Source organism: Odocoileus virginianus, chromosome 14, assembly GCF_023699985.2.
Source record: "Odocoileus virginianus isolate 20LAN1187 ecotype Illinois chromosome 14, Ovbor_1.2, whole genome shotgun sequence".
Classification (NCBI taxonomy): Eukaryota; Metazoa; Chordata; class Mammalia; order Artiodactyla; family Cervidae; genus Odocoileus; species Odocoileus virginianus.
Genome location: NC_069687.1, coordinates 31,242,924 through 31,357,690, shown reverse-complemented (window position 1 = coordinate 31,357,690; position 114,767 = coordinate 31,242,924). Strand labels below are relative to the sequence as shown.

The 114,767-nt window shown below is 41.7% G+C and overlaps 2 protein-coding genes and 1 pseudogene across 7 annotated transcripts; all 3 read left to right on the top strand.

Annotated features, from left to right (window-relative positions):
* Window positions 1-10,283: 10,283 nt before the first annotated feature.
* On the top strand, window positions 10,284-37,033 carry LOC110145883 (UDP-glucuronosyltransferase 3A1). 3 transcript variants are annotated; one of them, XM_070476580.1, is made up of 7 exons: window positions 10,284-10,500; window positions 12,549-12,650; window positions 20,803-20,917; window positions 24,901-25,432; window positions 28,119-28,350; window positions 29,789-30,008; window positions 32,193-37,033. In XM_070476580.1, the coding sequence occupies exons 1-7, from the start codon at window positions 10,407-10,409 to the stop codon at window positions 32,467-32,469; spliced, it is 1,572 nt and encodes a 523-aa protein (XP_070332681.1). In that variant the 5' UTR covers window positions 10,284-10,406; the 3' UTR covers window positions 32,470-37,033. The 3 variants fall into 3 exon arrangements, with proteins under 3 accessions (XP_070332681.1, XP_070332682.1, XP_020762039.2); XM_070476581.1 differs by lacking the exon at window positions 10,284-10,500 and adding an exon at window positions 10,513-10,760; XM_020906380.2 differs by lacking the exons at window positions 10,284-10,500; window positions 12,549-12,650 and adding an exon at window positions 16,495-16,575.
* Window positions 37,034-43,266: 6,233 nt separating this feature from the next.
* LOC110145884 (UDP-glucuronosyltransferase 3A1-like) lies at window positions 43,267-78,592 on the top strand (annotated as a pseudogene).
* A 7,935-nt stretch (window positions 78,593-86,527) lies between these two features.
* Window positions 86,528-114,054, top strand: CAPSL (calcyphosine like). Of its 4 annotated transcripts, none has more exons than XM_020911345.2 (6): window positions 86,528-86,633; window positions 96,462-96,598; window positions 99,924-100,101; window positions 100,385-100,594; window positions 105,245-105,348; window positions 113,564-113,653. In XM_020911345.2, the coding sequence occupies exons 2-5, from the start codon at window positions 96,462-96,464 to the stop codon at window positions 105,344-105,346; spliced, it is 627 nt and encodes a 208-aa protein (XP_020767004.2). In that variant the 5' UTR covers window positions 86,528-86,633; the 3' UTR covers window positions 105,347-105,348; window positions 113,564-113,653. The 4 variants fall into 4 exon arrangements, with proteins under 4 accessions (XP_020767004.2, XP_020767011.2, XP_070332680.1 ...); XM_020911352.2 differs by lacking the exon at window positions 105,245-105,348 and adding an exon at window positions 105,166-105,193 and having other exon boundaries at window positions 113,564-113,637; XM_070476579.1 differs by lacking the exon at window positions 105,245-105,348 and having other exon boundaries at window positions 113,564-114,054.
* The last annotated feature ends 713 nt before the right edge of the window (window positions 114,055-114,767 follow it).

Sequence of the window (114,767 nt, the reverse complement as noted above, 5' to 3'; positions counted from 1 at the left end):
TATGTAACAACATGGATGAAACAAAAGATATTGTGGATCCAAACAAGTCAAACATGAAAAAATATAGTGTGATTCTGCTTATATGAAGTTCAAAAAAAGATTAAATTGTAGAGTTAAAAAATGAATGCTTTGTAGTAAAATCATGAAGAATAAAAAGAAATTACCATACATATCAGGCTTACCTTTGAAGAGAAGGAAGGGATTAGTGACTCTGATGAGCACAAGGGAAACTTCTGGATTGCTACCTGTGTCCCCTTTCTTGGGTGGTGATTTTACAGGTGTCCACTTGGTGGTAATGAATTGCTTAACAGTACATGCTTTTATGTGTGCTTTGCTATGTGTACATCTTGTTTTATAATAAAGTTTCAAAATATAGAGATTTAAATTACATAGCTTAAAAGTTGGGACTGGAAGAAACTGCGCTATAGTGTTCCAAGGTCATGATTATATTCAGGAGGAGTAAAGATGTTGCTTTAAGCTAGATTTTCAATTGAGGATGCATGCTACAATCTTCTTTGGTAATTATTAAAAGAATAGAAATAGTATATAGCAACAAGTAAAGGAAAAATTAAGTGACAAAAAATTTCAACTCAGAACAGCAAAAGAACAGAAATTACCTAAGACTAGAACTTTTTGTTTCGAAATGCATACATAGTTGAGAAAACTGTTAAGTAAAGTCATGAGAAGTGATTTAGTATAGAAATCAGAGTATGCCTCTGATAGGGTTGGACATTCAAAGGTATCACTCAGAGAGCCTCTGGGTTACTATGGGCAATGTTTTGTTCCTTATATGTGGGCATTTTGTACAACCATTTTTCTATCTATACTTATCTACTATACATTTATATTTTATGCACTTTTCTGAATATATCTATATTCCAAACTGTAAAAGTTTTCTGAAAAGAAAGATCTGTAAATCACATTAATAATTGAAAGAGTAAAATCACATCTCAAATAGTTTCATAAATTATTTTGATATAATCAACACATATTAAAGTTATATTTTTTAAAAAGCATTTTTTCTGATAATGCATATCTGCATGCATACATAGAGACATGTGTATGTGTAAGAACCTAAAACTACTGCAGAACAATCTTGGGAAAGAACAGAGCTGGAGGAATTAAGCTCCTTGACTTCAGACTGTGCTACAAAGTTACAGTAATGAAAACAGTATGGTTCTGGTACAAAAGCAGACATAGATCAGTGGACAAGAATAGAGAGCTCAGAAATAAACCCATGCACTTATGGTCAATCTATGACAAAGGAGGCAAGGTTATACAGTGGAGAAAAGACATCCCCTTCAATAACTAGTGCTGGGAAAACTGAAGCTACATGTAAAAGAATGAAATTGTAATTTTCTCTAACACCATATATAAAAATAAACTCAAAAAGTATTGAAGACCTAAATGTATGACTGGAAACCATAAAACTCCTGGAAGAAATCATAGGAAGAACATTCTTTGACATAAATTATAGCAATATTTTTTTGATCTGTCTCCTAAAGCAAAGGAAATAAAAGCAAAAATGAATAAATGGGACCTAATTAAACTTAAAAGCTTTTGCACAGCAAAGGAAACCATAAACAAAACAAAAAGACAGCCTACGGTTTGGGAGAAAATATTTGAAAATGATACTATACAAGAGATTAATATCCTCAGCTCATACAACTTAACGTCAAAAAAAGCAAAACCCAAACAACCCAATTAAACAATGAGCAGAAGACCTGAGTAGACATTTTCCCAAAGATATATAGATGGCCAACAGGCTCATGAAAAGATGTTCTACATTGCTAATTACAATGAGATAACACCTCACACTTAGAATGGCTATCATCAAAAAGATCACAAGTAACAAATATTGGCTAGGATGTGGAGAAAAGGGAACCCTTACAACACTCTTGGTAGGTAAATTTGTGCAGCCTTTGTGGAAAACAATGGAGGTTTCTCAAGAAACTAAAAATAGAACGGCCATATGACCCAATAATTCCACTCCTGGGAATTTGAAACAATACATGCACCCCACTGTTCATAGCAGCATTATTTACAATTGCCAAGATATGGAAGCAACCTGAGTCCATCAGCAGATGAATGGATAAAGACAATGTTGTATATTCATACAACAGAATACTACTCAGCCATTAAAAAGAATGAAGTTTTGTCATTTGCAGCAGCATGGATAGTCTTGGAGGATATGATGGTAAGTGAAATAAGTCAGGCAAAGACAAATAATGTATGATATCTTTTACATTTGGAATCTAAAAAATGACAACAAAGTTGTGAATATAACAACAACAAACAAACAAAAAACCAGACTCATAGAAAACAGACTAGTGTTTACCAGTGGGGAGAGGAAAAGAGGGAGGGGCAATATAAATGTAGGGGATGAAGAGGTACAAACCATTATGTAGAAAATAAGCTACAAGAATACATTGTACAATGCAGGAAATATAGCCTATATTTTATAATAACTATAAATGGAGTATAACTTAAAAATTGTGAATAACTTATGCTATAACATGGCACATCAACTGTATTTCAATTAAAAAATAATAAATGAAAAAACAATGAAAAAATAAGCATTTTTTCTGATAAAAGAATACATATATTCATATATATAGGCATATATGAATGCAAAACTACTGCAAATGTCATCCTTTATGCTATAATCTTTACCTTTAAGACCCAAAGAAAGCCAAGGATACCTACCATCACCACTTCTTTTAACATTGTGTGTTCCGTAATCATAAGAAGAGAAAAATAAAAGACCTAAGAATGAGAAAGTTTTATTTACTCTGACATGATTATGTATGTGGGAGATCCCAAAATACACAAATTATAAGAATTGATAAGAAAGTGGCATCCTATATATGGAATTTAGAAAGATGGTAATGATAACCCTATATGCAAAACAGAAAAAGAGACACAGATGTACAGAACAGACTTTCGGACTCTGTGGGAGAAGGCGAGGGTGGGATGTTTCAAAAGAACAGCATGTATGTTATCTATAGTGAAACAGATCACCAGCCCAGGTGGGATGCATGAGACAAGTGCTCGGGCCTGGTGCACTGGGAAGACCCAGAGGGATCGGGTGGAGAGGGAGGTGGGAGGGGGGACCGGGATGGGGAATACATGTAAGTCCATGGCTGATTCATGTCAATATATGACAAAACCCACTGAAATGTTGTGAAGTAATTAGCCTCCAACTAATAAAAATAAATGAAAAAAAAGGTGGCATCTTTTAATATGGTATTTGGGGCCCCTGAACCCTGGTTAGGTCAGAGACTCCCCAGTAAACCCAATCCTCAGACTCATATTTGTTTAAAAAAGGGGGTGGAGTGAGTGAGATGGCTTATAATACAGTGCTCATTAGTGTGAGGATTATAATCAAATAATGGAAGTACCAAGCGAAATGCTGCCCCGCAGAAGACTGTTATTTAAGAAGCACCAAGTATCCGTGTGGTTAAGTTGATCCTCTTCCTCCAGGTCCTTATCTGGAAGTCATTTCTGGGGAAACATCCCTGCTTAGTTTTCTTCTTAGCACTTAGCACTATCTAACATACTGTGCTTAGTTGCTCAGTCGTGTCTGACTCTTTGCAATCCCGTGGACTGCAGCCGTCCAGCCTCCTCTGTTCATGGGGTTCTCCAGGCAAGGATACTGGAGTGGGTTGCCATGCTCTCCAGGGGATCTTCTCAACACAGGGATTAAACCCGGGTCTCTCTCACTGTCTGAGCCCCTAGGGAAGGGGATTCTGCCTGGCCAAATTCTGAAAATCATCAGAACTTAGCACTAACATACTATATGCTATTTCTCACCTCTTTCCTCAGACATAAGCTCCAGAAGGAATCATTTTTGTTTACAGAACCACTTGTGCCTGACTCATAATAGATACTCAATTTGTGTTATATCAGTAGATTAATTTACTCAGTTTCCATCCTGCCCTGATCTGAGCTACTGCATGATATTAGGTACTGGGGATTATTCAATAGGATATCAATAGGAGGAGCCTTGTGACATCTTTTAAACCTCACATCTTTATCTTTTTCCTGTGAGGGTTGGAGATTAGATGTGTGAGTATTAGAATTAGTAAGAAAGGAGAGAGGTCCAGAAAAGGGGGCATGGGAATACCAAAGGAAGACTCCTGGTATTCTGAGTTGGCATTTTGGGCTAGTGCTGCTCAGAGTGTCACTTGCCCACTTTGAAGAGGGACTTACCGATGTGATTTTTGTAGAGACTCCTCAGCCCTGGATTTGTAGGCAGGATTTCTCAAAACTATCCCACATGTTACTTTAAATGGTTTTAAAACTTACTGAAAGCCTCCCAACTGATTTACATGAAATCAATAGTAGCATACAGACAGAATCAGTATACTGACTGCTAGACTAATTAGATTGTGTCTATAGGGCTTCCCTGGGCATCTCAGGGGTAAAGAATCCTCATGTAAGGCAGGAGAAACAGGTTCAATCCCTGGGTGGGGAAGATGCCCTGGAGAAGGAAATGGCAACCCACTCCAGTACTCTTGCCTGGAAAACCCCATGGACAGAGGAACCTGGTGGGCTTCAGTCCATGGGTCACAAAGAGTCGGACACAATTTAGTGACTAAACAACAACAACTTTCATAATACCTAGTTCTTTCCTTTGAAAGACTTAACATCTTACTTTTTAATCTGTTATTTGTAATGATTTGTAACGTCTCTCTTTCCAGTCAGACTGCCAGCTTCATGAGCTCAAAAGTCATGTTTGCCTTCCTCACTGTCGGTCCAGAGTGTACCGTAGTGTACAGCATCTAGTAGATGATAAGCAACTGCTACAGTATCTAAAGGTCAAGATTTATAGATATATTAAACCAAAGTATAAATCTTTCTTGACTAGGATTTTGCAGTTAATGAAACCCTTTGAAATTGTTCCAGATATAACTTGGAAAATTATCCTCATTCAGTCATTGAATTCAAGAAGACTCCTTGCACTATTGCTTTCTGGCCTTAAACTAGCTATCTGCTTTTTTTCCCAATCCAGTCAGAAGATGCTCATCAACCTCCTATAGCCTAAACTGACTATGCATTTGGTCATATTTATTCTCCCCATTCATAACCTCACGCTCTTTTGGAAGAAGCCTACTATACATGTCTCACTGATGAGATGTCAGTTTCCTCTTATTTGCTTCCAATAATTATCAGTAATCATCCTCAGAGGAAGGATTTTCTCATTGAAACAGAAGTTTCAACACTATTTGTCCCAACATTAGTTCATTCCATCTTCTTTCTCCTGAAACCAATTTTAAATATACTTGAACCATTTAAATATATGTGAATGGTGATATACCCTGTGTCCTTATATATTTAGGGCATATACATATTTGCCTTCTGTCTCCCTCCAGAATTGATATTCTCAACCCTGGCTTCATATTAGAATCACTTGAGGAATTTTGAAAGCATACTTATGTCTAGGTCCTTTTTCAGAATGTCTTATATAGATTACTTATGGGGAGGGAAGTCCAGGCAAAGATGTATTTGTACAGCTCCCAGGAATTACAGTCCACAAGGTAGAGACTCTCCCTTTCACAGCCACATCTCTGTTTTCCCCAGCTTCACACAGGGCACGGCTCTCTCCTCAAGGTTTTCTCTAAGTGTCAGGCCTCTTTAGCAAAAGGAGGTCAGTGTGACTGCTGCTCATTCAGAGTGTCAGCTAACTGCCTGACGCCTGGGCCAATTTGTTTGTCCTGAGATTTTTAAGTGTAGAATCCCTTAGGTGGGGGCATTTCCCAAATGCTATATAAATTAGCAAATGTTTAAACATTATGAAAAGAAAATGATGCCCCAGTAAAGGAAAGTAAAAGCTGACACAGTATATTACCCCTTACCAGGGTTTTCAGAAACTATCACAGAAGAGGCCCTTGGGATGAAGAGAAATATAAAGTCCTCATTCACTGGCTCTTAAACAAGAGTCGCAGGTGAACTGTGGCTTTCTTTTTGAAGAATTTGCTGCCAGTGGAATGTGAAGACATCTGTTGGCCCAACAGTTGAAAACGGGACCAGCAGGTGTCACTGGCACACGGCTTTTAGAGTGGTTTGTCCAATAATAATTAAAAAAATACTTGAGTTTATGAGACTCTGTCATCAAGGAAACAAGTCCTACACACAGGTATATCTGAGAACAAAGTTAGCATAGAACTGAAGGTAATACCCAGCATCATGAATGAGCTTCCGCATTCAGCCAGTAGAGAGAGATTAGAGACACCAGCCATAGCTGGTAAGATCATCCAGAGCAGGAAGAGCATTAAATGATGGGTACTGTTTAGATTAGGGGAAGAATGGCAGAAGGAAGAAAGCTAGAACACTCTAAACACCAGAAAGAATTGTAGCAAAGACAAAAACAGGGAAATGAATAAATGTGGGCTTATCATTTAAAGAAATTGCTAAATAGTTCTCCAACCTTTGGCCGTATGTACATCCTTGTCAACATTACTGTTGTCAGTCTTTTTCATTTTAAACATTCTGGTGAGGGTGAAATGGTACCTCTAGTTTCAACTTTCATTGCCTTTATGTCCAATGATGTTAAACATTTTTCTGTGTGTTAACAGCTGTTTTTATATCTTCCTTTTTGAACTGTCTGTTCATCTTTGCTCTTCTTTTTTTTTTTTTTTTTGGAGTGATCCACACATTCAGATTCAGAAACCTCCACCAAAGAGAAGGTCATGTCGGTCCACCTCTTTCTTTCCCCCTTACCTTATAAAACAGAAACAAACAAAGAAACAAAAAATAGCCCAATTTTTAATTAGGCTGTTTATCTTTTTATTCAGTTCAGTTCAGTTCAGTCGCTCTGTCGTGTCTGACTCTGCGAACCCATGGACTGCAGCACGCCAGGCCTCCCTGTCCATCACCAACTCCCGGAGTTTACTCAAACTCATGTCCATTGAGTCGGTGATGCCATCCAACCATCTCATCCTCTGTTGTCCCCTTCTCCTCCTGCCTTCAATCTTTCCCAGCATCAGGGTCTTTTCAAATGAGTCAGTTCTTCGCATCAGGTGGCCAAACTATCGGAGTTTCCGCTTCAACATCAGTCCTTCCAATGAATATTCAGGACTGATTTCTTTTAGAATGGACTGGTTCAATTTCCTTGCTGTCCAGGGGACTCTCAAGAATCTCCAACACCACAGTTCAAAAGCATCAATTCTTTGGTGCTCAGCTTTCTTTATAGTCCAACTCTCACAACCATACATGACTATTGGAAAAACCAAAACTTTGACTAGATGGACCTTTGTTGGCAAAGTAATGTCTTTGCTTTTTAATATGCTGTCTATGTTGGTCATAACTTTTCTTCCAAGGAGCAAGAGTCTTTAAATTTCATGGCTGTAGTCACCATCTGCAGTATTTTGGAGCCAAAAAAATTAAAGTCTGTCTTTTTATTAGTAAACTATTAATCTATTAATTGCTTTGTACAAGTTCTTTATATGTTCTGGAATAAAGATCTTCCATGGATAGCCTGTTTGCTTTCTTACTTGTCTTTTGATGAACAGAGGTATTTATGTTTGATGAACCCTGGTTTATCAATTTAATTGTTTAAGAAATTTTTGCTGTCTCCAAGTCATAAGGGTATTCTCCTATGCTTTCTTTTTTCTTAAGTTTTATGATTTTAGATTTTTACATTTAGGCCATGACCATCTTGAATTAAAGTCTGTACCTATATGATTTAGGGGAATATGGTTTTTAAAAAAATATAAATATTAGTTCTTTTGCTTCAAAACAGCTTGCTGGGAGTGTGTGAGTGTTGAATTTATAGATCAATTTTTGGGAGAATAGAGATCTTAACAATTTTGAGCTTTCAGAGCCAGTGACTTTGTATATCTTTTAATTTCAGTAATGCTTTGTAGAGTATAGAGGTCATGGACAATTTGTTGGTAGATTTAATTTTAGGCATGTAAAGTTTTTGGATTTTTTTAGATTTTAATTTCAATAGTTTCTGCTATTAGACAGAAATACAACTGATTTTTATATATTGACCTTGAGTCCTGCAATTTTGATAAATTTACTTATTTTATTAGGAATTTTTATCACTTCAGTAGTATTTTCTATGTACACAATGGTGTCTCTGATGGATATCAGTTTTCTTCTTCCTTCCTGATTATTTTATTTATGTATGTATGTATTTATGAATGAATGAACTGGCTAGTGTTTCTACCATGTTGTTGAATACAAATAATAAGAGCAGGCATTTCTACCTTGTTCTTATCTTAGATGGAAAGAGTTCAATGTTTCATCATCAAGTATGATTATAGACCGAGATTTTTAAAAATACATGCCTTTTATCACATTGAAGAAATTACTTTCAGGACTTCCTTGGTGGTCCAGTGGTTAGGACTCCAAGCTCCGAATGCAGGGGGCCCGGGATTCAACCCCTGGTCAGAGAACTAGATCTGACGGGCTGCAAGGAAGATCAAAGATCCTGCGAGCTGCAACTAAGATGTGGAGCAGCTAAGTAAATAATTTTTTTTTAATTGTTTACTATTCCTAGTTATGCTGAGAGTTTCTATAATAAAAGGGTAATGATTTTTGTCAAAATTTTTTTCTGCATCTATTGAAAAGATCATATGGTACTTCATTTTTACTCTATTATTGTGGTGAGTTACAATAATTCATTTTGTTGATATTACCTTTGCTAGGCAGGGCTTCCCTGATAGCTCAGTTGGTAAAGAATCTGCCTGCAATGTGGGAGACCTGGGTTTGATCCCTGGGTTGGGAAGATCCCCTGGAGAAGGGAAAGGCTACCCACTCCAGTATTCTGGCCTAGAGAAGTCCATGGACCATATAGTCCATGGGGTCACAAAGAGTCAGACACGACTGAGCGAATTTCACTTTCACTTGCTATGCAAAAGACAATAAGTTTAGATAGATTTAATTTTGCTTTTGTTGCCTTTGCTTTGGGTGTCAAATCCAAAAACAAATCATCACCCAGAACTCTGTCAAGGAGCACCTAGTTTTCTTCTAGGAGTTCTCTGGTTTTGGCCTTATTTAGAGGTCTTTTCTGTCTGTTTCAGAGTTGCACTAAAAACCATCATTGAAGCCAGTCTTGTTTTGAGGGTAGAAAATATCAACCATATCTTCTGGGGTTTACAGGCCCTGTCCTTCCCAGGGTTAACGTTATAAGGGAGCAAAATTACAAGATGACCTCAGCTTATACATCAGGAAACTGTGGAAAGACCCCTAGTCCTATTTTATAAAGCTTATTCAGAATTAGAGTCTCAGCTTTAGAGGTTCAGTCCTCCAAGTAAAGATGTGGACTTCAGAGTTCGGACCCTGATACCTGTTCAGGAACAATGACCTTTTTAAGAGGCCATCAGAGCAATAGTCCTGGAATGGTAGGTCAAGTTCCCTTGGGGATTTGCCTAGGGATATCTTCAGTTTCCCAGGCAGTGCTAGTGGTAAAGAATCCTCCTGCCAGTGCAGGAGACCTAAGAGAACCGGGTTCAATCCTTGAGTCGAGAAGATCCTGTGGAGGAGGAAATAGCAAACCGCTCCAGTATTCTTGCCTGGAGAGAATCCCATGGACAGAGAAGCCTGGTGGGCTATGGTCACGGGGTCATAAAGAGTTGGACACAACTGAAGGGACTTAGCACTTAGCAAGTCTTGAGTTTGCTACATTAGCAGAGATATTAAGCAGGTACCTGGGGAAATGAGCTTGATTCTTTGCAACCCCATAAACTATACCCTCCATGGCATTCTCCAGGCCAGAATACTGGAGTGGGTAGCTTTTCCCTTCTCCAGGGGATCGTTCCAACCCAGGGATCAAACCCAGGTCTCCTGCATTGCAACTGGATTCTATACTAGCTGATTCGCATGGGAAGCCCAAAAACACTGGAGTGGGTAGCCTATCCCTTCTCCAGCGGATCTTCCCAACCCAGGAATCAAACTGGGGTCTCCTGCATTGCAGGCAGATTTTTTTTTTTTTTCCACCAACTGAGCTATCAGCAAAGCCCTGGATATGGGTAGTATGAAGTAATTAGAACCGTTAGGTTGGCTACCAAAAGTTTGGGGGAAGGGTCCATAAAACAGGTGGATTCAAGTTACTTGGAGGTGGAGCTGTCATCCATGTGCTCTCTAAACGTCCCGACCATTACTGGGTTCAGAGTGTTTTCCGGGCAGGGAGGGTGGAGATGATGTGGACAGCCCTGGATTAGCTCACTACCCACTCCTTCTGCTGGCCAAGGTTAGGGAGGGTGAGGACAGACTAGTGGTTCACTCACAGAGGGAGGAGGGGCCAGAGAGCAAGAGGTGACCAACAGAAAGGAAGACAGAGGGACACCTCACCTCTCACCAAGCTCCCAGCCGGCGCCTCTCCTTGCCCGCCTGCGTGTACTCCGGGTGTGTGCAGGGGCACAGGGCTCAGCTCTGGAGCCTCTGCAGGGGCCAGGATGGCAGGGCAGCAGGCGCTGCTTCTGTTTGGATTTCTGCTGCCTGGGCTCCTGTTCTCAGAGGCTGCCAAAATCCTAACTGTGTCCCTGGTGGGTAAGTGCTTGACCGAAGATCCAGAGACAGGCAAACAGCCCTTGGTGAGAGAGTCGCGTGTTTTTCCCGTCTGAGGCAGATTTGTTACCCTGGCTGGCCGATGAAGAGGTAGGAGCCATCCATGTGGGCCAGGCGTGGTGCTGGGACTGGAAGTTCGAGATCCAGCCCGGTGCAGGAGGCCCCGGGCTGCCTCCTCCAGGGCGTGAGCTGGATATTCAGAGGCTCTCACTAAATATCTGGAGGGCACACAGCAGGTGCAAGTAAGGACTGTGGCTAACTAGTGGTTTGGAGGGAGGTGGGGGTGTGTGTGGGGGGGGGATGTAGGGGGAGGGAGGAAAGGGGCCCCTGAGGGCAGCAGTAATATTAAGAATTTTCTGAGGCTGCATGAGAGCCAGGGTGGAGCAGGGAAGATACTACAACAATTAGAAGAGTGGAGTGTTTTGCCCAGAGGAATATATCAGGATACAGGGGTAATCACAGATGGACCTTCCATAAGACTTCATTTTAACCCACAGTGGACACTCTTATATCACTGAGAATCTTTGAGCTGGAAAGAACCGTAAGTTATCTAATTGAGCTCCCATTAGGCTTTCCTGAGCAGGAAATTAAGTGTCAGGAAAGTGAGGCATCTATTGCAAGAGTAAACAGAAGCACCTAATGGAACATACCAGATATTTACTCAGGATTTTCTATCCCTGAGACCATCTTCAAGGCTTCCCCTGTCACTCATTTCTCAGTGGGGAGTTTTAAAAATCACTCTTTGTCTCTATTTGAAATCTTTTTTCTGACTGGTTGTTTGTAATGATAAAGCAAGACAGCTTTCTCACACCCCCTACAAGTACATTCTTCCCTAGCCTTGGACTCTGGGAGGGAGCTTGTGTGGTTTGTGAGGGGGCTGGAAGCCCAGAACGCACTGGGGCTCCCCAGGACCCTCCATGAATGGAGGCATGTGTGATTGCCCTTCATCTTGCCCTTTCTCCCAGGTCTAGGGATAAACACGTGGGCAAGAGGTGTGGGAGATCTGTACTTCTCATTTCCTGTTATGTCAGACTGTACAAGTTTGTGTTTTAAAAAAGTTGAGAAATAGGTACACACTATTTTTCTAGCACCATGTCCCTCTAACCTCAGTCTCCAAACATTTGCCATTTGCCACTAACTCCTCTCCTGACTGGCTTTCTCTACTGCTGAGACCCTTAGATTCAAGCAGCGTCCCTGTGTTGGTGCAGGTTCTAAGAGAAGAACTTAGTGTGATGGAGCTTGAACCTCCCCCAGGGATTAAGCTTCTCTTTCCTTAGGATACCGACTATCCTTGGATGGATAGTGTTCCAGTCTCTCATGCATATAAGATTCTGCAGGCCATCCCACAGTTATCCCACAAGTCCACCCCCAAGTCCTGATGGGTGTGAAACATTTAGGCCTCCACTGAGAAACTTCCTGCTAATTATATTTGAATCTCAAGCACTTTGACTCTAACTGATGGCTCCACATCCTTCTGCTACAGTGGTTACTTCCTGGACTCACATTCAAGCTTCCACAATTCTCGCTCCTCTTCCAGCATACATTTCCAAAGAGAAAAATTCCAGAACTAGCTCTGATGGATTGTCCATTAGGAACTCTTCACACTCACATGCATGGCATTATGCCAAAATTTCTACCAGTGCAGTTGTTTTTTCAGGATATGGTGTCTCCCTACGCTCCTGGCTAAAAGGCAGTGTGTACCTTAGGATCAGGAACTCCTTAGGACCTAAGCACTGAGAAGCTTATCACACTGACATGGAGACCAGAGTCACAACAGGAAATCTTTAGTGGAGGTTTGCCACTTGTCAAGGAGCTGGGCCAGCAGGCTCTGGGGGGTGGGGGCGGGGGAGAAGGGGTTGGGGGCAGATTGGACATACTCATAATGAGATGGAGAGACTGATGGCATTCATTTCCTCCACTCCCCATCAGCTCTCTGCTTCCCTACCTCTCCTCTCCTGGATTTATCAGCCCATCAATTGTAGAATCTCTACTCTCATCATCATAAAAATGAACTTATGCTTTGTTCTTAGGTGGAAGCCATTTTCTACTGATGAATCAGATCGCTCAGATTCTTCAAGGTCATGGTCATAATGTCACCATGCTTCTCCAAAGGGGAAATTTATTGCTACCAGGTACCTTTCCCCATTAATTATTTAAAAAGAATTTTTTTCCCCACTAATCCTTGATTTCCTATATTCTTGGAAAAAAACTAATGCTTTTTGCATAGAAGGGCTTTTCAGATAGTTTCTTTAAATCTAATTGGATTAAAAGAAGGAAAAGCGTGTGTGTGTGTGTGTCTATGTAAGCAATAGGAAAGCTTCTTGGCCCCGTTCACCAGGACGCTATATGGGCTTCCCAGATGGCTCAATGGTAAAGAACCCGCCTGACAATGCAGGAGATATAAGAGATGTGGGCTTGATCCCGGGCTTGGTATGATCCCCTGGAGTAGGAAGTGACAAACCACTCCAGTATTCTTGCCTGGAAAAGTCCATGGTCAGAGGAGCCTGGCGGGGTACAGTCCATGGGGTTGCAGAGTCAGACATGACTGAAGCAACTTAGCATGAGCATGAAACTCCATGTTCTGTGGCCTTATGTTCTCTTCCCTTGTGTTAAGTCACTTCAGTCGTGTCTGACTGTGACCCCATGGACTGTAGCCTGTCAGGCTCCTCTGTCTATGGGATCCTCCAGGTAAGAATACTGAAATGGGTAGCTATTTCCTACTCTATGGGATCTTTCTGATCCAGGGATTGAACCCACATCTCTTTTATCTCCTGCATTGACAGCAGATTCTTTACCACTAGCACCACCTAGGAAGCCTTCTTCTCCCTTACCTGACTTCTGCATCTCAAGCAAACCCTCCACACATTCCCACAGACCATGTTGGTAAATACTACTTTTTTTTTTTAATTGGAGGCTAATTACTTTACAACATTGTGGTGGTTTTTGCCATACATTCACATGAATCAGCCATGGGTGTACATGTTTTCCCCATCCTGAACCCCCCTCCCACCTCCCTCCCTATCCCATCCCTCTGGGTCATCCCAGTGCACCAGCCCCGAGCACCCTGTCTCATGCATTGAACCTGGACTGGCGATTCGTTTCACATATGATAATATATATGTTTCAATGCTATTCTCTCAAATCATCCCACCCTCACCTTCTCCCACAGAGTCCAAAAGACTGTTCTTTATGTCTGTGTCTCTTTTGCTGTCTCACATATAGGGTCATCATAACCATCTTTCTAAATTCCATATATATGCGTTAGTATACTGTATTGGTGTTTTTCTTTCTGACTTACTTCACTCTGTATATCAGGCTCCAGTTTCATCCACCTCATTAGAACTGATTCAAATGTATTCTTCTTAATGGCTGAGTAATACTCCATTGTGTATATGTACCACAGCTTTCTTATCCATTCGTCTGCTGATGGGCATCTAGGTTGCTTCCATGTCCTGGCTATTATAAACAGTGCTGCGATGAACATTGGGGTGCATGTGTCTCTTTCAATTCTGGTTTCCTCAGTGTGTGTGCCCAGCAGTGGGATTACTGGGTTGTATGGCAGTTCTATTTCCAGTTTTTTAAGGAATCTCCACACTGTTCTCCATAGTGGCTGTACTAGTTTGCATTCCCACCAACAGTGTAAGAGGGTTCCTTTTTCTTTGATCCCTCTCCAGCATTTATTGTTTGTAAACTTTTTGATACTACTTTATAACTTGGCTTGAAAACCTGTTGAACAGATGTGTTACCGACATTTAAGATTTCTAATAAGTAAAAATCACTTTTCTTTTTCTATGGCATAGATGACATATCTGAAATTTAAGGAAGCTTTCTCAAGGGGTTCCTTATTTATGCAGCTGAGATCAGACTCTACCGTTATGGTGACCTTGTTTTCTTGAGAATCAGTGACTGCCCATGAATTTGTGCATGTTGACACAGAAAGGGCCTAAATCCAAAGAATTTAGCTCTAATGAGCTCCTACATTTTAGCAACTCCTCTCTGTCAACAGAAAAGGGAATAGCAACTCTGAGAACGTCAATGGTTCTCTCGCAGTTACATGACAGTTTAATAACAGTGTCGGATGGATTTAGGACTTTAAGCTCTGGATTACTCAATCTAAAGTATTGCTCAGACTTGATTTAAAAACAAAATCCAGTATTAAGTGGAATCATTAAAGATTAAAATCATGAGAAATGATAAAACTTAGAAGGTGACTTCAGGCTTTGCAGTTGTTCAAACTGTATTAAAATAATTCTTTTCCTGTTGAAATTTCTTTTTTTAATTGTGATAAATATACAGAACATGAAATTGACCACTGTAACTATTTTTGTGTAGAGTTTAGTGACGTTAGTGAGATTTAGTGACCAGTACATTCCTGGTTGTGCAACTGTCTCTGCCATCCACCTCCAAAGATTTGTTTATCATCACAAACTAGAACTCTGTACCAATTAAAAATAACTGCTCATTACCCATTTCCCCAGCCCCTGGTAAACACATCTACTTCACTTCTCTGATAATTTGACTATTCTAGATACCTGATATAGGTGAAATCACGCAATACTGTCCTTTTGTCTCCTGTATATTTCACTGAGCATACTGTCTTTTAGGTTCATTCATGTTGGAGTGTGTATCAGTATTTTCTTCTTTTTTAAGACTGAATAGCATTCCCCATGGAATGTCTATGTATATGTCTATACCATATTTTGTTTGTCTATTCATCTATTGATGGATATGTCTGTTGTTTTTACCTTTTGGTTATGTGAATAATGCTGCCATGAACTTTGGTGTACACATATCTGAGTCCCTATCTAAATCCACTTTAGTCACGTTCTAGATTAAGGTCTATATTTTTCAGTGAACATCTTCTACATGCATATCCTTTTGCACTTTTTTTGACAGCAGATCTGATGAAATAGGTGTAGTGTATTAATGCTTAATTTTTAAAATTATAATTTAACCTAATTAAAAATTTAAATGGGTTTAAATCAAAATATATTTTATTTTATATTTTTGACCTTGATCTTTCAAACTTGTGAAGTACTTGGGAGCTACAGAGTTAAGATATGTATTTTTAGAAACTTTACCTGACTCCTTTATGGAGAATGACTTGTATGAGATCTAAAATCAAAACAGAGTGGTAAAAGCGTTTAAAGAATCTAGGTGAGATGTTGGAGGGGACGTCTCAGACAGAGCCTCACTACAGTTAGTCTAAGTGCCCGCCCATGTAATCACAAAAGCAGAAGACCTCTCCATTGTTAATTTTATTTCTTTTTAATTTAATTTAAATCAAAATTTTAGATTAAAAAATAAGTTTTGCACGAACTTTGGGAAACTACTGAAATTACATTCTACCCCTTTAATAAATGTATGTGCATTAAAATCTATAAACAATTTAGGGAGTTTATGGATCCATTCAGTTTTATTCTTAGGTTTCAGGTTTAAGTGTCTAGGATTTCTCTCAATAGTCCCTAATCATGGGCATTCCTGAGGCTTTGAAACAGCATTTTCATTCTTCACTTCATTAGTAGAGCTAGGCTAGGTATCTGCAAATCAGGAAAATACACCATTATGTTATTATTTCTGACCTGGTGCTCACCTCAGTGCATTGAAATACTTGAACCATTTACTGACTCCTAATTTGAACACACTTACCCATCTTTCTTATTTATTAAAAACTTTAGTGAAAAAAATAACATCACTGGCACTAAAGAAGCAAAGATCCCTGATACTCACATGTGTGGATTCGCATGCTGCAATCAGTGTGTGCAATCACAATTGAGTTACTGATGGAAGCTAAAGAATACTGAGGAGTATGAAAGAGAAAGCCTAGATTGCCTTGAACAGACTGTTAGTGGAAATACAGATTTTAAAAAATCTACTAATGAGGACTGCCTCCCTGCACGCCAGCAATGGCTACTTTGCTCTGTTCAGATGCAGGGCTGTGTCTGAGGAGGCTTCGTTCTTGCTAAGTTCTGCTTGACGTTCTGCTTGCCGTACCACGTGAGGACAGCAGCCTTCATTCTAGTGGGGACGGCAGTGGAGCAAGATGGTTTGGAACAGGTACCTAGTGTGGGCCAGGGTGCACTGGGGTGGTTTCAGGAAACCAGCCAGGTCCCCAAGCATGGCCACATTTTCTGCTCATCTGCTTCCTCTGCTTTGTTCCTGGGAGTGAGCAAGTGTGTATGCTCGCTTTTCATGACTCTTGATCTCTTACAGCCCTTTGACAATTCCCACTGGTTTTCAAACCACCTAAGCGGATTCATCTTCCTGCTTTGGACCCCAGGGTTGGGTTGCCCAATATGTGACTGGAGCCCTTCACCCCCTTGGAAGATTTCCAGGATATCCCACTCCTCCTCTGTGTCCCCCGTTTAGAGGAGTGGGTCTTGGCTCGATTGCTTCTCCTTCCTGCCTACGTGGCTCCATGCGGCCTTCCCTCACAGCCGTGGTTGCAGAAGTCTTTCTGCCAGTCTTCTCTTTGCTTTCAGGGAAACTTGCTCCACTGGTAGATGTATGATGTGTTCAACGTGGGAGGTAAGCTCAGCGTCCTCCTATTCCACCATCTTGATCTCCTCTAAAATCATCACAGAAAGCTTCTTGAAGATGAGGTGTGGACTCATGGATCCCTTCAGACACGCTGTGTGCTGTGCTTAGTCACTCAGTCATGTCCAGCTCTTTGTGACCCCATGGATTGTAGCCCGCCAGGCCCCTCTGTCCATGGGATTCTCCAGGCAAGAATACTAGAGTGAGCTGCCATGCCCTCCTCCAGGGGATCTTCCCAACCCAGGGATCAAACCCAGGTCTCCCATATTGTAGGCAGATTCTTTACCATCTAAGCCATCAAGGAAGCCCTCAGACACATTGACAGAAGCCAAAAATGGAGATGAGGATATTTTTAAAGATCTGTGGAGAAGCCTTTTGTCTAAAAAAGGTAACTCCCATGACATAACCAGAAGATTCATAAGGTACTTGAAATTTTTATACAATAAGAAACATGGCTAGTTTGGGATGAAAGAGACAGGGAAAGGATGAGATGAAATGAAATTTTTGGACTCTCATAGAGGAAGAAATAAGCTGATGAACTATTCAGCTGCAAACTCATGATATTTTATGGAGAGCAAAGGGGAATTCTGAGGGTGAAGAATTAGAAGTTAGAACTTCAGTCTCACAGGGCTGAGTTTCAGATCACAGAAAATTGTTTCCAGTTCTTGAAATCTAATACTATTTGCCCACTTGGATGTCAAAATTTCTTATGACCAGTGACTGATGTTTTCCTTCCAAATTGTTGCACCTAGATTAATAAAGATCAGTAACCCATGTCTTATATCTGTCCCATTACTGTTTCTTGGAAGCAGAAAACCTGTTCCCTAATTTCATAGGTCCACAGATAGAAATTTTACCTCTAGATGGATCATACCCTGATTCTCACCCATACTTATTAAATTATTTGGATGCTATAATTTGGGACATTTAAGCTAATGATATTTAGATGAAATTTTGAACTATGGATTGGTGGTGTAACAGTTTAAGACTTTTTGGAATGTTGGGATGGGGTGAATACATTTTGTGCGATATACTTGAGTTTTGAGGTGCAGAGAGCAGAATATAATAGGCAGACTGTGTCCCCCTAAAGGTATCTCTGTTCTAATTCTTGGAACCAGTGATTATGCTACCTTACATGGTAAAGGGACTTTGCAGATATGAATAACATAAGCATCTTGAGATGGGGAGATTATCCTGGACTATTCAGGTGGGGTCAGTATAATTACTAGAGTTCTTCTAAATGAAAGAAGATAACAGGAGAGTAACAGAAAGAATGTGATAGAGGAAGAAAAAGTCAGAGTGATATAACTGCCAATTGGAAGGAGGCTATGAGCCAGGGAATGCAGGCAGCCACTGAAAGCTGGAAGAGGCAAGAAAAAGATTGTCCACTTAAGCCTCCAGAAAGAATGCAAGCCTGTTTATGTCTTGCCTTTACACCAATAAGGCCCATTTTGGATTTCTATACTTTAAGATAATAAATGTTGTTTATTGCCTCTATGTTTACAGTAAATTTTACAGAAGCCTTAGGAAGCTATTACAGTCATCATAGGAGGTTAGATCCCTCCTGAAGGCAGAAGATTAGGTTGCTAAAGCCAACTTGGAGGGCCACTAATTGCGGTGGCTATTGGATGGATTCTAGAGCTGCACATAGGCTTTCTCTAGTTGTAGCAAGCTGGAGCTGTTCTTCATTGCAGTGTACAGGCTTTTCATTGCGGTGGGCTCTGTTGTTGCTGAGCACTGGCTCTAGGGCACACAGGCTTCAGTAGTTGCAGAGCGCCAGCTGAGCTGCCCTGTGGCACATGGAATCTTCCTGGACCAGGGACCAAACCTGTGTCCCCTGCATTGGCAGGTGGATTCTTAGCCCCCAGACCATCAGGGAAGTCCCAGAGCTTTTCTTATTTGGGCCTCTATCCAAAGTGGGCTGATTTTCAAGTACACATGAACTTAAGTAAAACAAATAAATTAGAAATATGTTGTCTCCAGAATGTAAAAAGACCTAAAAGATGTTGGAGACGTTGAGATATTGTGGTATCATTAGTTGTTTCTTTACCATGTAAGTGATAGAAAAGTTTTAAGACTAACCAAATCCTTCTGAGAAATTTAACTTAGGTATGGGGTAGGGGTGGGGGCGTCCCTGGTGGAAAGCCAGTAAAGAGTCTGCCTGTAATGCAGGAGTCCTGGGTTCGATCCCCAGGTCAGGAAGATACCCTGGTGAAGGGAATGGCAACACACTCCAGTATTCCTGCCTGGAGAATTCCATGGACAGAGGAGTCTGGTGGGCTATAGTCCATGGAGTTGCAAAGAGCTGGACACAACTGAGTGAATAAACACTTTCATTTTCATGGGGTCTTGAGATTTGTGTGGGAGCGATGGCACATCCCTTCATGTGAGCTGCTTTAAGAACATTTCTGTCTTGAATGAATGTGTGGAACAAATCACCTGGGAGGAGGATAATGTAACACCTATGATCCTAGGGGAAGTTGGATGTGGTTAATATTTTGCCAGCAAAGATTGCAGCTGGTGGTAGAGATGTTGAAGTATCCATTGGCAACCAGTCAGAGCTATATTGTGCCTTTTCCAGTGAAAGTGAGTGAAAGTGAAAGTTGCTTAGTTGTGTCTGACTCTTTGCGACCCCATGGACTCTACAGTCCATGGAATTCTCTAGGCCAGAATACTGGAGTGGGTAGCCTTTCCCTTCTCCAGGGAATCTTCCCAACTCAAGGATTGAACTCGGGTTTCCCACATTGCAGGTGGATCCTCTACCAGCTGAGCCACAAGGAGGCAAATTGTAGGCGAGGGCCTGCTTAAAGAGGTACTGAGCAGAGCATATTAGCCAAATCTATGACTGCTAAGGATTTTCCAGTAGATCCTTGGATAGAGCCAGTCGTTTAACTGAGTGTGGAAGCTGTAATGTGTGGGACTGTGCTTTACCTGTTTCCAGTCCTTACAAGTTGGTCAGATGTCATGACTGAAGTAGGCATGCAAGCCTTAAGAGAGTATGAAAGATTTATTACTCAAATAATGAGGCCTTTTTGAAAGAATGGGACAGGTTCCCAAGTACCTGAAAAATGGCCGTCCAGTGTACGGAGGGATGATTAGCTTGAGTTTTTATTGTGAGTGGGGGAGTCTTATGTGGTGAGGATTACCCCTCAATGACCTGACTTGCATGGTTTGAAACTTCCACTTAGGGCCACGAGAGCGAGCATACACCTTTCTTAACAGTTCGCCCGGGAAACGGAGATAGGGACCGAAGCCCACCAGCATCAAAGATCAGAAATGAACTCAGACTTTTGATTACACCTGGGTAACTGAGGAGAAATCAAGTTAGTAAAGAAGACTATTTTAATCAAGTCATTCAGTACTTGTTACTGAATCAAAAAACTGTTTGGATATATCACTTTAAATAATGAAGATGAATTTTTCTAAAACAGAACGAGCAGAGACACTGGAACCAACCTTGACACATTATCTTAAACTAATTAACTTTGTTTTCTCAGCAGGAAAATGAGACAGACAGCGATACATTCACTTAAAGCTTTAAATGGAAGTTTCCATAACTTTAAAGAGCATTCCTGAATTGTTGCAAGGTCCTCAAGGAATAGTTTCAGTATACAAGATTGAATGAGAAAGCAACCGAACGTCATAAAAATAATTCAAGAGATACAATCAAATGTTGGTATCATCATGCTAATGTTAATCCATGTGTGTGACACATTTAGTGTGTTTAACCCATCGATGTTTTTGTAGGTTTTAAAGAGGAGGAGAAATCATACAAAGTTTTTAACTGGTTTCTGCCTGAAGACTGTAATGAAGAATTTAACAGATCTTTTCATTCCTTTATGGAGAAGACTTTTGTGGGCAGGTAATTTTTTAAATTATTCAAACTAAATAATCACAGTTCAGTTCAGTTGCTCAGTCGTGTCTAACTCTTTGTGACCCCATGGACTGCAATATGCCAGGTTTCCCTATCCATCACCAACTCCTGCAGCTTGCTCAAACTCATGTTACATGGAGTCAGTGATGCCATCCAGCCATCTGTCATCCCCTTCTCCCCCCACCTTGAATCATTCCAGGCATCAGGGTCTTCTCAAATGAGTCAGTTCTCCGCATCAGGTGGCCAAAGTATTGGGAGTTTCAGCTTCAGCATCTGTCCTTCCAATGAGTATTCAGGACTGATCTCCTTTAGGATGGACTGGTTGGATCTCCTTGCAGTCCAAGGGACTCTCAAGAGCCTTCTCCAACACCACAGTTCAAAAGCATCATTTCTTCGTTGCTCAGTTTTCTTTAATAGTCCAACTCTCACATCCATACATGATTATTGGAAAAACCATAGCTTTGACTAGACGGACCTTTGTTGGCAAAGTAATGCCCCTGCTTTTTAAAGAGTCACAATTTTAGTAATATAAGTGAATGGATAGATGCTTAGAGTGAGGATGTGATAAAGGATGGTTGGGTGGATGGACAGAGGGACGGAGATATGGATGAATGATACTGATCTTTGGGTAAACAGGTGTTTCACAGTACATCACCCATTCCAGCCACTCAAGGCTTTTCCTTGCTCTGTCCTTTCTTCTACTATAAGCATGAAGGTATTGCACACACACATACACACATTCCTGTACCAAGTGAGAGGTAGGTAGTTTCTTCTGGGATTTCCTTACAGTACTTCACTTACAATTTTTGTCTATAATTTCCCCAACACAGAAGTATATGTATCTCAACCTCTCACTGTTGGTAGGGATATCAAAGACACCTTTTTATTTATTTTTTCATTTTTTCCTCATATGTTTTTATTAACAGAGAAGACTTTTAAACAGTGCTTTTGTAGAAATTGAGCATCTGGCCATGTAAAGTCCTTTTAAAAAGCAGTCAACCTTGTGCAAAATAGGATGTGAAACTGACTCCTTTTGCTTCATCTGACATGAAAAGGAACACATAGCTCCTTACTCTTAATGTTAAAGGGGAAAGATAGAAATCCATGCCTATCTTGGTTAATTACAGAGGACTCTTCCCCTCTTTTCTCCTTGAAAATCTATTTACTAATCAAGGTACTGCTCAAATCTGACTATTTCCATAAAATCTCTTTTCCTCACTCAGATTGGATGACCATGGTCCCTCTGGTACGTGCGTTAATCACTCAATCGTGTCCGCTCTCTGCGACCCCATGCACTGTAGCCCGCCAAGTTGCTCCATCCATGGGATTTTCTAGGCGAGAATACTGGAGTGGGTTGCCATCTCCTTCTCCAGGGGATTTTCCTGACCTAGGGATTGAACCTGGGTCTCCTGCACTGCAGGCAGATTCTTTACTGTCTGAGCCAGCAGGGGAAGCCCTCTGGGATAGGTCTGATCTAATCTACTCAACTTATACTTAGTTTATATCATCTTGTGGTGTTAGTTGTATATTTTAAGTATATGCTTTGTCTAATTCCTCCCTACTTTAATATTTTGAGGACAGATATAAGTAACCAGGCATTCTTGATATTTTTCCTATTTGCTATTTTAATTTTAATTATGACTAATGAATTACATTCTAGGAATTTTTGGAACATTATTAAAGTTATCCAAAAGTTTTGGTAATCACTCCTTTGTTATATCTTAAAAAATACACAGTAGAAGATGATGTGAGCCAATCACTTCCGTTGTTGTGACTTGAAGTTAACCCTAAAGATCAGACAGAGATCTGCATATTGCTAATGACTTCTTAGTCTCTGGGCAATCTCTATCTGAGGCAGAGTGGTGCAGTGGTGGACAGTTATAACCATGCCAAGGTACAAATTCTCTTGGTCGTCCGTGCAGTCAGGAAGCCTCTGATGTCTCGAGGCCTTGCATTTGTTACCTCTTGTGTCTCAGAGTGCAGATGGATATCCTACTTCCCTTTGTATTGTACAAAGAGGAAACAGAATCATAATTATTTAGGCAGTGGTGGGAAAGCATGGCAAGAAGATAGCTTCCTGGGATAACCCCATAGGCGATGTCTTAATTACATGTCAGTAAGCATTTCTTCTCTGGATCCCTTAGCCTGCAGTGAACGAGAAAGGCTTATCATGTGTTTCAAAACCAGACTTTTCCCCTTTGTTTACTGTGGACATAGAAATATAGAATTTCCATTTTTAAGTGAGATTTTGAGTTCTAGTATGATCCGATAACCTCTTGGATGAGGAAATCTGTCATATGCGAATACACAATGATTTTAAAAAGTAGTCTGTATTGTCAATATTTATGGGATTGTGTTATCAAGTGATTCCCACAGTTTTGCTGAGTAAACAAAGAAACCACTCATAAAGGTTCAGTATGTAAGTAAAACTTAAGGAGAGTGTCACACAATTCAAGTAGAAAGAGACCTGTGAGGCCTGCTATGGTCAAAGAAGCCTCCCAGAGCAGAAGTCCCAATCATGGGAATTCCTTTTTCATTAACATAATTCATCTATGCCCAAGGCCTTCAGGAATTACTGTCTGAAAACTGTCATGGAGAGTGCTAGGGATTTGTAACAGTGAAGAAAGGGAGTAGGGGACGGAAGGAAACACTCTCAAGAGCAGAACATCTGCCTGGACTGACTGAGGGGACATGTGTATGGACAGTGGTGGAGTAGGATGGCTGCTGCTGGGTGTGGGCTTACTTACCTGGAATATTTTCTTTGTAGCCCAAGATTTTTAATTCAACTTTTAAAATTTTGGCTGCACTGGGTCTTTGTTGCATTGTGAGTGCTTTTCTCTAGCTGTGGCATGAAGGCTTCGTTGCTCCACAGCATGTGAGCTCTTAGTTCCCTGACCAGGGATCAAACCCAAGTCCCCTGCACTGGCAGATTTTTAACCACTGGACCACCAGGGAATTCCTAAGATCCTTTTGTAAAAACCGAAATATAGTTCATTTACAGTGTTTCAGGTGCACAGCAAAATGATTCAGTTCATATATACACACACACATATATATCTGTATATGTATGTATATACACACACATTTATAGGTTTCCCAGTGGCTCAGTGGTAAAGAATTTTCCTGTAATGCAGGAGTTGCAGGAGATTTGGGTTCAGTCCCTGGGTTGGGAAAACTCCCCTGGAGGAGGGCACGGCAACCCACTCCAGTATTCTTGCCTGGAGAAGTCCATGAACAGGGGAGCCTAGCCAGCTACAGTCATAGGTTCACAAAGATTCAGACATGACTGAAATGACTTAGCATGCATGCGTGCATGCACACACACACACACACACACACGTATTCTTTTTCAGATTATTTTCCATTATAAGTTATTACAAGATATTGAATATAGTTCCCTGTGCTCTACGGTAGATCTTTGTTGGTTATCTATTTTATATATAGTAGTGTGCATATGGGAGAAGGAAATGGCAACCCAGTCCAGTATTCTTGTCTGGAGAATCCCATGGACAGAAGAGCTACAGTCCAGTCCATAGGGTTGCACAGAGTCAGACATGACTGAGGCGACTTAGCGAGCAAGCGAGTATGTATATGTTAATCCCAAATCCCCAGTTTATCCCTTCTCTCCTTCCCCTTTTGGTAGCCATGTTTGTTTTCTATGTCTGTGAGTCTATTTCTGGTTTATAAATAGGCTCATTTGCATTGTTTTCTAAGATTCCATATATAAGTGATGTCATATGGTATTTGTCTTTCTCTCTCTGACTTACTTCATTTAGTGTGATAATCTCAAGTTCCATACATGTAGCTGCAAATGACATTATTTCATTCTTTTTTACAGCTAAGTAATATTCTACTGTATATGTATACCATGCCTTCTTTATCCATTCATATGTTGATGGACCAAGGTTTTTTATGTATTGTGATATAAACACTTTCAACAAATATTTATCATTTATTTATTTTTCTTACAGATGCAGATTTGAACACTTTTTAAATATTATGGAACTACTAGGGCATCACTGCAGTCATTTGCTAAGGAGAAGTGATGTCATGAATTCTTTAAAGAATGAGAACTTTGACCTGGTGATAGTGGAAATGTTTGACTACTGTCCTTTCTTGGTTGCTGAGAAGCTTGGGAAGCCATTTGTGGCCGTTCTCCCTTCCCTATTGGGCAGTGTGGACTTTGGGCTACCAAGTCCTCTGTCTTATGTGCCAGTATTCTATTCCTTGTTAACTGACCAGATGGACTTTTGGGACCGAGTAAAGAATTTCTTGATGTTTTTTGAGTTCTTCAAGAAGCAGTGGAAAATCCAGTCTGTGTATGATGACACCATCAAGGAGCATTTCCCCGATGACTCTAGGCCAGTTTTGTCTCATCTTCTAACAAAAGCAGAGCTGTGGTTTGTTAACTCCGACTTTGCCTTTGATTTCGCTCGGCCCCTGCTTCCCAACACTGTGTGTATTGGAGGTTTAATGGCCAAACCTGTTAAACCAGTACCACAAGTAAGTAAATGCTAAGAGTGTCGATTCATGCAGAAGTCCTCAGTGCAGAGATGGTGGCCACCCTGTCACTAGGCTCCTGGGGGTGCATAAGGTGAGGCAAGTGAGGCTCCAGGGGACCCTTTGAAAGGAAAGACTCACTTTCAGCATCATGAAAGTACAGAGTTAAGACTTATACAACCCTGAGATTGACCTCCTTAAATACTATATCCAAGGTCTTCTCTTGCCTCACCTGAGTCCTGGTGCTGGTAGAAAAAATCTTTTGGTAAATTGAAGTTTCCATTTTCATTTTCTATGCTCATATTTTCAGTAAGTATGTAGTGAGCATCTGTCACATGCAAGAATCATGAAGGGGATGAGTTACTCACAAGGAAACACAAAACAGCACGACTACAGAGGTGGTGTGTGGGACTGATAGTGAGAATGCAGGCTTTATTGCCAGCATCCCGAGACAGTAGCGCCCTGGTCCCTAACTCTGCCTACACCTTCTGATTTGATTGATGTGGGGTCAAGCCTGGGAAGTGTAAGTTATAAAAGCTGCCCAATCAGTTTGATTGCATTGACTCAGAACCACTGCTGGAGAAGTTTTCAAAATGGAAGGGAGTTAAGACCAGATGGTAAAGAATTCGCTTGCATTGCAGGAGGCCCAGGTTCAATCTCTGAAGAAGGAAATGGTAACCCACTCCAGTATTCTTGCCTGGAAAATTCCATGGACAGAAGAACCTGTCAGGCTACAGTCCATGCGATCACAAAGAATCAGACATGACCGAGTGACTAACTCTTTAAGATGAATGTGTTGCTTGTCATCTAACAGCACAGGCTTGCAATTTTATGGAATTTATCTTATATAAACTCTTGCCACCTAGAAGGAGGTATGATGACCTCCATTTTAATTCTTTTTAAATTCTTCAAAATTTGAATATTTGTTTATTTATTTGGGTGAGTTGGGTCTTAGTTGCAGCATGCAGGACCTTCACTGCTTCATGTGGAATCTTTGTGGCACACAGGCTCCAAAGCACTCGGGATCAGTAGTTGCAGAGTGTGGGTTAGTTGCTCTGCGGCATGTGGAATCTTAGTTCCCTGATCAGGAATTGAACCCATGTCCCCTGCATTGCAAGGTGACTTCTTAACTGCTGGAACACTAGGGAAATCGCATGACTTCCATCTTTATAAAGAAAGGGACAGGCCTCCAGTGGTGTAAGTGGCTGTCCCACTCTCATTCATTTTAAAGCTAGAGGGTCCTGATTTGGCCTGGGCCTTTCAGGAATGAAACAATCTATCCATCCCCTACTGAACTTGCATCAAGTGAGCAGGAAGAGTTGGGGAATGATCCTTGGGCTACGTGGGTTTTGAGTTGGTGGAAGAATTTTTTAGGAATGAAGCTGGGAGGGAAGATGTTCCAGGTGGAGAGAACAGGAGTCCCAAAATGTGAAGATGAAGTGAGATGTCTCTGGGTTCCCTGGATGACTCCAGCTGGACTAGAAAGTAGAAGATGCAGTTGCACAAAGATGCCCAGGCCAGACTGCAGGAAGTTTCACCCGATAGGAGGGTGGGTCAGCCCTAGCCACAAGACTGCAGAAGGGAATTGTTAAGCAGGAGCATGATGGGAGGAAGGATTGTGAGATAATAGTAACTTTTTCAAAAAATTTTCTCCTTTGCATTTTCCAGTTTTTATATAATGGTTTTACATTGCTTCTTAATTTAACAGAATGACAAAATTGTTGTCAAAGTGGTCCTCTGAGGCAGTAGATCAGGCAATGTTATGCTAGATGAAATCAGCCCAATAGGGTGAAGGTCTAGGAGCTGGATGAGATGGATGAGGTGGTTGGATGGCATCACTGAGTCAATGAACATGTGTTTGACCAAACTCCTGGAGATGGTGAAGGACAGGGAAGCCTGGTGTGCTGCAGTTCATGGAATTGAAGAGAGTCAGGCACAACTGAGAGACTGAACAACAACTAGGGTCTGTGGTGGGGGGAGCCACAAGAAATCCAGAAAGAGTCAGGGTCCAAAGAAATATTTAGAAGAATTGACAAAATGTGTTAAAACCAAGATTACAGCATTAGATCAGAACGGATTTTCCAAACTGCCTCGGGGATTTGAAGAAAAGAATTGCTGAGGTCTGAGACTGGGTGGGGCATTGCTACTTTTAAAAAATCTTCCTATGTGAATATAATGGGCAGTCATGTGGGTGAATCACTGAGATAGGAGATAAACTACAAAGATCAGTGACTAACAACATCATGGGATATGAGAGGAGCACACAGTACATGGTGGATGGGATATGGATGGCCAGTCAACTCCCCATTCTACCTCCATTTCTTCTCAGCTTCTCCAGTCTACCCTCCAGATAGCCCACCTCCCTCTTCTGGACCCTGGCTCCCAGAAGTTTCTTCCTTACATTCCACTTCTGGTCTGGCTTTGGAAAACACCCAAGTGGCCATATCTTCATGGACCTACAATGAGTAGAGTGTCTATGATTGCCTTGACAGTACGGTCAAGGTTTCAAAAATGAAAGATGTTCCCACCAACACAGTGGGCATGAGCACAACTGAGAGTGCTGACCTGTCTCAGGACAGTGAACTCCAAGGGACAGGAGAGTGTGTTCAGTGAATAACTGACTTCATTTCATGACCATCTAGTCTTTTGTGAACATTTTTCTCCTCTTTCCTTCCTTATTTCTTTCTAGGAATTTGAGAATTTCATCACCAAATTTGGAGACTCTGGTTTTGTCCTTGTAAGCCTGGGGTCCATGGTGAGTTTCATTCAGTCCCAGGAGATTCTCAAAGAGATGAATGCTGCCTTTGCTCGTCTTCCTCAAGGAGTGATATGGAAGTATAATCCTTCTCATTGGCCCAAAGACATCAAATTGGCCCCAAATGTGAAAATTGTGCACTGGCTTCCTCAGAATGACCTTCTGGGTAAGGACTGCCAAGGATTTCTTTTTTTCTTCTCATTTACATGTCTTGGGGATCATTGGGCTTCTGATCTCTAGCTTGATTATTTCATCAGCACAAGGTAAGTCTCTAGATGACAAGAATGGAGCAGCAAGCTGGAGCCCTTGGGGAATCAGGCTATGATGAGCTCAGATGCCAAAACAGCTATCTGCCCTTCATTCTTTTCTATCTCAGACCTCATGCCTGAAACCATTGAAGTCATGTTGACCTACTGCCTTTGGTCTTGAACAAGATCACCACAAAATAATCCTAAACAATCTATGAACTCTGAGAACACATACCAAGAGATACACTACCACTGTCTTCAGTGGCTTCAAGAGCACCTGTTCACTTATGTTCCATTACACATTCACATACACACACACACACACACACATAGATATATCTTCCTTAGCTACTAAGGTGTAATCAATTCATAGATTCACAACATTGGTGCCAATATACCTGAGTCCCAAGCTGGGCAAACTGCTAGCCAGTTACTTGACACATTGAGTCTCTGATACCAGAGAATCTCCTCACCCCCAACAGGGTATCTCTATGGCTATCACTGCTTCATACAGACCCCTCACTGCAATAGCCACTGACTGGATCAGAGGCTGATAACCAATTGTAACAAAATAATCCGTAGAATTAAAAAAAACATATTCTTATTTCTATGTCTGCAAATTTATTTCTTTATATCTTGGGCGTGGGACAGGATTCTCATTTCAAAGAAGAAATGAGGAGGCTCTGATGCACATCCCAGTAGACCAGCGCAGGCTGAGATGAACTCTTCATTATCAATAATCACTTTAGTTATTGCTACATGAGGATGGGATGCAAAGGCTAGAACTGCAAATACTGATGGGCAGAGTCCAGTCTCTTATCTCAAGGAGCTTCTCATATATTTAAAAAGCACAACACATACTGTATAAGTTTTATGAGTGTTATGTGACTTGTGATGTCAATGAATGTGCCAGGAATTTATAGGAGAAGGCTATTATTTGGTGGGTGAGAAAGGTTTCCTCAAGGAAAAGAAGCGAGACAAAGATAGACACAGGGAAACATAAAGAGGAAACAGATGAGAGAAGCAGAGACTTGAGGGGATAGAGAGAAGAATAGATGGAATGTTGGATGGATGGATGGATGGATGGACAGATGGAGATAGTTGCCTTGATTAGCACTAGCACTATTCTCTACAGAATTCCCTGGGTTCTGAGTCTTCCTCCAGTTATGACCGAGTCAAGGAGTCTCTACAAAGGCAAGGTTTGAAGTCCTTGAATGTGTAGCAAGCAAAATCATTTTTACAATGGCTCCAACACCCCTTGAGCTCCCATTGGTATCTTCTTCTGCCTTTTCTGCTTTCCTTGTTGTCCTGAAAACTTTTTACCTGAGATGTCCTGCTCTTTCTTATTTACAACAGGGCACCCTTGCATCCGCCTCTTTGTCAGCCATGGTGGGATGAATAGTATCATGGAGGCCATCCAACATGGCGTGCCCATGGTGGGGATTCCCCTCTTTGGAGACCAACATGAAAACCTGCTCCGAGTTAAAGCCAAAAATTTCGGTGTGTCTATCCAATTAAAGCAGATCAAGGCTGAGACACTGGCTCTGAAGATGAAGCAAGTCATAGAGGACAAGAGGTGTGCAGTTCTCTGGGCTTGTGGTTGCTTATGATGAATGAAGACATAAACCATGATGGGCACCATGTGGGTCTTTTTGCAGTAAAAGCTGAAACTTCCAGGACATGAAATTATATGTGTATGATGCTAACAGCTGACTTATTTCCTCTGAGAAGAAGACGGGAACAACTTAGGTTAGATGTTGGTTTTCTACCTTCTAGCTGTGAGGAACGGAACTACTGACAAAGACTGTCTTTGTGAGGTCTTCTATTTTGGAGGTGCTTGTAGTAGAATTCCAACTGAGGCAGGAGGTTGCCTTTCTATTCCCAGTATCCCGCACGGTTCCCCACCCCTGGCCCCTTGCCTGTGCTGCTCCCTAGAAGACTCCTTCCCGTCTCTTCACAAGACTGGCTCCTTCATGAGATTGAGGTCTCATCCCAATGTCAGCTGCTCAGAGAGACCTTTCTCTGATAGTCTCAAAGCTTCCTCTCTTTTCCACCCCAATCATAGCACATTATTTTTTCTTAATGTGTCTCAGAATCTATAATCGCCCCATTTCTTTATGTTTTAATTTATTGTCTGTCCCTACATGAAGGGCTTCCCAGGTGGCTGTAGTTGTAAAGAACCTGCCTGCCAATGCAGGAGATATAAGAGTTGTGGGTTTGATCCCTGGGTCGGGAAGATCCTCTGGAGGAGGGCATGGCAACCCACTCAAGTATTCTTGCCTGGAGAATCCCATGGATAGAGGAGCCTGCTAGGATACAGTCTATGGGTCGCAAAGAGTCAGACACGCCTGAAGTGACTTTGCATGCATGCATGCACCCAACACAAGAAGGTAGAGAGTAAACTCTTCCAGCATAACAGCATGAGTCTCCTGCTATGTCCTCAGGGTCCAGCTCAGGGTCAGCCACAAAGTAAGTCTGAATGGATTTCTGTTAAGTGAATCAATACAAAGGGATCCATTCATCTCTTAAGAAACTTTCCAATCAGTGCAATAATCTGGTGTGTGAAGAGAAAAAATATATGTTTTCTTTCTTATAATGAAGAAAGACTGAAAAACTTACAGCTTCAGGGACACACACTTGAAGCATATCTCAAGGCTTAGCATTACTGTACAACATTATGGCACATAGGAGACCTGTAAGTAGTTTTGTTAGATGACCAAATAATAACCACATAGCATGTGATGCCAACCCCACAAAAGTTGTTAAACTCCAGGGATCAGATAACCCACAAACTTTATATGTATTTGGTATCTCATATGTTTAAAATGTTCATTTCCTGATGAATGGATTTATAATTTTCATTATATTTTCAAAGATTTAGACCCAAATGTGCATGATCCATCGGCCCTATGAAGCAGTCCTCTGGGCTGGGATGGTCCACAGACATTGGATATCAGGGCTGGCCATAGAATTCATGTGAAATGGAAATGTGGAGCCCCTTGTCATAATGTGTAAGGATTTTAAGACTGTGACAGCAGACAATTAAATCAAGCATGCCTGATTTAAAAGGGCTTCCTAGGTGGCTCAGTGGTAAAGAATCTGCCTGCAATGTGGGAGATCCAGGTTAGATGCCTGGGTTGGAAAAAATCCCCTGAAGAAGGAAGTGGCAACGCACTCCAGTATTCTTGAAGGAAATCCCATGGACAGAGGAGTCTGGCAGGCAGCAGTCCATGGGGTCGCAAAGAGTCAGACACGACTTAGTGAGTAATCAACAAGGCTGATTTAAGGGTGAAGCCTGCCGCAAATAGGCAGGCTCACAGCCCATGAAGCCACTGCTGGTCAACATGATGCTTTGAAAGGGGCAGGGAAATGCAGGTGTCTTCCTGGACTGTAGTTCTCAGAGTCATATGTATTATCTAGCCCAGACACCAGCGCAAAGTAGACACTCAATAAATATAATGGTTCCTGTAGTATATATCATGAACCTCCTTGGGGGAGAGACTAGTCCTTATAGACGTAGTCACTTTTTTGTAGTTTAGCACTTCCAGCGCCAAGCATGGATCTTTGCATGCATATATCAGTTTGAACTTTTAAAAGAGACCAACTAGACAATGGTAAGGCCAGGTCAACAACTTTTCCTTGAAAGGAAGTCTTTTGTGCCTATGGTAGAAAGTGTGTGTGTGCGTGTGTGTGTGATACAAGGTCTCTAAGAATTCTGAGGCCACTTGAGTTAACACCTCCCCTCTGTCTCTGTCGACAGGTACAAAGCTGCTGCAGAGGCCGCCAGCATCATCAGCCGCTCGCAGCCCCTGACCCCTGCCCAGCGGCTGGTGGGCTGGATTGACCACATCCTCCAGACAGGGGGCGCAGCCCACCTCAAGCCCCATGCCTTCCAGCAGCCGTGGCATGAGCAGTACCTACTGGACGTCCTCTTGTTCCTGCTGGTGGTCACCCTGGGCACCGCGTGGCTCTGTGGGAAGCTGCTGGGCCTGGTGGCCAGGTGGCTGTGTGGGGCCAGGAAGCTGAAGAAGGCCTGAGGCCGAATGGAGCCTAGGAAGGTGGAGTGTTTGGGCAGACTCAGCATTTCTTGGCATCTCCAGCCAGTTTTGTCAACCCTGGTTTCCACATCCTATTCACTTGCTCTTTTGCTACAAATTCCTGCTCACTGGCTTCTTCTCATGACTGCAATTCTTTACTGAGCCCTTGTGGCCTTGACTGCCAGTCAGCAAAGGCTGTTCTGTGATTCTGTCCCTGGGTAATTTAGATAAGTGACCATCAGATCTGAAGCCTTGAAACTGCCTTCTGTATCACGCCCTTCTTCCTGGCACTGAGCCTGGACCATTTTGGTTTCCATTCCCTTGCATCTTCTCAGCCTCCTTCCCTCACTCCTCCTCCACCCCTTATCAAGGAATAACCCCTAAGGCAGGTGCTTTGTTGTTTCTTTTGTTTTCTGTTTGCTTGTCCCGCAAACTCTTGTCAAAGTTCAGGAAGCCTGTCCCGGGCAAGAGCATTGAGGGCCAGACACACCCTTGCCTGTGTGCATGGGCTCTGCCTTGGTTTCTGCGGAGCTCTCCTTCTTTGCAGTGGAAACTACAGGTTAGTCATGGGCTAAGTGTCACCGGTCTCCGCTTTTCATAGCTGTGGGCTATCTTCTCAACTTTCCTATTTAAAAAACGAAGTCATGAGAAAGAAGATAATTTCTTTGTAAACTAAGAAGAGTCTCTACATAGCTGAGCCTTTCTGTACCTGACATACTGTTGGAAATTGCATTCAGTTCAGTTCAGTTGCTCAGTCATGTCCGACTCTTGGCGACCCCATGGACTGCAGCACATCAGGCTTCCCTGTCTATCACCAACTCCTGGAGTTTGCTCAAACTCATGTCCATTGAGTCAGTGATGCCATCCAACCATCTCATCCTCTGTTGTGCCGTCTCCTCTTGCCTCCAATGCTTCCCAGCATCAGTGTCTTTTCTGAAGGGTCAGCCCTTCGCATCAGCTGGTGATGATTTGGAGCTTCAGCTTCAGCACCAATGAATATCTTTCCAATGAATATTTAGGGTTGATTTCCTTTAGGATTGACTGGTTTGATTTCCTTGCTGTGCAAGGGACTCTCAAGAGCCTCTCCAACACCACAATTCAAAGGCATCAATTCTTTGGAGCTCAGCTTTCTTTATGTCCAGCTCTCACATCCATACATGACTACTGGAAAAATCATACTTTTGACTAGACAGACCTTTGTGGGCAAAGTAATGTCTCTTCTTTTTAATATGCTGTCTGGGTTTGTCAAAACTTTCCTTCCAAGGAGAAAGTGTCTTTTAATTTCATGGCTGCTGTCACTGTCCACAGTGATATTGGAGCCCCCCAAAATAAGCTCTGCCAGTTTCCACTTTTCCCCATTCTATTTGCCATGAAATGATGGGATCAGATGCCATGATCTTACTTTTCTGAATGTTGAGTTTTAAGCCAGCTTTATCACTCTCCTCTTTCACCCTCATCAAGAGGCTTTTGAATTCCTCTTCACTTTCTGTCATTAGAGTAGCATCATCTACATATCTCAGGTTGTTGGTATTTCTCCCAGTGATCTTGATAGTAATGGAAGCCAGGGGGGAAAAAAAAAAAAACAGAGTGACTGGAATGCTTAGGGTTTTCTTTTTTTTCTTGTTTTTCTCATGTAAAAGAAAGTGTAGTGGAATTCCTGGTGGTCCAGTGGTTAGGACTCTAAGCTTTCACTGCAGAGGATGAGGATTCAGTCCCTAATCAGGGGACTAAGATTCCACAAACTGGTAGCAGGGCTGGAAAAAAAAAAAAGGTGTAGTGTCAGTGGGCAGGCCATGCAGAGTTGGCATGGTGGTGCCATGATGTCATCAATAGTCCAGATTTCTTGTCTGATTGATCTGCCTTCCTTAATGGGTGGCTTCATCCTAAGGTCACCCTGATTTTCCAGGTGGTCATTTTGGATCCAGTCAGCACATGGGATTTTAGGCAAGAAAAGGGAAACTCAAGGAAAGGGAATAAAGCAGGTTCATGCTAGCTGAGTTAGCTTCTTTAAAGAGGTTTCCCAACGAATTCCAGTTAAATCTCATTGAGAGACCTGAGGCATGTGACCATTCCTAGCTACATAAATATTCTCCAGCTCTGACTGCATTGCTGGGTACACTACTACTCCAAGTAATTGGGGTGGGGAGGTGGTGAGGGGTGGCAATAGGTGTTAGAAAGAAAAAAAAAAGGAGAGTGGATAATGGAGGAAACTAGATCCTTGGTCACATGTGGAGGGCAGGCAGGGAAGGGCTGGATTGAATGTATGTTTCACCTGTGACCTGGTGACTCAGTGACCTCGGGGACAGCCTTAACCACCTTTCTGAGTGGAACATTCAAAATAAGAACAGCAGTCTTTTACCATGTGACATGTGTTATTTGTTCCAAGTTCCTTCATCTTCCTTTCTGCCATTTAATGGGACACCTCTGTCTAATCCATTCAGCTGGAACGAAACAGGTACCACAGGGGTAACCACAGAGGGAGAGGAGAGTCATTGTGTAAATTAAGACTTTGTGTAAATTATTAAATAGCAATAAAACTTGTTGCCACCTCAACACGGATGCCCCCTCCAGCCAGGGTACATGGCTTGGAGAGTGGATGGGCTGATTTTAGCTCCCACTGGCCCCCTCTTGTGAGCATGTCTTTGCCAAGAATAATCTGCCCTACCACAGGGTGATCCTGGCTGGTATACCCCTCCCACCCAGGGCAATTTCATGCTCATGCATACAGAAGGCACTAGGATTGGTTAAGGAATTCCCTTGGGAAATTTTGTGGGTTTTTTTTTTTTTACCCCTAAGGTCCAGGAAGGCTCCTTTCTCCATGCCAGGCTTTAATTAGTTAATTATTTCTTTTTAATAAGTTCTTAAAATTCCAAATTAGAGACACATACATCTGCCAGAGTGGATTTTAAACTAGTTTCTTCAAATTTCATCTCACGATAACAGTAAGTGATATCAATTAATACTTGCACTGGTGATTTAGTCCCCCTGGATTTTATTTTATCTTTTCTGATTTAAAAATTCAAGATGAATTTTGAGATATCTTTTTTGTTACACAAAGAAAGGAAGGTTCCCACAAACAAGGCCTGTGAACCCTCCAGGTGGTGGGGCCAGCTCCCTGACTATAGATAAGACCATTGAGAATGATGGCACTGGGTGACAACTCTTGCTTTCTCACTTGTGTTATTGAGAGCTGAGTTTCATTTGTCCTCTAATTGATTTTACAGGTGAGTAAGGCTCAAAAATATAACAGAAAAGAGTGCCATCACTCCTTCCCCTTTTCATAGTTTATCTCATGGAGTATTACCAAACTAAAGCCTGCAATTCCCTATTCCTTTAGTGGCCATTGATGAACTTGGCATCATCTCAGATGAGAGTTACTGTTACTAGGAAACCAATTAGCAAGCAGTAGCAGAAAGCCTCAGTAGAACAGCCGAAGCCAGTAGCCTTCAAACTAGGCTACCTTCAGCATCATGCATACGTGAAAACTTCCCAAGGGCTACATGACACAGAGTTTGGAGGTGATAAATTTCCACCTTTGTGTACTCTAGTTTTCTAAAACTGGTCTTCCTAACAAGGTGTTGTGTTTAGTTGACAGGTCCTCTTTCTTGCCACACTTTTTACAATTTCCTGCCTTTTATTTTACAGAAGAAATGGACACCTTTCATGCACTCCCATTCTTCCCATGGTGCATTGCCTGGGGGTGGAAAAGTAGATGTGACTGAGCCAGAAAGTCCTTGTAACTCAGATGATTTGTCATTGTTTGTTTTAAAAAAACCCAAAGATGAATTGTGATTTTTTTTCAGCTGACAGACCTTTAAAGACAGTAACTTTTGATAATAGATTGGTGTGAGAATGGCATATTTATGTAGCACATTATTCTGAAGTCATTCAAAGAATGGAGGGACATCAGTTTCAAGACAGTTCATAACAAAACTCTTAGTGCTCCTGTTATTTATGCAAATAGTTTTTCAGTGTTTGCATAACTAACCTTTAGAAGTAGGTAACATTGATTTTTAAATAACATAAATTAAATTTTTAAAAGTTGAAAAAACAGCCCCTTTCTCATTGTAAGATATGTTTCCAATAAAATTTTATGTTTTGTTAGGTGATTATGTAGCTTTGACCAAGTGAATGCAAGTATTAAGACAAAGTGATAATTTATTAAAAATATTGGGCTCTTGTAGGAACTATAAATATTAACTTGAATAATATTTATGATGTTCAAAGTTATGAGTGAATACTTAATACAGTGCTTTCATGCATAAAGATACATAGATTAGAATTAAATTCTCTGGAGAAAGTGGAACATAAATAAAAACTCAAGAAGAAACTGGAATGACATAAAATTTCCCATTGAAAGTTGACAGCTCATTATCTATATTAAGAATGAATGATGGTATCAATGCTGACATGCTGAGATTTTATAACTCACTGCATACATTTAACAGAATGATGCAACTGTTTATTGTTAAATGATATAATTGAAATGACTAGAAATGACATCCTATTCAGTTATTTAAACAGACATTCTAGATGTCAATTAAAAATTTATTCTTACAAAGTATATATATAGTTGAGAAGATCACTTTTTTTTTTTTTGCCATTCGCTTTCACAAAAAGAGGATTGTTTTTCCTTCATGAGAAGTAGATGGGGAAAAAAAAAAAAGAAGTAGATGGGAGGGAAGCAGGCAACTGATGGCAATGGTTCCATAGCTCTACAATGTCAGGAAGAACATGTTTATAATTCCCCCTCATGGTTTCAAGATGGCTGCCCAGCTCCAAATATCATGCCCATGTCCCAAGGAGGACAAAAACAGAAGGGGCAATATGAGCTAGTAAGCATTTTCACAGAATTACCTTCCCTCCTCCCCTCACCAAGAGGCTTCTTTCCTCTTGCCTACAATCTTGTCACTGAGCCAGTCAAGACTGTAAGAGAAGCTGTGAAAACTTTCTGCATTGGCAGCTGGTGAGGATTAAGAGCTATAAGTGGGTGATGGGTTAAACAACCTGTATAGTGTTTGATGCAAATGGCAAAGGGCCAAAAAACTCTCCACAATGCTTGACTCATAGAAGATAAATTTTCTGTGTTTTGAAATTTTGTCCTGGTATGTACTCATAACGTTGACTAAAACAGATTCACAATGTGAGAGTTGCGAGTTAAGTTTTAGGAAAATGACCACTGTGGCCTGGGAGACAGCACCGCAGATAGCTCTGAGAGACTGTCCCAAAGAAGCAGTGGAGGAAGGTCAATATATAAGATTTTGGTGAAGAAGTTCAATGCAACTAAGCACTTACTTTACAACAAGTTTTCTGCTAGTCACGAGGAGCTCATGTCACCATGAAGAGATTTAGTGCTTTTCTAAGTAGGAAAAGATGTAAGGATTGGAATCATGAAATCAGTTCCTGAAAATATCTGACTATCAAATCATCAGACAATCTTGGCACAATGAAAAGAATAACTTTTGTCTCTTGGTTACCATCTCTGACTGGGACTGAGGAGACATATGGCTCAGAGTTGACCTCAATGACTTTCTCAGTGTGATGGCATTAACTGGTCTCCAGTTGCACTGGGATTATGGAAACTAGGGAATTATGGAAATCAACTACTTAGAACACTTCCTAAGACCAATTATTAACCAGATATCTCTTTCTTTCTTTTTTAAAAAGTTTATCAGCTGCTCTGGGTCTTCATAGCTGTGTGTGGGCTTTCTTTAGAGTTGCAGAGAGCAGGAGCTACTCTCTAGTTACGGTACATGGGCTCTAGAGTGCGTGGGTTTCAGTAGTTGGGGCACCTGAGCTTAGTCGCCCTGTGGCATATGGGATCTTCCCAGAGCAGAGATTGAACCTGTGTTCGCTGCATTGGCAGGCAAATTCTTAACCACTGAACCACTAGGGAAGTCCGTGTTTTGTTTTTTTTTTTTTTTTTTAATAATTTTATCTATTCAATAGTTTTGAAAATAAAAAATGTATTTGAACTTTTTATCATGTTCAAATGCAAATACAGTCAAGAAAACTACATTTTCAAGATACTGATGTAGAAATAACAGTTATTTGCTAATATAACCATGAGACCAGGAATGAGTCAGTTGGATTACTGGTTCCAGAAATGGCAGGCCAGGTATACTAGTTATGAAGCTGTTGTTTCTAAGCTTCAAGAAACTTTGCCCTGCCTTATGACACTGGGAATCTGCCAAATGCCAGCCCAGCTCCCTCCCTCTGGGACTCTGCAAACAGGGGACACCAGAGGAAGGCTGCAGGGACAGGTGGGGACTTGGGACATCCTGTGTGCTCCCCACTTATGCCAGCAACACCGCAGGGGTGGTTTTTCATGGTGGCAGTGATGCTTTTAGTGCCAGGAGTGCTTTTCTGTTTGCAGCTCCTCTGAAATACTGGAGTCAGCCTCATTGGGCCCCCCACAGATATTAGGACTGGCAGGCTGGTGACTGCCTCTCCCAGGTCTGGGTTTCAGTTCTGTGGATTTCCCTTTTGTGGTCCTAAAGCATCAACACCAGATGAGCAAGACACTGCTCCCTTCTCCTTCCAAGCTTTGCATGGCTCTCACCACCAAGACTCTGAAAGTGAAAGTCGCTCAGTTGTGTCTGACTCTTTGCGACCCCATGGAACTATACAGTCTATGGAATTCTCTGGGTCAGAATACAGGAGTGGGTAGCCGTTTCCTTCTCTAGGGGATCTTCCCAACCCAGGGATCGAACCCAGGTCTCCTGCATTGCAGGTGGATTCTTTACCAGCTGAGCCACCAGGGAAGCCCAAGAATACTGGAGTGGGTGGCCTATCCCTTCCCCAGCAGATCTTCCCAACCCAGGAATCGAACTGGGGTCTCTTGCATGGCAGGCAGATTCTTTATCAAGACTCTAAATTTTAGTAATTCTCACTTCTTTCCTTTGTTCCCACCACCACAAGGGGTGGTGGCTGCCTTCCATCGCTACTAACTCTGTAATGCCTCAGTATCTCTCATTTACTTAACTGAGTTCTCTGAAATCTGGTGTAAAGTCTTTAATAAATACAATTAATAATTAAAGTAAAAAATAATGTTTTTCGAGGTTAAAAATATAGACTCCAAATGTGTGACAAAAATAGCATGTAAGTCAGGAAGAGTAAATGGAACTTTTAAGGTCCTTGTGTTGCCCAGACGTAGGTAAAGATATGGATTAATTTTTGACCTTGATAAGTGGTAAAGGCATGTTGTGAATCTGGGATATTTTATTTGGAGAAAAGAGACAAGAGGGGAATCATTAGAGGGAGAAAATGGAGTAACAAAAAATATTCCAAGCTGAAAAGGAAGACAAAACAGAAAAGAAAAGAAAGAATAAGAGGGAGAAATAAGAACATGGTAGATGTAAACCTATACACTTCAGTTCAGATACAAAGATTGACTGACTTGATTAACAACAAGCTAATTGCCATTTCAAGAGGCACATCTAAAACATGGGGATACAGGAGGGTTGACTATAAAAGGATAGAAAAAGACAGGTCATGAATGCTAATGGAAAATAAGACCTGGATAATTTGGAATAATATCAGATAGACTCGAGGTAAAAAGCTTTACTAGAGACAAAATTGGTACTTTTGTAATGAAGGTGAGTTATTTCACTGGGAACATGTAAAACTATGAAAATGTACACACTACTGGTGTGATCTCAAAAACTGGAACAACAAGAAAAATTAGAATCCTAGTGGGAGAGTTTAAAAAGTTTTTAATGACAAATGTCTAATATATGTAAAATCAGAATTTTCCCGTGTCCAACATTTAAAATTATAAACTCCTGGAAAATTTTCTTTCCTCTATATTCCCACCTATTTTCAACATTGCCTCCATCCCCTGCCCCAAATTATTCTGAAGCAAATCCAAAACGTCCTAATACTTCATCTGTCTCCCAGAATGGATCTGAAGAGCCAAGGTATCTTTTTAAATAACCCCAATAACATTATGATGCTTCTCCAAATGAATACTATTTAATATCATCAAATATTATGCTCCTATTTCTCTGATATTCATGAATTTTTAGAGTTCATTTGAATCATGCCCTCTAAAATTTTTATACTCCCAATACCCCCCATCCCTTCCTCTGGTAACCACAAGTCTGATCTCACAATTGCCGTTTGAACTTACTTTACTTTAAAATACTTTAATGTCAGTACAAAAAAAAGAGAACTGCAAAAAATTGTGTGGTCTGTTAAGTAGGTTTGTTGTTCACAGTTGGTGGATTAGTATATTGGCAACTTCTTTCAGTGCTCAGTATGACTGAGCAAAGCAGTAAATATCAATACACCAAAGAGGTTGAGAGTCAGATTTTTTAACTTTAAAAAGGAAATTACAAATGTGAAAGTGGGGAAGATTAGAATCATCACTGGTTTGTATTGAAATTGAAGGTATCAATGTGAATGCATGCTTTTTTAATAAACTAGATATAAACCTGACTATACAGAGAGATACAGGTATGTAATATTTATATCTATATCTATATATTTCATGGGTTTCCCCAGTGGCTCAGTGGTAAATAATCCACCTGCGATGCAGAAGCTGCAGGAGACATGGATTCGATCCCTGGGCTGGGAAGAGTTCCTGGAGAAGGGAATGGCAACCCACTCCAGTATTCTTGCCTACAGATTCCCGTGGACAGAGGAGCCTGGTGGGCTACAGTTTGTAGGGCTGCAAAGAGTTGGACATGACTGAAGTGACTGAGCACTATATGTTTCATAACTGTCCATTTGAGGGATATAAACAGTGGTGCTTCAATAGCAGTGAGCACTTCTAGTGCCATATCCAGGTTTCTAAATACCAAAAGGGTATTAAAAGGGTTCCTAAAGAAATGGATGATTATTAAACAGAGGAAGGGGAAGTACAAGATGAGTCTAGAAATCATGTTCAAGAAAGAAAAAAAAACCTCTAAAATAATGATGGTAAGAGATTATATCCCATTGAAGAAATGTGGATCCAGGAGTAAAGACTGATAATAAATGAATAGAGACAGATAGTTAGACAGATAGATAGGTAGAGAGATAATTAAATAGAAGGGGCAGAAGGCAAAACTTTTGTTAGCAATAGTATTTGTTGTTTATATGCTAAGCCGTGTCTGACTTTTGGCGACCCCATGGACTGAAGCACACCAGGCTTCCCTGTCCTTCCCCATCTCCTAGAGTTTGCTCAAACTCATGTCCATTCAACAGAACGCTGTATGAAAAATGAAAAAGAATGGAGTTAAAATAATAATTTGCCACAAAAGGAATAATTGAATCAGGCAATAAATAGAAAAGATAATAAAATGAGTGAGTGAAATTTGATGAAGAACAGAATTTACAGTTTCAAAAGGTCTCCCCACAATTTATTTCCTAATTTGAGCTAAAAAACAGTAGTTATACAGTTGGGAATCTCACTGGACACCACCTTCAACAAGTGATCAAAGTTATTATCACTAGCATTAGGACAGACTGACATCACACGCTTCCTGCTGTGATTCACTGAGATGGAATCAACACAGCTTTTGTAGTATTCCTGCTAAAACTCTAACATGAAGTAGAATGAGAAAACATCAGATAAACCCAAATTGAGAGCCATTTTACAAAATAAATCTCAGACATGAAAGAAAAACAGAAAGGCTGAGAAATCAATCCGTACTAAAGGAGATGAAACAGACATGATAGCTAAATGCAGTGTGCGATCCCAGACTGATTCCTGCACCAGAAATTAATATTGCAACACAGGATATCTATTGAGACAGTTGATGGAATTTGAATAAGTTTGTAGATAAGGTAATGTGATTACACTAATGTCAAATGGTACCTTCATACTGCAGATCAGTTTTTATTTTCCCACTGAGAAGACATAATATCTGAAAAGATGCCAGTTGTCAATGTGTATGCTTGTAATCCGGCTGCCCTGGCGACTCAGCAGTAAAGAATCCACCTGTAATGCAAGAGATGTGGGTTCAATCCTTGGATGTGGAAGCTCTCCTGGAGAAAGAAATGGCAACCCACCCCAGTATTCTTTTCTGGGAAATCCTGGCGGGCTACAGTCCATGGGCTGCAGGAGTTGGACATGACTGAGAGACTAAACCACAATAACAATGCATATAATCACATAGCCTCAAACAGTATAGCCCAAACACAGAGGGAGGGACTTGGAGGGAAAAAAATGAAATAATTATTAGGAGAGTTTATAATTTTTTCTAAAGAAAAATTTCATACTTTTATAAAAACAGAACATCTTGGTGCTCACCAATCCTATTTTATGATTCTCATTCAGAATTATAGTTTCAGCTTTTAGAGGTTCAGTCTTCTGAACCTGGACTTCCAGAGGTGTTTAAACCACTACACCAGCAACTTTCAAGAGTGGGTTATTCAGTACTTTCCAAAGAAACTGAGCAATAAAGGTAAGTTACTTTCCTTTGGTAATTAACTTCTGAGATCCTGAGAGTGGGACAACCAGCAGAGATCTTAAGCCGGTACCAGGGAGATGGGGCGTTCCGAAGGCCCTAGGAGATCTTTAGAGCAGTTCGAAAGGAGATGGGGTCCCATAACTTCCGGATGGAATCCTAAAAGGGAGTTGGGTCGGCACCATTTGGAGGTATAACTTTCTTCGATGCGATTTCCTAAGGTCCCTACCATTACTGGTTCAGAGTGTTTTTCTATCCGGAAGGTGTGGTGATCAGGTGGACTTGAGAGGGTTAAAGATCAGCACACTAATCCCTCCTTCCCGGTGCCCAGGTTTAGGGAGGGTGAGGACAGAATATCCATTTGTGTACTTTCCTGGGGAGGAGAGGCCAAAGGGCGAGACGGACGTACAGAGCAAAGACCCACAGGAACTCTGTCCCCGGCTCCCGGCCCGCGTCTTTCCTTCACTGCCTGCGCGCTACGCGTGCGGAGGGCGCGCAGGTTCCGGGGCGCCGTGCGCGCAGCCTAGGGCTCGGCTCCGGAGCGACGATGGGGGCGCAGCGGTGCTTCTTCTAGTTCGGTATTTACTGCCTGCGCTCCTGCTCTCAGAGGCCGCCAAAATCCTGACTATATCCTCACTGGGTGAGTGCTTGGCCGGAGAATCCGGACAGGCCTGTCCCAGGCTCCCGGCCAGGAGTCATGCCAACAACCCCCTTAGAGGGTCTTTTCATAGGGCTTTCCAGGCTGGGCTTGTGTCCTAGGCTGGAGGAGGGAGAGGCTGGTGAGGGCTGTGGGGCAGAGAGAGGTCTCTACCACCAAGGCGAAATTATTTGATAGCCCTGGAGAAGAGGAGCAGTTTCCTATCCTCTCTTTTATTTGCTCTGGATGCGCTTCCCGTGGGCACAGGGGGAGCCAGAAGTTTTGGTCTATTTCTGAGCTTGAGACCCCAGGCCGTCTCCTCCACGGTACCTGTGGGATTTTCAGAGCGTCACTCTGAACTTCTGAGGGGTGTGCAGCAGATGCCAGTAGAAAGTAGAAGGTGGAGTCCATTTTAGGCTCTGGGGACAGGTGCTCCTGGGACAGCAGCACGAACTGGGAATGTTTCCTGACTGGGAAACTGAGCGGGCGGGCAGATGGGAGGACCCCGGGCCGTGGCGCATTGGGAGCCCCTCTCTCACCCGTGCTGATGGAAGCTTTTGGAGTGTGGAGCCGTTGATTCTGCGCATGGTGGACCCAGTTTTATTTCCATTACTTTTGCCCCAGAGAGAACAGAAGACAAAAGGGGAAATTTTATCAGGATAAGGAGTCCTCAGAGGATGGAGTTTCTCCAAGAGTTTTATTTGACCCATCCTGAAAAGATGGTGGGCTCCCTAGCTTGCTTTTAGATCCCAGAGAACCTGGGGATCCTAGAGCTGGAAGAAATCACAGAATTCCTGTCACTGGGCCTCCCCGTTTATTTCCTGAGAGGAAAACGGAGGGTCAGGGAAATGAGGTGCCTTTTACAAGAGCACAACAGACCTCTCACACACTGGGAATTCACTTATGATTTCTTACCTCAAAACCATCCTCTTCCACAGATTCCACTCTTTTCCTTTTTTATAGTAGGGATTTCTAAAACGCCTATTATAAACCTATTTTTAAATGAAAGAGGTAATGGAGAAAAAGTTTTCTCTCTTGAAAGCACACTGTCCTCCAGCCTCAACTCCAAGGACAGAGCTGGGGCAGTTAACCAGGTGCCGGAAGCCCCACCTTTGCCCCTTATGAAGGGCCCCGTGAACAGCTGTGTCTGTGCCAACCTCTTCTCCCTTGCAACCGTTTCTTCCAACAGTTAATGTGGACAAGAGCAGGCAGTCTAAGCAGGGATACTATGTTTTATGTAATTTGTGTTACCTCAGGCAACACAAGTATGGATATAAAATACTAGAGTAATTCCCACAGATACACACTATGTCGTTCTGTACCACTCTCTGGGTTTCCCAGGTGTCTCGGTGGTAAAGAATCCACCTGCCCATTCAGGAGACGAGGGTTTCCATCCCTGGGTCGGGACGATCCCCAGAGAAGGAAATGGCAATCCACATCAGTATTCTTGGCTGGGAAATTCCTTGGACAGAGAAGCCTGATGGGCTGTATAGTCCATGGGGTCGCACGAGTCGGACACGACTTATCAGCTGAGCCCTGCACGTACTACTATCACTGACCTGATGACTGTGGGACTTTCCTCTCTCTAACGACCCCCACTTCCCAACTTTGGCAAGTCTGTCCCTTCCCTGGAGATCTGGCTTTCTCTGCTGCTGAGACGCACAGATGCAAGAAAAATGCCCCATGATAGTACATAATTTTAGAAAGGATATTGGTGTAATGGAGCTCACATCTCTCCCAAGGATTAAGCCTCTCTTTCTTAAAGATCCCAGGATTGTCCTAGGATGGATGTCCAATTTCTCATGCATATAAGATACTGCAAGCCCATCCTATGGAGCCCCCAGTTTTCTTGCTTGTCTTAATGGATGTGAGACATTCAACTGAGAAACTTCCTGGGAAATATATGTGAATCTCAAGCATTTTGACTCTAAGTGGTGGCTCCACATCTTTTCGTCCAATGGCTGTTTCTTAGAACCAAACTCAAGCTTCTATATTTCTGGCTCCTACTCTAGCATTCATGTCCAAAGAGAAGAATTTCAGAAATAGCTTGGATTGACTGTCTATTAGGAACGCTCCACACTCACATGCGTGGCACTGGGCCAGAATATCTACCAGTGCAGTTATTTTTTTTAGGCTATGGCATCTCCATAAGCCCCCAGCTAAAATGCAGTGTGTGCCTTAGGATCAGGAACTCCAAAGACTGAAACATCAAAATTATATTACATTGCTGCAAAGACCACAAGTCATAAGAGGGAATCTTTAGTGGAGGATTGTGCTAGGCCAAAGATCTGGGCAGGCAGAATATAGGTATCCAGTCTGGGGCTTAACCAGAGTGAGAAAGAGGAACTGGAGAAACTCATCTTTCTCTACTCACGGTCAGCTTTCTGTTATCTTACCCTGGTTTGCCCCACACCTCCACATCAATTTCATACCCTCAGTTCTCATCTTCACAAAAATGATATATATTGTTCCTAGGTGGAAGCCATGTTTTACTAATGCACCGGGTGTCTCAGATTCTTCAGGATCATGGTCATAACGTCACTTTGCTTTCTAATAGAGGAAGAAGTCTAGCCTCAGGTATCTTTTATCATAATTACTGAATTCTTCAATCCAAGTCAAAAAGAGGCAATGCCCTTTGTATAGTACTGCTTAGCACAAAACTTTTTTGAATCTAGTATTGAAATAATGGACAAAATGTGTAGTGTGTGTGTGTGTGTGTTTATGTTAAGTGCTGGATATCTTCTTTTTTTTTTAAGTGTTCCCTCTTCATTTTTTGGAAGCATTTTATTTTTAGACCTATTTATTTTTAATTGAAGGATACGTGCTTTACTGTATTGCATCTTGGTTTCTAACAAACGTCAACATAAATCAGCCATAGGTCCACCCATGTCCCCTTCCACTTGAATATCCCTCCCACCTTCCTCCCCATTCCACCCCTCTAGGTTGTTGTTGAGCCCGGTTTGAGTTCCCTGAATCATACAAGTGCTGGATATCTCAATAAATTCTACATTTTGTTTGTCTATAGTTTACCCCTTATCTGGATGTCACTTTATTTCAGGCAAGCCTCTATACATTATTATTGAAAAATCAATCACCTCATGAATTGTATATATCGATGTCAGAAGTTCTTGAGTCACTGAATCTCGTGACTGGTTGAAAGAGTTTCAGCTAAAGTGAAGCTTATCAATCTGGTCAGCTCTTCTCTGTTGACAGATAAGGATACAGAAGCTCAGGGAACTTGAATGATTTGTTTGAGTTCACACAGCCAGTTGACAGAGTTGGGTGAATCTGGGACTTTAACCTCTGGGTTTCTCCATCACAGTTGCTAAAACTTAAATTAAAAAAAAAAATCCAAAATTAAGCAGCTTTGTTGGAAAAATAAGTCTGATCAATTATAAAATTCTGAAGATGAATTTCCAGCTTTGCTCTTGTTTAGACTGTTCTAAGAGAGTGACTTACTTTATTTTGGGGGGCTCCAAAATCACTGTAGATGGTGACTGCAGCCATGAAATTAAAAGACGCTTACTCCTTGGAAGAAAAGTTATGACCAACTTAGACAGCATATTAAAAAGCAGAGACATTACTTGGCCAACAAAGGTCCATCTAGTCAAGGCTATGGTTTTTCTAGTGGTCATGTATGGATGTGAGAGTTGAACTATAAAGAAAGCTGAGCACCGAAGAATTGATGCTTTTGAACTATGGTATTGGAGAAGACTCTTGAGAGTCCCTTGGACTGCAAGGAGATCCTACCAGTTCATCCTAAAGGAGATCAGTCCTGGGTGTTCATTGGAGGGTCTGATGTTGAAGCTGAACTCAAATACTTTGGCCACCTGATACGAAGAGCTGACTCATTTGAAAAGACCCTGATGCTGGGAAAGATTGAGGGCAGGAGGAGAAGGGGATGACAGAGGATGAGATGGTTGGACGGCATCACCGACTCAATGGACATGAGTTTGGGTAAACTCTAGGAGTTGGTGATGGACAGGGAGGCCTGGTGTGCTGCAGTTCATGGGGTTGCAAAGAGTCAGACACGACTGAGTGACTGAGCTGAACTGAACTGAAAACAGTGTTAATCACCTTCTAGATTGGGTTCCATATTGTTCATCAAATATCCCTTCTATCCATACCCCTTTGTATCCACCTTGACTGTCAGTTGTAATGATTTCATACATGATCATTTCATTTTGGTGGTTCCCATGGCTTTGAGAAACTGCCAAAAGACCCTCTATCTCTTTAAAAAACTTACACAACACTCCAAAATCTGCAAACAGTTTGGGGGTTCTTCTTAGTTTTACCTGAGTTTTAATCGAAGTCCAGAGTTTCTTTCAGTATTCACATATCAATGAAAATTTCTGAGGTTTTGAAATAAAATATTCATTTTTCTCTTCCCTTGGTGATGGCAGACTAAGATGTTGTATCCTTTATTCTCAGGGCTAAGGTGAGCACCACTTGATATAGGGCAGAGCCCATGAGTCTAGTTAAAGTACCTGTGTGGATAATTTCCCTATAGTGATTTTTATTTACAACTTAAATAAATGACTTCAAAAAATGAAAGTAGCAGATATTTCTGATATTAGATGCACTATTGTTTCCATCAAAAACTGAAATCACAAGTAGCAGGTTCCACCCTAAAAAGAACTTAATTGTCTGAAGTTCTGACTCTTTTCCTTTCCCCAAGACAGCTTCTCTGTATCTCTGTCTACTAGCTGGATGTTCCCCAAGTGACAGGTCCTCTTTGTTTTGGGGAGAACTGTATAGTTACATCACTGATTGGCTGACTTATCCACACTCAAGCCAATATCTGCCTGGAGAAACTTTCTCTTGACTGGACAATTCTCACTCTTTTCAGCAAGTTCTGTTTTCTTTGGGTGTGTCGGTATGAGAGTACATCAAAGAAAGTCCATGTTGGAATTCAGGCTTTTAACTGGGCTCGTGGGCTCTTCCCTTTATCAGGTGGTGTCTCACCTGAGAACAAAATATACAATATCTTAGTCTACTGTTATCAAGAGAAAGCAATTTGAGGCGCTTATATAGCTTAATAAAATACAACTGTATTTCCCTCTGAATTTTAGAACCAACTGAGAGAAAGTTACCGGAGTTAGACAGATGAATATCAAAATGTTACCTTTGTCAAGTTGGTTCAGGGACTTGTCCATAGATATTCATTAAATATCAAAGTTAGGTAACAGCGTGGAAAGAGACCCTGTATAATCTCTAGGTGTTATTCTGCCTCATCATTGATGGTAGCCATTCCTGGCTTTGGGTCAGTTTAGTTCAGTTCAGTAGCTCAGTCATGTCCGACCCTTTGTGACCCTATGGACTGCAACACACCAGGCTTTCCTGTCCCTCACCAACTCCCAGAGCTTACCCAAACTCATGACCATTGAATCGGCGATGCCATCCAACCATCTCATCCTCTGTCATCCCTTTCTCCTCCTGCCTTCAATCTTTCCCAGCATCAGGGTCTTTTCCAAGGAGTCAGTCAGTTCTTTGCCTCAGGTGGCCAAAGTACTGGAGCTTCAGCTTCAGCATCAGTCCTTCCAATGAATATTCAGGACTGATTTCCTTTATGATTGACTGGTTTGATCTCCTTGTGGTCCAAGGGATTATCAAGAGTCTTCTCGAACACCTCAGTTCAAAAGCATCAATTCTTCAGCGCTCAGCTTTCTTTATAGTCCAACCCTCACATCCACACATGACTACTGGAAAAACCATAGCCTTGACTAGATGGATCTTTGTTGGCCAAGTAATATCTCTGCTTTTTAATATGCTGTCTAGTTTGGTCATAGCTTTTCTTCCAAGGAGCAAGTATCTTTTAATTTCATGGCTGCAGTCACCATCTGCAGTGATTTTGGAGCTCCCCCCCCCAAAATAAAGTCTCTCATTGTTTCCATTATTTCCCCATCTATTTACCATGAAATGTTGGGAGTGGATGCCATGATCTTTGTTTTTTGACTGTTGAGTTTTAAGCCAACTTTTTCACTCTCCTCTTTCACTTTCATCAAGAGGCTCTTTAGTTCTTCTTTGCTTTCTGCCATAAGGGTGGTGTGAGGCTGGCTTCGGGCGGTTTCATCATGTGTATGCATTGCAACGTACTCAGGAAGACTCTAACTCGAGCTCTTCCTCTATGTGGTGCTCTTTTGGTTTTCTGGCATTCTGCGTTGTGAATTCTAGCTGCTGTGGGAGACAGCCAGGCCAGATCTGGGAACCTCTTGCATGAGCTGTACCTGGAAATTTTCTTCAGCCAGCCATCAATGCCCTGAACTGCTGGGTGTCCAGTGTCTAAAAGCCATTTTATTGTATATTGTTCTTTTTTTTTTAGTTGTTTAAAGTAAGAAGTAAATATAATCTTGTTACTTTCTCTGGGCCACAGAAATTCCTTATCTTCATTGTTATAAAACATTTTTGAAGTAATATTGCATAAACTGCACATATTTAAAGTATATATGTGTATATACATATATATATATATATATATATATACACAAGTATATATATAACTGTGAAACCAACATAATTAAGATATCAAAATATATTCCTTACCCCCAAAGATTTCTCATGTCCTTTTGCAGGTTCCCCTTCTGGACCTTTCTTCTCACTTTCCAATTCTCATTGCCAGTCAATTGCTAATATGTCACCATATGTTAGTTTGCATCTTCTAGATTTTACATAAATTTGATCATAATTACTCTTTTATTTTACTCAGCATAATTATTTTGAGATTCATTTACATCATGTGTCTGAATAGTTCATTCCCTTTTATGCTGAGTAATGTGCTATTGCATAGATCATTACAACATGTTTATTGAATTTGGACATTAGAGTTGTTTCCAGTTTTGTGCTATTAAAAATAAACCTGCTATTGACACTTGTGACCAAGGCTTTGTATGAACATCTGCTGTCTTTTCTCTGAAGTAATTGCTAACAATGCAGTGACAATTAGGTATATGCAGCATTAGGTGTATGTTTAAGTTTTAAAGAAATGGTCAAACTATTTTCTAAAATGGTTCTAACATTCTACTTTCTCACAAAAAGTGAGAATGCAAGTTCCATGTATACCAAATCCTTGTCAATACTTGGTGTAGTTAGTCTTTTCAACTTTAGCCATTCTTGTGTAGGTGTTTACTTTTATTTAGTTCTGGTTTTTGCTTGCATTTCCTTCATGACTGTTGACGCTAGGCATTTTTTATGTGTCTGTCACCCATATATCTTCACTGGTGATACATGGGTGACACACGATTTATCAGGGCTCCCCTGATAAATGGTAAAGCATCTACCTGTAATGCGGGAGACCTGGGTTTGATCCGTGGGTTGGGGAGATCCCCTGGTGAAGGGAATGGCAACCCACTCCAGTATTCTTGCTAGGAAAATTCCATGGACAGAGGAGCCTGGTAGGCTACAGTCCATGAGGTCACAAAGAGTCAGATACTACTGAGCGACTTCACTTTCACTTTTCATGGTTTGTTACATTTTTCCCATTTTCTTTTTTTGGCCACCCCACCCATCTTGCAGGATCATAGTTCCCCAGCCAGGGATTGAACTCATACTCTGGCAATGAAAGCACTGAATCCTAATCCATGGACCACCAGGGAATTCCCAAATTTTCCCCTTTTTTTAAAGTTGAGTAGCTTGTTTTCCTGTTATTGAATTTTCAGAATCCTTTAAATATATATTTTGATTATGAATGTTTCATCACATATAAGCTTTGCAAATATTCTCTCCCAGTTTATGGCTTATCTTTTTCATAGCAGTGTCTTTTGAAGAGCACAATTTCTAATTTTGATGAGATTGAATTTCATGCTTTTGCTATATGTATTGGTATGAATATATAATTTTTTGTTTATTCTACTAAAATGAATTTCACTGATTGATATTCAAATATTAAACTAACCTCATTTCATGGGAACGTTGATGGACTTGGTCAAGATATATATTCCATTTTATATATTTTTAGATTCAGTTGCCTTAAATTTTGGTTTAAAATTTTATATCTGTATTCATGTGGGATATTGTCCTGTGATTTCTTTGAGATGTGTTTTTCTGGCATTGATATCAGTACAATGCTTGCCTTATAGGATGAATTTGGGAGTGCTCTTTCCTTAGTTTTCCAGAAGAGTTTGCATCTATGGGGGCTAGTCTGGTGCTGTGGTAGGCTGAAAGCCTGGGTTTCTGGAAGCTTGTTGGCAGTCCAGATTTGCAGGGGCTGGCCTGATACTATGGGCTTCCCCAGTGACTCAGGGGTAAAGGATCCCCCTGCTGTGCAGGAGACACAGGAGATGCGGGTTGGTACCTGTTGTCAGGAAGACCCCTGGAGAAGGAAATGGCAACCCGCTTCAGTATTCTTGTCTGGAAAAATCCCATGTAGCCTGGTGGGCTACACTCCTTCGGGTCACAAAAGAGTCAGACATGAGTGAGCAACTGAGGTACTGAGCACACAATCTTGCTATGTTTTTCTTGTTGGAAGTGAGTCCTGAGGTCCAGCCCACACTCAAGGGGAGATGAGTTAATGGGAGCTTGAATACCAGGAGGAAGGAATGTGAAGGAGGAGGGGCAGCCTCAGAGGCTGTCTACCACACCTATTTGTCCCAGGTGGCACTAGTGGTAAAGAATCTACCTGGAAATGGCAACCCACTCCAGTATTCTTGCCTGGAGAATTTCATGGACAGAGAAGCCTGGTGAGCTGCAGTCCTTGGGTTTGAAGAGTCAGACATGAATGAAGTGACTTCACAGGCACATGCATGGCCTGATAATTGGGGTAAACCTGAGTTGTGAGAGTCTTTAGGAGTCTGGGACCATGGGAGCTGGCAGGCAACAGGGTGGGCCAGGGACCTGGGTTTGTGGGAATGCCTGGGAAGCCCGGTGCCATGGAAGGCATCTCTGACTGTGGAAGTCAGTTCTCTGCTGGCGTGGGCCAGTGTCAGGGTACATGGTAAAGCTGGATCTTACTTCACTTTCTTTCTCCCATGGGAAAGGTAACTGTCCCTATGCTGGGCTGCCTGGGCTTGCTGGAGAGGTAAGGTGGGTAATGTGAATCTATCATTCCTACTCTCTTCAATACATCTTTTCTCATTTCTGTGCTTTGCCCAGATGCTGTGATCCCTTGCCTGGAATCCTTAGCTCCTGTGAAGTTATTTTCATGCATGAATAGTTGTTCAGATTGGTGTTTCTGGGAGGGGATGGGGCTAGAAATCCTTATACCATCATTTTACTCGTGTTACTTAAGGAGTTTGCTGTTTCCATACTCAAGTGTTTGTGAGTTTCTCAAATTCTTTCTGTTTCTGATTTCTAATTTCATTCCACTGTGTTGGAGAAAATAACCATGTACTTTTTTTTTTATTTATTGTGTTTTAGTAATGGCTTAAACATGGTGTGTTCTGGAGAATGTTCTATGTGCACTTGAAAAAAATACATTTTGCTGTTGTTGGGTGGAGTACTTTATAGATCCCTGTTATCCATAATTGGTTTATAGTTGTGTTCAAACATTTGGCTTCCTTGTTGATATCCTAATTCTGCATCCATTTTAGTTCCTGTATGCTCCCTTTTTTATCTTCTGTACATTAAGTGGATATTTTCTATTTTGTATTTTAAATTCTTTAATAATTTATTCACTATTTTAAAAGTTGTTTTTTTCCTTAGCAGTTGTTTTTCATTTCAGTTCAGTCACTCAGTCATGTCTGACTCTTTGTGACCCCATGGACTGCAGATCACCAGGCCTCCCTGTCTATCACCAACTCCCAGAGTTTACCCAAATTTATGTCCACTGAGTTGGTGATGTCATCCAACCATCTCATCCTCTGTTGTCCCCTTCTCCTCCTGCCTTCAATCTTTCCCAGCATCAGGGTCTTTTCCAATGAGTCATTTCTTCGCATCAGGCGGCCAAAGTATTCGAGTTTCAGCTTCATCATCAGTCCTTCCAATGAACACCCAGGACTGATCTCCTTTAGGATGGACTGGTAGGATCTCCTTGTAGTCCAAGCAACTCTCAAGAATCTTTTCCAACACCACATTTTAAAAGCATCAATTCTTCAGGGCTCAGCTTTCTTTTTAGTCCAACTCTCACATCCATAGCTGACTACTAGAAAAACCATAGCCTTGACTAGATGGACCTTTGTTGGCCAAATAATGTCTCTGCTTTTTAATATGCTAAGTTGGTCATAACTTTCCTTCCAAGGAGTAAGCCTCTTTTAATTTCATGGCTGCAGTCACCATCTACAGTGATTTTGGAGCCCCCCCCCCAAATAAAGTCTGCCACTATTTCCACTGTTTCCCCATCTATTTGCCATGAAGTGATGGGACCAGATGCCATGGTCTTAGTTTTCTGAATGTTGAACTTTAAGCCAACATTTTTACTCTCATCTTTCACTTTCATCAAGAGGCTCTTCAGTTCTTCTTTGCTTTCTGCCATAAGGGTGGTGTCATCTGCATATTCGAGGTTACTGATATTTCTCCTGGCAATCTTGATTCCAGCTTGTGCTTCTTCCAGCCCAGCGTTTCTCATGATGTACTCTGCATATAAGTTAAACAAGCAAGGTGACAATATATAGCCTTGATGTACTATTTGGAGCCAGTCTGTTGTTCCATGTCCAGTTCTAACTGTTGCTTCCTGACTTGCCTACAGATTTCTCAAGAGGCAGGTCAGGTGGTCTGGTATTCCCATCTCTTGAAGAATTTTCCACAGCTTGTTGTGATCCACACAGTCAAAGGCTTTGGCATAGTCAATAAAGCAGAAATAGATGTTTTTCTGGAACTTTCTTGCTTTTTTGATGATCCAGTGGATGTTGGCAATTTGATCTCTCGTTCATCTGCCTTTTCTAAAACCAGCTTGAACATCTGTAAGTTCATGGTTCACGTATTGTTTAAGCCTGGCTTGGAGAATTTTCACTATTACTAGCATGTGAGATGAGTGCAATTGTGCGGTAGTTTGAGCATTCTTTGGCATTGCCTTTCTTTGGGATTGGAATGAAAACTGACCTTTTTCAGTCCTATGGCCACTGCTGAGTTTTCCAAATTTGCTAACATATTGAGTGCAGCACTTTCACAGCATTATCTTTTAGGATTTTTTTTTCATTTATTTTTATTAGTTGGAGGCTAATTACTTTACATCATTACAGTAGTTTTTGTCATACATTGAAATGAATTAGCCATGGATTTACATGTATTCCCCATCCCGGTCCCCCCTCCCACCTCCCTCTCCATCCGATCCCTCTGGGTCTTCCCAGTGCACCAGGCCCGAGCACTTGTCTCCTGCACCCAATAGCTCAGCTGGAATTCCATCACCTCCACTAGCTTTGATCATAATGATGTTTCCTAAGGCCCACTTGACTTCACATTCCAAGATGTCTGGCTCTAGGTGAGTGATTACACTGGGTCATGAAGATCTTTTTTTGTACAGTTTTTATGTGTATTCTTGCCACCTGTTCTTAATATCTTCTGCTTCTGTTAGGTCCATACCGTTTCTGTCCTTTATTTAGCCCACCTTTGCATGAAGTATTACCTTGGTGTCTCAAATTTTCTTTGAGAGATCTCTAGTCTTTCCCGTTCTATTGTTTTCCACTATTTCTTTGCACTGATCACTGAGGAAGGCTTTCTTATCTCTTGTTGCTATTCTTTGGAACTCTGCCTTCAAATGGGTATATATTTCCTTTTCTCCTTTGCTTTTTGCTTCTCTTCTTTTCACAGCTATTTGTAAGCCTTCCTCAGATAGCCATTTTGCTTTTTTGCATTTCTTTTTCTTGGAGATGGTCTTTATCCCTGTCTCCAGTACAATGTCATGAACCTCTGTCCATAGTTCATCAGGCACTCTGTCTATCAGATCTAGTCTCTTAAATTTATTTCTCACTTCCACTGTATAATCATAAGGGATTTGAATTAGGTCATATCTGAATGGCCTAGTGGTTTTCCCTACTTTCTTCAATCTAAGTCTGAATTTGGCAATAAGGAGTTCATGATCTGAGCCATAGTCAGCTCCTGGTCTTGTTTTGCTGACTGTATAGAGCTTCTCAATCTTTGGCTGCAAAGGATATAATCAATCTGATTTCGGTGTTGATGGTTATGTCCATGTGTAGAGTCTTCTCTTGTGTTGTTGGAAGAGAGTGTTTGCTATATCCAGTGCATTCTCTTGGCAAAATTCTATTAACCTTTGCCCTGCTTCATTCTGTACTCCAAGGCCAAATTTGCCTGTTACTCCAGGTGTTTCTTGACTTTCTACTTCTGCATTCCAGTCCCTTATAATGAAAAGGACATCTTTTTAGGGTGTAAGTTCTAGAAGGTCTTGTAGGTCTTCATAGCAGTTGTTTTAGGACTTACTGTATACATCTTCTCTCATTTCTCATTAGAATCACCTGCTTGGAACTGCCCTGGAGGTCCAGTGGTTAGGACTCTGTGCTTCCACTAGAGGGGGTGAGGGTCTGATCCCTGGTCAAGGAACTAAGATCCCACATGCTGCCCTGTGCAGCCAAGAGATATGTATATATGCATACATATATACCAAGTGAGCTTCCCAAGTGGCTAAAGTGGTAAAGAATCTGCCTGCCGATGCAGGAGACACAGGTTCCATCCCTCGGTTGGGACGATCCCCTGGAGTAGGAAATGGCAAAACCCATTCCAGTATTCTTGCCTGGAAAATTCCATGGACAGAGCCTGGTGGGCTAAAGGCCATGGGTTCGGAAAGAGTCAGACACCACTAAGCCACTGGACACATGTATGTATATGTGTGTGTGTGTGTGTGTGTGTGTGACTATATGTCACTTGCTTAATTAAATTTCTACTAACTTAATTCCAGTGAGATATAGAGCTGTTACTCATTTAGAGTTCTCCATTGTCCTCTTTTCAATGGCATTTTTGTTATACATATTACATCTATAAATGTTACAAACTGAACAATGCTTTGTTATAGTTATTACTTAAATTATTTTTATATCTTTTATGAAGGAGGGCAAGTATATATGTAAAACTTTTGTTCTATCAAACTTAGTATTTTTAATTTGTGTTTCTTATAATTTTATGTGTTAGTACCATCTGGATTCTTTTTCTTGGCCCAGTTTGGCTTTCCTCAGCCCCACTGCTCTTTTTGTTGTTGACAATATATTACATTTCCATGTGTTATAGACCCAATAATATATTATATAACATACTATATAATATATGCATATTATTTGTAGGATTTCTTTTAAAATCAGTTATGAGAACTTTGAAGATAAGCAAATAGATCTCTTTCATGGAAAGACTGAGGATGTGTTAGTCTGCTGCTCTCTGCTGGGTCCAGGAGGGTTAGCCATAGCGGATCCTCATGAGCAGATGGAAATCTGTTGCTATATCCTTGTGTTTCTTGTGGATGTGAATGCCATCTGCTCTGAAATCTAGAGGACTGGGGGGCTTGTCCATCAAGTAGAGGCTTTAAATGTTGGAGCTCCAGATGTGGAGGTTCAAACCCTTTGCTTCTCAGGAAGAAGCTGGGAGTTATGAGTTCCTTCTCAACTGTGGGTTGTTGTGTCAGGGCTGGGGTGTATGGTAAGACTGTGTCTCAGCCTCTCCTTCCCGTTTTGATGTGCTGTTTTCTTTGTTTGCTCAACAGATGCATAGTTACTCAGCTAGTTCCTGGATCTCTTTCAGAGGGAATTGATCTGTATGCTACAGATATGATGGGTTCATGGAGCCATCAAATAGAAGTTCAAGACCCTCGTACGTCACCATCTTTTTTTAAAAAACCTTTTTATTTTGTATTGGAGTAGAGCCAATTAACAATGTTGTGATAGCTTCAGGTGAGCAGTGAAAGGACTCAGCCATACATATACATGTGTTCATTCTCCCCCAAACTCCCCTCTCATCCAGGCTGCTGCTGCATAACATTGAGCAGAATTCCATGTGCTATACAGTAGGTCCTTGTTGGTTATTCATTTTGAATATAGCATTATGTACATGTCCATCCCAAACGTTCCAACTTATCCCTTCCTTCCATTCTTCTCCCCCACTCCTGGGGCAACCGTAAGTTCATTCTTTAAGTCTGTGAGTCTCTTTCTGTTTTGTAAGTAAGTTCATTTGCATCATTTCTTTTTTGATTCCACATATAAGGGATGCCGTATGGTATTTCTCCTCCTGTGTCTGATTTACTTCATTCAATATGTATGTCACCATCTTGAATTGGAACTGACAGCTTCATTCTTTTGTGTGTGGAGATCAAGTTTTCCCAGTATCACTTGTTGAAAAGACTTTGCTTTCTCATCGAATGGTCATGGTCCCTTGTCAAAAATGTTTTTGGGAGCTCTTTTTCTATTGGTCTGCATGTCTGTTTTATTCCAGTTCCGTACTGTATTAATTACTGTAGCTTTCCATTGAATTTTGAAATCAGGAAGTGTGATTCCTCCAGCTTTGTTCTTTTTCATGATTGCTTTGGCTGTGGGTGGTACAGTGGTAAAGAACCTGCCTACCAATGCAGGAGATGCAAGAGACTCAGGTTCAATCACTGGGTCGGGAAGATCCCCTGGAGTATTAAATGGCAACCCACTCCAGTATTCTTGCCTGGAAAATTCCACACAGAGGAGCCTGGTGGGCTACAGTCTATAGGGTCGCAAAGAGTGGGACACTCCTGAGCATGGGTGCTTGTGGCATTGGCTATTTGAGATATTAGAGATTTCAAAGGAGTTTTAAGATGGGGTTTTTTTCCATTACTGCAAAAGACATTATTGAGATTTTGATAGGAGTTGCATTGAATCTGTAGATCATTTTGGGTGGTATTGACATCTTAACAATATGAGTCTTCCAATTCATGAACATAGAATGTATTTACATTTATTTGTCTTCTCTAATTTCCTTCAACATTGCTTTGCAGTTTTCACTTCACGAATCTTTCAACTCTTTGGCTAAGCTAAATCCTAAGTACTTTATTCTTTTTGATGCTATTGTATGTGGAATTCTTTTTGAAAATATTTTAGAGTATTCATTTACAGTATAGAAATGCAACTGATTTTTATGTATGAACTTTTTATCTTGTTACTTTGATGAATTCATTTTTTAGTTCTAACATTTTTTTGTGTGGAATCTTTAGGGTTTTTAACATGTAAGATTACATCAGAGAACAGAGATTCTTTTACTTTTTCCTTTGTGATTTGGATGCCCTTTTTTTCTTCCTTGCTTCCTTTGCCTGAATACTCTGGCTACATCTTCCAATACTATATTGAGTAGAAATAGTTAAGAAGTCTCCTTGCCTTGTTACTGACCTTAGTGGAAAATTTTCAGTCCTACTTCACTGAGTATGATGTTTGCTATTGGTTTTTCATATATGGTTTTTATTATGTTGAGGTTCAGTTCAGTTCAGTTGCTCAGTTGTGTCCGACTCTTTGCGACCCCATGGACCGTAGCACGCCAGGCCTCTCTGTCCATCATCAACTCTTGGAGTCTACCCAAACCCATGTCCATCGAGTCGGTGATGCCATCCAACCATCTCTTCCTCCTGCCCTTAATCTTTCCCAGCATCAGGGTCTTTTCAAATGAGTCAGGCTTTCACATCAGGTGGCCAAAGTATTGGAGTTTCAGCATCAGCATCAGTCCTTCCAATGAACACCCAGGACTGATTTCCTTTAGGATGGACTGGTTGGATCTCCTTGCACTCCAAGGGACTCAAGAGTTGAGGTAGTTTCCTTCTATTTCTAGTTTGTTGAGTGTTTTTCTTTAAATTACAAATGGATGTTGAATTTTATCAAATGCTTTTTCTGCAACAGTTGAATTGGTCATGGGATTTTTGTCCTTCATTCTGTTAATATAGTATCTTTATCAACTGGTTGTTGTTTACTGAGCTATCTTTGTCTTCGAGGAATAAATCATTGTGTATAATCCTCTTCATATTCTGTTGAATTTGATTTGCTGCTTTTTTGTTTAGGGCTTTTGTATCAATGTTCATAAAGGACATTAGTCTATAGGTTTCCTTTTTTTGTAGTGTCCTTGTCTGGCTTTCCCAAATTGGGAAAGGAGTACATCAAGGCTATATATTGTCACCCTGCCTGTTTAACTTTAATACAGAGTACATCATGTGAAATGCCAGGCTGGATGAAGCACAAGCTGGAATCAAGATTGCTGGGAGAAACATCAATAACCTCAGATATGCAGATGTTACCACCCTTATGGCAGAAAGCAAAGAGGAACTAAAGAGCCTCTTGATAAAGGTGAAAGAGGAGAATGAAAAAGCTGGCTTAAAACTCAGTATTCAAAAAACAAAGATCATGGTATCTGGTCCCATTACTTCATGGCAAACAGATGGGGAAACAATGGAAACAGAGATAGATTTTATTTCCTTGAGCTCCAAAATCATTGCAGATGGTGACTGCAGCCATGAAATTAAAAGATACTTGCTCCTTGGAAGAAAAGCTGTGACCAGCCTAGACAGCATATTAAAAAGCAGAGACATTACTTTGCCAACATAGGTCTGTCTAGTCAAGGCTATGGTTTTTTCAGTGGTCGTGTATGGGTGTGAGAATTGGACTATAAAGAAAGATGAGGGCCAAAGAATTGATGCTTTTGAACTGTGGTGTTGGAGAAGACTCTTGAGAGCTCCTTGGACTGTAAGGAGATCAAACCAGTCAATCGTAAAGGAAATCAGTCCTGAATATTCATTGTAAGGACTGATGGTGAAGCCGAAACTCAAATACTTTGGCCACCTGAGGGAAAGAACTGACTCCTTAGAAAAGACCCTGATGCTGGGAAAGATTGAAGGCAGGAGGAGAAAGGGATGACAGAGGATGAGATGGTTGGATGGCATCTCCGACTTGATGGACATGAGTTTGAGCAAGCTCCAGGAGTTGGTGATGGACAGGGAGGCCTGGTGTGCTGCAGTCCATAGGGTCGCAAATAGTTGGACACGAGTGTGTGACTGAACTGTACTGAACTCTCTGGCTTTGGTATCAGGGATATACTGGCTTCATAAAATGAATTTAGAAGTGTTTCCATCTATTCAGCTCTTTGGAACAATTTGTGAAGGGGTAGTATTATTTCTTCTTTAAATGCTTGGTAGGATTTACTAGTGAAACCATTGAATCCAGACTTGATTTTATTGAGAGATTTTGACTGCTGATTTAATTTCCTTATGACTTATAAATCTATTCAAATTTTCTATTTGTGATTTACTATTAATTGGTTTTATGTCTCTAGGAATTTTAAAATTTCATCTAGATTATCCAATTTGTTGGTGTACAGTTGTTCACAGTATTTCTTATAATACTAATTTCTGTATAATTGGAGCAATAACACCATTTTCATTTTGGATTTTAGTAATTTGAGTATTCTCTCTCTCTTTTTTTTCTTAGGATTTCTAGCTAACTATTTGTCAATGTTATTGATCTTTTCACCCTGGAAGTTGCAAGCCCTCCATGGACTACAAGTTCCAAAGTAATTATTTTAGAAGATTATGCCAGTGCATTTGTTGTTTAGGTGGAGAGACAGATTTCTGGTGCTTCCTACTCTATCATCTTCCCAGAATCCTCTCCACTGTCTGTTGACCTATTTTTTTTTCATAGAGTATATGTGTGCACAAGTATATGTATATATATTATATACACATTTATATATAACTTTAATACAAAGTATATTACTTACCACGTGTGCATTCTTGACAGTTTGTTTGACACCCCATTCATCTTTGTTTTCTCACCAGTAAAACGAGGAATACCTTTAACCAAAGGCTTTAAATGGAAACTCTAACACTTTAAATGGAATAATAGTGATTGAATATTTGTAAAGTTCTTAATAAGTATTGTCATAGGATTAAAGGAATGAGAGGTCAAGAAAAAATTCAAGAAGAAAACATCTAAATATATATAAAATTATTGCAATAAGTAGACTATGATATCATGATAATACTGATCTGAGTTATGTGACATATTAAATATTTCCCTGTTGGTGTTTTCTTAGATTTAGAAAAGGAGGAACACTCATTCCAAGTTATCAGTTGGCATTCACCTGGAGATCTTGAAAATGAAATAAGGAAACGTCTGGATTTGTTTGTGACAGAAGCTTTGCACAGCAGGTAATTTATTCTCTCAGTGAAAAACCTATAATTTTAGTGACTCAAATAAATGGATGGGTACATGGATACTGGGAATACGTTTAAGAGCAATAGATGAGTTGATGGATAAATGGATGGAGAGAAGGATGAATGATATGGGGTGATGGGTGGATGGATGGAGCAGATGGTCTTAATACTATCTAGACTGTATACTGTCCTTTTTCCGTGAAAAGCATGAATTTCTGCTTTTAGTTGTGGCAGATAGTCGTGAGGGATTGTTGCTCCTGGATCTTGTTGGTGATACATCACTTATAGACTTTGTGTATACTCTCCCCAACACAGGAGGGATAGACAACTTAACTTCTCATTGTTGATAAAACAAACCCTACCCACCATTTTATACTTATTTTTTCTCCATTCTCTTTATATAAATTCAGGAATGGAAAAACACTCATCATGAACGTTGATTTTTTTTCATACTTTTAAATGCTGTTCTTTTAAATACATTAAAAATACCTCAAATACCTTGATGAAGCACAGTGAGAGATGAGCCTGAGAGTTTTTGTCATCACCTAGGATGTATAGAAAGTTCTTTATCTTTGACATGTAAGAAGAAAGATAAAATCCATGGCTCAGTTGGCTAATTGCAGTGGCTTAACCCACCCCCCTTCTTTCTTTAAAAATTCTACTCGCTATCAAGGTTGTGTTCAAATCTGACTTTCTTAAAAGTTTCTTACTCTCTAAAACTAGAAGATCAAATTCTCTCCACTTTAAAAGATCTGGTCTAAAGTACTCATTTGAAACTTTGTGTTGCCTTGTGTTGTTAGGCCTTGCCTTGTGTTGTTAGGCCTGTGTTTTTAAAGTCTATGTCTTGTTTCTTCTCTTGCAACTTGATTTCTTTGAAGACTGGTTCTACACACACACACATGTCAAATATGGTGGAATATACCAAGCATAAGGCTCCCCTGGTGGCTCAGACTGTAAAGAATCCGCCTGCAATGCAGGAGACTTGGGTTCAATCCCTGAGTCAGGAAGATCCTCTGGAGAAGAGAATGTCTGCCCTCTCCAGTTTTGTTGCCTGGAGAATTCCATGGAAAGAGGAGCCTGGTGGGCTATAGTTCCTGGGGACACCACACCGTGTCATCTTGTAATCTTTTTCAATGAATCCAACTTAATTTCAGATAGGATTAATGTTCTACTTTTGAGGACTTTGTACTTCCTATTTTGAATTTCTCCCTGATATTTGGCAATCATTCTTTATGTAGAATCTTTAAAAAAAATATAATAGAGGATAATTTCAGCTAATCACCGTCACTCAATGTTGATTCTAAAGAGCAGGTAGAGATCTGCATATTGCTAATGAATTATCAACCTTGTTGGCCTTCTTTAAGTGGGCTGACGTGGTGTAGTGTTGTACAGGTTATGGGTTTGCTGAGCCATTGATTCTTTCAGTCCTTTGCTAGACTAGGAGGCCCATGGGTCTTCAAAACACCTGGCCACAGACTTTCTTGTCTATTTCTCCCTGTGCTATACAAAAAGGATCATTTTCTGTGCAGGCAATGATGGAAAAACCATGATGGAGAATAGTTCCTGGAATAGGGTAATAAATGAGTCTTAATTTCCTGTCAGTAAAAATTGAGCATTAACTTCTATAAATACCCTGGTAAGCATAAAGTGGAAAGACTGTTAACAAGTTTCAAACAAAGTTTCATTTTTGTTTGTTCTAAATCATTTAACTTTACATTAGAAGGATATAAATCTCATATTCAGTTTAGAATTTGTATTCTAATATTAGTATCAGGAAGTTCCTTGTGTGAGACAAGCTATCAGATGCAGGATTTATAAGATGGTTTTAAAAAAAGCAAAATCATCATCAGTATTGATGGACTCTGTCATGAGGTTACTTTCACAGCTTGGCTGGAAAACAAGACAGTTGCTCATAAGTCAGTATACAGATGAAAATAAAACAGAACATCACAGAATATATCAAATAGACATGGAACCATGAGATTTGCTACAGTCAGTGATGGCTCCCGAAGCAGAAGGACCTTGAATTGGCATGATGGTGGGTGAATTTGGTTTGGTCAAAGAAAGGAGAAGGGAAGAAGTGAGTATATTTTAGGAAGTAGAAACACCTGGACCAGAGTGATAAAATAGAGGATATTTCTTGGACAGCAGTGAAATTGGTGGGTAAAAATAGGCTGTCAGATATGGTCTTTCTTAACTGGGATGTTTTCTTTGAGTTGAAGATTATCCTAAATATTGTGATATTAAGACCTCCAGTGAGTATTTGTTATTAATGTTTTTTCTTACAGAAAAGAATCTGAACATTGTAAATTTAATGGAAATACTTGGGACTTGATGCAGCCATTTGCTAAGGAGACGTGATCATTGATTCCTTAAAGAATGAGAACTTCGACCTGATAGTTGTTGATGCCTTTGACTTCTGTTCATTTCTAATTGCTGAGAAACTTGAGAAGCTGTTTGTGTCCATTCTTCCCACATCAGTTAGCAGACTGGACATTGGGCTGCCAAGCCCCTTGTCTTATATTCCAGTATTCCAGTCTTTCCTAACTGACCATATGGACTTCTGGGGTAGAGTGAAGAATTTTCTGATGTCATTTGTTTTCTCTGTGGAGCAATGGCAAATACACTCTACCTTTGACAACACCATCAAGGAACATTTCCGGGAAGGTTCTAAGCCAGTTTTATCTCATCTTCTAAAGAAAGCAGAGCTGTGGTTTGTTAATTCTGACTTTGCCTTTGAATTTGCTTGGCCTCTGGTTCCCAACACTGTGAATGTTGGAGGCTTAATGGTCAAACTGTTAGACCAGTACCACAGGTAAATAAAAACCCGAGAGTGTGAATTTCATGCAGAGATCTTCAGTGCAGAATTGGTATCTGCTCCTGCCACTGGGATCTTGGGATTTAAGTAGAGTGAGAGAGGAAAAACACCCTAGTATAAATCTTTTAATTGTTTAATTTTGTATTTTATTTTTCTGTTGTAAGACACTTAATATGAGATTTACCCTCTTAACAAGTGTTTAACAGTGCAACGCATTATTATTGACTATAGGTGCCATGCTATATAGCAGATTTCTAGACCCTATTCTTTCTGCTTCACCGAAACCCTGCCTCCATTGAAAAGTAGCTACCCATTTCCCCTTCCTCCAGTCCCTGGAAACCAGCTTCCACTCTTTGAGTCTATGAATTTGGTTATTTTAGATACTTTATATAAGTGAAATCCTGCAGTATTTGCCCTTTTGTGACTGACATTTCATTTAGCATAATGTCCTCAAGTTTCATTCATGTTTACACATATTAAAAAATTTCCTTGTTTACAAAGCTTTCACAAGCTAATTGTATGTTTATACTGTTGTTGTTCAGTCACCAGGTCATGCCCAACTCTTTGTGACCCCATGGACTGAAGGCAGATCGAAAGCAGAAGGAGAAGAGTGCTTACACTACAGAGGATGTTTATACTACATATTCTTTAACCATTCGTCTTTTGATGGACATTTTAGGTTGTTTCCACATCTTGGCTATTGTGTATAGTGCTTCAGTGAACATGGGAATATAGATATCTCTTTCAGATCTTAATTCCCATTTGTTTATGTATATACACAAAACTAGGATTGCTGGATTAGTTTATTAGTTCTACTTTTAAGTTTTTGATGATTCTCTGTATTATTTTACATAGCGACTGCACAGTTTTGCATTCCTGACAATGTAAGTGTTGCAACTGTCCCACATCCTCAACATATGTTGGTTAATATATGCTTTATGTATTTAGGTGGAAGATCCCCCATGGAGAAGGAAATGGCAACCCACTCCAGTATTCTAGTCTGGGAAATCCCATGGACAGAGAATCCTGGCAGGCTACAGTCCATGGGGTTGCAAAGAGTCGTACACGACTTAGTGACTAAACAACCAAACAACAACCTCATGTTGGGTGGATAATTGTTGTATCTTCTTTTTGGATTTATTCCTCGATCATTATGTGATGTCCTTCTTTTTCTCTTATTATAGTCTTTGTTTTAAAGTCTATTTTGTCTGATGTAAGTATTGCTACCCTGGTTTTCTTTTGATTTCCATTTGCATAGAATACCTATTTCCATTCCCTCACTTTCAGTCTGTCTGTGTTTTTAGATCTGAAGTAAGTCTCTTATAGGAAGAATATATATGGGTCTTGTTTTTGTATCCATTCAGCCACTCTGTGTCTTTTATTTGGAGTATTTCATTCATTTACATTTAAAGTAATTATTGATAGGTATGTACTTATTGATATTTTGGTAATTGTTTTAGGGTTGTTTTTGTAGTTTTTTGTTCCTTTCTTCTTCTTTTGTTCCCTTCTTATATGATTTGATGACTATCTTTAGTGTTATGTGTAAATTTCTTACTGTTTATGTGTGTATCTATTATAGATTTTTGATTTGTGATTACCATGAGGTTTGTATATAGCAATCCATTTATATATGTGATTATTTTAAGCTGCTAGTCTTAATTTCAAATGCATTTTATCAAGTCTGCTTTTTACTCCCTCTCCCCTCATAACTGCTTTTTTGCAATATATTTTACTTCTTTTTTGGTTTTATGTATATCTTAACTGCTTGTTGTGGAAATAGACAATTTTACTACTTTTGTTCTTTAGTATTCATACTCGCTTTGCATGTGGTTGATTTACTACCTTTACTGTGTATTTACTTTCACCAATGTGTTTTTCCTTTTGTAATTTACATGTTTCTATTTGTGGCCTATTCCTTTCTGTTTAGAGAGGCCCCTTTAACATTTCTTGTAACACTAGGTTGGTGGTGCTAAACTCTCTTAGCTTTTTGCTTGTCTGTAAAACTTGATTTCTCCATCAAATCTAAATGAAAGTATTCTTGTTTGTAGGTTTTTCCCTTTCATCACTTTAAATATGCTGTGCCACTCCCTTCAGGCTTGTAGAGTTTCTGCTGAAAATCAGCTGATACCGTTATGGGAGTTCCTTTGTACATAACTTGTTGCTTTTCCCTGGATGCATTTATTATTCTCTCTTTAACTTTTGCCATTTTAATTACAGTGTGCATTGGTATGGTCCTCTTTGGGTTTATCCTGTTTGGGACTCTCTGTGATTCCTGTACCTGGATGTCTATTTCATTTCCCAGGTTAAGGAAGTTTTCAGCTATTATGTCCTCATAAATATTCTCTGCCCCTTTCTCTCTCTCTTTTCCTTCTGGACCCTTATAAAGGGTTAGTATGTTTGATATTGTCCCCAAGGTCTCTCAAACTGTCTTCATTTCTTTTTATTCTTTTTTCTTTCCTGTTCAGCTTCAGTGATGTCCATTACTCTGTCTTCCAGTTCACTGATCCATCCCTCTGTATCATCTACTCTGTCAGTCCCTTCTAGTGCATTTTTCACTTCAGTTAGTGTATTTTTCACCTCTATTTGGTACTTCTTCATATTTTCTAACTTTTTGTTAAAAACTTCTAACTTCTTAGTTTGTTTATCCATTCTTCTGCTGAATTCTTTGATCATCTCTATGATCATCATCTTGAATTCTTTTCTTTATTTTGGTAGATTGCTATATTTCACTTAAGTATCTTATTTATTAATACTTGCTTGGATCATATTCTTCTGTAACTTCATTTTGCCTAATTTGCTATTTTAATTTCTATGTACTTGTTAGGTTGGTTACTTTTCCTGACCTTGGAGAAGGGATCTTTTATAGGAATCATCCTATATGTCACAGCGGTGCACACCCCCTCACCCTGCTTACCAGAGCTATATTTTCTAGGACTGCCCTTTGTTTGGGCTGTATGGATTCTCATGTTGTGGCAGGTTGACTACTGTGGATGCTCTGGTAGGTGTGAGTTGACTCTGGTCCAGTTGGTTGCCAGGCCTTGCTTTGTGGGGCAGTTGGCAAGCTGCTGGTTGGCAAGGTTGGGTCATGATGCCACTGACTGCAGAACCCCAGGATATCCTGGAGCTAATTCTGGCTGACTGGCCACAACCACCTCTTTTTAACTTCCAGTGAAAGTCCCAGTCAAAGCAGTAAGACCAAAAAAGAAAAAAAAAGGAACAAAAATCAAATATATTAGGAAGGAAGAAATGAAACTGTTTTTATTCACAGATAACAGGATGGTCCATGTAAAAATCCAGAAAAGTCAAGAAAAAACTCCTGGAACTAATTAGTAATTATAGCAATGTCACAGAATATATGGTTTTTTTTTTTTTTTAGAATATATGTTTAATGTACAAAACCAAGCCATTTCCTATACACTAGCAATGAACAGAGGAAATGTGAAATTTAAAACATAATATTATATATTGTGTGCTTGCTCAGTTATGTCCGACTCTTTGAAACCCCATAAACTGTAGCCCACCAGGCCGCTCTGTCCATGGGATTATTCAGGCAAGAATAATCGTTTTCCTTCTCTAGGGAATCTTCGTGACCCAAGGATTGAACTTGCATCTTCTGTATCATCAGGCAGATTCTTTACCACTGCACCACCTATATTAGCATTCTGCAGAATGAAATACTTAAAAATAAATCTAATAAAATATATACAAAATTTATATGAGAAGACATGCAAAACTCTGATAAAAAAATCAAAGAACTAAATAAATGGAGAGATACTCCATGTTAATGGATAGGAAGACTCAATGTTGTCAAGATGTCAGTTCTCTTCAGATTGATCTAAAGATTCATTGTAAATCACAATCAAAACCTCAGTAAGTTATTTTGTGAATATTGACAAACTGATCCTCAAATTTGTATGGAGAGGCTAAAAGCTTGAAGAGCTAATGCAATATTGAAGACAGAACAAAGTTGACGAACTGACATTACTCAACTTTGCCACTTACTGTGAAGGACAGTAATCAAGACAGTGTGGTCTTAGAAAAAGAACAGACAAATAAGATGCACATGAATTTAGTCAACTGATCTTTGACAGTGGATTAAAGGCAATACCATGGAGAAAAGATACTTTCAACAAAAAGTGCTGGAGCAACTGGACATTCACATGCAAAAAAAATGAATCTAGACCCAGATCTTCTCTGCTTAACAAAAATTAACTAAAAAATGGATCAATATACCTAAATATAAAATGGAAAAGTATAAAATGCCTAGAAGATAATATAGGAAAAAATCTAAATGAAATAGAGTCTGGTGATTACTGTTTAGACATAAAACCTAGGATATATTCTATGAAAGAAAGAGTTAATAAGTACTTTAAAAGAGTTGATAAGTATGTTAAACTGAAATTTATCTGTCCTGAGAAAGATCTTGTCAAGAGAATCAGGAGAGAAACCGCAGATTAGAAATAAATATTTGCCGAAAACCTACCTGGTAAAGAGTGATGTTAAGAATATACAAAGAATACTTAGAACTCAGCAACACACAAAAAATAAATTAAAAAATGTCCACAGACCTTAACAGATACCTCAACAAAGAAGCTATACAGGTTTCTAAAAAGACTAAGAAGGAGACTTACAGCAGAATATTCTCCCAGCATGTCTACCTCAGTCCCCAGAAGGCCCACCGGGCCCAAATGGGCCCGGACAGCCGGCTACAGTCCCCCAGGCTCTAGCTCCTCTGATCTGACATTGGAATACTCCTGAATGCCCATATCTGCCTGGACCTAGAATGAGAGTTGAGGATGCCTCTGGTACTGGGATCATGTTTTCATTGAAGAAAGAGATTCCCACCACTTCAACTTTCCTCTTCCATAAAACATTGTTATACATGAAAGCTCTGGGTCTAGACATTGGTGCTGCAGTCTTAAGTACCTCATGTGCAATGTGCACCATCATGGTGGCTGGTTACCTAAAGCTCTCTTCACATCCATTTGTGAATATTTAAAGTATTTATATGGGAAAATGTGTCCCAAGGTTTCATAAAAATTTCTTCAAGGCCATCTATCCAGAGGATCTGAGCATGGTGCAGAGGGCACTGAGCTGTCTTAGAGGCTACGAGAACAGTTTCAAGACAGTAAACTCTGTTAACAGGAGAGTATGTTCAGTAAATAGATGATTTTCATTTTTTGGCTGTCTAGGCTTTCATTGACAACATTATTCACCTCCTTTCTTTTCGTACCTCTCTGCAGGAACTTGAGAATTTCATTGCCAAATTTGGAGACTCTGGTTTTGTCCTTGTGGCCTTGGGCTCCATCGTGAGCAGATATCAGTCTCAGGAGATTCTCAAGGAGATGAATGCTGCCTTTGCTCATCTCCCTCAAGGGGTGATATGAAAGTGTAAGCCTTCTCATTGGCCCAAAGTTTGGCAGCAAATGTAAAAATCATGGATTGGCTTCCTCAGAATGACCTCTTGGGTAAGGACTTTCCAAGTCTACTTCTCTCGCCCTTATGTATCTTTGGGGTTCATTAGGGCTCTGACCTCTAGTTAGGCAATCCTATTAGCATGAGAAGAAGCGGCTGATAAAGGAAGTAAGTATTCCAAGGAGTGGAACAGCCAACTGGAGTTGTTGAGAAATCAGGCTATACCTCAAAAATGCCCCAAACAGCATTTCCTCTTCTTTTCCATTTCTGATACCTGCAGTCAGAAGTGATATCACTTTCAGTTTATTTTGACCATACCTTATCGGGCACTAAAGAGGGGTGCTCAAACACAATCCAAAATGATTTTTCCAACAGTTTGTCTGAGAACTCATATAAGGGGGCACATTGTCACTGTTTCCCATGGTCTCTTGAGCCCTTGTTCAGCCAGAGTTTTTTGTTCAAATGCTCAGTTGCTACGTCATGTCCAACTGTTTGCAATTCCAAAGACTGCAGCATGCCAGGTTCCTCTGCCCTCTACTATCTCCCAGAGTTTTCTCAAATTCATGTCCATTGACTTGGTGATACTATTGATCTACCCTCTGCATTCTCCTTATCAGCCATGTGCCATTATACAAACATGTATCCAATACATATTGATACATTCTCCTTAGTACCACAGGTGTGAGCAACTCATACCTTTACAAAGTTGATGCTGGTGGTGTCTGAAGGGTGTACCATAATATCTACATGCCAAACTGAGTAATCTCATAGCTGGTTATTTGGTTCATCAAATCCTTTGGTAGTAGAGAGCTCATTACATTCAAAAAGGTTTTCTTTGTCTCTATACTGTTTTTTTTGGATACTCCTCACTGTTAGACTGACTGAATCAGAGGGTCATAGCCAAAATTGTGGTTCAAAAACATATTGGGGAATTTACAAGATAGAGAGTTCTGAACATTGAATTAAGAAGGCGTGGAGTAGGGAAAAGAAGTCCCCCTTCCAAAGAAACCAAGTGGATTCTGATTCACATCCCTATTGAGAGGCAGAGTTTGAAATGAACTCTTCATTAACACTTGTTTTAGTTTTCTCTCAATAAGGGTGCAGGCTCAAAAATGACAGAATGATCTCAGTTTGTTTCCAGTACAAACCATTCAATATCACAGTAATCCAAGTTTATGCCCCAACTACTAATGCCAAAGAAGCTAAAGTTGAACAATTCTATGATAACCTGCAAGAATTTCTAAAACTAACACCAAACGAAGATGTCCTTTTCATCTTAGGTGATTGAAATGCAAAAGTAGGAAGTCAAGAGATACCTGGAGTAACAGGCAAGTTTGATCTTGAAGTACAAAATGAAGCAGGGCAAAGGATAACACAATTTTGTTAAGAGAACGCACTGGTCATAGTAAACACCCTCTTCCAGCAACACAAAAGACAACTCTGCACATGGACATCAGCAGATGGTCAATACCAAAATCAGATTGATTATATTCTTTGCAGCAGCTGAAGATGGAGAAGATCTGTACAGTCAGCAAAAACAAGACTGGGACCCGACTGTGGCTCAGATCACAAACTCCTTATTGCCAAATTCAGTCTTAAATTGAAGAAAGTAGGGAAAACAACTAGGCCATTCAGGTATCAGTTCAGTTCAGTTCAGTTCAGTCGCTCAGTCATGTCTGACTCTTTGCGACTCCATGAATCGCAGCACGCCAGGCCTCCCTGTCCATCACCAACTCCCGGAGTTTACTCAAACACATGCCCATTGAGTCAGTGATGCCATCCAGCCATCTCATCCTCTGTCATCCCCTTCACCTCCTGCCCCCAATCCCTCCCAGCATCAATCAAATCCCTTATGATTATACTGTGGAAGTGACAAATAGATTAAAGGGACTAGGTCTAATAGAATGCCTGAAGAACTATAGATGGAGGTTCATGACATTGTATAGGAGACGGTGATCAAAAGCATCCCCAAGAAAAAGAAATGCAAAAAGGCAAAATGGTTATATGAGGAGGACTTACAAATAGCTGAAAGGCAAAGGAGAAAAGGAAAGGTATATCCAACTGAATGTAGAATTCCAAAGAAAAGCAAGGAGGGATAAGAAAGCCTTCCTCAGTGATCAGTGCAAAGAAATAGAAGAAAACAATAGAAAAAGAAAGACTAGAGAGCTCTTCAAGAAAATTTGAGATACCAAGGGAACATTTCATGCAAAGATGGGCGCAATAAAGGACAGAAATAGTATGGACCTAAGAGAAGCAGAAGATATTAAGAAGCGATTGCAAGAATACACAGAAGAACTGTACAAAAAAGATGTTTGACTCAGATAACCACAATGGTGTGATCTCTCACCTAGAGCCAGACATCCTGGAATGTGAAGTCAAGTGGGCCTTAGGAAGCATCACTAGAACAAAGCCAGTGGAGGTGATGGAATTTCAGTTGAACTATTTCAAATCTTGAAAGATGATGCTGTGAAAGTGCTGCACTCAATATGTCAGCAAGTTTGGAAAACTCAGCAGTGGCCACAGGACTGGAAAAGGTCAGTTTTCATTTCAATCCCAAAGAAGGGCAATACCCAAGAATGTTCAAACTACCACACAATTGCACTCATTTCACATTCTAGCAAAGTAATGCTCAGAATCCTTCAAGCTAGGCTTCAACAGTACATGAACCAAGAACTTCCAGATGTTTAAGTTGGATTTGGAAAAGGCAGAGGAACCAGAGATCAAATTGCCAACATCTGTTGGATCATAGAAAAAGCAAAAGAGTTCCAGAAAAATATCTACTTCTGCTTCATTGATTATGCTAAAGCCTTTGACTGTGTGGATCACAGCAAACTGCGAAAAATTCTTAAGGAGATGGGAATATCAGACCACCTTACCTGCCCCCCTGAGAAACCTGTATGCAGGTCAAGAAGCAACAGTTAGAACCAGACATGGGACAACAGTCAGTCAGTCAGTTCAATCACTCAGTCGTGTCCGACTCTTTGCGACCCCATGAATTGCAGCACACCAGGCCTCCCTGTCCATCACAAACTCCTGGAGTTTACTCAAACTCATGCCCGTCGAGTCAGTGATGCCATCCAGTCATCTCATCCTCTGTCATCCCCTTCTCCTCCCGCCCCCAATCCCTTCCAGAATCAGGGTCTTTTCCAATGAGTCAACTCTTCACATGAGGTGGCCAAAGTATTGGAGTTTCAGCTTCAGCATCAGTCCTTCCAATGAACACCCAGGACTGATCTACTTTAGGATGGACTGGTTGGATCTCCTTGCAGTCCAAGGGACTCTCAAGAGTCTTCTCCAACACCACAGTTCAAAAGCATCAATTTTTTGGCGCTCAACTTTCTTCACAGTCCAACTCTCACATCCATACATGACCCCTGGAAAAACCATATCCTTGACCAGACAGACGTTTGTTGGCAAAGTGTCTCTGCTTTTTAATATGCTATCTAGGTTGGTCATAACTTTCCTTCCAAGGAGTAAGCATCTTTTAATTTCATGACTGCAGTCACCATCTGCAGTGGTTTTGGAGCCCCCCAAAATAAAGTCTAACACTGTTTCCACTGTCTCCCCATCTATTTCCCATGAGGTGATGGGACCAGATGCCATGATTTTAGTTTTCTGAATGTTGAGCTTTAAGCCAACTTTTTCACTCTCCTCTTTCACTTTCATCAAGAGGCTTTTTAGTTCCTCTTCACTCTCTACCATAAGGGTGATGTCATCTGCATATCTGAGGTTATTGATATTTCTCCCAGCAATCTTGATTCCAGCTTGTGCTTCTTCCAGCCCAGCGTTTCTCATGATGTACTCTGCATATAAGTTAAATAAGCAGGGTGACAATATACAGCCTTGACATACTCCTTTTCCTATTTGGAACCAGTCTGTTGTTCCATGTCCAGTTCTAACTGTTGCTTCCTGACCTGCATACAGGTTTCTCAAGAGGCAGGTCAGGTGGTCTGGTATTCCCATCTCCTTCAGAACTTTCCACAGTTTATTGTGATCCACACAGTCAAAGGCTTTGGCGTAGTCAATAAAGCAGAAATAGATGTTTTGCTGGAACTCTCTTGCTTTTTTGATGATCCAGTGGATATTGGCAATTTGATCTCTGGTTCCTCTACCTTTTCTAAAACCAGCTTGAACATCTGGAAGTTCTCGGTTCACGTATTGCTGAAGCCTGGCTTGGAGAATTTTGAATATTACTTTATTAGCGTGTGAGATGAGTGCAATTGTGTGGTAGTTTGAGCATTCTTTGGCATTGCCTTTCTTTGGGATTGGAATGAAAACGGACCTTTTCTAGTCCTGTGGCCACTGCTGAGTTTTCCAAATTTGCTGGCATATTGAGTGCAGCACTTTCACAGCATCATCTTTCAGGATTTGAAATAGCTCAACTGGAATTCCATCACATCCAATAGCTTTGTTCATAGTGATGCTTTCTAAAGCCCACTTGACTTCACATTCCAGAATGTCTGGCTCTAGGTGAGTGATCACGCCATTGTGATTATCTGGGTCATGAAGATCTTTTTTGTACAGTTCTTCTGTGTATTCTTGCCACCTCTTCTTAATATCTTCTGCTTCCATTAGGTCCATACCATTTCTGTACTTCATTGAGCCCATTTTTGCATGAAATGTTCCCTTGGTATCTCTAATTTTCTTGAAGAGATCTCTAGTCTTTCCCATTCTGTTGTTTCCCTCTATTTCTTTGCATTGATTGCTGAGGGAGGCTTTCTTATATCTCCTGGCTATTCTTTGGAACTCTGCATTCAAATGGGAATATCTTTCTTTTCTACTTTGCTTTTCGCTTCTCTTTTCACAGCTATTTGTAAGGCCTCCTCAGACAACCATTTTGCCTTTTTGCATTTCTTTTCCACAGGGATGGTCTTGATCCCTCTCTCCTGTACAATGTCACAGACCTCCGTGCATAGTTCATCAGGCTCTCTGTCTATCAGATCTAGTCCCTTAAATCTATTTCTCACTTCCACTGTATATTCATAAGGGATTTGATTTATGGCTCAAAGGAGGAAAGAAGTAGGTCAAGACTGTATATTGTCACCCTGCTTATTTAACTGATATGCAGAGTACATCATGTGAAATTTCAAGATGGATGCAGCAGAAGCTGGAATCAAGATTGCTGGAAGAAATATCAATAACCTCAGATATGCAGATGGTACCACTCTTATGGCAGAAAGTAAAGAGGAACTAAAGAGCCTCTTGATGAAGGTGAAAGAGGAGAGTGAAAAAGCTTGCTTAAAATTCAGCATTCAAAAAACCTCAGATGATGGCATCCGATCCCATCATGTCATGGCAAACAGATGGGAAACAGTGACAGACTTATTTTCTTGGGCTCCAAAATCACTGCAGATGGGGACTGCAGCCATGAAATTAAAAGATGCTTGCTCATTGGAAGAAAAACTATGACAGACCTTGGCAGTGTATTAAAAAGCAGAGACATCACTTTGCCTACAAATGTCCATATATGGTTTTTCCAGTAGTCATGTATGGATGTGAGAATTGTACTGTAAAGAAGGTTGAGCACTGAATAATTGATACTTTTGAACTGTGGTGTTGGAGAAGACTCTTGAGAGCCCCTTGGACTGCAAGCATATCAGTCAATCCTAAAGGAAATCAATCCTAAATATTCATTGGAAGGACTGATGCTGAAGCTGAGGCTCCGATACTTTGTCTACCTGATGCGAAGAGCCGACTTATTAGAAAAGACACTGATGCTGGGAAGGATTGAAGGCAGGAGGAAATGGGGCAACAGAGGACACGATGATTGTATGGTATCACCAACTTGATGGATATAAGTTTGAGCAAGCTGTGGGAGATGGTGAAGGACAGGGAAGCCTGGCATGCTGCAGTCCATGGCATCATTAAGAATTGTACGCCACTGAGTGACTGAACAACAACAAAAGTAAGGGTGAGGAGGGCATACAGGAACTGGAAATGATTAAATGTATGGTCCATTATTCCCCACCTTAGAGATTTCTCATAAAATTGAGGAGAAAATACTTGTAGTGGTAAGTTTTATAAATACCACATGAGTTGTTATGTCAATGATAGTGTTAAAAATTCAGATAAATGAGAAATGAATAGGTAGTGGAGAAGAGAGGGAGAGACCTAGAGAGCAAAAGATCAAGTCAGCTAAAGACAAAGAGACAGAAAGACAGAGAGAGAGAGAAACAGAGATGTAGAGAATGACTGTGGGAGAGAGTAATAGAGAGAGAACAGAGATGAGAAGCAAAGAGACACGGTAGAGATGGATGGATGGATGGATGGATGGATGAATAGGTGGGGGGAGGAATATGCCTTGCTTATCACTCTTCTCTGCAGCTTTCCTTGGGTTCTGAGTCTTAGATGGATTAGGGCTGAGGTAAAAAGTTTCTATACAGAGACAAGAGCAGAATCTGTGTCTTAGAATATTCAGGATGGGGAACACATGTAAATCCATGGCTGATTCATGTCAATGTATGGCAAAAACCACTACAATATTGTAAAGTAATTAGCCTCCAACTAATAAAAATAAATAGAAAAAAAAAGAATATTCACTCTTGAATGTGTCCTGAGATAAGTCAGTAAATTCATTTTTTCTTCACAGCATGTTGAGATCCCTTTTTACATTCTTTTTGCCCTTGTTGCTTGTTGTCCTGAAACTTTTCATCCTGAGGTGTCCCTCTCTCTTTCTAATCTGCAACAGCGCACCCTCGCATCCACCTTTTTGTCACCCAAGGTGGGATGAACAGTGTCATGGAGGCCATCCACCTTGGCATGCCCATGGTGGGGATTCCTGTCTTTGCAGACCAGCATGAAAATGTGCTCCAAGTAGAAACCAAAAAGTTCTGTGTCTCTATCCAGTTAGAGCAGATGAAGGCCGAGACATTGGCTCTGAGGATGAAGCAAGTCATGGAAGACAAGAGGTGTGCAGCTCTTGGGGCTTGTGGTTCATTAATGCTTGATGGGGGTGTAAGCCATGATGGGCACCACGTGGGTCTTAGTGCAGTAAAAGCTGAAACTTCCAGGACAAAGAATAATATTGGTGTACTTTTACATGTTAGCATTTTCAAACTAAGCATGGGTCTTTACATGCAGGAATCAATTTGAACTTTTCAAGCAGACTCAATTGGACAGTGGCAAGACCAGGCCAACAATTTTCCTTGAAAGGAAGTCTTTTGTGCCTATGGTAGAAAGTGTGTGTGTGCGTGTGTGTGTGATACAAGGTCTCTAAGAATTCTGTTAACACCTCCCCTCTGTCTCTTGTTGACAGGTACAAAGCTGCCGCAAAGGCCGCCAGCATCATCAGTTGCTCGCAGCCCCTGACCCCCGCCCAGCGGCTGGTGGGCTGGATCGACCACATCCTCCAGACAGGGGGTGAAGCCCACCTCAAGCCCCATGCCTTCCAGCAGCCGTGGCATGAGCAGTACCTACTGGACGTCCTCTTGTTCCTGCTGGTGGTCACCCTGGGCACCGCGTGGCTCTGTGGGAAGCGGCTGGGCCTGGTGGCCAGGTGGCTGTGTGGGGCCAGGAAGCTGAGAAAGGCCTGAGGCCGAATGGAGCCTTAGAGAGGGTGTGCTGGGGAGCCACTGGCTCTTTGAAGTCTTTCCCCAGCACTGTCCTTGCTTCCTCCCCTTCACTTTTACTTGATGATAGAACACCCATTTCCCCTACTTTTTGTCTCTGTTTAGAAATCTTTATGAAGAACTCTTGGGGTGCTTTTTAAAGATACTGTGACAGAGAATATATCACATGAAATTTACCATTTTAATCATTAAGTAGTAGTTCAGTGGCATGAAGTACATTCACACAGCTGCACAAACATCATTACCCTCCAATTCTAGAACTCTATTCATCTTTCCAAACTAACAATCCACACAAGTTAAATGATACCACCACCACCCCCCCCCCCCACCCTGGTTCCCTTAACCACCATCACGGTTCTAGCAGCCCATGTCTACTCTTGTGTCTGAATCTGCACTTGAGCTTCTGGATTGCCCCTGACCAAGGGATGCCTCTCCTCAGCCCAGCCTGCTCCCTCCTCCATTGTGATTCCTGCACATGGTGCTCTGAGGACCCAGCCTCCCTGTTCAGGAGCCTTCTCAGGCTCTTTCCCTGTTTCTCTTTCTTCCACTTTTCATAAAGCTCACACGAGCTGTTTGGTCGGTTCTTCCTTGTCGGCCTTCCTCCTGCATTTCCTTTTCGTCTCTCCTCACAGCTCAGGAGGCCTGGCCTCTGTCCTGCAGGTTGGCGGGGACACCCCGTGAGGACTTGGTGCCCTCCTGCGCAGAGCACCTCCTTCACTGTCAGGCCTGGAGCCTGCCTTTGGTCCACAGCTGAGGCCACCTGCTGCCCCTGTTTCAGTGTTCCGTCCTCAAGATTCCCAACTTGAATAATTAGGGTCACGAAAACCTAAGTGGAGAAATGGAACCTCACTGCAAGGCTTGGGGGCCTTAGGTCCAGGAGCCGTGGCTGCCCAAACCTCTTGATTTAGGAAACATTCCATCCGCCATCCCACTTAGCAAAGAACATCTCTACATGTGGTAAACGCTTGGGGATGACATTCAGTTCCTAGTAACAGAAGCTAGAAAAAGAGTGGCTTAAACACTCTGGAGTTTTAAAGTGTTTTTAATTTCCTGGACACAGCCTGGAGACAGGTGGTGGAGGGCTGGTATGGAGACTCATCCTGCTGTCTGTAGCTTAAAAAAAATTTTTTTTTTGAACACCTGTCCTGTACTGTTCTACCAAGTTGCCTCTCTGGTTTATTGCTCTCATGAAATATTTTCCCTTTGGGGATCCTGTCTTCCTGTTTCCTTTTGCATTCTGAAATGGAATTAAATTCCTCCTTAAAAGCTTCATTGTGTGGTATCCAGTGGATTAAAACATGATGAAGAAAATGTTAGAAACAAGAGATGGCCCCGGCAACTACAGTTTTGGGTTGCTTAATTCTGGTTTTTTTTTTTTTCCATTTATTTTTATTAGTTGGAGGCTAATTACTTTACAACATTGCAGTGGTTTTTGTCATACATTGAAATGTAATTCTGGGTTGTTAGTCACATCTCAAGATAGTTCAAAGGAAAACATGAAGCAGTTACTACAAATGCTCCCTGCAGAGATAGGAAAAGACCCACAGCTGCCAATGTTGGGATGGGGTCTGCCTGGATGTATGGAGAACTGGGTGCCCGGTGTCTGCCCAGGTCTGTGAGGGAGTCCCACACAGTCAGAATCATGTGAGATGCAGGAGTGAGTGTGTCTGTGTGTGTGAGAAATAAGGTTATATTTCTACAGTTCTCAACGAGATCTCGTAAACTGGTCTCTGGCATAAATTCCTTGAGGGACAGACATGCAGCCCTCACTGGATTGTCCATGGAATGAATGACCAGGGTTTTGTTCCCCTCATAGGCAACACAGGGACCTAAGGATGAGGCTCCCTGGCTGGTAACTCCCTCTTTCCTGCTCTCACCACAAAATCCTCCCTGACGATCAGGTAACTCAGTGAAGCTGACACTTTCTGCTGCTTTCTAGGCTTTGTCTCAGTCCAGGAAATCTGATCAATAGCAGCCAGTGAGCCAGAATGAGGCCTCTAGCTTGTTCCCTTCAAGTATCCTCCGCAGGGCTGGCTGCCAGCTTGGCCTTGATAGCATGGAAGTCTGATCTCATCACTCTCTGATCACAGTCCTTTGTTGGCTCCCATTGCAGAGAATGCACGGTCTCTGTGATCTCTTTCTGGCAACTGCAGCAGGCACATCTTGAAAATCCTGAAATAGACCCACTGAATATTCTGTTGATTTTTGACAAAAGTGTGAAGACAATTCAATGGAAAAAGAAAAATCTTTTCAGCAAACTGTACTGGAACAATTATATATCTGAATGGGGTTTGGCCTTAATTTAATATACACAAAGAATATTTTTTATAAATGTATTTCATTGAGGCATAGTTGATTTACAGTGTTGTGTTAATTTCTGCTGGACATCAAAGTGGCTATTTATTTATGTATATATGTGTGTATATATATGTATATATTCTTTTTCATGGTCTTTTCCATAATAGTTTATCACAGGATATTGAATATAGTTCCCTGTTCTAGGCAGTAGGACCTTGTTGTTTATCCTTTCTATATATGTAATAGTTTGCATCTGCCAATTCCAAACTCCTGATTCCTCTCTTCCCCAACCCTGCATGCCCCTACCCTCTTTGAAAACTATGTCTTCCTCTGTGTCTGTGAGTCTGTTTCTATGACAGGTTTGTTTGTGTTGTATTTCAGATTTTGCATATAGGTGGGATCATATGGCATTTTTTTCTTTGTCTTTCTGACTTGCTTCACTTAGTATGATAATCTCTAGTTTCATCCATGTTGCTGCCAATAGCATTATTTCATTTGTTTTTATGGCTGAGCAGTATCCCATTGTATATATGTACTGCATCTACTTATCCATTCATCTGTCAAGAGACATTTTGGTTGTTTCCTGTGCTAGCTATTATGCATAGTGCTGCTATGAACATAAGGGTACATGTATCTCACAAAAGGATTTTGACTGGACTTCATACCACACAAAATGAACTCAAAGTGTATCAAAAAGACCTAAACATAAATGCTGAGAGTATAAAAGTTCCAAAAGAAAGTCTTTGTAGTGTAGGTAGTTATTGAATTACGACTCTTATTCAAAACGCTGACAACACCAATAGTTCGCAAGGAGATAGGGCTACTGGAATCCATATGTTTCACTGCTGATGAGAACCTAAAGTGACGCAGCCACTTAGGAAAATTGTTCTACAAATTCCCAAACCGTTAAGCATCCACTTACCATTTGACTGAGCCATTCCAATTCCAGGTATTTATTTAAGTTAAATAAAAACATGTGTCCACCTGAAAACCTGAACATAAATATTCACAGTGGCTTTATTTGTAACAGCTTCAGCTTAAGAAAATTGGTGAATGGATTAACACATTGTGGAACATCCATAAAAGAACTATGGCTCAGCAATAGAAAGGAAAATGTTACTGATGTACCCAACTATATGCATGAATCTCAAAATGATCTTGCTGAGCAAAAGAAGCCAGACTTCAAAGAAATATATATCCACATGATTCACTTATATAAATTCAAGAAAATGTAAACCAACCTCTGTTGAAAAAAGGTAGACTAATGGTTGCATGGGGCTATAGGCTGTGGGAGGGGGGACTGTAAATGGGATGATGGAAATGTTTTGTATCTTGAATTCAGTGGTGGCTTTGTAGCTGTGTACATCCATCAAAAGTGGATGCCATTTTTTATACACAGATTAGACTTTAAAATTGATTTGAAAGTCTCTATGGGTAATACATGTTTTTAAGTGTTTTTCTATTTGAGTACCTCAAATTTTAGTATTTGGGAGTTATTGTTGCATTCAAATATAACTGAAAATGCAAATACATTATAATTTCCAAATTTTGAAAAAGGAGGAGATATGTGTGTGCAAGAAGTAGGGCCATTTTCTGGAGAATCAGAGGACTAATTGTAAAAGCCTTGGTCATATTAGGGGTCAAGTTCACATACTCAGACCTAATCCATGTCTATTTTATGAGTGGATCCTGGGGTCTTCCATAATTATGACATAGAATTACACATTTGAGAAATTACAAGCACAGGAAAATATTTAATTTTGAGCTTTAATAGACAAACATGATATAAACTAAGAATTTATGCATTAAATACCTATTTTTAGAGGTTCATTTTAAGATTCTGAGATGAAGTTCAAGATTTCACGTACATTTCCTTTCATTGTTGTTGTGATTACCTGTTTTTGTATCACCACCAGCTATGATCTCATATTGATACTTTTGTGTATTGATGTATACCAATGCTCTGTAGATGTGATTTTCCCTTATGTCAACTTCTTTTTTATAAAAAATTAATTAATTTATTTTAATTGGAGGCTAATTACTTTACAGTATTGTAGTGTTTTTTTTGCAATACATTGACATGAATCAGCCATGGGTGTACATGTGTTCCCCATCCTGAGCCCCCCTCCCACCTCCCTCCCCATCCCATCCCTCAGGGTCATCCCAGGGCACCAGCCCTGATCTCCCAGTCTCATGCATTGAACCTAGACTGGTGATCTATTTCACATATGGTAATATACATGTTTCAATGTTGTTCTCTCAAATCATGCCACCCTTGCCTTCTCCCACAGATTCCAAAAGCCTGTTCTTTACATCTGTGTTTCTTTTGCTGACTCGCATATAGGGTCATCATTACCATCTTTCTAAATTCCATTTATATGTGTTAATATGCTGTATAGGTGTTTTTCTTTCTGACTTACTTCACTCTGTATAACAGGCTCCAGTTTCATCCACCTCATTAGAACTGATTCAAATGCATTTGTTTTAATAGCTGAGTAATATTCATTGGTGTATATGTACCACAGCTTTCTTATCCATTCATCTGCTGATGGACATCTAGGTTGCTTCCATGTCCTGGCTATTATAAACAGTGCTGTGATGAACATTGGGGTACATGTGTCTCTTTCAATTCTGGTTTCCTTGGTGTGTATGCCCAGCAGTGGGATTGCTGGGTCATATGGCAGTTCTATTTCCAGTTTTTTAAGGAATCTCCACACTGTTCTCCATAGTGGCTGTACTAGTTTGCATTCCCACCAACAGTGTAAGAGGGTTCCCTTTACTCCACACCCTCTCCAGCATTTATTGCTTGTAGACTTTTGGATAGCAGCCATTCTGACAGGTGTGAGATGGTACCTCATTGTGGTTTTGATTTGCATTTCTCTGATAATGAGTGATGTTGAGCATCTTTTCATGTGTTTGTTGGTCATCTGTATGTCTTCTTTGGAGAAATATCTGTTTAGTCCTTTGGCCCATTTTTTTGATTCGGTCGTTTATTTTTCTGGAATTGAGCTGCAGGAGCTGCTTGTATATTTTTGAGATTAATCCTTATGTCTGTTGCTTCATTTGCTATTATTTTCTCCCATTCTGAAGGCTGTCTTTTCACATTGCTTATAGTTTCCTTCATTGTGCAAAAGCTTTTAATTTTAACTAAGTCCCATTTGTTTATTTTTGCTTTTGTTTCCATTACTCTGGGAGGTGGGTCATAGAGGATCCTGCCATGATTTATGTCAGAGAGTGTTTTGCCTATGTTTTCCTCGGAGTGTTATAGTTTCTGGTCTCACATTTAGATCTTTAATCCATTTTGGGTATTTTTGTGTATGGTGTTAGAAAATATTCTAGTTTCTTTTTTTTTTTACAAGTGGTTGACCAGTTTTCCCAGCACGACTTTTTTTTTTTTCTTTCTTTTTTTTTTTTTTTTATTAGTTGGAGGCTGATTACTTTACAATATTGTAGTGGTTTTTGTCATACATTGACAAGAATCAGCCATGGATATACATGTATTAAAAGCACGACTTGTTAAAGAGATTATCTTTTCTCCATTGTATATTCTTGCCTCCTTTGTCAAAGATAAGGTGTCCATAGGTGTGTGGATTTATCTCTGGGCCTTCTATTTTGTTACATTGATCTATATTTCTGTCTTTGTGCCAGTACCATACTGTCTTTTTTAAAATATAAATTTATTTATTTTAATTGGAGGCTAATTATTTTATAATATTGTATTGGTTTTGCCATATATTGACATGAATCCGCCACGGGTGTACATGTGTTTCCCATCCTGGACCCCCCTCCCACCACCCTCCCCATCCCATCCCTCTGGGTCATCCCAGTGCACCAGCCCCAAGCACCCTGTATCATGCATTGAACCTGGACTGGTGATTTGTTTCACATATGATAATATACATGTTTCAATGCCTTTCTCCCAAATCATCCCACCCTAGTCCTCTCCCACAGAGTCCAAAAGACTGTTCTATACATCTGTGTCTCTTTTGCTGTCTCGCATACAGGGTTATCATTGCCATCTTTCTAAATTCCATATATATGCCTTAGTATACTGCTTGAGAGTCCCTTGGACTGCAAGGAGATCCAACCAGTACATCCTAAAGGAGATCAGTCCTGGGTGTTCATTGGAAGGACTGATGCTGAAGCTGAAACTCCAGTACTTTGGCCACCTCATGTGAAGAGCTGACTCACTGGAAAAGGTCCTGATGCTGGGAGGGATTGGGGGCAGAAGAAGAAGGGGACGACAGAGGATGAGATGGTTGGATGGCATCACCAACTTGATGGACATGGGTCTGAGTAGACTCCGGGAGTTTGTGATGGACAGGGAGGCCTGGCATGCTGCGATTCATGGGGTCTCACAGAATCAGACGCGACTAAGCGACTGAACTGAACTGAACTGATACTGTATTGGTGTTTTTCTTTCTGGCTTACTTCACTCTGTATAATAGACTTGTCTTTGTGCCAGTACCATACTGTCTTAATGTATGTCAACCTTTCTTTGTTTTGTTTATCACAAGTTATTGCAAGGTGGTTACATTATTTATTTAAATGTTAACAACCAGTTATTCAAGTGAAAGGAAGTAAATGAAATGTATGTGGTCTTGCATAAACTTCTACTTAGTACAGGAGTTAACTTTTTCTGAAAAGCAGATTTTGTATTTTAAATAGTCTTCACATAAATGCGTTTAATGCAGGTCAACAATTTAATTCAACCAACACTGACTGATTTCATCTCTGTACAGTGTACTGTGCTGAGCACCTTGGAATGTGCAAAGATGACCCAGACTTTCCTGGCCCTCTAATGGCTCTCAGTCAGTTTCCCATTATCTTACTGATTAATTAAAAGGCAGATGTGTCTAGCATTGGTGGTGCATCTTATCTAACTGATTACTCCCTGATAGCTTATTAGTTTGGCTTAGTAATTTCGCACTAATTTCACTTTGTTGTGTTAGCCACTCAGTCGTGTCTGACTCTGCAACCCCATGGACTGTAGCCTGCCATGCCCCTACGTTCATGGAATTCTCCAGGCAAGGATACTGGAGTGGGTTGTCATGCCCTCCTCCAGGGGGAGCTTCCCAACCTAGGGATTGAACCTGGGTCTCCTGCATTGCAGGCAGATTCTTTACAATTGGAGCCTCCAGGGAAGCCCAATTTCACTTAGTGAAAGTCAAACGGACAGCTTAATGCCATGAGGTCACCTGCTGCAAGAAGAGGTATTTCCCAATGAAATGGATAGTGGTGTGCGGAGAAGACACTCAGAACTACCCTGCAGGGGAGGTGGAGAGCGCATCTAACTCTGTGAGAGAGTCAGTTCCTAGGTAGGTTGATAAGAAGTCTAGGGGTCCCCAAGGAGAGAGAGGTATGGGATATTCAAGGAGGAAGAAAGGACAAACTTTTTTACTTTTTTTCTCTACATTCCTTAGGATTATATAACAATAATGTATCCTGCCTGAGGACAGTCTCTGGCTAATTCTGTTATCTTAAAACATAAATTATGGGAGTAGGTCTGGTCTTTACAAGGATGTATCCTGCCTGAGGACAATCTTTGGATTAAACCTTCTAGCCAACTCTGTTATCTTAAAATGTAATTATGGGAGTGGGTCTGGTGAGGTCTTTGCAACCTCCAGACATTCTTTGGATTCATTGGAGAGTATATAACTCCATTGCTAACACTAGGAGGGGGGTACTCTTTTGCCCCCTTCTGATGCCTATGTCAGAGGCTTTCTCTATCTCCTTTATACTTTAATAAAACTTTATTACACAAAAGCTCTGAGCGATCCAGCCTCGTCTCTGGCCCCGGATTGAATTCATCTCCTCCGGAGGCCAAGAATCCCGCGTCTAATCATTCAGCAACAACCTTTCATCTGTCAGTGTCAGCACCAGCTTAGGGCTTCATCAGAGTCATGAACCACAGGCGGGGGTCCTCAGCATCTAACCCCAAAGACAGAAAAGGACTTATTTTCAAACAAGTGGCTTTTTTTTTTTTTGGCCCCTCAATTTATACCCTGCTGGAAATCCCCTCAACCAAGACAAGCTTTCATTAAAATCCAGAGAGAGCACACCCACTTGACCTCCAGGGTAATTTTGGGAAATTGACAAGGTAGATTTAGAGTCTACTCTAGAGACTGTAGAAATCAATGGCCACAGTTGCCCGAGAATACATATAATGTAAGATAAGAACAGATCTTCATGGTTCTAGTCTTCCATTCTTTGTGACACTTTATTACGGAAGCAAGAAAAGTGGCGGAGATGATGAAGATAGGAGAGATGCCATAGGTACAATGAGAAAGGACATAATTTAGGAGTTTTCTTTTCTAAACAGGGCCACTTCTCTGGAAAACTTACTGTTAGGGAACAAGTATAAAAAGAGATGAGAAGTGAAAAAAAGAGGAGAAAGAAAAAAACCAAAACAAAACAAAACACCAGGGATGGAAACAGTGGGAAATGACACCTTCTCTGTGTGTCTGTGAGAAGGTGGGAGAACTTTGAATCACCTGTAATTATACCTGCTTGCTCCCTTGGGTTGTAATTTTAAGTCTCACTTGATAATTAGACACTCTAGCAGCAAGTCATCTGGAGACAACAGAAGGGCAGGAAAGATTTGCCTAAAGAAGGAAGAGAATTTGCTTAACATTATCTTATAATACCTAGGAGGCAAGTTTTATGCCCTTCTAGAAACCAAACAGTTGCCAGTCAACTTCCGGCTGGCTTCTCTCCTAGGGTAAACAGCTCAGGCTTTGACAGTCACTGCATTTCCTAGGCAACAGAAGTGTAAACTCAAGAAAAGGCAGGGCCAGGATCACGATTGACAATGAGCTGAGCCAATGAGACTGTAAGTTTGCAGCAGTGATTCCAAGATATCCAATTGGCAGGAAGAGGGAGGACCAGGAGGGGTGAGGATGGAAGGTGAGAGGGAGGGGCCAAGGGGGAAGGGAGGGGACCAGTCTTCCCAGTTGCAAGAGAGAGCGTCCAGTTTCAGTTCAAAGCAACTGGTGGCAACGGGTTAACATTTAAGGTAAATCAAAGTTTTTTTCCCATTAATACTATATTGATCACTTTTGTTTCACTTTAGCTAAAAAGGAAAGAAGACAGTAGATGTTACTTTCTAAAAAGAAAATCAGAATGTTTATGAAGCATTCTTGGCTGTCTGTCTAGCATGGAAATGGCTTGGTACTGGGAGAGGTTTTTGTCATCTTTGCGTAGAGGAGCTCGGATAAACATGTAGAAAATAAATTTCCTTCAGTAAAGGAGAAGGAAACAACCATCACGGAGCAGTCACTAGGTGCTGGGTGCTTGAGTGTGAAGTGTTTGGGTAAATTGCTGTAAGGAGCCTGTATGACCAATGATAAAACTGAGCTTCAGGAAAGTTAAATATCTCCAAGTTAAAAGCAATGAAAAGATTGAGCTTTGGTATAGACTTTGGTTTGTCTAACATTCTAAGTTGTGTTATTCTGTGACACCTTGCCTGCAGAACTGACCACTTAGAATCAGATAAGAATCAGAATTCTTATTAAACTGACACAGTATGTTAAAAATTATATTAGCGAGTTGATTGGATTGGTCATGAAGTTGGAAAGAACCTTAGTAAATGGTAATACCATTTATCCAGGTGTCCAATCACTTTGGCCTCCAGTCTGGGGCATAGTTAAATCATAATAAGTAGATGGAATTCTCTCTTGTTTTTAAAGCTCTTATTTTTTTCCTAAAAATCTTACAGCTGCAAAAATCTTTTAATTTTGTCATTGTGTATTTTAAGTAGTGAGATTTAAATTGTGAATATTCATTTGTATTTTGATTCAAATAGTAATTATCTAATGATAGTAATGATGAACTCCAGTAGTAGTCTGTAGTATTCTGTTAAGTGTTGATAATAGGATGACAGGTCTATGCCTTTAAGGACCTAGTAGGAGAGGCTGTCCTGAAAGAGAAGAGTTATGTCATAGTGCAGTGTGGATGTCTATGGGCTTTGCACAGATTATACCAAGGAAGATGCAGGCTGTTTTACTCTGAAGAGAGTGGTTATATGAGGCTTCACCATAGTGGTTCTATAAGGAAAAGTAGGATTTCCCTAGACCAACAGGGAGGGAGGGTGTTCCTGAAAGTGGGAGTCCATGTACAAAGGCCCAGAGGTCCAGAACGCCATGATGTGTTTGTGGAGTATGAATGAGTGTGGATGTAGAATAGATTGTGAAGGGATGGAGATTAGTAGAAAAAAGACTGGAGAGATAGGCAGGGCCATGTACACATCAGATGCCAAGATGTTTGCTCTTTGCCTGCACACAGTGGGGAGCAACCAAAGGTTCTTAGACTTGAGTATGCAATTAGGAGTTCCATGTGATGAAGATCACTTGGCCAGTCATCCGAATGATAGATTGGAAGGACAAGATTGAAAGCTGGGAACCAGTTGAGGGGAAATTTCCATAATGGAAATAGGAGAAGACCAGGTCCTGGGCTAAAGTGGTATCCATGGCAATGGAGGCAGGGGAAGGAACAGATTCAGGAGGTGTCAAAATGGTGATATTTTATAGGAATTGGCTGCTAATTTAAGGCAGAGGGTGAAAAGGAGTCTAGGCTGATGTTCAGTTAATGACTTGGAAAATGGTGTTGCCATTTCCTGAGGCAAGGAATAAAAAGGAGGCAAAGATAATGAATTTGGTTTTGGTACATTAAACTCAAAATGTTTGTAGGTTATTAAAGTGCACATTGTGTGTGGAAATTTGAGATCTGGCTCTGGAGCTGAGGAGAGTGAACAAGTCGGAATAAAGATATGTGATGAGTTGTAATAAACAGTGGATGAGGCTGAGATTGCTGCAGGATATATGAGAGTGAGAAGAGGATAAATCATTGAATCCTGGAAAATAGCAGCATTTAAAAAGGCAGGCAGAAGACAAGGGAGACACCAAAGAGATCAGACCTGAGAGGAAAGGAGATAGGAGGTTAGATTCATAGACATTGAGAGAAAAGAGTTTCAAGAAGGATTGAAAAAGGTCTTGCTGGGCGGAGTGAAATAAGGTGACTGTTGAAGTTGGCAGTCAGGCTGGTAATGACTTCCTGAGTGTGTGTTCTCTGGAGTGACAGAGTGAAGGCCAGACTGCAGTGGACCGAAGTAGGGATGGGGCGTGAGAAAGTTAAAAACAGAGTCTCTTCCAAGTAGTTTGGCTTTGAAGGGTGAGAGCTGGAGGGAGTCTAGGGCTGAGGGACCACTGCAGATTCATGAATGAAAGGGAGGAGTTGGTTACAGATATTGAGAGGGAGGGGGAATATGAGGATGGGGGAGTGAGAGATATAAACTGCTAGGTGTAAGGTAGGCTGCATGTGTTCAGTTGTGTCCAACTCTTTTGCGACCCCACGGACTGTAGCCCACCAATCTCCTCTGTCTACGGGATTCTCCAGGCAAGAATACTGGACTGGGATGCCACTTCCTTCTCCAGGGAATCTTCCCTGACCCAGGGATCCAACCTGCATCTCCTGAATTGGCAGGCAGATTCTTTACCACTGCACCCGCCATCTGTAGCACAGATGTGGATGGAGAATGGGGCAGGGGAGGAGCTGGGCAAACAGAATATTGAGCTCAGCGTCCTTGGTGACTCAGATGGTAAAGAATCTGCCTGTAGTGCAGGAGACCCAGGTTCGATCCCTGAGTTTGGAAGATCCCCTGGAAGAGGGCATGTCAACCCATTCCAATATTCTTGCCTGGAGAATCCCATGACAGAGAGACCTGGTGGGCTACAGTCCTTGGGGCCGCAGAGTCAGACACAACTGAGTGACTAACACTTTCACTTTCAGTGAAAGATAATCCAGATAATCCAGAGGCCAGGAGATTTAGGATATTGATAGTGGAATAAGAGACTGAGGAAAATCTGATGTCTCTGCACAGGAGGAGCTCTTGGTCTCAAGGGACATGCCTCACCTGGTAACTCGTGGTTGTGATGGGTGCGCAGGTGCAAAGATCAGAGTGTTTAGTTTCTGGTATCAGCTTTTGCTTTCATCTCTTTAATTAATACATTCAACAGACTTTACCCAACTGAATTTTCCTTACAAATTTTTGCTCTTTATTCTGGTCTCAGTTTTGTATATTAAAAAAAAAAAAAAAACCAAGGTGCATAGAAGCAGTTGTCTACGTTCCAGAAACAAACAAGCTGGCATTTGAAAGACAGTATTACAGGAATGATCACTGTGGGTACAGAAAGGCCATGGCTGCCTCCACGGGACACTAATCTCCGTGAACGTTCCCACCATTCATGATGTTCTTGCACACTTCCAGCCATGATTCCATTGCTACCCAGGATCCTGTTTTCCCTCCAATGCTCCTACATATTTTCAAAACCTGAAGTCAAATAGAATTAAGATTTCCCCAATACTTCAAAGTGTACAGTGTCATTTGTGTGAGCAGGGCAGTACTTGTGGCTGATTCATGTGGCTGTAAGGCAGAAACCAACACAGAATTCTAAAGCACTTGTGTGTGTGTGTGTTAGTTGCTCAGTAGTGTCCAACTCTTTGCGAACCCGTGGACCGTAGCCCACCAGGCTCCTCTGTCCATGGACTTCTCCAGGCAAGAATACTTGAGTGGGTTGCCATTTCCTTCTCCAGAGGATCTTTCCCACCCAGGAATCTAACCTGGGTCTCCCACATTGCAGGCAGATTCTTTACTGACTGAGCTACCAGGAAAGTTCCTGTAAAGCAATTGTCCTCCAACTAAAACTAAATTTTACAGAATGCTCTTACTTTCTTTGGAAGCTCTGTTTTGTGTGTATCACCTCTGAGGTTGTCCTTGACCTCAACAAGAGCTTGTCACACAGAAAAAGGGACAGGTGAAAGGGCTCCAGAAACTTCCAAGGTCAGTTGTCCTCACTAAGTGTGCTTTGGCTGCAATATTGCTAATAAACTCATCTCAGGTTTCATATATGAATGATTTATGATGACTACAGTGGTTCCTTGCTTAAAAAAGGAATATTTTCTGAAATGTTGTGGGTAATTTACAAAAGCCCCCTGGGGAAGTGGCAGGCACAGAAGACCCCATTCAGAACTTTGGTTCTGCTACTTACGTCTGAACTTACTCAGTCTCTTTGTACCTATCTCTTTATTTTATGAACTAGAAATGTGCATGCATGCTAAGTCGCTTCAGTTGTGTCTGACTCTTAGTGACCCAATGGGCTGTAGCCTGCCCGGCTTCTCCGTCCCTAAGACTCTCTAGGCAAGAATACTGGAGTGGGTTGTCATGCCCTTCTCTAGGGGATCTTCCCAACCCAGGGTTCAAACCCACGTTTTCTGCATTGGAGGTGGATTCTTTATTGCCTGAGCCACCAGGGAAGCCACTCCAAAAGGAAGAGACTAAGAAAAATTGTTCATCTTGACCAGAAGGAAATTACATGGAACCTTTATTATCATCAATACCCTAGCACTGAAAACCCAAGGAAGGACCCCATGGTGAGACACAGGGGTCCTCTTTAGGACCCATGAGTGTCCTCCTTTGCTCTGCACTGCCATTTGCTGTCCTCCTCTACCAGGAAATCCTTCCAGTTTTCCAAGGAATCTTTTCCTTGAAGCCTTGCCTCTCACTCATCTCATTTCCTGATCTTTCTCTGAATTCCCAAAGCAATTTCTCAGCACCTTGCCCTAACTGTTCTACATAGCGGCTGTGGCAGACGCGACTCTGCCTCTGTCTCATGGCACATGCTCAGGTGGGGGACCTCTATTCACTAGGGTCCTCCAGGGGAGGCAGTGTGCTGATGTGTGCAGTTTTGAGGAGGGGCTTGGTCCCTGGCTTGATTATTATGGTCAGTATACCTGTCCTTGCTTCATGCATCCTCCACTGCGCTATGTTACAACCTTGCCCCCAGCCTTTCCCCTCAAGCTCTTGCTCCTGCCACTACAGAGTGACCTGGTCTCTAACAGCTGAGCTTCTCAGACTTAGGTATGTGTTAGCAAAGACCACCTGGAAACAGAAATGCAGATTCCCAGTACTCACGCCTAGAGATGCTGTGTTTGGGGTGAAGGGTGGGCATGTCTAGTTTTCAGGGGTGGTCTCAGCAACCCTGCTGGTCCCAGGTCTTTGTCTACAGCGGGGCTTCTCCACCTGGGCACGACTGACATTTTGGACTGGAGAATTCTTCGTTGTCAAGGGCTCTCCTCACAGGCTGAGCAGCATCTCTGGCCTCTACTCACCAGATGCCAGTACCATCCCTCACCCCTGTTGTGACAACCGATGATGTCTCCAAACATCGTCAGATGTCCCCTGGGAGGCAGGATCGTGTTTCTTTGGAACCACAGCTCTATAACATCACCTGCAGAATTAGCATAGTCCCTCGCATAGCTAGAGATGTTAAAGGTCTCTTTAGTTGAATAAAGCTCAGACGGATTAGACAAGGGAACTCTCACAATGTCAACAACACAGATACACACCTGTCATTATACCTTTTCTGGGGTTTTCCCAGTCTTTTCTGCAGAAACCGACTCTTTTCAAATTTTAAGACTTTCAGTCTCAGAACGGGGACATGCTAGCCACCTGCTAGGCTACTCTGCACACTGGGATCTGATATTTATTCCAGAGAAATAGTTTCTATGGGGAAACGTCCTGAGGAACCACTGTTGTTTCTTTTTTTTCCATCTACCACGTAGTAATGGCCAGTTAATTGAATAGATTGTGGAGTCAGTAGAGGTGGTTCAATTTTTCCCAATTACTGCCTTCAAACATTGTCTGTTGTAACTAGATCCACCTGTGTCGTTGGTTGTTAGCTGTACACGCAACCCAGCTTGAGATGGGGAGGGGGAGGCGAAAGAAAGAGGGAGGGGAAGAGAAAGAGAGAAAGAACGGGCAGAAGGAGGGAGGTTTCAAGGCCACTAGATGGCACCAAAGACAACCCAATAAAGAGCAACCGGGACTTGGGCCTTTCTCTCTTCCCCGAAGATTCTGTTCAAGTTTCCCTCTGAATCCAGCAAGAGATTCCATGAACCTCGCTGAGAATTATGCAGAGACAGACCTCCATGCACGTTCAGCTTTCCGTAACCTATTCCACAACGGTTTCTGGAATGCAGGCAGAGAGCTTACTTAGCTAGCGGCAGGCAGCTGCGTCTCAGGACGGTTGGGATGACGAGCCTTTAACCCGGTCCGATGTCAGGAGATATGGTGACCATGGCCAGTCCCCTTGGGCTTTGCTGCTGGTGCTTCCGCTCATTCTGTGCCCCAAAGATCCAGGCCTGCCCCCATGGGGCTTGGGATGCGAAGCTACAAGACAGAGCTCTGGGTGGGGCCTGGGAGCCTCTCCCTCCGCAGCCCGTGGGCCCTTCTCCATCTCGGATGGATCTCTTTATCTTCTCTGCTCCCACCGCCAACATCGCCTTCCTGGCAGTATGAGCTCTCATCTGGCTGTTGCCAGCCTGGTTTCACCTGCCGCAGTCAGCCTGTCCCAGCTTCCTGTTCGTTCCCCACACTTGATCCAGAAGGGTCTTCCATACAAACGGCCGCTCCCTCGCTTGAAACCCTTTGTGGCCTCCTGTCGCTCTCAGGACAGACTCCAGACTCACTACCACGGTGTCCGAGGCTCTAGGGGATCTGATGCCTGCCCACTTGCCCAGTTCTTTCTCCCAATTTCCCCTTCCCAAATCCCCGCCCAATCTCCATGGCTCTCTCTCACTCCCGCCGCTACAGACACCTAGTCTTCAATCAGACTTAAATACTTTTGTTTCTCTAGTTATAATCATTTCTCTCTCTTCTTTTTTCTTTTTCTCACTCTGGCCTTGGCACTTGGGAAGTAGACACTGCTCTCTCGCTTCTCGCATTCCCACAGCCCTCGCCTGGGTGATTACCACCCTCGCCTCCTCTGACAAATCCTGAGAAAGCCCCACTCCAAGGCTGCTTGGCCGCATCTCCTGAGTTTCCTTGGCTCAGCTGTCTTCCCCCTTCCGCCCCGACTACTAGCTCAGTGCCCAGCGCTAATTAGATGTTTGTTGAGGGAATGGACCGAACTGGCGTCTCACCCGGCAACCTGCGCAGACGCAGTGCCAACACAAGGTGGCGCTGCAGCCACGCGCTTCGGAGGGCAGCCTCTTGCTTGGCGCAGGCCAAGCTGTTGTCCCCACGTGGGCTCCTCCAGACTGAGAGAGGGAGTCAGGGAGCCCTGTTCAGTTCTGTGATGCCCGTGACATACGTTTGGGAACAGATTCCTGCCCTGGTACCTTCATGCAAACTTCAGAAGTTGAGTGTGGCCTTCACCAAAACTCGACTCATCCTGCCTTCTTCTAAAGCCCTCAGTTCTTAGCAAATTTTGTTTCCTGCCTTGCTAACTAGAGGAGTTCAGTACTCAAAGTTCATGATTCTCAGCTATTCAGTCAAGGGCTTGCTTCTTGGAGTAATTTGCTCCAATGGTGCCTCCCTGGTGGTTCAGAGAGTGAAGAATCTGCCTGTAATGCAGGAGATCTGGATTTGATCCCTGGGTCGGGAAGATCCTTTGGAGAAGGAAATGGCAACCCACTTCACTATTCTTGCCTGGAGAATCCCATGGACAGAGTAGCTTGGTGAGCTCCAGTCCATGGGTTCACAAAGAGTTGGATAGATTCAGCAACTAACACTTCCACTTTTTGAAACTATCACAGGATAAATATTAGCTACTTGTTGATGAACTGGTTCATTAAATGGTTAAAAACGGTAGTTAACATGGGCATTTCAGGTACCATGGTAGGCTGGATGGCAGGAGAGAATGTAATTTTTTCCCCTGGATATGTCAGCCTAGATTCTGGAGGTAACTGCTTGTGGGGTCACTGGATAGGGAGGTCTGCAAAGACAGATCAGGAGGGTTGTTTTCCCAGACTCTACCCTAGTCTCCTGTGCCTGGGGGCCATCAAGTTGTACTTTGAAATGCTTTTGTAGTATTCACAAAGGTGGTGGAGCCCTGCTTGGTCTGAAGCCCCCAGTTTCACTGTTGGCCGGGATTTGGGGGCAGGTTCCTTAACCAACAAGCTCCAGTTTCCAAGTTGCCAGAGGAAGGTGTGGCCCTGGATGACATTTCGGGGTTCTGCAGTCCTGACGGTGTGTGAATTTCCGTGAGTCACGATGATGGTGGGAGCCGGGCAAGTCGCCTGATTTTTGTGCTCATCAATTTCTTTATCTGTGAAACGTGAATCATAGCAGTAATTAGCTCATAGGGTTTTAAAACAATTAGGTGAAATCGACACCTGATAAAATCAGGCATTTAAAAATGTATGGTTGAGTCTCCCTGTTGTGCAGCTATCACCTGTATCACGTGCCAGCACTGCCAAAGGAAAGCCTGTCCCATGAAATAGTCACTCCCACGGCCCCCCTCCCAGGCCCTGGCAGCAACCCATCTGTGTTCTGTTCATGAATTTGCCTCTACTGGATATTTCATATGCAGCGTGTCCCCTACATACAAACCTTCAGGTTGAGAACTTTGTGGGCAGACCTTCTGGGTTGTATTGGACGGAGCAGCCTTGGAGGGCAAGAGGGTCATCACTGCTGATGAAAGGAGGAAGTGCCAGCACCTGGGGGCCTGGGGGCAGAGGGGAGCCTTTGAGTCAAGGGCAGTACCCTTGTAACACCAGTATTTTCTGCGCTGTGAGTGTTATTATTATTATTATTATTATTGCATATCCACCAAGCTCTCTTGTTCCTTTTATTCACAGCTCACCCTGAAAAAGAAATTTCTAGAATCTCCCCAATTAACTGGGTCAGTGGGCTCATAGGAAGATTTGTGTTTCTTGGAGCAGAGCTGGAATTTAAAGATTCTTTAATCTCATCTTTTCACATAACAGAGGAGGAAGAATCAGAGGCCCTGAGGTTTGCTCAGACCTCACCAGGAGTGGGTTGCAGTCAGGCCTAGAACCTGGGTCTCCGGGCTCCCAGCTCCATGGCTTTTCCGGGATTGTGTGGATCTCAGTGCCTGGCTGCAGTCTCAGCACAGTTCCTACGCTGCTCGTGGACCTTGAAAAGTGGAGGGCTTCCCTGCAGCCGCCCTCTCTCCTGTTTCTGAATGTTTAAAACACAAAAGGCAAACTGTAGAAAAAAGATATAGCTCTTCTTCAGGAGAGAGAGTCTATTTACCTTTCTCTGTCCTGAGAACCTACTTAGGTGTTAATGGACACTAACCAGTCAATCCAGGCATTCATGTGTACTTAGTCATTCAGTCATGTCCGAATCTTTGGGACCCCATGGACTGTAGCCCACCAGGCACCTCTGTCCAGGGAACTTCCCAGGTTAAAATACTGGAGTGGGTTGTCATTCCCTTCTCCAGGGGATCTTCCCAATTCAGGGATTGAACCCATGTCTCCTGCATTGGCAGGCAGGTTCTTTACCACTGATCCACCAGGGAAGCCCAGTCAACCCAGGAAAACATACTCATTACTCGTAGGAATCATCAAAGCCCAATACTGAGAATCTCCATGAAGACAGAAGCATCAAAAATTAATCTTTAGACCAAAAAGGAGAATATTAAATCTGCAGTCAAAGGGAATATGGAAACTTCTAGATAAAAGAATAAAGCAGGTCAGACTGGCTCAAAAAGTATTTGGAGAAATGACTTATTTTTGTGTGATGGGAAGAGAGCTTCTGAGAGATGAACGTGTATCATCAACAGGGATGGCTGTGTATTTAAAACTGTTGTCCAGGCTGCAGAGATCTGATGATCTCAGGACTAGGTAAGCCAGTAATAAATGTGCCAGGACATGGTTGTTGCAGGTGCAATCTGGAAATTCTGGGAGCTTTGAGATGGTTCTCAGGAAGTGGATGAGCAAGTGTGCTGTGAATGTCCTCAGCGAGGCTGTGGTCACCCTGCCGAGCCAGAGGCTCACGGGGAGGCGTGAGCCCCACTGACCGGTGTGTATCCCTTCTCAGATGGCAGGGACCGCACGCCACGACCGAGAGATGGCGACCCAGGCCAGGAAGAAGCTCGCCGTGACCACTGACCCCATCGAGAGGCTCCGCTTGCAGTGCCTGGCCAGGGGCTCAGCGGGCATCAAAGGGCTTGGCAGGTAGGACCCGGTCTGTAGGCTGCAGCGAGATGAAGGAGAAAGGCAGAGTGCAGCCAAGTGAGGCTGAGACCCGCCATGGGCCCTTGGGCAAGTCACTTCCTCCTGGGTCTCAGCTCCTCCTTTGTAAAATGCAGAGTTTGGAAGCATTGATCTCTGAGGTCCCTTGTGACAATTTTTGGTTCTTAAGTGCAGTTACTGGGACAAATCAAAGTGAAGGGAGAAGCACATCCAGGTATTAGAGATACCTAGAAGGGGGTGACAGAGGATGAGATGGTTGGATGGCATCATTGACTCAATGGACATGAGTCTGAGCAAACTCTGGGAGACAGTGAAGGACAAGGGAGCCTGGCGTGCTCCAGTCCACGGGGTTGCAAAGAGTCAGACATGACTGAGCGACTGAACAACAAGCAGCGTAATGAGAGAGACAGCCCCTAAAGCTGTGACAATAAGGGCTGAATTATCCCAGGAGACTGGCATATAGTTCCCTTTGGTCTACAGTAGGACCTTGCTGTTTATCCATGCTAAATGTAATAGTTTGCCTCTGCTGACCTCAAGCTCTCAGTAGGGTTCAGGAGAGGCTGAGAAATGACTCTGTATGTCCAGAGAAAGCAATGGATGTGCTATTAAAGTATTCACTGAGCTTAGGATCAGATGTTTGGCATGAGTAAAATTTGAAAGTCCCCTCAAAGCGGGGGGTAGTGAATTAGAATAGGGAGGGAGCAACAGGGATTTAGAGGCAGTTGCAGGTTTTGTGTCTCCATCACTTCCAGGGACACAGGAATCTCCTGCCACCCAGGGATTCCCTCAGCTTCACAGGAGAACAGGTCTTGTTCCTGGCCCTCTGATCCTGGGATTAGTCCTCAGGCCCGGGAAACCTGAGTGGAAAGAGATTGTAAGCCTCCTAAGGGTGGGTCCTGAGTGTTATCTATTTCCAAAGACTAAACCCAGTGCCTGCCATGGGTGGGGCATCGTGCTATCTCAGGGCTTTCATGGGCAAGCAAGGCTTCTCCAGGGTTCGTGGAGAACCCAGGACACCAAGAGTCACAAGGACGGGCATCCTCCTGGTGTGAGAAGTTGTGTGTTAGAGACAGACAGAGTGCCAGCGCTGGGGAGCTCCAACTTCCCATCTGGTGGCCGAGAGGTTTCCTTTCCCACAGGTTACTGAGCACTGGAATGTCGCTTTCAACAGTCCCCCACTCTCGGACCAAGCCCAGCTCTGTCAGATGCTCAGGATGTGGGCAAATGGATCCTGGTGGCCAGGCTGTCACGGTCCAATGGGAAGACCAGCCCACTTCCCTTCAACATTGTATCAGTCCCTCCTCCACCTTCGTGCTGGGGTCACATTCTTGTCCTCAGTGTAGACCCCTCATGACTACTACTGTCTCATCTACTCCCTGGCCCATTCAAAATCTCTCCTGCCGTCTATGCCACCTCCACCCCACGCCCCTATCAGCCCTTCCATTGTGAACCAGTCTACTGTGACCAGACACTGTCTCCTCCTTGGCCTTCTGCGTGAATGTGCCCTCTGCCTCCTCCTCTTTACTGGTTTTGCCCTTCCCTACATTTCTCCTCAAGGGTTGGCTGCCCCTTTCCCCATTTTCTTTTTTCCTTATAGTTAGACTGGGATTATGTTTCTTTGGGGGCCACAGAAGAAAAGTGACATTCTCATCACATTAAATCAAGGATGCATGCATACTATCAACATGAGGGTGATGGTGGGTTAGTCGCTCAGTTGTGTCTGACTCTTTGTGACCCCATGGACTACAGCCCTCCAGGCTCCTCTGTCCATGAGATTTCCAGCCAAGAGTACTGGAGTGGGTGGCCATTTCCTTCTCCAACTATCAGAATGGCTTATCACCATTGGCGTTGATGTTGGTCTCCTGGCTGAGACAGTGCCTGGTTTCTCCTCTGTAAACTTGCTTTCCCCTCTGCCTCTCCATATTGGACTCTTCAAAGGGAAGTGTCTATGCAGAGCCCCACTTAGGGCCTGGGGAGCATGGTTTCCTCCTTCAAGAGAGAGTATGAGCATAATTTATTTGAAATTCGGCAAGAGAAATTTATCTCTTCTCCCACATTTATCTACTTTTTCAATCATTTACTTAAACCATTATTAACTCATGGATATGTGTTTTATACTTTGGGTTATAACCCAACTCTTTTTTATTGTTCAAATTGTTTCAGTTTTGGCTTTGGGAGCTCTTTCGGTTGGCTTCTGTTTCCGTTTGATGTATCTCCATCAATGTAGAGTTTCTTTGAGCACTTCTTTACCTTTTGGTATAAGATACTCCAAGCTTATCTTGCAAATTTTCTTGCCCCAGTTCTAGAATCAGACATTTCTCCAAGAAGCTCATTTCCTTTTCTTGGAGAATTGTATCATAAACCAAGATCTAGACTCTAGATGTTCTTGTTCTTACTAAGGTATTACTTTTAGATTCTCTTAGTTGACAGAACAAGGAGATACAGATGTACAGGCTAACCCCTCTCTATCTATACATATCTGTAAATATTTTATATGTATTCATCTATGTTTATATTAAGCTAAACGTGAGTTCCTACTGATGTCTCCAGCTCAATCCTTATTGATCAGATCATTCTAGCCCCCTGTCCTAGCTTATCTATAAATCCCCACTCCAACAGTGAGAAGCTTAGCTTCCATCGTCCTTTTAATTGTTTGGATCCAGGGCACCCATATAGCAACAAGGAAATTGTCCACTTATAGCTCCATGAGAAATATCTTTATCAACTGGAGTACAGAGGTTATGTGCAGCTCATTTTTGTCTTTAGTCTTATGAACTCTACTCATTTCCAGAGTTACTTAAGTCAGCACTTTCATCTTTCCATCCCCCTTCAGGGAGATGGTCTCAAACTTTTATAAAACAGTTGAATTCTCGCAGCACAATCTGTATTCCTTCCTGGGATTCCCTGATGTGCTAAAAAAATTTTTTTTAAATGTACACATTAAGGCTCACTCTTTGTGCTGTGAGGTTCTATGAGCTTTAGCAAATGCACATCATGTATCCTCCACGCTAGTGCTATACAGAGAAATATCACTGCCCAGAATCTCTCTCCCCTTCCCTGCATCTTTTTTTTAAACCACCTTTACAGTTCTGGCATTTTCAGAATGTCATATAATTAGAGCACACAGTATATTTTTAAATGTTTATTTTCTTTTTTGAGGGGCTGGGAAGAAGCTCACCAGAGAAGAACCTAAGACTTTTGTCTTTACTTCAAAAAACCTTGAGAGTGGCTTGCTCTTTGAATTTTTATTCTTATATCTTGTTCTTGGTGTTTTTTCTTCCGTTTTGTATGTGTACCTTATCTTCAGAGTGTTTCGAATTATGGATGACAATAACAACCGAACCCTTGATTTCAAAGAATTTGTGAAAGGGTTAAATGATTATGCTGTGGTCATGGAAAAGGAGGAAGCAGAAGAGCTTTTCCGGAGGTTTGATAAAGATGGAAATGGAACAATAGACTTCAATGAATTTCTTCTCACATTAAGAGTAAGTGGTCCCACGAATCACTGTATTCACTGGGTTTGGCCTAACATGGTTTGGACTGGCTATCGTGAGACTTGGTTTTTGGAAGCTGATAGCACACCATGGAGGAGATGGGCAGGAGACAATACAGGCTTAGGGATTTTCTGGAGCAGTCATAATGCACATCATTTAAAGGCACACATACAATAGCAATTGCACATCACTGAGAGGAATCAGATATTTCATTGCAGAAGATACAAGGAAAGCTCATCGACTTATGTATGTGGCTTTTTCCCTATGTTTCTAGCCTCCAATGTCCAGAGCCAGAAAAGAGGTGATTATGCAAGCTTTTAGAAAGCTAGACAAGACTGGAGATGGTGTGATAACAATTGAAGACCTTCGAGAGGTGTACAATGCAAAACACCATCCAAAGTATCAGAATGGTGAATGGACGGAGGAGCAAGTATTCCAGAAATTTCTGGATAACTTTGACTCACCTTATGACAAAGATGGAGTGGTGAGTGAAAGAACTTAATCTAATGAAATTTCTTTCCATAATTATAAATGGGAAATGGGCCCCAAGTTTTAAAAATATTATCTTATAAATAGAAGTACAATGTTTCCTTGGTGACTATCTAGAAAGCTTAGAACAAAGGTAATAAAAATGTGTGTGTGTGTTCGTCTGTGTATGCACATATATTTGTAGGGGAGCCACATACGGCTAAATACCCATCATCTGAAGACTGTGGCATTTTGGTTAAATGTTCTGTTTCTTGGTTGCCATATTTACCATACACAGCTAGCCTAATTTCAATGAACTTGATGATAATACATATTTAACTTCAAAATGAGACCATAATTCAACTTTGGGGAACATGGTTCACAGGGCATCTCGGGATGCTGCCTGCCTTTTCACACATCCTCCTGAGCATCGTTTGTCATCACACTTCGCTACATGAAAATGTCATTTCAGGGGAGCATTCATTAAGGGAATGCCAGATAACAGAATTCACTCTGATTTACTCTTTGGTGGGCTTTGAGATGAACTTCCGTTTCTAAACGCCAGTGAACTTAAGGACAAAAGCAACCACCCATTTCCAATAACTCGTGTCTTCAAGTGACAAAACATGTTGCTTGGTAGGATAAGGAATACTGTTGCCATAACTGTATTTAAACTGAGATGGAATTGTTAGGTAGCTAGAATAGGAAAAAGGAGTCCAGAATGGCAGTGGCTAAAAGACAAGAAAGGGAAAATAGAAAGAAAATAGAACAAAGGAAGGCCTGAGGACTGGAGTGAGGACCTCAGGTAGAACAAACAGCACTCCTGGCTAGCCCAATTTACATAGGGCAAGTGCAAGGGGAGGAAAAAAACATATAGAAAGAGGAGCCAAAGGGCCGGGGGTCTCTCTCTCCTGTGCGCCCGCATGCGTGCATGCTCTCTCTCTCTTCTCTTCCTGTCTTTTGGGTTGGCATGCCCTCACACCTTGAGGATGTATTTGTCTTTATTTTCTAAATAAAACTGAGCTGTAACACGGAGCTGTAACACTGTCCAAGAGCTGTGATGCACTGAGGGCTTTAACATCCGTTTCTTCAAATTTTTGTTATGACGAGACAGAACCGAGGAAATTACACACTTCCCTGACAGAATGAAAGAAAAGTGAAAGTGGCAGTCACCCATCATGTCTGACTCTTTGCGAATCCATGGACTGTAACCCACTTGGCTGGCTCCTTTGTCCTTTGGATTCTCCAGGCAAGAATATTGGAGTCAGTGCCATTCACTCCTCCAGGGGATCTTCCCAACCCAGGGATGGAATCCAGATTTCCTGCATTGCAGATGTAGTTTTTGCTATCTGCTGGAGTAGGGAATGGCAACCCACTCCAGTATTCTTGCCTGAAGAATCCCATGGAAAGAGGAGCCTTGCAGGCTACAGTCCATGGGGGTCGCATACAGCTGGACATGATTAAGTGACTAAACTTTCTTTCTTTCTTTACCATCTGAGCCACCAGGGAAGTCCAAGATAGAATGTCGTCTGTCTTTTATCAACATCCAGAAATGGGATTTTTGACCCAGGATCAGTTCTGCTCTGAGATGCCCTGAAGGTTTGAGGTGATGGGGAAGGGAGTTCTCTGTGTGGCTGGGGCAGCAGGACCCTGGGGACAGTGACTCCTGACCTCTTTGCCACACAGGAAGGCTCAGTGTGGCAGTGGGCTGGAAGCGGAGATGCTGGAGATAGGGAGAGGAAACAAGCCTTCCTGTCCTAAAGGGAATTTCCCCCCCATTTTTTTTCTGTGAAACTTCATGGTGAGCCCTATGACGAAGGGGAGGGAGATCTTTCTGTCGTTTCTGCTGACATTTTCCTGCCGGGGCAGAGAAATACCCTCCATTTTAGCCTGAAGTGATTGCAGAAGTAGATTTAAAAAAGGAGCCTAGATTCTGTTGGGCAGTCAAATGCATGGGGACAGAAACAGCAGAACCGTGTTTTCTTCCCCTGAGGCTGGCCTTTGATCTCTGAGATGGCAGTGGAAAAATAGTCAACTGTCATTTCCCCAAATTAGCCCATCTTGACGTGGGGTCCCAGGCTGTATCTACCCCCCTTCTGCAGGTGGTTCCTCCCCTTTGCCAGGGGAAACCTCAGCTGCCCTTTTCTCTAACCCAAGTCAGAATAGCCAGTTGTTGTGATTCAGCTGATTTCAAGTTCCCACCCCGTTTCTTCTGACATTTATCTTCACAAGCCACAGTAGGTTCTCAAATACTCAAAGTAAGGGTTATTGGGGTTTTTAGCGGTTATAGCATTTGATGTCACCTGAATTTCACAGACTCTGCATAAACCCCCAGCTCTCTGGGTGCTCATCATCCAGGGAATGGATTATTCATTCAGGTTGCTGGCAGCCCTGAAGAACTGCGAAATCTGATTGTTTTTAAAGAGGGGTGGGGGGGTGGGCGTGGGGTACAAGGATTTACAGTTTTAACAAGTATCCCAAACAACTCTTATTCACATTGGTATTCGAGATCTTTGCCTCTCAAAGATTCAGAAGTGCCTGATTCAATGACTAAACCTACTATGCATACCCTGGAGGAGGAAACGGCAACCCACTCACTCCAGTATTCTTGCCTGGAGAATCCCATGGAGAGAGGAGCCTGGTGGGCTACAGTCAGAGAGTCACAAAGAATTGGACAGGATTGAAGTGACTTAGCATGCACATATGCACATATTATGCACAGAAACATCACTTAGCATAATTATAAATCTGAATAGTATTTATCGAGCACTTATTATTGCCCAGACATTGTGCCAAGGACTTTCCAGGGATATTCCATTTAATAGGAGTAAGGAAAATGTTTTTTAAACCTGATGAATGATTCAGACTTTTCTATATTGAGTCACATTTTAAATGAACAAAGAGCTGTTGTTATAAAGGAACTCCAGATGGAGCTGAAAGCTGGAGAACTAGGGAATGCAAAGCAGGCCAGAAATAAAGAAACTCAAGAAAGAAGCACATTAATGGTACTCTATAATTATTAACAAAAGCTCTTGTGCATGTATTCTTTATTTCTACTTCCAGGCATTGACAGGCACAGCACAGTTACTAGCTCCATTCAGCGTCTTTCTTCCTACTGCTTTTTACTCTTTTATGGGGTGGGGTGGGAGCAGAGAGACAGGAGGAAGAGAGAGAAGGGGAGAACAGAAGGAGACAAGGATGGATCCTATGACTTTTTTCTCTGTTCCCTTATAATTTCAGCACAAAATGCAAGTGGGTCAGTCAACTCATGATTCTTGGAAGAGATAAGAATGTTCCCCAAGACTGGTGAGAAAGGAGTTTGCTGTTAGGGACTAGAAAGGGGTTTTGAATTATTTATGTATTTTACTTTTTGTATTGTTTTCAGTCCCTCATGACACTGAAATTTGAGGGCTAGCTGGAAAAGCGATAACTTTCCCAGACAACCATCATTACTGTGTCTCTCCTCTCATATAAGCTGGTCTGGAAAGAAAGAAAGAAAGAAAGAAAGAGAGAAAGAGAGAAAGAAAGAGAGAGAGAGAGAAAGAAAAGAAAGAAAGAAAGAAAGAGAGAAAGAGAGAAAGAAAGAGAGAGAGAGAGAGAGAAAGAAAAGAAAGGAAGAAAGAAAGGGAAGGAAGGAAGGGAAGGAAAAAGAAGTCGCTTGGTCATGTCTGACTCTTTGTGACTCCATGGACTGTAGCCTACCAGGCTCCTCAGTCCATGGGATTTTCCAGGCAAGAATACTGGAGTAGGTTGCCATTTCCTTCTCCAGGGGATCTTCCCAACCCAGGGATTGAACCCGGGTCTCCTGCATTGTAGGCAGACACTTTACTGTCTGAGCTAAGCTGGTCTGTACTTGGGGCTAAATTCACTGATCATAGAGATCAAACCAAAGAACTATTATTTCCCTGAGTCAACTAATTGTGTCTGCTAATGCAGTTGAATTAGAGCGCACTTGTCACATGCACCTATTTAAAAATACACTGGTAACTGCATTTCTTCTCTCTAAAAGGAAAGCAAAGTAAAACCTTAACATAAGTAAACATATTAGTTGAAACAGGCATGGAAAGAGAGAGAACCCAAGTGGGGATGGAGTGGGGGGATCTTTTAGAACTTACTCTGTGCCTGGAATGAATCATATATATCTTAAAAAAGCATGAAGCCAAGGCGTGTTTAACAAGAAATCTCTTTCCTTATCTGTAGGATGGAGCTCCATTTTTATTTTTATTTTTTTTCCGTTCCATTTTTAAAGGTAAAAAACATGTCTTGTCTTGACACAAGAACATGAGGGTGGTATTTCTGACATGTCACCAAAAGAGGGGATTCACTTCAGTTAAAGAACCCATGTTTCTATTTTGAGTTTCAGTCTCACTTACCTGGACAGATGGGCTTCTACTGTTATAGGAAGATAGACCTGCATCTCACTTTCCATTTAGGTTGGTTTGGAAATTTTCGAGACTTTCTTCCTTTATTCCCCTTGGCCACTCACTCATGGCCATCCTCAACCTCATCTTTTCTCTTTTTCTAGATCTGTTCCTCAGTGGTGTCACTAAAAAGTCCCCTTGACTGAAATTTCCCTCCCATTTACAGGTCCTGGAGATGTCCCTCAACTGAAATGGTGAGAAGCAAAGCTTTGTGTGTTTTTTTTCCCCTAACTTTTACACTGCAGGTGACTCCTGAGGAGTTCATGAACTACTATGCCGGGGTGAGCGCGTCCATTGACACTGATGTGTATTTCATCGTCATGATGCGAACCGCCTGGAAGCTCTGAATGTATGACCTGGGAACAGGGAACCTTAAGGGCTGCCATGTGGCTCCAAATGATTAAACATCAGCTCAAAACCAGGATCAGCACTGAGTTCATATTCATTCCAGGGTTTCTTACGTGTTTACATACACTGCATTTTCTAGGGCAGAAGAAATAAAGGCATTAAGTATTTAACTGTCACTTCTCTGAGGCTGTTTCCTTAGTTCTAAAATATATATTAGTTAAAATAAGGTCCATAAGTCTCCTAGAACCAGGCTAAAAAAAATTAGATTTCTTCCTTGGCTATTAATAAAATTTCGAATATTATAATCCCACACAGGCACCCAGAGTGTTTCTCCACCTCCAATTAGATGGTGCATTTCTAGGTTGAAGAATTTATCTATTTTTAAGACTGATGGTAAATCTTCATGAGTCTCAGTTCCAATCTGGGGATCAGAAGGAGACCCCACATTAGCCTCTATTTTCAAAGTTTCAAAGTTTCAAGTTTCAAAACTTGAGTTTCTCTGCTTGAGGTTTCAGTGAGCCTCGGTTTGGCCAATAGATTTAAAATGACATTTTGGGGTCATTTTAAAGGCTGATGTGAGACTAGACACCTTTTCTTTGAGCAGTAGAGTCAGGACAGTGCCTGTGGTTAAATTCTGAAACTGGGCTGTGCTCTCAGGATTTATGTGGGACATCTCACCCTGTGAGTGGGCACATCACATCAGGGGCCTGGTGGAAGGTTCCTCTCTCCCCTCCCTGCTGTGGGCCCATCCCGCTGAAGTTCCCACCAGCACAAAGAGACAGAGTGAGGCATAGACGAGGACCATAGGCACACCCAAAGCTGAGTTTCCATCCTGACACTTCGTAGCTCAAAGTCTCCTCCTCTCAGGTCTAAGCTCTGGCTTCATGTTGTTGACGTGTGAGCATCTCCCCAGGACAGGCTTCTAAGCAAAGGCAGCGCCTGCTGCAGGAGAGTAGATATTGAAACTACAGCTCTCTCTGCCTGTTTTCTGTTCCTGGGCCAGAGATCAAAACACAGAGACTAGTCCTCTGGCTATGGTGCTGGAGGTGATGACCTTGTTACTCAAAGACAGTCCTTTTTGTCATTCTGACCCTGGCTGTGCTCCTCCCCTGGTTTGGGGACATAGACTGGGGTATTGGTCCCCTTTAAGATCTTATGTATTCAAGTAGCTCTGGATTTAGGGTCAGAACAGACTTGCCATTTTTCTTATCAGTTCACTTGTTTACTTGGTGAATTTGGAATTTGAGATCAGGATATACATTGATTTAAGAATTGTGAAAACAAAAGTTTCCGGGTGAGAATTATAGCAATTGTTAAAGAGGACACGTTGCTTTGTTTGTTGTTGAGTTACCCTGATGACAGGCTGGAAAAAGGACCTTTTTCTTTAGGGTGAGAGCAACTCCATGTCATGGGAAGCTAGCTTTTTTGCAAATTAATTGCAAAAGTCTGATTTTCTATTGGACTTATTATCAATGCTTATGTAGACAGTGGTTGTCCAAAAGGCACTAAATATTATAAAGAAATATAAGCAGAAAACCAGAGGAAGTTATGAAGAAATGGACAGAAAAATATTCATGTTTTCTGCAGCCTGGGCCTTGCATATTGTGACTAAAGAAGGGGTCCCCAGTTACCTGGGCACACTGGTTTCGAGCCTGCTGCTCTAGATAATTTGTGTCTTTGATTCTGGGGATGACTCATGCTCTGCTTAACTGGGGCCATAGAATAAGCATGTGATTCTAGAAGGACTAGGTTGCAGTTATCAGCTTTATCTTGCCCAGTAGTACTTTGCTTCCTGTCTAATTGGGGTGCAGGGCACCGCTATCAGATTTCTGATCATTCATGCCTCACAGGGCAGCTGGTCACATTGAGTTACCTCCCTTCTAACAGGTTTGGTTCTGGCCGGCAGTGAGGACTCTGCCCACATTCCTCTCCACCGTGCCACCCTCCAGAAACCAGATCTAATGGCCCATTGGTCAGGGTCACTCCATTCCTGCTCTCAGCCTTAACCTGTGACTAGGCCAGAAATCACTTATTATTTAAATCTATTCCTTCTGGTAGCAGTGGGAAGTACAGAGAAGAGTCATTAAAAATCATTTGCTAATATTTTTCAGTATATATTTTCATTTTAGTTAACTTATACAGTTAAAACGTTACTCCCTTTGCAATTAAAAGCAAAGATAAACTGACCACTTGGGTCAGAAGATAAAGAAAAAAAGTGTCTCCAAAAGAACACTTCAGAGCACTTCACCTGGACCTGGACAGGTTGGGCCTAGACCCTAGATATGATATTAGACAAGCAAGCCTAAGAGAAGAGGATGAAATTGGCAGCTTTTCATGAAGTACGAACAATGTATGGAAACATTCTGCAGATCAGGATTGGAGAGAACAGGCCACCAGTATCTGCACTGAATCTGGGCCTCTAATCCCTCCCAAGGCAAACAAACCCAGGCCAGGCCAGAGAAGACCTTGACTCAGCCACTGTCAAGAACTGCAGGGCATCCTGACTGAATTCCAGTTAGAGGGCAAATGAGAAACCCGCGATGCGTGAGTTGAATTATGGACTGAGGCAGATCTCCTCCAGCCAGTCAATGGGGCTGATCTTCAAAGTCATGTCAACCTTGATAGGATTTCTTCCCAGGCCCAGATGGTGCTCTGGGGGACAATGTATGGTTCTTTGTGATTTGGTGGCCAAGCACAGAGTCACATTTCATACTGTAATAGCAGCTTTTAAGGCAGAGCTGGACCCCCTCCAAGTAGGCCACATGCATCACGGTTTTAGGGTAAAGAGATATCCCATCAAAAAATATTTTTTGAGCCGCTGCCGCATGCCATGTTCTTTTCTAGACTGTGGGGATAAGCAATTTTTGTTGTTGTTGTTGTTCAGTCACTAAGTCGTGTCTGACTCTTTGTGATCCATGGACTGCAGCACGACAGGCTTCCTTGTCCTTCACTGTCTCCCAGAGTTTGCTCAGATTCATGTCCATTGAGTCAGTGATACCATCCAACCATCTCATCCTTTGCTACCCTCTTCTCCTTTTGCTTTCAGTCTTTCCCAGCATCAAGGTCTTTTCCAATGACTCTGCTGTTTGCATCAGGTGGCCAAAGTATTGGAGCTTTTTTAAGAGGTGGTATAAGATCAGTCTTGGGTGTTCATTGGAAGGACTGATGTTGAAGTTGAAACTCCAATACTTTGGCCACCTGATGTGAAGAGCTGACTTATTTGAAAAGACACTGATGCTGGGCTGGGAAAGATTGATGGCAGGAGAAGGGGATGACAGAAGATGAGATGGTTGGATGGCATCACTGACTCAATGGACATGGGTTTGGGTGACTCCAGCAATTGGTGATGGACAGGGAGGCCTGGTGCGCTGCAGTTCATGGGGTTGCAAAGAGTTGGACATGACTGAGCGACTGAACTGGACCTGGAATCAATGTGCCAGAATAAATGCAAATTAAACTACTGGCTCTCAGACTAGTCTAACTGCATGCAGTCTTTAAGAAATCAGAGAGGAAGGGAAAGGTGGGCACTGAAATTCACCTCTCTGTCTTGTCTAGCTTCTGAAGCAGGGCAGTTGGGACCCTTCACACAGTGGTATATGGGAGATTCCATTGTAAATCTGATGGATGTAGACAATCAAGGAAAATACCCCTCTATTCTTGGAGGCAGGTCACTGGCCCTTCACTTCTCTTAGCGGGTGTGGATTGCCTCATTGAACCAGGAGAGTACCAGCAGGTGATGGATGCTTCCACCCACATCAGGCTTCTTACAGATGCAATTTTTTCAGCTGATGTTTAATCAAGTGGAGATTAAATTAACCAAATGTGTTCTTGGATGGTGTGTGGGTGTCTTTCTACTCTTTCTTCATGTAATTCTGCTAACATGCTCTAAGGACTATCCCTTGTTGATTTATGGGTATCTCTTTGGGGCATAGAATAAACAACTTCACAGCTTCCAGTTTTTCAGATTAGTCAGCAAACTTGCTTTCCTGGAAATTATAGCCTGTTCTCTTAAATGAAGAGCTTAGTGGAAAGACATAGCCAAGTTGGAAATTTTAGAAATGCTTACGACTGAAGGGAAAACAAACATGCTGAGGATTTGATAGACTGTCATATAATGTTATTTATATGTAATTGATCCTTTGAAAGCTGTATTTCTAAGCACAGTTTACTTCTCCAAGTTGCTTATATGAAAACGACATAAACCTTAATAGAGATAGCTAGTTATTTGTTATAATAAAAACACAATAGATGGATCTCTTAAAATTATGTGTTCCAAAGCAGATGATGGGTGAAATCTGTTGACAGACACATAAACACATGATTGCCGGGGGTTTTGAGAACAGAGCTGTGTGAGAAGGGGCCTTTTTGTCGTCTCAGTTGGTGCGGTGAAGGGTTGTGGTGAAACAGCTCTTCCTCTCTGAGAATAGCACCATCTTCTTGTTTCATTCTCACACCTGCTTCGCCAGAGCCAGTATTTTCCTTCATAAAACAGAGTGGAAGGTGCTCCTCAGGAGAGAACCCCTCCCTGAAAAACATGAACAATCAACCAGCAGCTGAGGCTGGACCTCACCTCCACCAGAAAAGTATACGGAACCAGGGAGAGGACATCTCCAAACATAATGGCCTGTCTTCTTTTGTTCTGGATTCTTCTCCCTCTTCTTCATGAATGGAATTCGTTCGTTATTGCTCTAGATTATCATAAAGGTCCTAGTAGCCATTGAACTCTGTAGATGAATTTTCTGTTTCACCCAGGGTCCCATGAGCACCATGGGTCTCCGGCTCTGTGTTGGTTCCTGACAGTGGACCGGAGGTAAGCAGCTCAGATGCAGAAAGGATCGCACCCAGCTTTATGTTATGCTGGCGAGGTAACCACTGTTCATCTCCAATTTCACTCTGTTCATAGTAAATTTACAAGTGCCAAAGAATTGATGCTTTTGAACTGTGGTGTTGGAGAAGACTCTTGAGAATCCTTTGGACTGCAGGGAGATCCAACTTGTCCATCCTAAAGGAAATCAGTACTGAATATTCATTGGAAGGACCGATGCTAAAGCTGAAGCTCCAATACTTTGGCCACCTGATGTGAAGAACTGACTCATCAGAAAAGATCCTGATGCTGGGAAAGAGTGAAGGCGGGAGGAGGAGGGGACGACAGAGGGTGAGATGGTTGGATGGCATCACCAACTCAATGGACATGAGTTCGAGTAAACTCTGGGAGTTGTTGATGGACAGGGAGGCCTGGTGTGCTGCAGTCCATAGGTTTGCAAAGAGTCAGACACAACTGAGCGACTGAACTAAACTGTGACTTAGAGCTCAAGCACCTGAAATTTGAATCAAAATCTGAGCCTGTAGTTTGTAATCCTGTTATAAAAGACTTGGGTACCCATTTCTTGACTATTATTATTTTATTTTAAAAAAGTTTTGGCTACGCAGGGCAGCATGTGGGATCTTAGTTCCTTGACCAGGAATGGAACCCCTGCTCCCCACAGTGGAAGTGCAGAGTCTTAACCCCTGGACCACCAGGGAAGTCCCGGGTACCTATTTCTTTGCTCATCTTAACCCTTGCACTCAGGAATTGGTATTGAATCTGGGAACATCTTGATCTTAAACTTGGGATGTCTGAGTTGCTGATGTCCTAGAAACACTCAGGCCCCATGCAGAGCTGAAGGCCATCAGTCCTCTGAGGGAGCCTTTGAATAGGACAACGACCTGCAGTTGAGACAAAATGACAGATGCCAAGTGGCCTGTTCTGCCGGAATGCTTCCACTTTGATGGGATAAAGTGCCATATGAATGCAGGGAATTATCAAATGTCAGGCATTACATCAAGTAAACCCAGATTTGTACTTTAGTTTCCGGGGATATTGGGAAATAAAATAGCATTCTACAAATTTCATACTTAGTCATGCCAAAAATCTCATTTAGTGATATCATTCACTATCCATTTGCTTCAGGTTATCTCTGAAACTACAAAGTGAATGTAGTAAATCACCATTAATTCAGGCTCCAATAATTGAGCTCATTTAGATAGAGTGACAATTTACTTTTGTTTCATCTATACTAAAACAAGTGGGACAAGTCAGTAACCTAAAGAAAATGGTGAAAGCTGGGCCCACCTATATTCATATGTGCTTTGCAGGTGCTTGGAGATATCTGTTAATATTTGCATGCAAATGTAATTTCTTATGCTAGTCACAAAAAGCTCCTACATATAAAACAATCCCAGGCCAACAGTTAGTTGACAATGCTTTCATTGCATAACTGAAAAACAAATTATTTTGTTTTTAGATATTTTGAGATAGTGAGGTGTTCCTATATGCAAATCCTCTCCTGATAGGATTTTTAAATAGAAATTGTATAGAATTATGCTCCAAAACAATGTTTTATAAAGCAGATTTCCCAAGATATTTATCATATAAAATTTTAAATATTCTGTTTCAAAAACTGTGCATGCTTCTAGAGGTAGGCTAAGCAGGCACTGAAAGCAAGGGCTTGTCTTTCATAGCAATAATTAGGATTTCATTTCTAGGAACCAGAGATTGAGACTTTTTGAGCTGCAAAGTTAGACATGGCTTAATTTACAATACCACCCTTGTCATTTTGTTACATTATCTGACCATGCCTTGCTGTTAACTTGATTCTGATCTTGTAGGATTTCTGCAGTTTTTAGGCTTGAAACATTAACTGTTGTTTAGTTGCTAAATTGTGTCTGACTCTTTTGTGACCCCGTGGACTGTAGCTCACCACATTCCTCTGTCCATGGGATTTCCCAGGTAAGAATACTGGAGTGGGTTGCTGTCTCCTCCTCTAGGGAATCTTCATGACCCAGGGATAGAACCCCCCTCTCCTTCATTGACAGGTAGATTCTCTACCACTGAGCCACCAGGGAAGTCTGAAGCATTAACTAGCCTTAAAAGAATTCATCTAGCTTTTCTATTTCCATTTTAAAGTATTTCCAAAATATATTTCTTTTTACTAATGAACTTGTTACATATTATGATTCTTTAGGTTTGCTTCCCTGATGATGCTTCTGAATTATTTAAAAATTTACCTGAGTGATGTTTCAGTTACAGTGATGAAATGTCTTTGAAAATGATTAGGCCCTGTTCAGACTGTACTCTCTTGTGCTTTTAAAAGAACAGAACTTAATTACCCATAAACACCACTTTTTTTTGACAGCCAAGAATGAGAGTTTGAAAATGTGATGTTAATATTCCTTTCCCTGCAGGGCTGGATTACTGCCATCTGATGGGCCAAGCAGGTTCCCAGAATGCCCATCCTCTGAGCGATGCTTCCAAGACTATGGGGAATATTATTACCCTCTGGGCTGGTATTAAGGAATAGGGGAGGTTAAGTGTTGGGGAGAGAGACAGAACCTAGAGGTTGGTTACTACTCTGTGTATCTTTGCTCTTAACTCTATTGCCTGTTATAGGAAGCTCAGGGCCACATATGAAACACTAACATATATCCTTGCCAGATTGAGAAGCTGGACAAGATGGCCTTTAGCAGCTCCCCTGTGGCTAGTCCCCTGCACCTGCTACTGAGCCCTAGGCATCATATACTCCTGGGTACTCAAGGATCCTGGGAAGTACCCCACTCTCTAGTTCTAGCCCTATCTAAGTGTTTGGTTTAGCCTCTCCTTCACTAAAAAGGTTTTCACCTATTATTTTATGCTATAAATTTCTCTGCCTTAAAGTATTAATAACAACCACCAATAAGATCATACAAAGTAAATTCTGGAGTAGCACTGTCCCATAGAACTTTCTGTAATGATGGCAGTGTCCTATATTGTATTCTCTGAGATGTCAGCCACTAGTCACAGATGACTAGTGTGACTGAGAAACTGAATTTTTCATCATGCTTAATTTCAATTGATTTAAAACACTGTATTTGGCTACTGCATTGGATAGCACAGCTCTAGAGATTTTTATCTTAATGCAAGAAATGATGGTTGTGATTTTTATCTTAATGCAAGAAATGATGGTCATAGGGGAACTATAGCTGGCCAGTGGGCAGGCAGGCCCTTGCAGACGCCCCATTTCAGAGTCAGAGGGGAAAGGCAAGCCAGGCTTCCCCGCCTGATTTGCCTGACCTTGACTGGTGGCCAGTTGCAAAGCAAACTCAATAAAAAAGATTTTAGGGAGATGTAAACTGCTTTACAATGACCCACATGTTTTGACACCATTTCCTTCTTTTCCCTTGCCCTTTATCCCTCTCAGGTTTCAAAAGAAGACTTTTTGAACTATTATGCTGGTGTTAGTGCGTCTATTGACACCGATGCCTATTTCATTTTAATGATGAGAGAATCCTGGAGATTATGACTTTTGTCTATTAATTCTTTTGCAAATCAGGGACTTTCAGAGAATGGAATGAGTTTGAAAGAAGTCCAATGCTGTAGATTTTGATAAACTGAAGTTTCTGGGAGATCTGGAAGTTTAAAAGCAATAGATTTTCAGTCATCTTATTTCTTTACCTGGAACATGTTCATTTCCTTAAATGCCTGAGGATATATTTTCAAATCAGAAATAAAGGAAAGAAAGAAGGAAGAAAGGAAACTGTGAAGTGAGACTGAGAGGTGTTTCTTAGTGAAATAATGCCGTTGTTATAGTTGTGTTTCTTCTAGATGTAAATGTAGTTGTTTACACCTTCACTTTATCTGCTGTCTTTGGAGTCTGTAGTAGAAGGTGATAATAAAAGAATTGGAGGAAAATCCATCTGTGTAAAATTTCCTGAGCTTACTCATTTTAATATTTCTCTTGGTGAATACTTTACAAATAAAATTTATTTTATTCTGAAATTCAAGGGCTTTTGAGGGGCTATTTTAATACTTTAATAGGGGATGTAAATTCAGCAAATTGCCACACTTGCATGAACAGAGGACCTAAACACCTCCTGTGACCAAAGGAAGGTAAGTTGAACTGGCTCACCTGACTGAAGGTGGAGCTTCCTGGAGTGACTCATTTCCTGGATCAGCCTGTTAGGTTGAGAGAGATGCAAACGGAAAGAGAAGTGCCTTTTAGAAGACAGGGAGGCTTTCCGGGCCTTTGGGGCAAACTAGGGAGGGGGTACTTTGAAATTGTTTTGGGAATTCACCTTTTTTGGTTGTTATTGTTAAATATTTATTCATTTATTTGGCTGCAGTGGGTTTTAGTTGCTGCATGTGGGGTCATCGACCTTCATTGCAGTGTGTGCACTCTGTTGTGGCATGTGGGATCTAGTTCCCTGACCAAGGATTGAACCTGGGCCCCCTGCATTGGGAGTGTGGAGTCTTAGCCCCTGGACCACCAAGGAAGTCCCTGGAATTCATCTTTTGAACTCATGCTTCTAGGCTACTCCCTAAGGCACGTGATGTCAGATTTTCTGACTCATTTTTTCTGTCTCTAATGACTGCTTCTCAGGGAACAAAAACAGTTGGGCATACCC

Coding starts and splice junctions, on each gene's coding strand:
- LOC110145883 (XM_070476580.1), top strand. CDS start 10,407: ATGGCAGGGCAGCAGGCGCTGCTTCTGTTTGGATTTCTGCTGCCTGGG. Junction 12,651..20,802: donor GGGAAATTTATTGCTACCAG/GTACCTTTCCCC, acceptor ATGTTTTTGTAG/GTTTTAAAGAGGAGGAGAAA. Junction 28,351..29,788: donor TCCTCAGAATGACCTTCTGG/GTAAGGACTGCC, acceptor TATTTACAACAG/GGCACCCTTGCATCCGCCTC.
- CAPSL (XM_070476579.1), top strand. CDS start 96,462: ATGGCAGGGACCGCACGCCACGACCGAGAGATGGCGACCCAGGCCAGG. Junction 100,102..100,384: donor AATTTCTTCTCACATTAAGA/GTAAGTGGTCCC, acceptor CTATGTTTCTAG/CCTCCAATGTCCAGAGCCAG. Junction 100,595..113,563: donor CTTATGACAAAGATGGAGTG/GTGAGTGAAAGA, acceptor TATCCCTCTCAG/GTTTCAAAAGAAGACTTTTT.